Raw genomic sequence first — 121,896 nt, 5'->3', positions numbered from 1 at the left:
GTCAAATGTTCTTTTAATAAAGGAATAAAAAACACTCGGAATGTGTCATCCCTGCAGTCAGAGCGAGAGCTCACAGTGACTGGTCCAGTGGGGGCTGAAACCAAAGGTCAATCTGTCTGCAGCTCTTATTATACCCCACCTCTCGTTTGTTTGTTTCTTTTTAAATCTCTCTCACTGAAAAGAAGAGTGCTAAGACTGACGCAGTGACGCACTTCTACAACCCAGATGGGGTGTAGGACTTGTGAAAACGAGAGGTGTAGGGAAATTCCCCAATTGAGCCGCTTTGAGATCGATAAACCAGGGGGAAATGTTTTCTGGCACTTCACAGTCAAACCCGGTCTTCGTTTTGATGTTCAGTGAATCATAATAGTGGACTGATTAATGAATCAGTGACAAGCGCAAAGAGTACCTCAAACGTATTTCGAAAATTGTATTTGCTGTCTTGTCGCTCGATGAGACAGGAGAGGGTGGAAGGGACACGGGAGCCGTGGCATTTCGGAAAGAGAATCAAATGATTTGAACTGAACAACTTGCAGTTATGGTAAAAACTCAGGCCCCTAAAGCTTTGAAGCACAGCAGCCTCAGCACTGTGCTGCTGCTGCTATCGCTGCCAATACAGAAATATACATTCGCTTCATGAAAATCGATTGTCAGCTTTTTTTTGCAGATGACACCCACCTTTACACAGATGTAAATCCTATTCACCAAAGCCAAATTTACTCCTTTGAAATCTGTATCTCTGACATGAACAGATGGCCCAAAGTAACCTCCAAGGGACAAAAGACAAAACCGAGATTCTAGTTATTGGTTGTGAAAGAGCAGAGAGTAAAACTGTACTTTGATTTTACCATCTCGGGACCTCACACCTCCTGAAAGTGTGTTGTATGTGACTCAGACTGAACTTAGTAGCAACATAAGATTACTGAAATAATATCACCAGATTCAGACCTGCCAAGTGTGCTTTATAACCACATTGAACTTTTCATACATGTTCAGAAAAAGTCGGTAAATCAAATACCACTCATACAAAATGTGACACCAATTTTATCATAGACTAACCTTAAGACAGTCTGCTTAATATTTACACCAGTCAATCACCAGTGGGCCATTGGGCCACTGGTGATTGACTCATTATGAGCAAGATTACAGGAAAAGTAGAGTAAAGTTTCTTCCTGCTTGTGATCCTGTAACAAATCTCAGTATACTACAATGAAGGAGGTCTTCATTCCTGAAATGCAACTACAAGCAAGAAGCAATTTGCTAAATTAACTATAATCAAGGATGCACAGGTGTATTCATGCAGAAATGCATAAAACAGGCTTGATTCATGGGGCACACTGTTGGAATTTACAAATCACATCACAGAAGGAGGACCATAAGGCGCACTTAAAATCCTTTAGTTTTCTCAAAAATCGACAGTGCGCCTTATGTATGAATTCTGGTTGTGCTTACTGACCTCGAACCGATTTTATGTGGTACACAGCGCTCACAAATGTGTCAAAAAATGTTTTTGTACCACTTTGGTAAAGTACAAAGCCGCACCGATCATTAGTCAGGAGCCTCGCAGAGTGATCTGGGTCCAAAACTATGCCTGCTTCAGGTCCCAAAGTCAAATGAACACTGCAGTAGGGCTGGGCCATATCATACCGTTCACGGTAATACCGGTATAATGTCAGGCAATAATAAGAAAATGAAATATCGTGATAGAATATGGGTAAAACGTGCATGCGCAGTGGCCTTGTTTTTATACGCACATGGCGGAAAAAGCAGGGCGGCGACGGAGAATGAGAAGGGCGAAAGCGGATTGTTTAAAGCTGAACTAGAATTGGTTTGTAAAAATGGTGCAACTTCAGTGGTGTGGAACTGGTTTGGCTTTCTTCCGTCAGATACACACCAAAGCACATTTTTGGTAGAGCATGCAAGCGGGCCGTCGTTATTACCGAACTGATTTTATGTGGTACACGGTGTTCTGACAAACCATCCTACTTTGGCAAAACGTCCTACCGTCAGTAGTTTATGCACATTGCTGCTTTCACAGAGTAATTCCAGCACAAATGTAAGTTAGGTATGACCGTTTGCCACTTAACTTCGATACTGTGTAGTATCGTGATATTTTGTTTGCTAATAATGTATCGATACAGGGACAGCAGAAATCGATATTTTGTTACAAAAAAAGTTTTTGTGGACTGGAACATGCTCTGACTTCAGAGCATGTTGATCCTTTTTCTGAGCAAGAATCCTGACATTCCTTCACTGTCCAAATGTGTTTAACTATTTTTTTGCAGCAACAAACATGACAGTTTACTTATTTTAATTTAAGACATGTTTTATTTTAATTAAGTTTAAAACTTTTTTATTTAATGTAAAATTATATTTTGTTTTAATTTACTTTCAAATTCTTCAGTTGCTGAATGGGCTGCATAGTTTTCATAAATTGCATAGTTCAGAATAGCTATAATTGTACCAGACGGTTGCATTCAGTTAAGTTGGACTAGACTGTAATACAAACCGTTCAGTTTGTCAACAATAAAACTGACTGAAATGAGAGAAAGACTGAGTGTGAGACTTTGATATTAGATAAAATGAATATTGATAAAGTTTACCTTTATGTACAGAATCTGAATATCGCAAAATATTTTAAAAAATTGCAATAATATCGTATCGTGCGTTAAGTATTGTGATAATATCGTATCCTGGGATGTATGGTGATTCCCACCTCTAGTGTGTATAACCTCTTTTTAAGTTTTGTGGAAATTATACATGGTTATGCTCAGGATATGTTGGCCAATTTCCACTGGAAATGCCTTTTGGTTAAACTGTGAGCAAGGAATTTGCATTTGCACTGTTAAATTTTTATATAGCTTCAATGCACATAAAAAACAGCTGCTTGTTTAAGTGAAAATACATCAATGGGGGTTTTTTTTTTTGCACTAATAAAGTTGTGGAGATGTAAAGTATTTTGTCTCATGTCAATTATATCGTCAGTTATATTGTTATCGCAAATTTTCAAATATATATATCGTGATGAATATTTTTGGCCATATTGCCCCGCCCTACACTGCTGGATCACTGAGAGTTAAAAACGGTCTAAATTCTTTCATCTTTAATGAAGTGATCAGCGTTGCTGCTTTACCAGGTGTAACAGTTAAGTTTAACATCCAAGCATCCATGAAAACAGGATTTATTAAATTTAAATAAGTTAGAAGTTAGCTCGCTAGTTACCTAAGCATGATATAGCATGTTCTGACTGAGAGATTTCTGAAAAAAATTAAAACGTACAGCTCTGCTATCACTTCCAACATAAATGAAGACAGAAAACTAAACAGCAGTGACTGTTGTAGGGTTACTGAAGTTGGACTAGCTGGTATATAATGATTTGCTATGACATCACTAGCGACACAGCTATGTTAGCATAAACACAGTGAAGCCGGAGGATGAACGCTTACTTTTTCCACTCGAAAAAAGTTAACGTGAGGGTTTCTGATGGTTAGGGATAAATGCAATCGCAACGCAGGGTGCTGTAAATGGACCAAACTTGAGTCATGAGAACAAATGAATTAATCAATCCACAATACGAGATTAGTCATTAATATACTGCAACAACATAGGAACAGAGCAGCTGCAAGAGAATTCAACATTAATGAATCAATGGTACGGAAGTGGAGAAAGCAAGAAAAATGAGTTGAGTAAAGTTTGACTTATCTGACTGTTTCATTTCGCTTAATGCGCCTTATGTATGAAAACAGTCCCATCCATCGACAGTGCACCTTATAATCTGGTGCACCTCATGGTCCGAATAATACAATGCCATTGTATTTGATTGAAAAAGGTATAACTCCATCTAGTTTCTTTTTGTATTTTTCACCTGGTTTTACCCATCCATCCATCCATTCGCTTCCGCTTCTCCTTTTCAGGGTCGCGGGGGGCGCTGGAGCCTATCCCAGCTGTCATAGGGCGAAAGGCGGGGTACACCCTGGACAGGTCGCCAGTCTGTCGCAGGGCTAACACACAGGGACAGACAACCACTCACACTCACATTCACTCGCACATTCACACCTAGTGACAATTTAGATTAATCAATTAACCTATCCCCACAAGCTGCATGTCTTTGGACGGTGGGAGGAAGCTGGAGTACCCGGAGAGAACCCACGCAAACACGGGGAGAACATGCAAACTCCACACAGAAAGACCCCGGCCTGATGGAGGAATTGAACTCAGGACCTTCTTGCTGTGCGGCAACAGTGCTAACCACCGTGCCACCGTGCTGGTTTTACCCAATTTGATAAAAAATGATAGCTTCAAAGAAATTGCTCATTTACACAAAAAATGGAGTGTATTAGATAAAAATGATTCAAACCATTGCAATGAACTCCCTGTAAATACCAGGTTCTAAGATTGTGGTCAATGCCATTGAATGTCGGGCTGAGGCCAAACAGGAAAAATGATAGGTGACGTCCAATAACTCTTTGGCGACATGGCTGGTTCAATTTCTCCAGATGTTACTACCTTCTTTTCAGTCTCCTCTGGTTAAATAAAAACAATGTAAACATCACTGCAAAACACTTGATAGTATTAAGTTATTTTAATATTAATCCAGTTACCAGAGGAAATAGTAGAATGATAAAAACAAGGTACCAGTTACATTGCATTTCCCTTGTATGCACTCCATTCTGCAAACTGACCCCTGGGTCTACAGTATCTTCACATCATTTGTGACAGCAATGAGGCATCAGAATCATCCATTCAGTGTTCCCCAAACATTCACATCAAAGCAGTCCTTTTACAAAAGTACACAACTGACAAGTTGGCTTGAAAAAACTGATTTAAGATTATATATATATATATATATATATATATATATACATTTTTTTTTTGCCCAAAGTTCAAAACATTAAGTAAAACATAGTGTGGAGAAAAAATTCTAAAACAACCCACAGCAGCATCTGATTCTTTCATTATGACCCAGAATTTTGTCTACCTGAACCCTAACTGATGCTAGCCTATGTGACATGTTAATATATTTTAAATTAAACTAAAATGTATGCAACATGTTTTGACACCATCTTAAGCCACATAAAGACCCCTGCTCTCCAACACAATAGGTTGATAGATAAACATCTGGCTGCTGCGACTGAAGGATAACCCAACAAATGGTGCCATTAGCCTGGATAAAGTTAAATAAGGGACAATATCAGTAACGCTTGGGAAATAATGCCTAGCTATTAAACTCGTACATTTTCCATGGTCATAGAAACCCTAAACTGGATGCATGGGCAACGTATGGAGGTTTAAGGAAAAAAAAAAGATAAAGAGCTGAAGAGGCAGTTTGCAGGCACTCAAAACTTCTCTGACCTAACGAATCACATGAACCCCTTGGGGGTACCTTGGTGTAAGAGTAAAAACTGCAGAATCCCTTTCTGTACCATTGCTAATAAAAATAAAATTAAAAAGAACTTAACGGTAAAAAAAAAATTAATAAAAGAAAGAAAGATGCACACAAATAGACAAATAGCACCACAGAAAACGTGGTCTTAGTTCCCAGTTTGGAGCGCTACACCTTCTGTGCAAGCGGCTGCGCTCCCCGCCGACCTGACTTCATACGGCTACGTGCATACACCCGTAGGAAAAGTGCCAGGAACACTACAACGACACCAAAGCCACCTACTAAGGTAACAGTGTGACCGTAAAGGAAACACGAGAGAAGAATGGCGAAAGCTTGCCGTAAGGTCATAATGATGGTGAAGACTGCAGCACCAAACTGGCTGATAGTGTAAAAGATGAAGAGCTGACCGCATGCCGAGCACACGGACAGCAGCACGGCATGAAAGGCAAACTCGGAGTGGCGGGTCATGAAACCCAACGACTCAAAGAAGGCACCCTGCTCCAGCAGCGACCCGACGGTGAAGAGGCAGGAGAACAGGTTGACTCCAAACATCATCTGCACTGATGACATTTTGTACTTGAACAGGTTGTCCTGCCAGTTGGAGGTAAAGCTGTCGAAGACGATGTAGCCGATGAGGATGATGACCCCGCTGAAAGTGGTGACGGTGGATGGATGTTTGTCGGTTGTGCTTGAGAGCAAAAACATGCTGACGCCAACCGAGATCAGCACAGCAGTGAAGTACTCCCAGTATTCGTAGCTTTTATGGGACACGATCTTGCCCATGAGCATGACAGGAATGACTTTGGAGGCCTTGGCCAGGACTTGAGTGGGGAAACTGATGAACTTGAGGGCCTCGTACTGGCACCAACTGCTCAGGATGTTGGAGAGCGAGGCGAAGGAGTACTTGTACATGGGTGCTCCATGGCGAGGCTGCTTGAACATGACGCACCAGATGCCTGACACAGTCAGAGCAAGGATACGGTTCATGAAGACCAAGAACTGCGAGTCCTTAAATTTCTCTCCCTCCTGATCTGTAGTTGCGGCTCCGTAAGAACGAGTCATCACCCTCTCCTGGAGGACTCCCCATGTCAAATATGAAACCTAAGATAAGAAAAGAAGTTTATTCTTAACACTGAGTTAAATCACTTTATCAAATAAGAGCGTTAAAAGAGTTATTTCAGGTGGTGTGAATTCTGACCCCAGTTTCTGCCACTGTAGTATTAAAAGCAGGAATCACACTACTACTACTCAAACCCTTTACTCTTTTTACATTTAACCGTGTTACTGTCAACGGCTGAATTAAATCCATCATTTCCCCTATTATAAACTCACTGCCTGTATATTGAAAGGAAAGCGGAAGTATTCAGGCCCTTTACTGAGTACTTAGCTGAAGCTTTGAAGTTTTGTACACCTCGTTTTTGGAAATGTTTTGCCATTCTTGACTGCAGAGTATCTAAAGCGCTATCACAATGGAAGATGAGTGTCAGAAATTTGAGATCTCACCAGCGATGTATGTTTCTGTTTGAGAAGGGGGTTCAACTGTGCCGCTCAAGAGTTATCCCAAAGCCACTCCAGTGTTGTTTTAAAGTCACTCAGACAACACTGGAGTGGGCTTACGGTCACTCTGTTTTTAAACAAAGAGGAGAGCCTATCTGAGCTATCACTGGGTGAGAGGCGGGCACACCCTAAGCAGCCATCCCCGGTCGCCAGTCTAATTCAACACAAGTGAAATTTATGGTCGAGCAGGTGTGGCGTGTTTGCGATCTGCTTTAATCTGAGGTCTGCCTGTAGTGAGCTCTGTTATCAATGAAGGCAGAGAACAAAGTATCCAGTACGACTGGTCTGTGACGACATTACCATCATGCCGCCTTTAAAAAAAATAATAATAATAATTATACAACCTTCACTCCTTGAACAAATCTTGTAAATAACTAATTTGTCTGCTTGGATCAGTACCTTTATTGCTGTACTGCACTGTGCTGGATGTTGCTCTAAATACAGTATCGACAAACAGTGGCATACTTCAACCTCCAAACATTGGGTCCTCAGAAATAGGACATAATGTGGTAGCATTAGCATATGCAATTAATGACTGAAGGTTTTGGGGGAGGATACCTGAAGTCCGGCAGCGCAAAAGATTAACTTTAACGCCTGTTTGAGTGTTGAACCCGAATCAGCCTCATTCCTGCTTGCTGCAGACGTGTCATCCAACAAGCTGGTCTTGGCCTCGTTTCCAAACACGCAGGTCTTTATGAGAGGAAAGCAAAACCCACTCCCTAAATAAACGTGAGAAAGACAAAAGCCCAAGGAGTTTTAGATCAGCAGCTTTCGTGCATTTAAAAATAAGACAGTAAAATTCTCTCAAAACCCGAACCTGTTTCTGCATAATTGGTGCGCTTGAAATAGCTAATGAGGAGGTAGCCAGGGATGATAATGGTTGAGTATCCCAGCATGTTGACGAGAAAGCGGAAGAGCCAGACATCGTGCCAGCCATCCAGCAGCGAAGGCTCTTCTGCAGTCACAGCGGAAGGGAACAGGAGCAACACGAGTGCAGGCCAAATCCTACAGGGTGACACAAAACTACCAATCAGGCTACATAACAGAAACAATATCAATGAGAGTCTGCTGGTGATTACAGCTTATACACATAAACAAGACAGCTTACATTACTTTCTATTTTAACAAGGCTGATGATAAATATTAAATGAACAATACACAAATGTTGTTTATGTCTGCTCATTTAAGCATCTAAAATTAAAGCTAATTTGTGAGCATTGCAATGGTTATTCAATTTTCACGCACTTTCATTAAAATCTAATCAATCCTCTACACGGAGTAGCGATTCTTAGCAAAAATGAAAACATGCCCGTAAAATGACATATGTGACCTTGTCCCCAATCACAGTTTGGGTGAAGGTTTGATTAAACTGACGAATACTGCAGAAGAAAACACCATCACATTATGCATCTTCACAATATCTTTAATTAATTATCTTTCCCTGATCTGTCTGTCTGTAGGTGGATCTGTCTATTTACAGATCCACCTATATGACGGAACCACTACACCCTTATTCTCCAAACTGGGTTATCAAGTCCTCAAATATCTCCCTTTCTCTGAAACTAAGGGGGATTCTGCCTTCCTTCCAGACCTGAGCTCCAAAACTATGGGGCAACTTACCACTATCGGTGCATTTAACTCTGTAGCATCCTGTAAAAAAGCAGCTTTCTCTTGAAAATAGTTATAAACTTAACTTGCTATCTTTTAAATGCAGTTTGTAGCATGTTAAAACATTTTTTAAAAAAAAAATAGGGCAGTTTTTTCAGAAAACCTCCTCCAGAGCCATAAATCCCACCTTAAAACTTTTTTCCAAGCTAATAACATAATAATAAAGCATCAAGCATAGTGTAGTCTGGTTGTGGCTACAGCATGAGAGCACTGGATGATGAAATGAGCTGATGGAATCAGTTAAAACAACCAACTTGCTAACTGAGCCGTGAAGACATCAGATGTTCTTCATCACCCATTCCCACAAACAGCTTAAGTGTTACTAATGACTAAAGGACACCTGTGGTGAAACTCAGGCTTCCTGTGAAAAGGTGTGTTCCTTGCCGACAACAGCACTGAGATGTATCCCATTTGGAGTGAGGCAGGGCCTCCTCCTGTGGGGGCCTGTGAGCCCGGCTAACACAGAGCCTCTTTGTGTTGGGACTCTGCAGCGCCCTGGTCAGCCAATAGCCTACTGCAGGGAGACCTGGGCCCTGAACAAGAAGCTTATTACATGAAGGAATGCACTGCACCAGACAAGCCATCCTACATGCTGCTACGCCATAGACACACAAACAGAGAAAATGAGCACTTGTTTAGATTGACGTGTGCACATATATGTACCACTAAAACTGGAGCAACAGGTCTTCATTACAATAACGGAACTGTTTCTCCCAAGTTGCTAAAAAAAAAAAAAAAAAAAAAAAAAAAGGCTGGTGGGGTAGATGTAGAAAGTGTAGAGTGGAAAAACACCAATACTTGTACCAGTATTAGGTATTTTTCCATAGGTGTTGGAACCATTTATTAAACCTTTAATGAATGCACACATAACTCTTGGGCTAGTTGCAGTAAACTGACTTAGATATGAAACATATTTCAACATATTTGCCTGCAGACAGACACGCCCACTATCAAACGGCCGTAGACTGTACAGAAAAAGCGGACTCTCGCTCTCTCGCTCGCTATAAAACTAAATTAACCCATTTATGGTAAAGGCTGGCAAACGAAAGGGTGTTTAGGTCGGACCGTTAGTTGCTAAATTAGTGTAAGCTAATACCAGTTCCGTAGGCTGCTTACAGCTTCAAAAATCTGCCCCCGTAAGGCTGCATCACAGAAAGGTTCACCGTGAGCTGAATGAGCCCATACCTCAAACTCATCTTCAGCGTGACACATTTTCCCAGTTAGCTACACTTCTGTCTGAAAAATATTACCTCCGTGAGAAAGAAGGCATTTTCCCTGCACTCCGTGGCCGACACCCGGCGTAGCACACACGCCGACAGACTCAAGCGTCCCCGCTGTGACACACCATGAAGCCCCGTGGGTCCGCCAGGTGAAAAATGACTAAATAATGAGATGCTGTTTTCTTTCAGGCTAGTCGCCTTTAGATCAGAGGTCTTCGACTTTTCCTCAATAGCCGATGTGTTCACTTTAGCAGGAAAGGCCACCTCCTCTTTACTCAGCAGCATCACCACAGGATGCTGGCGAGAGATAACGGCGCCCTCCCGGCGGCCCTGACCCCTGTCGGTGTGGAGGAGGAACTGCAGAGCTGTTGGGCTATGACGTGCACAGACAGCAGGGCACTGAGTGGGCCCACCATAGCCCTGTGATCAACTATTGTGATTGGAATGCCATGAATTTTCACCATGGTGATCTTTTGTCCAGTATATCCACCATCTCTCCTGCGCACATGTCCAAACCACCTGAGCCTCGCCTCTCTTTGTCTCCAAAAGGCCCAACCTAAGCTGTCAGTCTGATCTACTCATTTCTAATCCTGTCCATCCTGGTTACACCCATCTTCAGCTCTGCCACTTCCAGCTCAGCCTTCTTTTTATCAGTGCTGCTGTCTACATCATCGTCTTGTAAACTTTCATACTATTGCTGCTGACACTTATCCTGAGCCAATCCTCAGCCCTGACACTCATTTACACTCACTCCACCTTGCTTGCACTCTCTCCTGCACTTCTCTTGTGCATTGTCCTTTGCTTTGGATGGTTAACTCCAGAAGTAATTAAACTCACTTCCACACTCTTGCCTTTCTTTCCCCCTCTCCTCTTTGGCCAACAGTAGCACAAGTTTCTCAACCAATCTAATATTGAAATCTTCTTTGGGCCAAGATTTTACACCAGATGGTGGAAGCTATAGTTTGGAAGTATTCTACTCTATACTCCGTGTTATTCATTTTAAAGCTTGACATACATACTATTTGTCACATTTTAAAGTATAAATATACCATATCTATAAGATGGCACATGAGCCTGAAATAATTATCTGCTCTAGTTAAAGAAATACCTAAATTTGGACCAAAACATATCATATTTGTGGTGTAAATGTAAATGCATAACATAAGAAAATTAACAATTCAAAGATTCAGATCTTTGAAAATGAATCAAACAAACAAACAGGGGGAAAAAAGATTAAAATGTAAAGATACAGGTCTTTACTTTGATGCCAGTGCTTCCCACTGCTCAGTGTCTGAAAATCTTCATAGTCTAAACTTTTAAGCTGTTGTTGTGTTTCTTAATTTGGCTTTTCCCCCCCTGCTCATAGAGATGACTGTCTGGATGACATTCCTTATTTTTATTGATATGTAAGTAAATACAAATAAATGCAAAAGCAGCAAACAGATCTTCTCTTCTTTACATGTAATGACTCATTTCTGCCGTTTCTTGGAAACATGAAGCATCGCATATAAGACGTGACATACCGTTTTTATATGTATATATAAGAAAAAATGATTAAAATGTAAAGATATATATAGTTTTTGAAGAGTTCCAGTATAAAAGACAGTAAACAAGGCCCAGACAACCAAGACATCCACTCTATGCATCTCTGAAGAAGGTTAAGCTGTGCTGGAAAGCCTTATGCATGAGGCATTTCAAATGAATCCTACTTCATAAACACGTGCACAGTAAAGCACTTCCTTCATGCCAGTGAGTGAGCATCGAAATAGGCTGCTGTCATTGTTGCTGATAAACACATCTGAGCTGCTTCTTCAACGACGCCACAGTGCCTGCCGTACCCCTGACTCACTTCTAAAACAGGTCACCAGTAAGGAATTCCTTTTATTTTCACGCAGGGGAATGTGTGCCCTCGTTCCACTACACCTCAGTAGTAATTCCTCCAACGTTTGTCTCGTCTTTGTTTCCTTCTGACTGCAAAAGTGAAGAGAGACATTCCGTCATAAAAACAAATTCAATACAGCAGCTAATCATTAACTAAACCAAGATATTACAGCGAAACCGTATTTCAAGATATCACATAATAGCAGCTGATATATTTATCTGAATAATATCCCACGTAGGCTATGTCCACGTAGGTGGATGTCTGCAAGAATGGAAATTCCGGCATTCCATTAGAAAGAAATGTTATTTCCAGGAGTATTAGTCAGACCTGATGAGATAATTGACCTGCTGAGTGTATTACGCATACTATCATCATAGATGTTGATTGAGAAGGATCGCACAGAGCGGAATACATGACTTGAACACACCATTTTTAAAACCTTTTGCAGCACTAGCATGGTCTTTACTGTACATAACACAACAGTATCAGTTTTCCAGATTACACTTGAATGGAGAAGTAGACTGGTATAGTTTCATAACTCTGTTCTAGCTACTGACCACAGAGTTATGTCGGTTTGGTAGCTGTTGCCATAAGTTTTGTTTGTGCACATGTGATAATGAAAGATGAGAAAATCCCATAAAATTAACTGTTATATTCAATATAAAACTTGAGTTGTGCTTTGCAACCATACAGCTAATTTGACCAGGAAATAGATAAAGACAAATCTGCAGCTACTGCTTCTGCTGTCATGTTTACCTGGTCAAAGGAAAGTAATTTTGTAATTGCCAGGTAGTTAGTCAGGTCAATATACCTGTATGAACATGAAGTGAACCTGTTCTGCGGTGGGTAATGTGTTTATAATAGAAATCCAACCAACTGGAATTTCCACAGTTCCACCGGTCATTGTACTGTAAGACCCACAAGGAAGAAGCCACTTACAGGAAAACAAAAATAAACCATGTTTCCAGTCAGCTGATTTTTTGCTGTTAGGAGCATTCCTGTACAACATAACATTTAATCATCTCATCTTTACTTTCATTTAAGTGGAAGCTAAAATATATCTGCATCACCTGTCTCTGTGCGTATTTGAAACACCTTCTTTTGAGGCTTTCAACAACTTGGAATTGCACATGTAAGACCGTTGGTAAACAGTGTCAGGCTTGTGCACGTGCACACATTAGATAGAGATGCATGCTTGAGTAAGATAGGACACCCTCTTTCAATTCTACGGTTTTACATATGAGGAGATTTTAAAAAATCCAGTTTTTAATCAGGTTTTAAATTAGGTAAACAGCCTCAGATGAACAGCAACACGTGGCATACTGGCAGCATGTGAGAAATTCGGTATTCCCCATGATTCCATAACTTGTAGAAGCATTTTTGTTTCTATTTCACTATCACCCGCTCACATCGTTACGGAGGAATTTTGCCTCTCCCTTTTTACAACGTTGCCTCAGGAGGTCTGTGGGGATTCGTTTAGGCCCCGCCTAGGCATTTGGCAGGTTCAGGTCTGGACTTTGACTCAGCCATTGCACTCCCTTGATTCTTTTCTGTTGTAGATTTGCTGCTGCGCTTGAGATCATTGTCCTGAATAAGCTTTAACCGCTGAAAAGATGGTGTCATGTTCGGCTCTAGAATACTTTGGTAAACAGAGGATTTTACAAGTGACTCAGTGAGTGCAAAACAAACTCAAATCATGACTCCTCCACCACTGTGCTTGACAGCTGGTCTGCACAGTTGTGAAGAAATGGCTGTATAATCCTTCCCAGATTTGTCCTCCTCTGTCATCATGTTAACACACACCCTAAGGTTTCAGAGCAGCAAATTACCAAAGCTTCTATTTTCATAGAGGTGCTTACACTTGCCCGTGCTACTTGATTGGCTGCTGTTTATCTATTTAGTTCCTAAAGACGTCAGACTGTACTTAGTTTTTCCACACATAAATAATGAAACCGTGCCACATTTTGTAGTTTATCTGAAGCTGTATTCAGCTAATTTTAAGATCTGATAATTTTTTTTATTAAGTGCTGATATGTAAAACCTTCAAAATTAAACACGTACTTTACCATGACTGTTTTTGCAATTAAAAAAGACAACATTCATGAATTTCCTGTCTTTTTATTACAAAATAAATGAACTCTTAACTAGACAGGCCAGTGTAATTACACAAAGAACAGTTTCTGCTGATGAAAGCTAGGTTGAGATAAATAGTTTCACTATTCCAAGCAAAAAACAAAAACTACAAATCAAAAAGATCAAGCTGCATTTCCTGTTATATACATTACATTTTTAACCACTTGTCACTTTTTTTTTAGCAAAAGCAGAGATGAGAATAGTTTGTTTTTTGCAGGATTTACATTTTTTTAAATATCTGTTCACACCTCTGATTGCATTCTTCCAAAAATCTCTTTTATGCACTACAGTGAAAGGCCACATTTTCAGAGTTAAAAACAAAATTTAAAAAAATTAAAACTTACTTCAATTTCAATGCAAAGTCACTGATAAAGTTTGAGAAACCGAAACTATGCATTTTGCATACTCTATTTGTAGCCACTGAAACCAGGTCAAAATGATAAAGAGGTAGATTTTTTTTGTGGGCACTGAACAGGTTTAGAGACAGTCTGGTACTCACAGTGAGGTGGGGTTTTACAGCTGAGTACAACCATCTCCAGAGGCATGCAGGAAGAAGCAACATAACCAAGCTTGTAAAATCTTTCAATTAAGCGGTACTACTCTGTTTAATCAGAGCGAAGTGAGATTTATACTGTGCACATACTTGTCTAAGCATATGTATACTAATCAACAATGTTAGCTCAAAATATAGGTTTTTAAAATTTTTATTTATATGAGCTGCAGTGAGGCTCCAGACAATTAGAGGACTGTTGTTCAGCCCGTGACTCAGCTCAAAACTTCACGCCAACCAACGACCTTCCAGAGATCTGGATGTCATCAAAAGGAAATAGAGCCAGAATCTGAAAGACAAGAACAAGAAGCAGGTCAAACTTTACTGATCCTTAAATAATGATTAGAAAAAATACCAGAGAACAGCATTTATACAAGCGCTGCCGTACAGATGACTTATCCCTTATCTAAATGTCTTTCTAGGAAACCCAGAACTAAGCAGAGCATTTAGAGCACAAGAGGTCAAAATTGAAACCATGAATAGTGTTTGTCTGTGAGCTTCATACAAACTGGAGTAAAATAAATGAAAACAAATGAACCAAATCCACTTCTGCTGTGACTACTCTGCTTTTTAAAAGAGTACCAGGTCCCCTGCTTGTATGCTTTGGTAGGTTATTCTGAACTGGTAGGTTAGTGATGTTAAACCACTTAAAGAGTAAACGAAGAATGAGTTCAGTCAGGCAGTAGGAGGAGGCTTGACAGATTAGGTTTGTGCGTTGAGTTAGTGCACAGTTACCACTGAAAGTCTGCAAAACATACATATTGCTGGTTTTGTTTTGTGGGGGTTTTTTTTAAAACAGGATTTAAGTCTTATTATTTAAACTATGTACAACAGTGCATTTCAACCCTTAATATTTGCTTACATCATCATTGCCGTCAGCCAAATCCAACGCCGTCTCGTCCTCCATGTTTCGCAGCATTTTGTCGGCGCCATTCTGACAGAGGATGGTGGCGATGGTGGCGTCCTGTCTCCCCACCGCAAGATGCAGGGGTGTGCAGCCATTAAACATTGCAGCGTCCACGTTGGCTCGGCTGCCGAGCAGCAGCTTCACAGATGTGATGTCATGCAGCTCCACAGCGAGGTGAAGAGGCGTTTTGCCGCTGGTTCCTTCCTACGAGGGGAGCGGACGAAGAAAAGCGATGAGAAATTCCACAAAAAGGGCAGAAATTCATTATGAAATTTAAACAGTTTCACAGTTTTATTTTTGCAATTCCACATTCTTGAAATCAGCTAGTAAAAAGGTCAAAGTACATTCTAATTAGAATAATGAATAATTCAATACATCGGACGTGAGGCAGACTGATATGTTAGGCCACTGATTTAAACTAAGAGGAATGTCTGGGGTGGTTTCGGGACTGCCACGTTCCCTACCATCAATAGAAAGTTAAGAGCGGCCGGCTAGTCTGACCTAATCATATCTCAAATCTAATTATGTCTCACTGAATCCTGCAGGAAGCCCCGAGCTCAGCTCATATCACTATCAGCATTGCACAGGTGCAGCTGATTTATGATAGGAACACAACATAAGGTCCCGATGTGGTAAACACAGTTTAAACAGGACGTATGTGATTATAAATGCAGACATATGACTGGATTAAACAAGTACGGAAAGCCCTCTTAGGGGAAAAAAATAAATAAAGACTGCAGCTTTGCTTCCACAAAAACAAACTCTTCATCCGGTCCTTCAACCTTTTCCTTGTTATGAGTTGAAGTCTGCAAGTGGAGCTGCACTGTTTGTGATCATTTCAGGCTGAATTACACGAGTGCAAAAAAGGCTTTCTGTTTAGTGTGAATTCTGCCTTTATGCAAAACTTAATTACACAAATACAGCTCATATGGTGCATTGACTTGGGGGGGGGGGGGAATCCACAGACTAACCTGTATATTCAGATCTGCGCCCTTTTTGATCAGGAGCTTCATAATTTCATGTTGCCTGTTCAGTGCAGCCAAGTGAAGACAGCCAAGACCTGAAATTACAAATGTTGTCTGAAATCTGCAATGTGAGCTCACTTTTAGGTCAAACAGTTTTTACAAACTTCAAGCAGAATACAGACCAACACTGTATCGATACAACACAAAACATGTTCTACATCAATGCTAAATGTGGGCGTTATTTCTTCTGCTACTGTCCAAGAAAATCCTCATGTATCTTTTAGGAGGACATCAGGGAAAGACAAGCTAGTTAAATATTTCTGCGACATTAAAATGTAAAACAAAAACAACTTTTGACTTTAATGCATAAAAACTCGCATAAACAGATTTAGTAGCAGCCATGACTGTTTTCCCCTCACCTCTCCAGTTCTGGGTCTCGAGGACCGGAGCCAACTTGCTGGGAGAAACGTCTTTGGTCATCTCGGTTGCACACTCTAACTGCCCGTGCTGGCAGGCCACGTGGAGCGCCGTGTTCCCGTCCTGGTCCTGCAGCTCTATGCTGACCTGTTTCTCCATCAGACACTGCACCACCTCTCTCAGGTTTAGGTAGGTGGCGAGGTGCAAAGGGCTCTGAGGAACAAAACAAAAACTTTACCTGTGTGTCTCTGGTCAATATAAACAAAAACACGTCAGAAGTTCATATTTAAGTTGAGATGTTAAATAATCTACTAAAATGTTGAGTTGATATTAAGCAAAGACACAAAAAAAATACTAGCTGTCCATTGATTCATCAAACATACTGACAATAACAGGTTGATGGTGGTCTTATATATTTCTTCAGCTGTTGTCCTTATACCCTGTCACTTCTCCTTCACAGCTGCAGCTTCCCTGTATTTCCAAGAATGCTCTTATCCTCATTTCTAACTCCTCATTATTATTTTTGGACTCTAGTAGAGTAGCTTAGCATGAATGATGATTCTGAGCGTTAGAGTAATCCAAAGCTTCACTAAAATTTCGGCTCATTGAGATTACCGACCTCATTATACCAAACTTTTGCCATGTTTAATGTGAGCACCCATTACTGAAGTGGTATAAATATGAGAGGAAATAGGTAAAAGTCTAATGGTTCCCTTTGAAAATCCCCAGAGCGCAGGCCTGTACCTGCTGCATTCAGGTACAAGTGAGGAAAACCCTTTCCGAGAAATTGAGTTTTATCTTTAATCCACAACAAGTGATGCGGTTACTCTGCACTGTGGTTTACTGAGACTGCTGTAGGTGTAGAGTATGATAGTGCTGTCTCTCCCTCCCTTTTTTTTTTTTTATGTGTTTTGCAATTTTTTTTGTTATCAGAATTTTGCTGCGAGACTGTACTCACAGGACCACGTGTTAAAATATGGCAAAAATCCCTAATCCATTTGTTTTCCTTTTCCTTCAGAAATGAAGATGCATTTTTATTTTAAACCCCCTGGGTTGCAAACAAATTTCTTCTTGGTAATGTGTCCAAATGTGAAATCTTAGAATGACTACTAAGAGGAAATTAGGAAACCAAAAGAGCCCAGCACAGAGCTAACTGAGTCACTACGTGAAGTGCTGAGTCTCAACTTCATATGTTTCCTTTTGACAGTTCTGCAAGTTCAAGTTAAGTCTCTGGTCGGACTTCTTGAAGGACTGGAACAACTCCTCCACCCACATCCACACAAGGATACACTCCACAGCTCCCTGTGGTTCTATTTCTACATGAAGTAGAGGAGGGGAGTTTCCATTCAAAGTCCCTTATGAGTTAACACTGGAACCACCCACAGTGACGTCCCGAGTGAGGACGGACTGCAAATAAAGAGGAACAAGAGTTCTCTGGAAGTACAGAGATATAAATAAAGCCACCGCTTCCACAATCAAGGTGCAGATGAGGAAGTATTTGTGGATTAAAAAATTCCAGCAGAAGCAACTTGTAGGACCTGTTGTACCTACCTGATATAAATTATTTTGGATGTCCAGGACTTCTGTTGGGAATATCTGTATCAACTCCTTAGCAAGTGGTGATATTTCGTGGATAATTGCTAAGTGCAGGATTCTACGGGAGTGAGAAAGAAAAAGAGAAGATGAACATTAACCGTTACGTCTGGAAAAATCTGCAGCCCTACTTTATCTCAAATTGAGCAACTTACCCCCCCTCAAAAAAAAAAAAAGCAGTGCTGTGAATTTCAACAAATGTTGCCTAACAATTTTCCTCGGTATTCATTTCAAGAGACTACCTCGAAATGTAACACTTAGTGGGCTGAATGGCAAGACTGAGTCGTTGGGGTATTGAGCAATACAAAAAAATTCTAGACAGCACAGCAAGGTGCTGGTGGTTTTAAAAAAAAAAAAAAAAAAAAAAAAAAAAAAATCAAACATCTGTGAGCAGATATAATCGCACAGGCTTCAGTTTAAACGCTTACAGCAAAAGACAAAACAAAACAAAAAGCACGCCACCCAAAAAAAACACAGTGGGAAGTTGTAGCAAACAAATGTGTGCGCAAAGCAGGAAATGGAACTGAGCATTAGTGCTTAATTTAGACTCAACAGCAACATAGCGAGGGCCCCATCTGGAAAAGGGATCTTAACAGATTAAAATCAAAGTTTGAGGCTTCAAGTTCTTTAAACTCACTGCTGAGTCCAAATTCTGCGGACATCAGGTTTTATCTTACGGGCTTGAAGCGTTGATGTTTTACTGCTGCACGATTCGCCGCAGCAGTTACTTCTCTGTTAGTTTAGCAGCGAGACGTTCTGCTTTCAGAGTAAATGTCATTTAACCCAAAGATGGACGCCGCGGGCTGCTTCAGACGCAGACAGAGTGGGATCAAAAGTTCCCACGACGTCTCGCTGTACACTCAGCTTTGAACACTTACAGTGCCACATGTCTAATTATACAAAGTAGTAAACAACGTGGCATTTATCGATTTGTTAAATGGTAAATGGGGTTACTTTATTTCAAAAGACCCACACCAAAGGGGGGAAAAAAAGAATTCAGTTTTATTTAGTCACAAATTTAAAATATCAGCGTTTCAAAAACTAATGTGCAGCGGTAGCGATAATACAGCTGCTTTTTTAAAGTGATCAGTTATTGAAATCTATAAGGATTAATCATGCAACTGAACATTTTGTTTGCAGCTACTGACACTGAGAAACAAAGAAAAAAAAAAGATAAAGTACCTGCATAAGGTTTATTTTAAAAAGGTGACAATATTTTACGCTTATTTTTGGCACAAAACAAGGGGAAAAAAGCATTTCTTGTAGTTACTGCCATAAATACATAAAACGTATTACTACTTTACTATTATCAACACCGATTAAGCATATAAGTTGGCTTTTTTTCCCCACTGAATTAAATATCTTTGGGCTGTTTGAGAAGAAGCAATGAGGAAACAGATGTGGGGCATTTCTCACTGTGAGTAAATTAGGAAGGCTGCAGGTGACAAAGTGCATGATTCCTTGTGCATTTCTAGGAATGTAAAATTCCCAAAAACTGTAGAGAAAATGAAAATAAATGTAAAAATACAAAGCTGCTTGTGAGTGTTAATCCATCGCTCGAGTACCCCAGTAATGGTTAAGATGAGAGGATACTGCACGAGAAGCCACATTACATTTTTGTGATGCTTAAATGTCAGCTACGTCTGCAGACTGATGGAGCTGCACTGACATAAACCTGTCAGCAAATGTCTTTGTGTGAAAGGGACTTCCTGGTTTGAGTAAGACTTGAATGAATAAGAACTTTAAAAAAAAATCCCACAGGGGAAAATTAGTGTTTGCATGATTCTGTCAGTCGAAGCAATGCACTGTGGTGTGTTTCAGGTGTTTTTTTCCCCCTCCACCAGGTATCTATAGTTAGGGTGTGAGAATGAAACCATGTGGCCCCAACAATCAGCAAGCGGAAATGAAAAGAGGTCAGAGACACAACAACACTTGTGCAGTGTGATGTGACTACATCAGGATCACACCGGCTGGTCGTGGCTGCAGGATTCATTAAATCGGTCTGCTGGTTGATGACGCTGCAACTCTAGATGAGTGGGTCACATAAGAAACAAGAAGGTCTGCATGGGCTGATAAGATTGTGTGTGTGTGTGTGGAGGTTGAGGTGTTTAGATTGTGTGCAAAAGTTTCACTGACTCAAATTGAGAAATGAAGAGCAGCGAAAAGCCGCTCAGTTGCAAATGATTTTTTTAGCTGTCTGGAAGAAGGAAGGGGGAAGAAAGTAAAAAAAAAAAAAAAAAAAAAAAAGCAAGGGGGAAAGAAAGAAGCCTGTGAGGGATGAAAACATGCGTACACACTGTCCTGTCCTGATCAACAAGTTTCTTGGATGAAAAGCGGGCCACACAGCTACCTCACAGCATGTGCTTTGTCTGTGCTGCATGGGGGAAGTCCAGACCTATCTGTTTCACTTCTGTTTTCTGACTGAGAGTCGACAACTCAATGGAGACCGGTCACATATGCGACAAGGACAAAGTTCATTATAAAAGTCTGCAGTATCACACTCTTATGAAATCCCCTTTAAAACCTGTATCGCCATGGGAAAAACTGTGCCTGAAATTTAATGTGATTTACAGACTCCAGCTGCAGTAGAAATGCCATTCATGACGATTTTAAGTTCATCAGCTTACAGCAGACTTTAAAAAAAAAAAAAAAAAAGAAGAAGAAGAAAAAAAAAAAAAGTGAGAAGCTACTACCCTGCTCAAAATTAAACCAGCAACTATTCTGGTAACCTTTAAATTATTCTGTGCAATATTTAGAACAAATACACAAAAAGATTTCTAATTACAGGTCACCAATTATAAAAAAATATATACTTTTTTTCTTGTTTTAAATCATTTTGAATCGTACATTGTCTAATAAATCCCCATCACTACATATCAGGCAGTGATCCAATTAAAACTAATGTGGTGGCATTAATGTACAAATCACTAGATAATGGAAATGATAATCATAAAGAGCTTTGCAAACTAACTGTAGGATATTGCCAACCATATCAACTAAGGATAAAAATCACGGGTGCCAAAAAAGCTGGTGAAACCTCTAAGAGAGAAACAGTTAAAATGCAAAAAGGTTTGTATTCACCCACCAGTGTGCAGCAGCATTCCTTTCAGCAAATATTCTAGCAAGATGAGCAAGAATTTTTTATTTTTGATGGAAATTAAATGAATAACAATTAAAAACCTACGTGTCTCCATCCTCTGTAATAGTTGTAAGCAAGTTCTCCTCCTGCTCCTGCTCAGAGAGTTCAGAGCTCTGTACTTGCTGGTTGCTGCTGGAAATCGTGCAGCCCTCCACTATATCCGACAGGCTCTCTACCGTGAGAGACGAGGAACCGTAGGCTGAGTCCAGCCATTCCTCCCCGCCGGAGAACTTGTCCCTCGGCCCGCTGAGGTCATTGCTCGGCCCCCGGGGCTCCTCCGACTTCACTATGGAGCGGTACGAATCAATGCCTGAGTCTGTGCGGTTATCCTCCGGCAAGTGTTCTTTAGTACAGTCATGGCTCGCCATGGTAGTGCTGCTGTGGTGATGATGATGGTGGCCTCGCTGGGTTTCCCCCTCCCGCCTTCCCCGAGGATTTAAAGGCTTCCTGCGGGCGCTGTAGCCGCTCGGTGCTCGGTGATGTGACCGGACAGCCCGGTGACACCTGTGATAACCGCCGCACCGTCTTCGTGAAACCAGAGGAACGAGCCGCTGCGTATCATGCCATTAACCGACAACACTGTGCCCTCTGTGTAGGAAGAGGCGTTCACTTTTTACCGATTTAACGCGTTTTAAAAAGTTTCGAAAACATGGTGTATCGGGTTTAAAACGAGTGAAACGAGACACTAACGACTACCCGTCGACTAAATATCCGGTAAATGCGTGAGCTCCAGGCGGAGAGCATATGAGCAATGAAAGGCGAGAAGGGGAAGAGCTGACATGTGAAAGGCAAAGCTGTTTTTGTCACGCGGGGGAATCCCCAGTGGCGTGATCGAACGCACACACACAGTATGTTCCCTCGCGAACACGCGCGCGCAGAAACGCCGGAGAGTCGGGTGTGAGAGCGGAATTACTTTGTGATTATCAAAATAAAAGCACACTATCTAAGGCTTTGTATATATATATATATATATATATATATATATATATATATATATATATATATATATATATATATATATATACCCATTGATGAGTTTCCATTTCGTGTCTTCTCATTTTTTTTTGTTAAGTTCATTTATTAATAATATAGCCACAAATCACAACAGCAGTCTCCTCAAGTGGTGTAGAGTAAGGTAAAGACCCTGCAATAATACAGGGTAAACCCCAAAATTAAAACAACCTCCCTGGGCAAGCACTTGATGACATTGGGAATTAAAAAAAAACTCCCCTTTAAAAGAAAGAAACCAGGCTCATGGAGGAACAGTCATCTGCAACCATCTTCTGAGAGCGAGCGGAGGAAGACGGGACAAAAGACTAAATACTATGGAAGAGCGTCAGAGATTAGTAGTAACTAATGATTAAATGCAAAATGGAGTGTGAGTACATAATGAGTGAAAAAGATGAGTGAAGAAGAAATACTTAGTGTATGGGAAGCCCCCAGCAGCCTAGGACTATTGCAGCATAACTAAGGGGGGATTCAGGGTCACCTGATCCAAAAGAGTGCCTGTCTCCTGAATCCAAACTGGGAGCTGGTTCCACAGAAGTGTAGCCTGAAACCCGACGGCTCTGCCTCTCATTCTACTTTTAAATATCCTTGGAACCACAATTAAACCTGCAGTCTGAGAGCAAAGTGCTCTATTAGGATGACATGGTAACAGTTCGCAGGCTTCTGACTAACTCTTACTGGAATTTATTTTCAGGGGCATGTCCAGAGGGGGGCATAGGGTGACATCTGCCCCCCCCCCCCCCCCTCAAAAGAAATGACTGCTTGTTAATCTTGCAGTGCTAAACATAGATAAGACCTGTTGTCTAATGTAATCATGATATCTACAATCACGAGGTCTGGGTAGTGGCTGAAAGAATGAGATTGTGGAAGAAGTTCAGTAATTTGGGAGGGATTTGGAGATCAAAGTGATAAACACATTAATAAAAAATAAGGAAACGACTAATAACTATTATTTTTAAAAATGATAATGATTCTGAAGAAGGACGATTCTGTATAATCTTCATTTTCCATTAAGTGCACTTTGATGCCTCGCTGCACAGTCACAGTGGAAAAACCCCAAAAGTCAAGGGGATAAGGAGGAGTACAATCAGTAGCTTTTCCCACACCCTCTCCTTTTCCCCCATCGGTCTTTATCTAAGAGTAAAGTTGAACTATTAAACTCCAGCTTCCCTCAAATGACTTCAGTAAGCTCATCATTCATTTCTGACTGTCGGCAGTGTCAGGAGAATCCCCGCTCATGGGTTTTTGCAAAGTTGAAATACCTTTAATGCAGATTAGTGTCTATTCACACCATCCAGTGCAAATTTCACTTTGTGGCTAACATGAATACATCTTTAGGCTAAGAAATATGAAACATGATATTCGCTTACACAAAGAGTCTGTCATATAACATCATTTATATTAGGGCATAGAGCTACACCAGCCTCAAATTGTATTTACTTCTGATCAAATATTCTGATTTCCAGCCTCCCCTCTTCCACCCAACCTGCCCTGTTATTCTTCTATCCTGTTCCACCCCATTAACGATTCCTGGAAACACCCCTGTTGCGCGATATGGCAGCCTCACTTCTGTCAGTCTGCCCCAGGGCAGCTGTGGCTACAACCGTAGCTTGCCTCCACCAGTGTGTGAATGTGAGAGTGAATGAATAGTGGCATTGTAAAGCGCTTTGGGTGCCTTGAAAAGCGCTATATAAATCCAATCCATTATTATTATTATATCAACATTCAATGAGGCCAACAAACGCGCAAAATAAGAAATATACAAAATGCTTAATAACAATACCCCCCCCCCCCCCCCCCCCCCACACACACACACACACACACTATGAAATCAACCTTGTCTAGTGTGCTAATAAAAAAACAGTAAATATATAATCAAATAAATGAACTGTGTTGGTTTGCATTTCCAATTTTTGATGTTTAAGTCTCAGTTGTTCTGAGAACCTTAGTCTTCACTGTGTACCACAGCTGCAGGGATACTGAAAGCAGCAACATCACATACAATAACGAAAAATGAAACAATAGAATCAAAAAACCAAACAACTTGTTTATGTGATTATTCCCCGCTTGAGTTGTGTGATTATTACTGCCTCTGAATGATGCATGAGCCCATGCACACTTTCATAAACAGCATTAAATGAACTGCTTTAACAAAACAATTACTCAACTGTCAATAAAACCAATTAAGTATGCAAAATCTGACCACAGAACTAAAACTTGCTAACACAATGACATGTTCCTTTAAGCCCTTTTGGAGCATATGCAGGCCTCACATCTTCACAACTTGTAATCCTGGTGACACCCTGTGCAATACGATTTACCACAGAGGCTCCAAATACTTTGGAAGGTATGCTTGTCTCTACATGGACTAATTACATCACCACAATAGCATGTGTGCAACATGCACTTATCAAACTTCACATGTGTGCAGTAGATATCAAAATAAAGTTTGACCGCGGGTGTTATCTGAAGCATAGAAAGGAAGGAAGTTCTATTATTTTTGTTTGAAAGACGCCATATAAAGTAACCTTCATCCGGTGTGCATTTACAAGATCAACACAAAGCCCATTTGTGTTTATTTATGATTTTTTTTATAAATAAACCTGTTAGCCTATTCATTAGGTGAGATAGTTGAGCTTATCAGTCTGAGTCTGTCTGCGTCAAAACAATCACTCGGAACTGTGCAAGGTGCACTCATGAAACCTTATTGATGTGTATTTGGTATCAAAACAGCGGGGGAGTTCAAAGGTGAGCGTGGTTCAGAGCACAATCACAGTAAAGTGTGATAATCTAAGTATGGGATCTAAGTCTGACTTACATAGAAGTATCAAATCTCATTAATGTACTCATTCAGAACACAACAAGCATCCCACTGTGATACTCCGTTCATCTGGCTTTTATTTTTGAAGTCCACAGCGGAAGTCTCGGTTTTCAGGCTTGTCACTGGTAGCAACAATAAACCACAAGCACATTATTATTCATTGAGCTTTAGTCCTTTTTCTAAGAAGCTGCAAAACCAGAGCTTGGTTTATAGAAAACTCATTTTGCTGGATTTAAAAGTGAGGAGACATTAAACATGAGCAGCTACTGATATGTGCTGAGGGGTCCTGTCTGTAGCAGCAGGAGCTCACAGTGTCAGTCTGTAGTTGTTTTGCATGCTTTTGGGATTGATGCAGTCAAATAAACAGAAGAAAATATTCAGAGCTTTTCTTTTTTAATCATCTGTATTTTTACTTTTACTTTTTTGAGACGCTTCCTGTGGTTTGGCCTTTAGAGGGCTCACTTACACAGCTGCTTCTGTACTTTAATGGGAGGGGGTAGGTCCATGATGAAAACAGTCTACAACATAAAACAATGCTGACTGTTAGAGGGAAGCATTTAGTGCTGTTAAGAGTTACCATCTGTTTTTCTCTACTGTTGTGTTTACTTTTTCCACTTTACACCAGGAGTCCAGTCCAATGTCCATACTGTGCTCTGTGATAAACACAGGCCGGTGTTCCAGGATCATACAGGAAAGTGTTCTTGTTTAAATAGGGCTGTGCACAACAAAAGCAAGGATAAATATTCAGTTTTCCCTACTTGGTCTTCTTATGGTCTCTTCTTTCACAAAAAACAATGAAATAATGACAAACGCTTTGGGGCAATTCTGTCTTTTTGCCCTCTTCTCCTTATTCACAGCATTAAGTAAACCATATCTCAGCTTAAACTTGAACTTTTGTACTCTTTTTCTTTTTGTCTGAAAGCTATATTTGGTGGAGTGGTGAGATTAATTTGCTAAGAATTTAAAATACAACTTTATTGTGGAATCATCACATGTTCTTTAGGAAGTTTATTTGAAATGAAAAGTGGAATCATCCAATCACATGACAGCAACTCAGTGCATTTAGGCATGCTGACATTGTCAAGATGACCAGCTGAAAATCAAACTGAGCATCAGAATGGGGAAGAAAGGTGAATTAAGTGACCTTGAAAATTGTATGTTTGTTGGTGCCAGATGTGCTGATGTGAGTATTTCAGAAACTGCTGGGATTTTCCCATGCAACTATCTCTATGATTTACAGAGAAGAAAATGAGAAAATATGCTTTGAGCAGCAGTTCACTGGGTGGAACTGCCTTGTTGATGTCAAAGGTCAGAGGAGAATGGGGAGACTGCTTTGCACTGACAGGAAGGCAACAGTAACTCAAAAAAATCACTCGTTATAACCAAAGTATGCAGAAGAGCATCTCTGAATCCACAGGACATAGAACCACGAAGCCGATGGTCTAGAGCAGCACAAGACCACACCGGATGCCCACTCTAGTCAGCTTAGAACAGGAAACTGAGTGTATAATTCACACAGGCTGAACAAAACCGGACAACAGAAGATTGGAAACATTTTGGCTGCTTTGATCGATTTCTGCTGTGACACTTGGATGACAAGAACTCGACATAAACAACATGAAGGCATGGATCTATCCTGCCTTGCATATAGAGTTCAGGCTGCTAATGGCGTGGGCCACTTTTGGCCACTTGAGCGTCACTTAAACATCACAGCATGTAGCCGATTGTGTCCATCCCTTTATGACTACAGTGAAATTATTTTCTAATGGCTCCTTCCTGTGATAAAAGCTATTAAAGTCTGACCAAAGTGTCTAACTAAAACACTTTTCATCGCAAACGCTGTCTCGTGTTTCATCTTGTACAGCATGTCTTCAAACTGTGGTGGTGTCCAGGGTGGAAGAGAGGGACCCAAATGCAGCACACATAGGCAGACTAAAACGAAAGAGAGACATTTATTGACCCATATAAAGTCCAAATGGATAGATCCAGGGAATATCCAATATACACAAACAATACATAACAAAAACCCACAGAAATAAAACAGCTGCAAAAAAAGGAAACATGACCTGGGAATTATATTTGCATTATATTATCTGATGATTAGGCCCCTACTCATAAGATGTGGTTAGCTTTTGGGGAGTCCCATTTAACAAATGGCTATCTTGTCTATTATGTTGGAATTTGTACTTTTGATTGATTTGTGAATAAACTAAACTAAACTAAACTAAACTAAACTAAACTAAACTAAACTAAACTAAACCCTTTGACAAAAAGAAACAAAGCCAAACAAGCCAAAAAATCATACCATCTGAGGAGCATCACAGGTGGCTTATTTAATTTCATATATATAACGAATTTAAACCCTACGTGAGCTTTTACTATTACTGTTTTTCAAAGAACTTGCTTAAATACAGATCAGAATAAAGATCTCTGCTGAGAGGAGCCACCCCCTCCTCAGCAGCGGCAGCAGCAGCGCCCCTCTGTGCTGTTGTGAGTTACGTGGACACGTACGTGCGTGTTATTTACATCGTGGTGTCGGGCTGGCTGCTCGCATGTGCCGCTGCCCGTCTCCTTTGTCCTGCTTCACAGCTTCACTGGGTGTCATGGGCTCTGCCTGCAGGGAGAGGAGCTTTGTCACTTCCCTCATCACACTGGATCCCTCGCCGCAGCAGTCCTCATCACCATCACCATCGCATCGCGAGAAGAGTCACAGCCTCTCAGTCTTCTTCGGAGGCACAATGACCGCGTTCCCGTAGGCTACACCATGCGAAGTGTGCCCACCTGAAACAGGCTGGGGATGCAGCATCCTTTGAGCCCTTCTGTTTGGGTTCCTGCTGCACTGGTTTCCTGCGGATGATGCGCGGAGGAGTTCGCGGCGTGTTTATGTCTCACTCTGCTTTGGAAAGCCCCCATCCCATCAGGAGATCCATGCACCACCGGTCTTTGTGTTGTTGTTATTACCATGTCCCCAGCATCGGCTGCAACGGCAAGTGAAAGCGCCACCGCCACCACCACCGTCCCCGAGGAGGAGACGGAAAGCCCCCGGGAAGAGGTAAGAATTGTTTGCAGTAAATTAAGGCTTTTGAGTAGTGTGGCATGTTTAAGTGACAGGCTGCCTTTGTGCATGCTCACTGTAATAATCTCACGGTAATAATCATTTGGCTTTTTTTTTTTTTTTAGATTCTGATTTAAGTGTTTGCACAGCACTTAAAGCGCTTTATTTGCCTATTATACGAACCCATGCGCGCACTCGAGCGTGTGAACGCCATGATTACGCTCCTGTGTCCTCCGGGCAGGCTTCCAAAATTAGGTTTAAGAATCTATCACGGTCCAATCAGGTACACGAAAGTGTTAAAACAAAAAAACTTACTTTGCTCATATCTTTCCAGAAGATATTGAAAGTCACGCAGCATTTAAAAGACATCTTGACGTTACTAGGGCTGGGAGAAGTGAGATGTTGTATTAGGGGGGGGGGGGGAAGTCTGTAAATTTCCCTTAAGGGAAAAACTAAAACAGATTTGGAAACATAAGGACTCAACAGCAGTTTTCCTGAATTAAACTATAACACCCAATTCCTCTCCTTCTTCTCCAGTCTTCCCCTACATGCACACATGCTGGGCAAGTTACATATCCATTACACAAGAGAGTCTTTTTATATAACCTAGCTGGTCTTATTATGTCAAGAGAAAGTGTCCATGACTGCGAGAGGCACTAAAGGCACCACGGCAGCCTCCTGAATGTGAAGACTGTACAGATTTGAACCTTCTTGAAACTGTTTTTCCTTTTAACAATAGCCACTTTCATATTAAAATCTATGACTCCTATGAGTGCAAACTGTAAAATTACATTAGGATATAAGCACGTAAGGTGGCGTGCTGAAGTGATTCTCAGTTGTTGCTTTCATGCAAAGGGAATTTTCACTAAATACAAAACAACACTGAAACCAAATATTAAAAAATGATACAAGAGCCTTCAGCTAACTGTACACAGAAGACTTTTAGAGCTGTTTCATACAATAACTGCCTTAAATATAAATGTAACTCACTACAATTAAAAATGGATTCTCCTTTCATATTTTAGGACCAGCGCAAGGTTTTTCTAACACATTTTTAATCAGATTGTAACATGCAGAGATGCATTTGCTTTGCAGGCACATAATCAGAACGATATCTCCTACTGCACAACTGTTCATCATTAACCTCGAGCCTGTAAAATGTAACACTGGCCACAAAATGTGCCACGTAGTATTGATTGTAATTTTCGAACGTGGCCAGAATGCTGGTGAGCGAGCACTCCTCCTGCAGGAGGTTTATCTCAGTGGGGAATTTCACTGTTAATCCCTTTTGCTCTGTGGGGTGTAGCCTTGGGTTGGCAGTGTGCTTGAAGACCATGTGACCAAGGTCGGGAAGTTAATTATGATGCAAGAACATTGATTATTTATGCTCGTCTATCACTCGAAGAGCACAGAGCTGACATGTCGAGTTCAATAAATCAGCGCTGTGATAGAGCAGATGCTTTTTTTTTTTTAAATGTGGTGTTTAGAGGCGACCTATAGATCAAAATCTAGACATTTACAGTCTAATCTGAAGTGTTAGAAGTGAGGTCTGTCATGCAAATTTTTTTTGAATGAATTTAGTGATAATCTTCCCCTTCCTGGGACTTTTGAATCTCTGCCAGGTTTTGTGTGGCTGTGCTCCTGCAGGGCGTAACCAGCTCTCGAGCTCTTTGATGCAGCCGCTGGGGCTTGCTGTGCCCCGAGGAGATAAAGGATGGCACCATCTAAATGCTGCCCAAGTCAGACTACAGCCTTTTTTTCTGCCTGTCTGCCTAAATGTTTTTGACTCTTTAAAATCATATCAGTTCTTTCAAGTCTTCAACTCTCACGTGACAACAGGATTTCTTTTACATTTTAATGGTAATAATGAAGGAATCGTCTGATTATAACATGCACAGAGCAAGCAATGAGCAGTTGGCTCTTGGCTCATGCATAAACTATGCAAAAGCACTTGCAACGAAGAATATTTCCTTAAATATTTTATACACATGAGCCGCTGCTCCTTAACTTTTTGCCTACAGGTATTTAGGTTGTGTTCATCAATGCCACATTAAAATGTGCCATTCATTTAAATCTTCAGGTATAGGTTACTCCTTCTTATATTATTATGTTAATACCTGTGTTTGTAATCATTTTTTTCTCTTTTGCAGCAACAGCCTCAGAAACAGTCTCTGGCTAAGTCCTTGTGTCAGGAAACTCACTGGAAATGCCTGCTGCTGTCACTGCTGATGTACGGCTGTGTCGGGGTGATGGCCTGGTGCCAGGTGACAGAGGTCACACGCCTCACCTTCAATAGCGCCTACAAGGGAAACTCTATGATGTACCATGACAGTCCCTGCTCCAATGGCTACATCTACATCCCCCTGGCCTTCCTGGTCATGCTCTATGTGGTCTACCTGGTCGAATGCTGGCACTGCTACACCAGGAATGAGCTGCAGTACAAGGTTGATGTGGACAGCGTGACGGAGCGCATACAGCGCATGCAGCAGGCTACGCCTTGCATCTGGTGGAAGGCCATCAGCTATCACTATGTCAGGAGAACGCGACAGGTGACACGTTACCGTAATGGAGATGCCTACACCACTACACAGGTTTACCATGAAAGAGTAAACACCCACGTAGCCGAGGCGGAGTTTGACTACGGTAACTGCGGGGTTAAGGACATCTCGAAGAACCTGCTGGGCCTGGATGGTTTCCCCATCACCAAGCTGAGGTTCACCAAGTGCTTTAGCTTTGCCAATGTGGAGTCTGAAAACTCCTACCTGAACCAGCGGGCCAGGTTCTTTACAGAAAACGAGGGCCTTGATGATTACATGGAGGCACGTGAGGGGATGCACCTGAAGAATGTCGACTTTAAGGAGTATATGATTGCCTTTTCTGACCCTGATCACCTTCCATGGTATGCTTCCAACTCCACCTTCTGGGTAGCGGCTGCTTTCACCTTGTCCTGGCCTATGAGGGTGCTGACAGAGTATCGTACTTCCTGTGTGCACTACCATGTGGAGAAGCTGTTCGGCTTTGACTATGTGCCAGTAACGCCATCTGACGAGCGGGTGTATTGCAGACACATCCCACGGGTCAACACAATTGACAGCACAGAGCTCGAGTGGCACATCCGCTCCAACCAGCAGCTAGTGCCCAGCTACTCTGAGGCGGTTCTCATGGACCTGGCCCAGCTCTCAGGGAGCTGTAATAGCTACTCCTTATCCGGAGGCTACGGCAGCTACAGGCAGAACTGCGAACGCTGCCACCGTGCCATAAGCAGCTCCTCCATCTTCTCCCGAAGCGCCCTCAGCATCTGCAACACTGGGAGCCCCCGCATCCCGTTCAGCGCCAGCCGCTTCTCGCTGGGTCGGCTGTACGGCTCCAGGCGGAGCTGCCTGTGGAGGAGCAGCGGGAGCCTGAATGAGCAGTCGTGTCCCACAGAGAGCACGCGCTGTCTGTCAGGCCAGCAGGCCAGTGAGGAGAACCCTCCAGCCTATCAGGACGCGCTGTACTTCCCAGTGCTCATCGTGCATCGCAACGAAGGCTGCCTCAACCACGACCACCGCTCGCTGCACAGAAATGGCTCCTGTGTAGAAACTTCACTCTGATGACACGAGCTAAGGCCAAGGAAACTCTTCATACATGGACTCTTGTGTCTCTTTAACACAGAGATTTAAAAAAAAAAAAAAAAGAGCATTCTCTGAGTTACCACAACAAAGGATTTGTTAACATTTCTAAACATACTGTCACCTGACACAACAGCAATTACAACAAAGTATGTGTGTGGAATTTATCACTCAATACATCAGGGAAAAACAGACCCGATGAGACTGTTGTTTAAAATACAGCGAGGCTTTAAAGGATACTGCCAAAGTGTCATGTGCAGCCCTAAAGAGTCTGTTGAGATTCAGATAACCAATGAAAATCAAGGGCCATCCCATCCTAGTGTAAATGCCATATTTACAGATCTTAGTCACAGACAATTTACAAAGATATGAGTAACATTCCCGGTATATGAAGCCTGAAATGGGCTTTGACTCAGCAGCAAATGAAAAAATTAAATGGATGCCAAACGAGAAATGGAACGCAAAGATAAGCAACCTTGTCAAAACACACTAACGAGACTAAGTAGTTTTGCTGAAACCAAACACCCTAACCCTCTCATGGCTCTTATCAAAGTGAAGTCAGTACAGTCGACAAATACAGAAATCTGCATGTTAACACATTTTGATCCTGGATGATTTAATGTCTCCATTCAAAGTTAATGCTCATGGAAATCCATTCAAAGAGAAAAAAACTGAAAATAAATGTGCGGATAAAACATTCAGTCAGCTGATATGTGCTTGGCTGCAATGACATTAAACTCCATGGCTCGCCAAATATAGCACAGGAGGAGTTTGAATAATTTAGCAGACGAGGGCTGAAGGACACGAGGATTTAAAACTGATTCATAAACACTTCTTTAAACTGTTCAAACTGTACATTTTGTAAAGCAGTAAAAAATACCCTCACTGCACTGCTGAGAAATCAGTGTCAACTCCGCCAGTTTAAAATCTTAAAGATCCATTTAGGTTCGTGTTGGGCAATATTTTCATTGAGCCTACCTCTTTATTTAAGTGCCTAGCATCAACCGTTACTGACAAGCACAAGCTGCAATGACTTCTCATCTCATCTCACTATCCTCCCATTAAAACAAGCAGAAGAACACATCAAGGTTATTGAAAACATAGGCAAAAATCCACAAGTTTGTAAGAATCAGACACAAAATGCTTTTCAGATTTCTTTTTCACATTACTCACACAGCCAGCCCTGTGCTGCTGCTGCTGATGCATATCAGAGAGACAGCTAGAGAGCTGGCCATCGAAAACACTCGAAATAGGCAGAGGCCTGGATTCACTACTGATAGTGTCAGATTTAATTATATAAAAGGATTACTTTAAAACACTAAAACCTACTTCCTCTCAGCTGAGTGCATGCGGTATCTGATGGGAAATTTACTTTTGCAGCCAAGAACCGAAGCAGTGTTTAATGCAAACAGTGACAAAAGCCACTCCCCGCAGCACAACCCATCGCTCAAAGTTTGGTTTATTTCTTCCAGCACTCCTTAATATTTTTGGACAGTCATTTAGCCACTTGAAGGAATGGAGGTTAAGCATAGAGGACGTCCATAACGACGGATATACATGGATCATACTGCCATTACGGCCATCACTGAATACTATGAACCTCACCTGCGTTTAGACATTTGGTGTTGAGATTTGCCTTCCCGATAAAGTGATCAATCAGCCATACTCATTACATTCCATGTGTGTTGTTGTGTTTGGAGCTGTGGACTGAGACACAACCCCCTCATAACAGGCTGAGTCACGTTTAACTAACAATTTTAACCTGTTTTCACAACTCAAGGTCATCTATGCAACCTCACCCCAAACTCAGGATAGTATTCAGGTCAACGATTCTGCTTGCAACAACATCCCGATAATCACTCATGTTCTCATCTGCACATAAAGAAGGCGGAGGTGCAGATGCAAACATCTCCAGTCATTGAGTTTCACTTCTGCACTCGCTATTCATAAATCCATCACTTAGTCTGTGTGTAAAGGTCCGGTAAACTGCAACGTTTTAAAGTCGATTTTTGCTAAAATTGATTCCACCATGAAACACAAGAAAAATGCGGTATCTTAGCATGAAAAAGAGGTTATTACCAGAGAAATCTTCCACTAGAAAAAACATCTGCATTATCAAAGAAAACAAAACAACTCTTCAGAATAATACGTCTCATATTACCGCTCTAACAACTTAATGCGGTGGGTTATGAACAGCTTCAGGCTCCTGTATTCAAGATGCTAACACCAAAATCTCACCTGAAATCTTGAGATAGGGGGACATTTATGACAAGTGTTTGAAATAAATTAGTTTAATCACAGAAAAACTGAAGTGTACAAATGGCAAGTTATTATTTTAGGCTCTCTATACATCTTCAGTGGTTCCAGTGTGTATGTTAAACTATTCACAGAACAGATGTCAGTGATCTGAGCTAAAATGGCTGGGAATCAATTGAGCTAACAAGTTAATTTTTAGCCCATTCAGATTCTTTACTTATTTTGTAGCTGTGAAGGACTGGATCACAACCGAGCTCGTGCTGGTCAGAAGTCAGAGACTCAAGTGGACTTGCATGACTCAGAGGACAACACAAATAACAGCATGCAGTCTCCACAGGGCATTTAAATTTACCGAAATGTCTTTTTTGTTATGTTAATCAAAATATAGGAGGATGCACCGGATGTCAATGCTAAAGTCACTGTGCCACTCTGAAATCATCACAATCTCTCCTTCATCATCATCATCAAGCCTCTCAGGTGGCTTCACTGTGATATTCATACATAGTCCCATGTAAGAATAGAAAAATGTGTTTACCCGTGAAATGTTTACGCAGCAACAGAAACAAGCTATTTGACCGATTACAATCTGACTGAAAGTTTTAAAGCTATACACTTTTCCTCTATAGATGACTGTTAGAATAACATTTCTGCAAAGAAAGCAGCTATAGCCGTTATCATGTCTTATGAGGTAGATTAGGCTCGTACGATGATTTGTATTCTTTCACTCAATGATGCTTTGGGCCTCATCTTTTATACTTCCATAAATCTGTGGATTTTTAACATTGTAGAGCAGGATGGCTTTGTACTGTAAATAAATAGAGACAGGAGTGTAGAATGTCAGTCGATGTGGATATTGTGTGCACACATGCACACAAACACACACTTAACTGGAGCAGGGACAGATTTGATGTGTTGCTATTAAATGGAGAGAAGCAGAACAGTCCCCCTAAAAAGGCTGTTTTGGGATGGTTTTGTTTCCCTTTAAACACGTTTTTAATCATTTTAGAATACTTTTTTAAAAATACAAATGCTGTTGGTGTGATTTGACTGCTTTGGGATAAGGTATATCTAAGCATAAACATATGCTTAGTGATTACTAAGGATCTAAATATAATAAATCAGTATTCTGTCATAGATTTTTCTGCTTTTTGGCTAAATTAGTCCAGAATAACCTCTCTTCAAATGGCTCTGGAGACTGATTTGTGATTTTAGGTGTGACACCTGTGACATACACCTGATTCATGGCTATGACTGTAAATTACATCTGACTGATAATTTTGTTGCCGCCTAGTTCAAGAGTTACACTATTTACCAGTAGATTATAGGTAAAAATAAAACAATGCAAGTCTGTATGTATTCCAACACCATCACGACGTTGCCTTGATGTTACATAAGGACTGAATACCAAACATGTGTATCAAAGTAGAACAAAAAACTCAATAAACTGAAATGCTCACTAAAATATCTGGTCTATTTGTTTAAAAATACACAACAGACATGCCAGAAAGACTATGATCACTGATCTGAGGTCAACTGATGCAACCAGTGTTGCATGTTTGTCAGCCAAAGGAAACTTTTGATACTGTCAACAAGTGTAGTAAATAGAACAGAAGCAACAGTGTGCTGGTCCATCCCCTCGGTCCCAAGCTCATTGGTTCCTGTTGCTTCATAATCAAAACAGGACATATTTTTCACACTTACTCATTGTCTAAAAAGTCTCAGCTGGAAGATTTCTGGAAATGTTACTCGAACTGGAGTAAATGTGAGTTGTGATGTTGTGATCCCTCCCCCTGCTGGCTACGCAAAGTAGGTAGATCCCGATATAAACTTTGCTCAACTTGCAGGAGACTGTTTGAAACAACAACTAATGACAGCGCAGGATACCCATGATTGATACATGACCTGGTCTGCCAGCAACCAATCATCTGCTTCAATCATTATGAATTAAGTAGATATCAGACAACTCATTTGAGATAGTTTAAAGATCTTAATGACACATCATATCCTGCATTTTTCTTACGTTAGAATTAATGTAGGGCTCACTTACATCTGTTGTGTTTTAGACCAAATTTGGTTGAATTTTGCTGCATATTTTCGTTTATTGTGGTTTTAGATGAATACGTTCATCTATTGCAAAGACAGACGGCTGATAAAGATGGGTTTATATTATAAAAACCATCAGTTGGCATTCTCAGTATTCTTCTCTCTTGGGTTTGTTTCTTGTTTTCTAAACTGGTTGTTCCAAACCATTTGGTTAATGACGGAAACTCTCCGCTCTTCGATGTCTGTCAGGTGGATATTGCATTCTGTCACACTGGTGTTGTGAGACATCGCCTCCTCCAAAGCGTTCCCTCCAACCTGCACAAATGCAAACATACACACACCTAAAAGCTCTGCTGATGGCCTCAATAACCTTGAAAAACATCTCACTGCTAACCTTGCAGTTCGAAATACGGCACACTTTATAAGCTCCCCTTTGCTGCTGCTACCAGTCTTTTGCTGTTTTTTGTAAAACAGGCATTTCTATTTCTGAAACCAAGGTCAAAAATATTGATGGTACTGCATGTTGGATTTCTGCTATGTGGGTGATTTTTGATCCTCCGCAGTGTATTCCAGTCAGAGATACAATATGCAGTTAAAATCCGAAGAAGAGAGAGCATGAGAAGGGGGAATTCAGATCTACCTCTCTTGGGGAAACAACACTTACTCAGTTTTCCATTATTACATGTTTTCCCACACATATCTATGAATAATTGAAAATCCTAGTACTTTACAGCTGCTCTGTTGACTTCACTATGCTGTGTCTGCACAGGCGTTAGCATGCTTTGAGAGTTTTTCAAAATGAACCAGCATTCCAAAGCTGACAAATTTAACAAGAAGAAGTAATAAGTGGTTACAGTGAAACCATAACTTAAAATAACAGTTTCACTCTTCCTCTCTGTCAGTTAATTTTTGACAGTTTTTAATCTGCATGGCTTTCGGGATAACTGCAAACCTATCTATCTATCTATCTATCTATCTATCTATCTATCTATCTATCTATCTATCTATCTATCTATCTATTATTATTATTATTATTATTAATAATAATAATAATATCTTTGCAACTACAAATTATTTTCTTTCTTTTTTTTTTAAATCAATTATCAGTTTTATTAACTTATTGATATACTGTTTATGAGCCATGTTGACTAAATTAAAATAGGTTCTTTGGTCTAAACAGCAGTCAAAACTAATTAAAGAAGAAATAATATCACAGAATAAAAAAACGCATACACTTTAGTAGCTCGGACAGATGGATGTTTTCAACGCTATCCTTAATTGTTGCTGAGTAAAGTTCTAATAAATGAATAATCAGTTAATTATCAGTTAATTATTTTACACATGAAATTACATGAAAAGATATGATGTGGTCTTTACAAGCCTACGATGGCAATAGCCTCCTACATGGCATAGAGGACCTAGAGGGCGAGATGAAGAGAAGGGCACTATGCAAATAAAATCATTTTGCATCTACTTCTAGACAATAAGAAGAAATGTATCAACTGAATGTCTGAATTTAAAGGAAACTATTCAAATGTCTTACTTCTTATGCAAAGACGCCCAATTTGTCCATAAAATGTTATGTTTGTTAATGGTCTTTTAAGGATTCACTTTCTTGGTGGCACTTGCTTCCAGATTCAAAATACAACGTAGTTAAATCAAAAGAGAAACTTGGATGTGCATGTGAAAAGAAGGAAAGTTTTGAAGTCTAACCTTGAAATTAAAGAGTGTGTCTGTCGCCTGATACACTATATTGCCAAGTCTTCAAGATATGAAGGGGCATGGTCATTCAGGACTTTGTATGTAATTTGTATGTGCGGACAAGGATTTTAAATTCACTTCTGGATTGAATTAACTAACAAGGCAGAAACACAATCTTTCTATTCCTGTTAGTGCTTTCTTGAATATAGGGCTGTAGGGTTTTAATGTAGATTTTATCTTTGTCAACGCAAATTTCATAGGATGGTTAGGGTGCGGAATTTATACATTTTGGATAAAATGTATTCTGCAGTCCGGAGGAATGCAATCCGTTTTCTTTCAATAATAAAACAGCCACATAATAAGGAATTACAATAGACTTCTTTTTCAGCATCTTTCTGAGACAGCATGTTTCTAATTTTAGCAGTTTTCCTTGCTGCGAAAAGTAGACTTATTTCTCTCTTACCTCACCCAGTGTGTTGCAGGAGAGATTGATGCTCTTCAGGGTGTTATTCTGTGCTAACATACTAGACAGGGAAAGCACAGTAAGCCAAGTTACCCCATTGGCTCCCAGTTGCAGGTGAAGTAGGGTTTTGTTGTTCAACAAGGCCTTACAAATAGCCTGACCACCCTCATCCTTCAGACGGTTCAGACATAGATTGAGGGACACAAGAGTTGTGTTCTTGGACAAGGCATGAGCTATAGCCTTGGCCCCAGGGCCGCCAATATTGTTGTCATACAGGTTAAGGATCTCCAGCTTGCTCTTTGTGAGCAATTTGCCGATGGCTCTGGCTCCGCTGTCTCCAATCACGTTGTGAGAAAAATCTAGAGTGCGCAGGGAGGGGTGGTCTAAAAGGTACTTCACCAACAAACGACACTTTTTATCTTCAAGGTGGCTTAGATGGAGCCTAAAGAGCTGAGGAAACAGTAAGAACCTGTGATGGGTCTTTCCAAGCAACACACAAAAAATAACATGCTTACACATCAGCACCACACGATCAGATAAGTAATGTTTTATGGGTAAACATTGAAAAATTAATCAGGACACCCTCAGAATATGCTTGCCTTCATTTTTAGTGCTACAGGCTCTCAAAGTACAAAGTGGATGCTGGAAATTTGGCACTTTTTAGATCGGATTAAAATGTATTTTTTGGGGGGGATGTACCATCATAGCATTGTGTTTCTGTTGGATAAGTAGAAGAAAAACGGATGGAATAGATGTTCGGATAGACTTAAAAACTGACTATCCATACATACATCCATACATAAAAACAGTTAAAAACTATAATAAGATCAAATTTTTATCAGCTTTTTTGTTCAGCAAAATTTCTTCTATAATCAACTTTGAGCATCAGTATTGGAATATGAAATAGATAGAACTTGGTTATTCAGTCAGAAGAGTAGCAGCTCTGAGTAGAGCTGCTACTCTTCCACATTGAAAGTCCAGGTCAGGGGCTTCTGGCATCTGATTAGGATACCTAATGGATGCAGGTAAGGTATTTAGGTGTGCACTAGTAGAAGAAGGTGCCAGGGCAGACCCATTACTCACATGAGAGATTACATCTCTTGGCCTGCTTAAGAATGCCTTGGTGTCCGCCCAGATGAGCTCTGAGCGTCTCTGCTAAGACTTCTGCCCCCCGCAGCCAGAACCCAGATAAAAATTAATGGATAGATTGCAAGTATTAAAATATTACAATATTACACAAAATACATTTTTGCATTTTTTTCTGCAGAACTCTTGACATATCCTTTGATGTTGATGCTCAAAGTTGGTCACAGAAAAACAACTGCAATGAGCAACAAGTAGATTTTGACTCCTGAGTGCAACACTTGTCCTGGGTTTTAAAACTGATATTTTGCTGTAGCTTTTTGAGCTTTTTTGTTCCAAAAATATCCTGCAGCTATCCTGCAGCATCAAAATGCTGGAAAACAAAATAAGGTGCCAAATTTCAACCCAATCCCACTCCTGTTATTTGAGGGCTTGAAAAAACGTACATAGAATGGGGATTTATTTCTGCACGAAGCTTTTTTCACATAGGATATCTGGAATGGGTACTATGTAATTTAATGCAATACTTACCTTTAATGTCTTACAGGACTTAAGTGCCTTGGCAAGGGACTCACAGTCCCGGTTGGTCATCTCAAACATGCTCCATTCAAAGTTCATACCACATGATTTGACTTTGTACACCAAGTGCAGCTCTTCCAGGTTTGTAAGCTTGTCAAGCAAGATCCTAAAGTCAAAGTGGTCCATACCAGATTTATCATCATCATTTGCAAGTGTCAGCTCTGATGCTTGCTCCTCATCCTCCGTCTGCGGCTCCTTGACAGGTGGCAGAAGCTGAGCAATGTTTAGCTTCTTGATGTGGTCTTTACAAAGCGTGACCATGTCTAGAACTGTCTTTGGCTCTGTTATGCCTGGAACGAAAAGTTCAATGATGTTCTCCAGCTGCCTTTCAAAAAACATTCGTTTCCAGCTTTCGCCGTAATTAGAGACGTCACAAACTTTCCACTTCTGCTCACAGCATCGCTTCCAGTAAACGCCATCTGGGAAAACATTGGCTGCGAAATGCAGAGGCAGGGAAAGGGACACTCTGTTCTGAATGAAGTCCTTCTCACTGGATGTAAGCTCTTCATATATTGGCCTTTCTGCAACAGGTATACATTTTGCAATTAAGTTCCAGCTTTATTACAAGTGAGATTATAAACTTGTGGATAATAGCGATACTAAAAACCACCTTCAAAGTTGTTCACTATGCACTGGAGAGAGAGGTTTGACAAACTGGACACTGTAGCCAGTGACCAGTCTAGATATTCAGCAATGAACCTCCTCATGTTACTGCAATCTTCACTTTGGATAAGATTAGCCCTGGAGGATAAAGAGAGGCATTATAGTATAGAGATACGGCACTTAAGTGAAATGTATGGGGAAAATACAGTGCTGTATTTGGCCCCTTCCTTATTTCTAACTTTTTTTGCATATTTGTAACATTTACATATTTTGGAACATCAAACTAAGTTTAACATTAGACAAAGATAGCCTGAGTAAATACAAAATGTAGTTTTTAAATGATCATTTCATTTATTAAGGGAAAAAGCTATTTAAATCTATCTGGCCCATCACCTTACAAATAGCCTGGTGATGTGAAAAATCTAATACCTGGTTATGCAACCCTTGGAAGCAAGAACTATAATGAAGCATTTGCAGTAACTGGCAATGAGTCTTTCACATCAGTGTGGATAAATTTGGACCCTAATTTTGGATGAATATTTTCCCAAAAGTCTTGGGGATCATCAAGGTATTTTTTGGCAAACGCGAGACGAGCCTTTGTGTCGTTTTTGTTAGCGGGGGTTTTCTCCTTGGAACTCTTGGAATGAGTCGTCACTGTCCTCTTGGAGTAACTTTGCTATGGCGGCAACTCCTGGGAAGGTTCATCGCCATTCCGAGTTTTGTCTATTTGTGGATAATGGCTCTCACCGTGGTTTGTTGGAGTCCCAAAGCCTTAGAAACTGCTTTGTCATTGACTGATAGATCTCAATGACTTTGTTTCTCAACAGCTTTTTTCAACCGTGGCATGGTGTGTTACTTTTTGTGGTCTTTTAGTCTACTACAATGATCACTGCAGTGATCAGTCCTGGGTGTGAATAGAAAATTGAACTCAGCTTTCTGAAAATGTGGTTAAAATAATAATTTAACAAATGGGGTGGCAGGCAGGCCAGGTAGGTTCAAATAGCTTTCTCCCCTAAATAAAATAATAATTTATGAACTGCATCAGCTTAATTTAAATTCAGTTAACGAACTCACTTACTTTGATTACATTTTGCGATTACGTGCAGTTTTTATTTCCTAACAATGTTCGAATAAAGTTATTACAGTAATTTTACAAAATAAGTGCCAGAAGTGGACTAAAAAAATAAATAAATAAATAATGAATAATAAAAAAGAATAAGTCAATAAATAAATCACACATTTAAAGTTTCCTTCATAGACAGATATTATATTTTCAATTGTAGTTATATGGTGAGTCTACGTAGCTCAGCTATTGGGCTATTGAGTTGCTTTTGAAGTTGGGCAGAAGTTGCTAGCTTCTGACCAATACGGTATCTTACATAGTTAGCTTAAGAGCATGTAGTCCCACCACTGTTATAGCTATCGAATAAAAACTTCTTCACGGAGCTATTTAATATTTGTTTTATGTCATTCAGTTAGATATACACAGCCTAATCCTTGTCGTATACATGCTAACATACCTGCAGTACTGGTTTAGGGTTCATCTGTTCCCATGGGAACGGAACGCAGTGAGTTTACTTTAACGTCTCTGGGAAATTTGAGTTTTTACTCTGAATGTTGACCGATACCTCGATGTACGTATAAACGTAATGTTTATACTGTTTACTGCTGTGTTTAGGAGACAAAAAAAAATAAATACAAAATTTAGTAAGACACATGGAAATACGCATTTCACATGGAAATCATTTTCATTTTTGTGAGTCACCGGTTCGGGAAAACAAATTTCCGAGTTTCATGAAATGAAACAGTTTTTCTTAAATACACAAGACAGACAATGACAAGCTATAGTATTACTACTACCACTACTACTACTACTAATATTAATATTAATAATAATAACAATGAGCTGTAGAAAGAGAAGAAGAGTACAATCATAAGTTGCTTAATTTGGGAATCAAAGCTACCTGGAACAAATCGCATGTTTAAATAACATCCAGTATTTATACAACCACAGCTTTATTTTCACAGAGAAACGAGTGCTTTGTGTTTAGGTTTGCATCTGAGGAAGCAGTGATCATGCTGTGAAACACTCAGATGCCACCAAACTGCCAGATGGACCTTGGGTCTGGACCATGGGCCTTTTGGAAAAGAGCACACTGGAGTGGATCCATCTGTCTCACAAGCAACACAAAACAGGCGCAAGGCTACTGTGTAGGAGGTGAGAAATCTGTAAATACCACCTTAAGAGATTCATGGTTGTTATTAAGCAAAACATCATTTAAGGCCAAGTTATTCTACATGGATAGAGATGGAGTCACAAATTTTAGAGTCGGCTGTAGGAGCTAATTGCACTGAGAGAATGAGATGTTTGAATTTGACACCACTGTTATCACATAAGCCACAAATTACACTTAGAGCATTTTTTCATAGTCTGAAAAGCATTGTAGCATAGTAAAGACGGAACGAGAGTGTGTAGACTTGCTGCTTTGATGCAGTGGAAAGATGTAACACTTAATTTCATACATTTGTGTGAATCTTTGCTTTAAAGTGCCCGAATCAAATACCAAGTAGATGCAGGATAAATTTGTTCCTTGAATTAATCATCTGTGGACTTCATCAGCTTTCATCAGTTGTGTAACATTCAAGCATGGATGAAAGCAGGTACATGATGCTGCAATCCTGACTCTGCTCCCCATATGCTTGGGCAGAGAGAGCGTGACTGAGTAACAGTTAGATAGCTGTTACTGGCATCGTGAGGTTGCTTCCAGGAGTCGGATGGCGGCTCGGATGGAGGAACGAGAGGCTCCAACTGTAGCCCCAAGGCAGTCCATCACTGTCGTCCTCGTGTAACGCGGTCCGACAGACACACGCGTCCCTCGTACTCCGGCTTTAATGGACTGGCGTGACATCAGGCATCCACAGCACAGAAGGCAAACTCACTCTGTGGGCTGCTGTCCCAGTGCTCTCTGTGGAGTGAATCACAGTGTTCGAAGGGAGGGGTTGTCACTGCACCACATAAGAGGTGCACATGTTTACTGATCAAAGTGGCATCTCTGATGTTTTGGCATGAAGCAAACAAGAGAAATGGGAAAAACCAACCAGCTATTCAACCCTACTGTTTGCCAGAGGTATCGAATCAGAAGATGCAAAAGAAAGAATAACATGCCTGAGTACTTTTACTTTTACTTTCTGGCAATGTAAGTATTTTATTTTTAAGATATAATAATAATTAATTTAAGAATGTGTGAATATTTACATTGGAATCTACCTTTTCCCCCCTAACAAATAGTGCAGCGCGGCAGGATATTTGCTTATACATCTTCCTGAATAATTGCTGTTTCTCAGGGATAATAAGTGATTTAGTTCAGGAGCATTAGATAGATGAAGTGATTATAGTGCAATTAAGACCTCAACCAAAGCCAGGCCATGGAGTTAACACAGGATCAAAGCTGTCTGTCTGCAGTCTGAGGACTGTGTGCATTAGCACCGGAGCAGCCGGTGCCATCTCTCTTTCATTTTCTTTCAGATCCCAAGGAGCTGTTGCATTAGTTACCAGGCAACAGAGCGTGTGTCTAATTACTAAAGGATAGAAGGATTTAGCAAAATAAAGTGCTTCTTTCCAAGATGGAAATCTATTTTTAAATGTGACGCCCACCGCTGGTAGATTTAGAAGTGTAACATTGTGAAGTAACTCATGATCTCATGATCTTTTTCAGATGACAGCTCTAATGGTCAAGGGGCATGATGACAATAAAGCCTTTTGGAAGTGGTGCCCTTTAAATATTGCCCTGTGTGCTTCAACAGCCCATGTAAACATCCTAATTTTAAAAAAAGAAACATAATCTCAGCAACTATGAATCATGCGAAGCTACTGAAAATTCCCACACTATGTTAAGACTTGAAGTCATTCAGTTGTTTGTTTATATGAGGCTGAAGCAGTGAGAGCTGAGGTAAACTGTGGAGTGCTGCCAGACTTTTCTGCAAGCCTCCCAGCTCCACAGCCTGTCTGCAAGGCAGGGCGACTCCCAGGTGACTCAGGGCATGAATTGAAGGCAGGGAGCCACAGAAAACAAATGACAGTATGTCGTTTTAAAAACATGTTGCCTTTATTTTTTCTAACACACTGAGACTTGTTAGTTTTGTTAACCTATTAAATGCAGGAGGATGTTTTCCAACTGAAGAACAAAAAGCTTAATGGATTTATGCTAGGTAACCAGCATTGATGTGCTTTTACCTCTTTTTCTTTTAATGGAAAAACAAACTGAACCAACAAAGCTGACGAAGGAGATTATGTTTGATCTCAACACTTCTATATAAGATTCAGTTTACTGGGGTTCAGTTAGCAGATCTTCTCCTGATTTCTAATCCCTGACTCACAGCCAGAAACCATGGCAGGCTATAATAAATGAGAGTAGCTCTGGAAAGTGTTACTATTACAGCATTACCACATTATAAACTGTGCTGCAGCCCATCAGCATAGAAATATTTCATCATAGGAGATTTATATCCATCCGTATATATCCATTCTCTTCCCCTTATCCAATTCAGGGTCACAGGGGGCTGGATTCTATCCCACTTGAAAGGCAGGGTCCTGATAGGTTGTCAGCCAATCCTGAGACTAACATAGAGAGACAGACCACCATTCACAGTCAGCCAATTAAGATAACATGCATTTCTTTGGACAGGGGGAAGAAGCCGGAGTACCCATAAAGAAGCCAGGCAGGCACAGAGGGACCATACAAGATGGATTTTTTTAAATAACTTAATAACTCCACAGTATTTTTTGTCATTATGTTGTGAAGTTTTTTTTTTTTTTTTTTTAAATCTGAATGCTCCATCTGCCTATCACTTTGCTGCTGGACCACCTGAATTTCCCCAATGAGGGACAATAAGGGATATTTCTATTCTAATCTAATTAAACATCCCTTTTCCAAAGCATAAAAGAGCCACTAGATCCCCTTTTTCTGCCTTTATCTGCTTTTGATAACACAATCATTGTCTGGTCATAAGGGACTGATGTTGCTGTGGTACCAGCAACATCAGTTTAAACACATTGTTTGAACTGTGAGGCTGTTTGCGAATGTAACTTAACACCAAGGTGGCGACTTTCAAAACACAGCAGAATTTTTAGTTACCTGGGCCAGTAAATGTTAAAGAAGTAAAACGTGTATCACCAAACACACGCAGGATTTCTGTGCCACTGACAAAAGTTTGAATTCCCAGGTTTACTTGAAATATAAGGAAACAGAAATTGAACTTGAAATGCATATGAATAAACTTTATTCATTTAGTTGAAAATAAAGACAACACAAATGATTATTTTACAAAAAAATAACTAAACATAAACCTCCCTGGACCAAACTTTGCATCCTCTATCCTAAATGTCCCGGGAACATTCCATGGAAAAGCGAAACTCAACAGCAGAAAAGTCTAATTCCATATTACAGCCCAGAGGAGAAAAAGGGGCTAATCCTCATCTTCATCAGAACTGTCATCAGAGTATCCGCTGTACGGAGAGCTGGACTCCAAATGGATGCTACTGTCCGTGTCCACAGACAACACGGAGCTGAGGCTGCTATCTATGGACACCATGCTGCTATCGCTGTTGCTGTCGCTGTTGCTGTCGCTGTTGCTGCTATTGTCATCATCGGGGATCACCATCACCTCTGCAGATTCAGCTGCTGTGAAACACAAAAAGGCAAAAAGTTGCATTTTGCAAACATTTCACGAGGGACTCTCAAGCTCTTTGTCAAACTTTAAAAAGATGAGATCAGCATTGCTCTGTCTTTCAAATTGGAAACAAATCTGATGAAAACTAAAACCACCAACATCAGGACCAGACGATGCTCATTTTCACCACAACTATACCGCACATTAATACACTAACTCAACTATACATAATGTTGTAGCTCCTTCTGTAGGAAAGCTCAATTTTTTTGCAATTTTAATACAGAGAAAATGCTTCATTGTGCTGCCATCTTGTGTTTGAAAAATCCACCTCTCCTCATCACAACCCCACCTGGTGCTATAGGGTGATGATTTGGGGTTGTTTTAGAGCTACGGGACCTGGACACCCTGCAGTCTTTGAGTCGACCATGAATCCTCCGTGTACCAAGGCAATCGAGAGTGAAATATGAAGCCATTTTTTGACAGCTAATGCTTGGCTGAAACTGAGTCATGCAACAAGCAATGATCACAAGCACAGCAGCAAACTACAACAAACTGTATCTGAAAAAGAACAATTAAGGTGCAATAGCCCAAAGTCCAAACCTAAACAACTGAAATGTTACAGTGGGACATTAAGAGAGTTTTGGATAAACAAATACCCACGAACCTCAATAAACTTAACAACACTGTAAAGAACAGTGGGTCAAAATTCCTCCACAACGTGAGAGACTTAAAGTCTTACAGAAAATGGTTACTTCAAGTTATTGCTGCTAAATGACTACAAGCTATAAGCTACTGAATCATGGGGTACACTTAGTTTTTCATAGGACTGAACAAAGTTTTATTTTTCACTATGAACTAAAATGTGACATCAGCATATAAATCCACAGACACCCACAGATGACACACTACTGAACTCCTCCCCGTTGAATAACCCGACCGACTCAACAGCATCAAAGAAACATTTCACTGCTTTCCACTGACCTGATCTGATGACTTCATGGTCAACAGCTCGCTTATCTGAAACAAGGAAAACTTACTCTGAGTGGTTTGTGTTTGTAAGTGAAAGCAGACGTCATAATGCCACGCATGCATCTCTGACTGTATTTGATGTAGGACACCACTGTTAACGCACCTCTCACCTTTCCTCTCAGAGATGAGGGTCTGCCGCCTCGCCTTCATGTCCAGGCTCAGGTTTTCCACCATACGGTCGATGCAGTTGTCCAGCGCCAGACAGCGGGTCTGAGACTGGATGGCCTGCCGGCAGATGGGACACTCATCTTTCTTTTTGCGCCACTGATTGATGCAGTAACAGCAGAAGCTATGAGCGCAGTTCAGAATGACGGCCTGCAGGGGATCAACCAAGGTGATGACAGTTAGAGGCGTCTAGTATACAAATCAGCTCAAACACAAAACAACGTATAATAAGTTTCATAATAATTGCTTTTAAACTGTAATCAGCTCTACCTCAATGAAGAGCTCTGAGCAGATGATGCACTGAAGCTCATTCTCCAGCACTTCGGTCACTTGTGTAACTACTTCCTCTTTTTGGGCTCTTGCCTTTTCCTTTTCCTCCTGTAACAGATGAAATGGAGTGAAGCCTCGAAAGCAAAAGCAGGTGGAAATATGTGAAGGGAAAAAAATAAATGCATTAATTAAATATACCTTTGTCACCTCCAACTCCTTGTTTTTGGCCAAGAGAATCTCTTCAAAGCCTTGTCGGGAGAGCGCAAGTTCACCTATCACTTTCTTTTGCTAAGGATTTGTGGAAAACAAATTCACATATTAAAATGTATTCTGCTTTACCAAAATGCAAGCACTCTAAATAATAACAGCTACTGCACACAAATTAGTTTGATCCGACATACTTCTTGCAGGGCCTCTTCAAGCTGCTTTTTTAAAAGCTCCTCTTGTTGCTGCGTTTTCTGCTCCTACAAGCATAAAAGGGTGAAAGAGAATATTTTGAGTTTTGCAATTATTTATGCAAAAATTGTATTCTTTGGATTATAGGTGCAAAAGTATTGGGCCTACACTGCTTAATCTTTGGTATTTGTGAAAGAATGGACCTTTCAAGAGAGCTCACTGAATTTGAGTGTGGTGCTATTGCAACAAGTCAAGTTGGATTTATTTGTACAGCACCATTCAGACACGAGGAAATTCAGAGCACTTTGCAGAGGAATAGAAAGACACATAACCCCCCAATATGAATGCATACTCACATACAATCATGATAAAATATAATAACACTAATAACAGTGGGAAAAACATCCAAGACTAGTTTTTGTCCATCTTCTGTAGAACTGCTCATCACCATGAAACATGCTGAAAGCGTATCAGCATATCATCCCAATATCTGTGCATCTACTTTCACACAGAGGCTGTATTTACTCTCTATGTGAGCGTAGAGGCCTCTATGTTCCTCAATGGATATGCCTCCACAGACCATCATGAACGCAACACCAAATCAGTTGTGCTAAACAATGTTACAGGCAGCACAACATTTTCCAGTGTCTATCATTCGTGCTTTGGGTGAACTGCTCTCATCCGTGAAAAGGAGAGACCTACCAGTTCTGGTATTCTATAGCTAATCCCAATCGGGCACCACAGCGCAGGGCAGTGAGCACAGCCCTCAGCGGAGGACGTCAGCCCCTCAGGCCACCCTTATGAGTCTGTTTCTGACTGTTTGGTCAGAGACACTCACACCAGAGGCCTGCTGGCTGTCAAATAACTAAAATTTAATGACAGATTTGATTTAAAATAGCATCTTACAAAGCAGTGCCAATCAAGCATGAACTGTCACTTGTAGGAGCTTTAAAAAAAAAAAAAGTAACAACAAGACAACAAACAGAGGCTATTTTTAAAATGGGTGCTAATGAAGGAACTCCTGTACATAAAAGACACTACAACAAAACAAAAAAACAACTCACCTCTAGCAGCCTTTTAGTCTCACTAAAAGACTTCTCTAATGTCTCCATCCTGTGCATTTTAGCTCTGAGTGTATCTAGTTGACCCCGCAGCTCCCTGACCTGCTCCTCTCTGAGCGGGTCAGCCTGTCGGGGCTCCCCCTCCAGGGAGGCGACCTGCCTCTGGGTGTTATCCACCTGCTCCCTTAAGAGCAGAATGTTCTGACTGTACCTGCAGACAATAAACAAGGAAAATAAAACTTCAGAGTAGTATTTTTCACTCATTCTTTTATTACTGGGTACATTTGTTTCTTATCTTGCTGTTACTCTGGCTTACATTTGCAAGTTGTCAAAGTCACGGGTAGCACTGGAGCCATCTGAAGGTCGTTCTGCTTGACGGTCATCTCTGCCAGGTCTGGTTCCCTCTGGCTTTATGTGACTGAGTCGCTGCTGACCTTTTAGCGGAGATAAAGGGCAGGGCACTGCCAAGGACTTGTCTGCAGAAGAGCAGCGGTAGAGTTTGGGCTTCGAGGTAGATGGCTCCACTTCTTCCATGGTCAATTTCCTCTTGGGCTTCTTGGATATGTGGGCAGATTTTGAAGTTACTCGCTCTACCAGTTTCTTTGCCAGGAAGCGTTTAATGTCTCTGAGGGGCTTCTGGACGACGACATAGTCAAACTCTGCTTTGTTTCCAATTACAGGAACTCCGAGCTGTATGGAGTCTCCGAGCCTGACCGGATGGGCTTCATCGGAAGGCAGACGAGTTCCATTCACCCAAACACCATTAAGACTCTGAGGGGAAAAAAACAGAACCAAAATAATACACTGGTACAGAAACATATTTAAAACTGAATTAACTTGAGAATTTAAATGTACTTTAAAGTCACAAATGCCCAAACTTAAGCTCAGACATATTGCCATTTGCTGGAAATAACAGGACTGTAAAAAGGCATCTATGGATAAATACAAACTCATCACACGGCTGAAAGGCCACACATGCAAATATTAAGTGACCCACTAAATTTCATGGACTTTGTAGCATCTGGTATGACCCAGAGCCGTATCCCAGCTGGGAGACAGGAGTCATTTTCATGTGGTGGCATGACAGAGGTGGTCAACAGATGTCACGAAGGTACCGTGGATTGTTTGTAGTCCATGTGTCTTGTACGGGATGTTCGCACAACAAGCCTACACTACTTAAACATCCTGTCTCCAAGACATTTACACATGGTGGAGAGTAAACTGTTTAAGGATATTTCCTCACACCGAAACAATTTCAGGAGCCGTCTCAGCAGGTGATTCCACTCCTTCGTGTCCAGGACACTGAAACTCTTTTCAAACATGCAACATTTTACAATGATGTCATTCTGCCGTTCAGACTGTAGGTCATGTCCACGTTAACGTTCCCCACCACAGCTTCATTCAGAGACACATACAAAAGGGATGGGCGACAGAGCAGTTACTAATTTTTGTACATGAGATTACCAAAGACTACATAGTTGAGTTCAGAAAGCAAAATGAAAGCAAGTATGAAAGACAGAGATTTATTCATGAACTGCACGCGGATAGGCTGAGGCTGAAATGGAACAAACCGACAGGTGTTACAACCGAGAGCTTACAGAGAGAAATTTTGGACTTTTTAAGCAGATCCCAGATAAAGACACTGAAATGAACCCATAACTGGAACTGGTATTTTTCCATTGTATTGTACACCAGGATGTGTTGCATAAGTCAGTGCTAAAAATGAACACATTACTGATGCTTGTTGCACTTTTGATTCCCTACTGCAGAGAACTTCGAGTCAGTATCAGCGCTGGATTTGAATTCTTCTCTCAAAAAGGAGAACTTTCAACACATAAGGAGGCATGCACAGAAGATGTTGGTCCTCTTTGAATCTAACTTCATACGTAAACAGACATTCTTATTAATGAAGTTTATCAAATCCCACCTTAGTGCTGACAGTGAACCGGACTTTAACACACTTGTTAAAGGCCAAAACAGACTAGATTTCATTCACGAGTAAGGAAGAAAAAGACAAAACTGCAGATGAAGAAATTTACACTACAAGTAAAATACCATAGCATGGAAAGTTTGCATAAGGATGCACACTGTCTTAACAATCTTTGGGGAAATGTTCATTAAATAGCAATGATAAAATATTGGCAGTTTAACTTAATCTATTTCACATTTTCAATGCCTAACATCTAATGTGATTTGATGTTGCTGTTGAAGGTCCTGAACCTTTGGCCTTCTGCATTTTAGTATACCTCAGAACATAAAACAGTATATGATTAGTATGGTATTGATGTTCACCTTTCATCTCATGTTTCTAGAGTTATAAGGGTTTGAAACTTTTGCTATTTGTGTATGTATAATTTGTGGTATCTGTTGCACAGTTTGACTTGTTGCAATACTTATTTTGCCGTTATTATATAAAGATGTGCGTGACAGATAAATACCACGAAAAGATTTACAGAATAACATAAACTTCCTACAACACAAATGGGCAAAATTGGCATTCCCTGACATCCTTTTTTTGTGATGAACACATAAATACATAGAAAAGTTGACAATGCTGATGCTCAAGTGTATTTATGGCTTTATGTCACAGTAAACCAGACTGACTCAAAACTTCACCAAATGCCAACATAATACTGGTGGGTTTTAAAACATGAACCCATTCTTAGCTTTTAGATATTCGCACACTAATTGGGTTTGGCATAATTTAGTAATATGCGCATCATGTTTTAATTTCGTGTGGCTCTATTTATTTTATCCACGTCAGCATGCCTCCCTTAGAGAAAGTGCTGCCCATCCCTGCACAGGACTTGTACCAAAGACCTCTAGCACAGCTGTAAAATATATTTCACAATAAAGCTCGTTGTCACCTTCTTGTCTGTCACTGTCCAGTGGCCGTCTTCACTTTGCCTGAAAGTGCAGTGCAGTCTGGAGATCATTAGGGGACAGGTGGGAGACAGTAGTTGGTAGGTTACATCCACACCACGTCCAATGGTGATCTGCACAGCCAAAAATAAACATGTTAGTTAGCTCCAGTCTGCATCTCCGGTTTTATAAAAACGGACAGGGACACTCTTCAGCTTAAAACACTTCTTAATTATTAACCATAAATTGGGGGTAATGTTCCCCCAACATGTAAACTGGAATCTGCCGTGAACTTCAGCAAGCTTCATGTTAGTATAAATATAGCACGTTAGCTAACATTAGCAAGCTGCACCTCTGTGTTTTCGAACAAGCGAAGCCAGTCTGAGTTCCTCCCGACTCTCATCAGACAAAAAACCTCCGAGTCCGGATATTCATCGTCTTCAGCCGCACAGCAATCCGCCGCCGTCTCTTTATCCATCTTATCTCATTCTGTCAGCGGCCAAGTCGTCCGAAAGGACACCACTAGCTGCGCTGTTTCAGCTCCTCCGCCACATCCCGACATACTGGGAGAAACCGGAAGACATTTCGATTTCTTTCAAAATAAAGGCCACAGATGTGCTTCAACGCTTATCTTTGGACAGCCCATGAATCACTTGGATCCCTCTAAAATCATTTAGTTGTTTTTTTTTATTAATTCAAAATTTATTCAGCTTTTGCAGACCCAAAGTAGAAATATTACGGTGTCCATGAACATATTACAGTAGGGAGAAAACAAGACGTAGAGTTTTACGTGCGGGAAACGTTTCGTCACTCATTCAAGTAACTTCTATCTTAGCTGACTGCAGGTTTCATTCTAAACAGTGTATTCACATAATGCGAATATACTGTTTATAGAGTTGCTAATAAGGTCTAGGATTTCATTGCCTGCATGACTGAGCAACCATCAAGACAAATAAATAAATAAATAAATAAATAAATAAATAAATAAATAAATGAAATAACACTTTTAAATTTTATAATAAAAGGTAATCATGTGGACCCTGTTAGTGTTGTAATAACACATGTTTAACTTGAAACCTTTTAATTATTCCTACATATAATAAGTTTGTGTTCGTTAGCTTGCATTTTGTATTGCCTTAAGACACTGTAGACGTCTATGATTTCTCTTGTTTTGATCGCTTGGTAAGCACATTGAGTATAAGTGTAAAGAATGGTGCTATATAAATAAAACAGTCACAATCATATTGTATTTTATTATAAATATTATTTGGGGGGTTTTCGTTGGAGCTTGTGTTTACTGTTTTTTAAAATTCAAAACAGTGTAGTGAAAGATCCTTATACCTAAAAAGAAAAGAAAAAAATAAAATAAAAAGTGGAGAATACATAAAAAAACAAAACAACCCCAAACAGCCAAACATGAACACTGTTACTTTGCAGTATTTTAACTGTAGTACTGCTTCATAGCTGTTGCTGGTGTATACAGTTGTTAAAAATCCCTGCACCTTTAAATAAAATAGCTCTTCTTTCTCCCCGCAGCACTCAAACCTCAAACGCGCCGCGGTGCTCTTCGCCCATTCGGGCGACCCCGAGTCCCGAAACGCGCGCACCCCGAGCTCCAGGCGGGACTTCCTTTCTCCTGCGGATGCGCTGATATTAGGGTGAGCAGGCAGAAAGGGCTTGGTCGGAGTGTCACCGGTCTATCCGCGCGCCTCTGGACAGCAGATGACCTGGCCGACGACTCCGCTGCCGCTGAAGCCCCGTAGATGAATCTCCTCCTCGGCTATGCTGCCCTGAGAGCGCCGCGAGTATCCGCCCCGCCAACATGTCTGATGTCAACAAGACTATTCAGAAATGGCACGCCAGTTTTAAGAAAGGCACAGACTTTGACTCGTGGGGACAATTAGTGGAGGCTATAGATGAGTACCAAATGTAAGTTGCATTCAACATGTGTGTCCTGTGTGTCCACAGCGCTGGTTTAACCCGAACGCAGTCCGGGCGCTGTGCTTCTTCTTCTTCTTTTTTTTAATTATTATTTTTCCCTTCTCTGGGTCGCCTGTCCCTAAAATCTGCGGGGAAACATGTAGGAGACAGTAGGTGCAAGAAGTTAGCCCGTGTGCTGTCAGTCAGCTCTCGGAGCAGTAAATAAACCCTACCATCCATGACGTGATGTGGCAGTTGTTGCAGTGGGGAGCAGATGTGTTGCCTGATGCATCCTAGCTCTGTCCACAGCAGCACTTTAGAGTTTAAGGGAGAGTCCGTCCATGTAGCCTGTCATGGAAAATCGGTCGGAGCTGCGAGCAGTCTGTTTCATTATGTGTCATGCAATGCAGAAACGGGCCAGTATTCCTCAGAGTGTTGGGAAACAGTCAGCCACACCCTCTCATTGTTATGGGTGGGTTTCATCTGCTGAGTGAGGAATGGTTTCTGCTTCTCAGACCAGATCTTTGTCTTTGCAATTTCCTTAAAATGCGCCCAGCTTCTCTCCCAGTTAATAGTTTATTTAAAACTGCACTAACAATGCAAAAATCTAGATCACTGCAGCGGCTTCTACTGTCCGCAGGGGGGCGCACAGACACACACCTTACCTTATAGGAGTCTTGCAGGGTCTTGCAGTGAATCATTAACGCGTCTAACTGTGTTTCATGTGGGTTCGTTTAGTTTGGCAAGACAACTGCAAAAAGAAGTCCAGTCAGCAAATTCATCAGACTTCACCGAAGAGCAGAAGGTAATCATTACATCCGCCTGCAGCTTCTGCACCGGAGTGCCTGTCACTTTACTTAAACTAACGAGTGTTTTTTTTTCTTTCTTTTAAAGAAAACTCTGGCAAAGATTGCAACATGTCTGGAGATGAGAAGTGCCAGTTTGCAGGTTTGTATAGGAGTCTGCGTGATTAGTAGCTACAAAAAGGAGGCCGTATCCAGGTTTTCAGAGATGCTGAGGTCATCGTTATTATATAAAAGTAAAATTTGAGCATCGGCAGTTTTACTTATGCATATAACACTTTTGAAAGTGGTCTTGAGCAATAGTTTTCCAGGCTTTCTGAAGGTCTTTCAAAGTTTGTCTTTGGACATTGGCCAATGGTCAGGTCCACTCCTTGTACCTGACCATTTCCAAAGGGAAGTTTTTCCTTGTTAAGTCACTTAACACTAACCAGTGACTCATTCAAGCATAAAAAGGCACCTAATTCAAGGGGTAAAACGGTCTTGTATCTACACATAACAGGCAACTTAGCAAATAAATGATTTAAAATGTTATCTTTAGACACTTTGAGTTTTAAAAGGCATAAAATTGTGATTGTTGGACTAAGTGATTCCCAAAGAGCTATAACTGAAAAGGTGTCCTTAAAATAAGATAAGGAAAAGTGTCAAGTATAGAAGAAAAGAAGTGAGAGGCCTAAAATACAAAACAGTACTTCAAAGCCTTAAGAAACCAGAAAAAATCCATCAAAAACCTGACACATGGACCTGAGAGATCCATCTGACCCTTCAGCTGAGCCATGTACTGTTCAACAAAGCCTCATCAGAAATGGTCTCAGTGGAAGGGTGGCTGTCAGGAAGGCGTTCTTAAGGAAAGGAAACTGGGAGGAAAGGCTGAGGGATGCCAAATTAAACAAGAACTGGACTCGAAATCAGTGCCAAAAGGTTTTATGGAGTGATGAATCCAAGTTTGACATTTTTGGTTCAAATCATCATCGGTAAGTATAGAAGGGGTCAGGAGAGAGGTGTAGCGGTGGGTGTCTACACCCATCTGTAAAACCTTGTAATGATTTGGGGCTGCGTTTCTGCCAGTGTGCATTAGGGATCTTGTTAAAATCGATGGAATAAGAACACAGAAAAGTACAATCAGATTCTGGTCCGTCCAGAAAGTGTTTGATAATGGCGTTATTTTTCTGCCCAAACACACTGCCAATGCAGGAAAAGTATTCCTGAATAGAGAAACACACAAAGAGTCACTGTCAGTCGTGGATTGACCTCCCCTGAGCCTGAACCTCAACATTAATGTGAGATAAGTGTGAGATCGTCTCACATTGAACAGAAGACGACCAACTTCCAAGAAAGAGCTGTAAATGTCATTCAAGAAGCCTGGAGAGCTGTTTCTGAAGACTACCTAAAGAAACCATAAGAAAGCTTGACTAAGAGACGTCAGTTCATGATGAATAAAAGTGATCATAAATCTTGGCTTTCAAGCTCGTTAGAGTTGTTTTTGCCTTGTATGCTGTATGTTTACACACTTTTCTATTTCCCATTATGAATAAATTAGGGGTGGCTCAAGACTTTTGCACAGCGCTGCAAAAAATTACATTTTTTCCTGAGGAAAAACAAATACTGAACATATCTTTTGTCTGGGTTTCTTCAGTGCACTCAGTCAAAGGAAGAGTTCAACTTAGAAGACCTGAAGAAACTGGAAACCAGTAAGTGTATGACTGGGTTTTTTCCTGGCTCGAAATGGGCCTCTAAGGGGCGACTCTGCAGAAAAACATGATTGATGTGTGTACAGTAAAGGTGCTGAAACTGTGTGGCCTTATTTGACAGAACTCTACATGCATTTCTGGGCATTTTGCAAACAAATGTTTATTACACTTTAGTAAATGAAAGACGAATTTAAAATGTTGATCTGGTGATTTTTCTTTTTTCCTTTTGCTCTGGCCTGTGGAAACAATTTCTCTATGAAGGAAAAACACTGATGGACAATTTACTGGATATTCTGACATGTTTTAATAGTGATATAATCAACCTAACTCCTTTTTCTTCAACAGTAATTAGAAATGTACTCACCTACAACAAAGAGTTTCCATTCGATGTTCAGCCGGTGCCGTTAAGGTAAAAATCCATCACTGGTGTTATTACTGCTTTGGGCTCGTGCTGCATGTGTCATTGTCTCTCAACATTACTGGATTTACAGATTTTTGTGAATTAATACAATAAAAGAATAACTAATAGATCAACATGAGTCATGTAATCACACACAAGCGTTGATAATTTTATCTTCAGGTCTCTAAAAAAAAAGTGTGTCTGTGAAGGGGGGCACACGCTTTAAATATTTTCCTTACAGGGATATGTAAACTTTATCAGTCCAATGAATCAGGTGTTTTGGGGGGGCGGGTTTGTGTTCCTTGCCATCAGGAAAATCTTTGCTCCAGGTGAAGAGGAGAACCTCGAGCTGGAAGAGGAGGAGGATGCCACAGCGGGAGCAGGTTCAACAGAAGCTTTTCCGCCACGGGCTCCTGGTGCGTTACACCTGTTTATCACCCGCTTGAGTTCACATGTCATTGTTACATGTTGTCGTGTTTTGGAGGATCATCTGACCGTGTGTGTTTGCTTTTTTTTTTGTCTTTTCTGTTGGTGCCGTGCATGGCTTCACCGCTCATTCCCGCCTGCTTCATTAGCAGCTTTGCAAGGTACAGCTTATGAATGAAAGGCGTTTGAATCTGTCCTCTATTGCATGACTGTGAATAATCCTGCCTCATTCAGAGTTAATTTTAGAACTAGATGCGTATATGTGACTGGAAGGTGAAGTTAATGATTCACTCTTTCACCAACAGAAAGCTTTTCCACTGATCAAGGTAGCCTGATTCCATCAGCTTTGGCCAAACAGATTTTTTTTCAGAGCTCATTTATTAAAATCAGAAATATTTCCTTTATTAGAGTTAAGTACTTTATGGTAAATGTGATGATTTGGCTCTGAGATCATTTCTGTCCTCAGAGGATGTGTTATACCCAACCTAACATCTCCTTGTTCCATCATCATTCCAAAGTGAGGTTTCGAAAACTCTAAATATACAGTTGTGGTCAGACGTTTATACATAGTCATCATGGGCATGAATGTCATGGTAATTTTGGGCTTTTAATAATTTCTTTGACCTGTTATTTTTCCAGGGTGGATGGATTGTACAGCATGCAGCTTTAGTGACTTTAAAAAAAGCAAGATTTGCTTGCACAAATTTTTATTTATTTGGTATTTTGTCGAATCCACACAGGGTCCATGCACCTACAATGACATTTTGTTAAATGTCCCTTAAGTTGCACCTTAAGCAGACGCTTTTGGTAACCACCAAGAAGCTTCTGGCATAATTCTAATTGGATATTTGAACACTCTTCTCAGCAGAATTAGTAGAGTTTATTTAAATTGCTTGATTTCCTGGAGGAGAGCTGGCTTTTAAGCGTAGTCCAAAAATAGGGAAGTTTATTTTAAGGGCTTAATGTTAGCCTGCTTCCCATTTTCCTAGTTTTGATTTGCATTTGGGAACATTGTCCTGTTGGAACACCCAACTGTGACAAAGTTTCAACCGTCTAGCTGCTGATTTGAGGTTAGATGGAAGGATTTGGAGGCCCTAGCGCGTGATGCTCGACAGTCGGTACAATTTTCTTTGGTTTGAAAGCCTCACCGTTACGACCCCAAACATACCTCTTGTCATTGTGGCCAAATAACTCAATCTCTGTCTCGTCTGACCATAACAGTTTTCTCCAGAAGGCATTTGGCTTGTTCATGTGGTGCAAATTTCAGTTGTGGGTTTTGGAGCAGGAGCTTCTTTCTTGGTCAGCATCGTCTCAGTCTATGATGATTGTGTCACCGTGGACAGAGATGCTGGTGTTTCAGACGTTTCCAGTTCATGTGAAGTTTGCGCCTCATTGGTTCCTGGTTTTAAGTTGTTTGATCCAGGAATCTGCAGTTGTTTAGAAATTTCTCCAAGAGACCTTCTTAACTTGATCAATCTAATGAGTCCCGTCAAACAAATCTTTGTTTTATGCCGGCAAAGATTTTCTGCTAGTTGTAGTCAATAACAACTGCTAACGAGAAGTTAGAAGGCCTCAGCCTTGCTAAGTTAAAAGACATTGTTGATTGTATGCGGATGTATGTATAGATTTGAGCCTGTTTGTATACCTTTGACCCTATGGAGATGAGAAAAAAATGCAAAATATATTAAAACTTGTGTTAGTAAAGCTGTATGCTGCACTATTATTCTATCCTGGAAAAAACAGTTCACAGAAACTATTAAAAAGCCAAAAAACTACCACGGCATTCATGCCCATGATGAGTGTGTGAGAGTCATTGATGACCTTTTCTAAAAGTGTTCACATAGGATGCTGCGAAATTTGATCCAACAGAAAAGAAGCACAATAAATTCTGTGTCCAATTTAATCATAATGAAACCAAAAGTACGTGAGATTCTCGGGATGGGGGCGAATAGAGGAACCCATATTTTTGTGCTTACAATAGCTCAAACTATATATAAATGTGAGTAATGTACAAGGAGCAGCAGACTTCTTGGCTCAAATCCCAGCAATTACTTGCAGCCCCAATTTTAAATGAGCCTTAACTTTGATTTAAGTAGTCACAAGGGCTTAAAACACATGTGCAGGACTGCCAGTCAGATCCATTAAACTCCACAGTGTACGGTGGGAAACTTTGCCCCCAAATTAGGGTCAAAACGACAACATAATTTGGTCACGTGTTTCCTATTTCCACTGTTGATTGGCTCGTTGGCTGTGTTGTATTCCCTTCTGTTTTAATGTGTCTTTATCTTCTTTCAGATGATGGTTTTTGGTTCACAGCTACAGCTTTGATATTTTTTTGGTTCACTTTATTTCCTCTCGCCAGCTTTGTTTCCTGCTGTAGTTCAAACTTTATTTAGCTAAAGAGATTTAAACCTCTGTAAACTAACTTTTTACTGGCAAACTGCCTGTAGACAAAGCCCCAAAGACAGATATCCATCAGGAAGTGATAGGGACTTAAAGGAGAATGGATTAAACGCATCATTCCTATGGATTGATCAAAATGTGTAAAACTGGTTTGCCAAAATCCCCAACTTGAAACCAGTTTTTAAAACCAGTTCTAACTGCTAATATCTTCTGACCTTTGTCCTTTTATAGGTACCTTGTTACCACGGCTACCCTCAGAGCCTGGGATGACGCTACTTACAATAAGGATTGAAAAAATTGGGTTAAAGGACGCCGGACAGTGCATTGATCCTTACATGACCATCAGTGTCAAAGGTACAGATCCCACAGTGCACGCCTTCAGCAGGCTGGCCTGGAGTTGCTTTTATAACCTTCACAGCTGCTGCTTTCAGATTGGACACACCCTCTTTTCAGCTGTACTCCCACGCTCTCTGTCCCCTGTACATGAAAACCTCTCCGCCTTTTCCTGTGGCTGCAGATGTAAACGGTGTCGATCTGAACCCGGTGCAGGATACCCCCGTGGCCACCAGAAAGGAAGACACGTACATTCACTTCAGTGTGGACGTGGAGGTCCAGAGACATGTGGAGAAATTACCAAAAGGTAGTCCCCGCCACACGCTGGGTTCACAGCATGCCAAGTAATTTGTGTGATTTTTTTTTTATTTTATTTTTTTTTTTTGCTCAGCGTTCTCCGAGTAGAGGCAAGAGAGCTCCTGCGGGGAGGAGCGGACGACTAGAAAATAAACCTGCAGTGAAAATAAAGCTGTTTTTACACATAAACAAAAACTCCAGGCAGTCCTTCTCACATGTAGCAGATATAAAGAGATGTCTGTGTAGTTTGTGCAGGAGCCAGGAAAGAAGACCACTTGCTGGCTATGAATTCTCCACACTTTACTATTAGTTAATGGTTAATTATTACTGCATAGGTGGCACCTATGTGACCTATGTGGCACCTAAGTTAATTCAATTCAATTAATTTCAGTTCTATTTATATAACGCCAAATCACAACGGCGCCTAAGAGCGCTTTATATTGTAAGGTAAAGACCCCAACCATCAAACGCCCCCCTTTGAACAAGCACTTGGCGACAGTGGGAAGAAAAAACTCACTTTTAACAGGAAGAAACCTCACGCACAACCAAGCCCAGGAAGAGACAGCAACCTGCTGCAAATTTAGAAATATTGTCACCTAGGATTTTGAAATTGATACCATGGATGTATCGCTTAAAAAATCTCATGCAAGTTCTTATCTCAGTTAACTCGATCTCAAGGTCAGAGGTTATGTTTTCTGAAAATCTTGTGAATGCGATAACTTGGGAACAAAGGGAATTTGAAATTGATACAATAGGTGTATCCCTCTGGCCAGCACCAGTATTTTTCCTGATTTAATGTGACTATTAAACATATTCTCTCATATCCTCCTTTAACATTTGAGGTACGTTTACATTTTTTCCAGGAGCAGCTATCTTCTTTGAATTCAAGCACTACAAACCCAAAAAGAGGTTCACCAGCACAAAGTGTTTTGCCTTCATGGAAATGGACGAGATCAAACCCGGGCCGATCGTAATTGAGCTGTGAGTCTCACCGTCCAATGAGCGTTTTCCAGCGTGAACTGGAGAAAAATCTTCTCTCGATTGTGGAGTGAAAACTGCTCCTGTGTTTCATTTCAGGTACAAGAAGCCCACGGACTTTAAGAGGAAGAAACTGCAGCTTCTCACAAAGAAACCACTTTATCTCCATCTTCATCAGACGTTACACAAAGACAGCTAAGTCGGACCACGCTTCGAACCTTCGAAGGCCTCTCTCACATCCACATCCAGCAAAATGTGGTGTTCCCCCTCATCGCATCAAGCAATACTAAAAAAACAACAACAAAGAACCTGTGGTATTTATTTTTTATTTTTTCCATGAGTATTTGAAGAAAGTAAAGTGAACAGAGCTGGATTCCTGTCGCATCAGCTCACACTCAGATTTTAAAGTCTTTGATTTTGTTGTGAAGTGTAGGAAATACCAAGTTTTCCAGAATCCAGAAGTAGCATGTTCAAACCACCTCATTTCAGTCTTCCGTAGCTCACTGATTTTTTTTCTTTTTTTCGGGGGGTCAGGAAGAGGCCGTGAGCATCTGCATCTGAATCCTTCAATGTTCAGTTTAGACTTTTAAGTTCGGCAAACCAAGGAAGACATGAAATAAATTAAAGACAAAACAGCGACAGCTTGTTCCATTGAGCCACAAAAGAAGTGCTTTTTGTAATCCGGGTGTATTTATGAGGTCCGGAGTGCACTACAATAATAAACTTTTATCATTTTTAGTTATGAACGGTTCATAATCACACATCTAAAACAGGTATAACAGACGCAAGAGAGACGAGTCCTGACGTTTCCTCATTTTGTCTTAAAACTAGTGAATTAACAGAAATTTAAAGGGGCACTAACCTGACAAAGAATCTGTTTACTGCCTGTCGCAGACTCTGTCTCACAGTTTTGTTTCCTGCTTTAACATTTACAGTTCCTGACATTTAGCAGCTTTGAATTAAAGGTGGCTTATTTTGCACAGATTCAGCTGCCGCCAGCTCACTAAGTAACATGTTGTAAGTTTCCCCGCTCAAAATGTCAAACTGTATCTGTTTAAACTTACACTCACTGGACACTTTATTAGGCTATATCTTCTTTTCTTTTTTTTTCAACTGCACATCCACGATGCAAATGCCTGTGAGTTGTTCCACCACATCCTAAAGGTGCTCTGCTGGATTGAGGTCTAAGGACTGGAGAGGCCATTTGAGTGCAGTAAACCTGTTGTCATGTTCGAGAAAGCAGTTTGAGATGGTTTAAGTTTTGCGATCTGGTGTGGTATCCTGCTGGAAGCAGCCATTAGTAGATGGGAACACTGGTCATAAAGGGATAGACGTGGTCAGCGACAATACTCAGGTAGGCTGTGGTGTTTAAACAATGCTCAGTTGGTACCAAGGGGCCCAAAGCATGCCATTCCATTCACCAGCATTTGAACCAGTGTACCTAACGAAGTGCAAGTCATGCAAGAATTGTGCCATCGGAAGTAAACGTGCATATCATTTGAAAAGTACATTTTTAATTTTCATTTGTAATTAAACACTAAGCAAACTCAGTCTGCACTTCATACTGGTTTAGTGAGTAGTCACATTCAGGTTTATAATGACTCAAGTGGGGCCATCACAGGTAACATCTTCAATTTAATCAATGTTTTTTTCTTTTTAAACTTGTAGCACATGTAAAGTGATACTGGTTTTTTAAAAAAAACGGTTGGGTTTTTCAGAAAAAATCACAAAGGGAGACGTTTAATGTCCCTATAAATCTGACAGTGGCCACGTGTCAGCGTGGATTTAGAAACGTAGAGGGAAAGAGATGCAGCACGGTCTGCATACTGTGGAAGTGTCTCGCCATGAAGCGGATGTTTAGCACCGGTTTCCGATACGCAGTGTTGGATCACATGCTGTCGTAACCACACAGAGGGTTTTAATCCACTGTTACGTTGCAGATTTCGTGTTGGCTCTGTGTGAATGGGATTACGTTCAGAACTGTTCTCATGCGCTTGTGCTCTTCTTTTTATTCTAGAGACCTCTTTCTTTTCTCGAGCTTTTCACATCTTTCTTTCCATTTTGACTCTATAGATGTTCTTCACTAAAACGTCTTGTAATTTTTGATTTTTAGATTTTATTTTTGTAATGTCACAAAAAAAATCTGGACTGTAAATTAACTGTAAGATACACTAACTGATGAATATACAGTAACCGTGTGTATGTGTGAAGTGCTCTGATGTGGCAGGAGTGAGAACTGTGGAGTGTTTTCGTTTTGGCAGAATGAAGGAAATTGTATCAAACATTTACGGCGTGTTTAATTTCTAATAAACTACAAATGAGGCAGTGTGTTGATTTATTTGAACTGATATTTTTCGAGTGAGGAAAAGTTTATACATTAATATACTGAAATAGAAAAGTTAATATCAAGAAGTGATGCTATTAAGTATTTCAAACTCTACGAATAAAAATGTTTAATGTGAAGATGATGTAAAGACAGAAAATTGAGTTATAATTAGCACAGATCAGCACGGACGTATGACTTTATGTAGCCGAGGTATCGTGTTTTGCTTCTTTAACATTTTGTCAGATTTACAAACCAAAAAAAAAAAAAAGGAAACAGGAAGGTTCCTGGTTCAAATCCCCTGCTTTGGCCAGGGTACTTTCTGTGCAGGTTACCTCTGGGTATTCCAGCTTCCTGAATATTCGGGTAAATGTGGTTTGTAAGATGGTGGTCAGTAACACCATATCCAAGAATTTCCACCAAAAAGCCAACACCACAATGTTACTACCACTGACATCAATGGCTTTAGGAGGGGCTACTTGGAGAAATCTACCACCGAGTGCCAGATCCAGCCCACAAGACACCCTAGTTTCTATCACATAGCATACAATCCTCAGAGCACAAAGGCAGAAGTGGCCCAAAGCCAGCGCTGAATCCGAGATGAAGCATGAATGAGAGTCTCCTAGGACAGTGAGAAGCAGTGTTGTGTATTTACTCCTTACACATTCTTTTGGTAGTGGAGTAAGCGGAAAAAGACTGAAAACTCACATGAACTCCCACTCGAGCATAAAAAAACGTCTTGGGAAGTCTGAGAAACTTTTGTTGCACAGGTGGCCAACTTATTGACGTCATACTCAGACACACGGCGGGTCAAAGTAAATATTTGGTTAACTAAGAGACGTTTTTGATTAATGGAGCAAATTCACGTATTTCAAATAATTTTTTTCCCCTCATTTTTAATTTGAATTATGGCATTCTGTTCTAACACTTTCCCTCCACATAGAGGAACCTGGATTAGCTACAAAAGTTACATTTTAGCTGTAAACCAGAAAAAGAAACCCCAGGTAATTAAATAACAAAAACTGTCATCATCACTCTGAGCAATAAAAATGCAAACACATTGTCTCTGTACGTTTTCACATTCTGACTTAAAAGCACATTAACATGTTGGTGGAACGACTTCCCAGCTCAGCAAATCAGATTAACCGAGCAGCTTTTTTGTCCTTGTCCCACCAACAGCACAATCACTGAGCAGTAGACAGCAAATACGAAACAGCAGCTTTCGGACCAACATGTCTGTATAACAGCACAGATGTACGCCTTATTTCTTCACATATATTCTTCATCGCACACCCTACAAAAAACATCCTCAGTATTAACGTACCACACACAGCTTTTATATTCTTTATTAATAAAAGTTCTACCAACATAGTAAAATAAGTTATACATCTGGCCGTCAAATTACACATTTGCTTTGAAATTTGTACGTAAAGCAAGAGCTTTGGGAAAAATCATGGTATTCCTGAAATGCTAGAAGCTAAACCTCCCTCCTGTTTCTCAATTTTAAAAAACAATTTCCACAGGAAATGACATTTTTTTTAAAAAAAAACTGCCCCTTTAAAAATCATAGCTATATAATTTTCTTAAAGATCAACACAAATGAAAATCTGGCATAAAACGAAGTGTTATTGCACAGGCTGTTTAGAAAAGTGGCAACCCTTTCAGCTCACATTTCAGACATAACTGATCATTCTTTAATCTGCGGGCCTCGCTGTAAGAACATTTGCATCTGACTATGAAAATAATCATGATCTTTGTTTGTACTGGATCTGGGTTGTTATTGTGACAGGTTTAGTTAACGGGGGTGTTTGAGTCCTCTGCCATAGCTGGTGGCATATTTAAGGCTTGACCATTTCTGGCCTGGCTGAGTCCTGAGGGGCCTCCTGCTTCACGTGCAGGTCTTGTCTGGGGACGCTGTGAGCGGCTACAGAGTTCTGGAGGGCATCGGGTGCAGGCGGGCCATAAGCATCACCAGGATGTGCTGGATGAGGCGGGGCACCTAGAGGCAGGTCCACAGGTTGGCCAGGGTGGTCACGTGGTAATGGGAAGCGCATGTCAGGAGGGAAGGGTGGACGAGGTCCCATGGGCCCACGGACACCTAAACAGGAAAATCGCAGGGAAATGATAGTCACACAGACAAAAAAGACCAAAGACCAGGTCTGTACTTCTTTCAGGAAATAAAGAAGCCTTTGCCTTCTTCTGCCTCAGGGTCTTCTTACACAGACTTTAGTAGCCCAAGTAGATGAACAGGGACCAGAATATATTCTGCAACTCAATTTTTTTCTTTTCATTTTTAAATCAGCACCAAATTAGCATCTGCATTTCATTTACTTGTGGACAATCCCCTCCCACCTATTCTGAAAGTTCAGCTACTGCTGACCAGCTCACCCCGGCCCTTCCTGTTTCATGTTAGTCAGCCAGGATGAAAACCACAGCAGCAGATTATGTTATTTGCCATTTTTAGAAGCATAAAGTTGGCATTATTTAATAAGAGATAAGCATTGTGTATGTTCATCTCGTAAGTCCAAGGAACCCCTCAGCTGCTACAAACAGAATCTAAATCTGCCAAAAGCTGAGTATTAGAAAGCCAGAATGCCACCTTAAACTAGTTAAAACCGAAGAGTTGATAAGGCGAACTATATGAATGGCTTCCCTGATCAGTTTATTATATATTTTTTAAGTCCAAGTAAGATTGGCTTGTATGACTAGAAATTAATGGTGGCAAATGTGAGAAAATGTCATGTATAAACATTAAAAAAATATATATATTTTTTTTTTTGTTAAAGCCGTAACTCCTCTTATCATGTGGTACACTGCACTACTTTCTGCTCATTTACCATCATGCTATTATCCGCTTTGTTTATGAATGGCTGCTCTTCATCAAATTTTAAGCATTGCAAGCGGCTACAAATGGAGTCCATTTCCGGGCTTTACCATAACACTGCCTCTACGTCAATCTATCTGGACTCACTCAACTCCACTGTGAATCATGTCTAATAGCTTGCTGCTCTTCTTCTGCATGATGAATCTGAATCTGAAGAATACTGAAGATGATGACAACAGACTGTCTGTTGGCAGTTCAACTGATCTAAGTATGTCCCAGAGTTTGTGTTTTACTAGAAATGACAGTTTTCCAATTCTATTTTACTAGTATTAAGCAAAGTCGTATAGATGAGTTTGTCCTGTAAAGAGACTCATCCACCTCTCAAATGGCTGAAGTCATGACAGAGAGCATCTTTAGCGTGGTTTTCAACAGCTGGGGACATCATCTCAAAGATATGTCCACTGCAATCATGAATTCATGAACTGAAACATCTTGAAATGTGTTATTTTGGACTAGAAATTAAATCTTTTTGATTTAATCTTTATTTGACCTTATGGACAAAAGCCATTTTTAGTTTCCTATTTGCGCGTTATTTTTTTTAATTTATTTCATTTTTATTCTGACGGTCCTGTTGAGTAATGTTGAAAATATATTTGATTATTTTCAAATTCATGCTTCCTGGGTCATTGTAGTTTGTTGAGGGAAGTGGAGATAAGAGTTATGGAAATAATTGTTGACTAATCAAAGAAAAATTGGCAGCTTAGTCGACTACATAAATAAACGTTAGTTACAGCCCTACTCAGTACAACTATAACATTTTAGTGAACTTTTCCCATTTTGGCTAAAACTAAAATGAGAAAGTCTGGCATATAAAGAGGTCCACATCAGGTTTATATGGACCTAAAAATATAGTGTTATAAATATAACAAAAAGTTGAACGTACCCTGTGGAGGAGGCATCGGTCCAAAGTGATGAGGTGGAGGGGGACGGAATTGCGGTGGGAGCGGACCCCGGGGATCAATGCCTGGGCCAGGGCCTTGCCTGGGGGGAATTGCAAGTCCATTGGGGGGTCCAAACTCTCCTCCCATTGGTCCAGGCAGGGGCATACCTGGGTGTCCATTAGCTGGTAGGGGAGGACCTTGAAGAAGAGGAGGGCCAGGTGGGAGGTGATATGGGCCAGGTCGCGGTGGTCTGTAAGCTATGGGTGGTGGCAGACGGCCAGGAGGGAGCATTGGATCATAGGGTGCAGGACCAGGTGGAGGTCCGTGGACCATGGGTCCAGGTGAGTCCCTGATTGGTGATGCTATGAAGGATCCTGGACCCTGGAAAACAAACAAACATGACAATTTGAAGTGACAACTTTCATGAGAGTATAGATGGGCTAACACTTTGTCATGCAGTGAAGTGATCCAGAAACCACACAGTGCATTTAGCCAGGGTTTAATCACATGACCACTAACCACACACCATGGTTATTTGGATTAAAAACAAGCCACTTTCATAGCATCTTGATATATGACACACATACTCTGCAATTTTTCATAACCCCAGTATTTTCAAGACACATTTTTGAGTTGCTGTTTCTTTCAGTGCAGTGAGATGAAAAACACACTAAGCCTAAAAAAATGTTTAGTCAGCCCCAGAGAAAAAGAAGAGCCTTTGATCCCCTTCCAAATCCAAATCCAGCTTAAGGGAAGAGGACGTGGAGTGCTTCCAAACACCTTCACACCAACACCTGGACTGACAGCATCTGTACTCACTGCCTCTGGATTCTCTGTGGTGACCTCAGCCTTAGTCTCTGTTTTTATCTGTGGATCTACTGCTTGCGTCTGTTTCAGATTAGGACAAACAGTGGAAATGCAGCAGGAGCTCTAAGTCTACACATGAAAGGAGAGATGGTATCACATAAAAATGGGTTTGATATGATTAAAAAGAAACTTACAGATGCATCCAAGTTGGCTGGAGATGAGCTACGTGGGCCCATCATGTCTGAAAGAGGGGAAACAGTACTGCATTAATAACAGGTTCAAAATAAACACAAAACCTTCGAAATGCACAAACTGCAGAGGACATACCCATCCCAGAGATGTGTTTTTCAGGGTAACGACCATGGGGATCTGATGGAGGGCGAGGACCTGAGGGTAGAAAAACACAAAACTATGAATAACCAAAACTCCATGGAGCCCCTTCGCAGGGAAAACACAGCCGCAACACACAGAGTAAGAGGAAACAAAGAGACTGTACACCCTAGGAAAAAAAATAAAAAAAATAAATCAGAGGTACAAAAAAACAAAAACAAAAAAAAAAACCCCAAACCCTTGCATTTAAATGAAATCATCTTTGATTTCTAAGAATAACTTATTCACACATACACATACAAATTCAGAAAATCTTCTTCCACAATCTAATCTTGTTTTTAATGAAATAAAAGCAAAAGCACATTTCAACAGAAACAAGCAAATGATCCAACTGGAAGGGGAGGGAGGGTGAAAATAAGAGCTGGTACCCGAAGGAATCAGGATGCAATACACACTAGGAAAAAACATAAAAGGAAAACTTGAGGTGAGAGAGCTGAAAAGAAAAATAAAGTCAGGAGGGAAAGAGGAGAGAGATGAGGTTGTAACGGAGAGTGATGTTCCACTTGGGTAAAAAGGAAGTGGGGGAAGCAATCCACTTGGACTCACCAAACGGGTCAATTCTCCGTGCAACTGGGGCAGAAGGAGGACGCCTGGGACCCTCAATCATTATAGGTGGGGATGGTGCACCCCCACTCACAGGAGAGGGCCCGTATGAGTCACCTGTTACAATTGAACCGTCAATTTACCAAAAGAAAAGAACTGCAGCTGACAAAACAACACAAGTCATGCAATAAAGAGGGTCACTTCAGGGTCTCCAAGAAAAATCAAGCACATGAACAGGACAAATACACAATCAGAACACATATGAGGCAAAACTGGAGCCCCCCTGCCCCGCAACAGAAAACAGTATTATCTTCAGTGGTTCTTCGGGATGACAGCTGAGCTGATGGAAATAAAACAGAGGGTGAGATGTGCCTGCTTACCTTGGCGAGGGCCTGCAGGCTGACCAGAGTTTGGTCTGAAGAGAGGAGCGCGGCGCTCATTGAGCTGAGAGGTGAGTACAGCCAATCTGTGAATAGGAAGAAAAACAGCTCAGATGCAGTTAAACTGGGCTGTGACTTACGGCAATTTTAATTATCTGATGAAAATGTAACAGAGCCAGTGGTGACGTCATTAAATAATTTCACAGTTTGTCCAAAAAAAACAAAAACAAACAATCAATAGCCTCCAATCTATTCAGCCTGAAGTCACATTAAGCAGTAATAGGAACAGCTATGATGTGAGGTAACGACTAAACATTTTCAGGCTTTCGCAACTTCCTGTATAGAAACAGCCTCATTATGAGTAACAAACAAAATTTCTGATACTCCAGAACAACAAGGAAGCTTTAACAACTGCCAAAACTCACTTTTCACGAAGCTTCGATGATTCGAGCTTCTCTTGGTTTAGAGCTCGCTCTGCATTACGAGCGTTCACCTGCAGGCAGCACAAAGAAGCAGAGTAATGCTTTAGCTCAATACTAATCTTACGCAGACCGAATAAATTATTTATCGCATCTGTAAATAAACGGTGTGGAAACATACCCAGTTTGAGTGAGTTTTGTTCTCCTGCTCTTTGATCTAAAGAAAGAAAATCCCATTCAGCCGAGATTCAGATTGGAGTAATGTTTTTATTTTGTTGGCTAATCTGAAAACGTTAAGATAAAAAACAAACAAACACACAGTCTACCTGCTCTTTGTAGACTTCCTCAGTCTTCTTCATCTGGTCCTCCATCTCATTAATGCGCTGCCTTAAAATTTTAACCTGCTCCTCAGCTTCAACAGCTTTCCCTCCAACCTCCGACAGCAGATTCTCTTTGCTGCGCCGCTCCAGCTCCTCCTTCGTTAATTTCCTGTGTGCGCAGAGAAACACAGTAACTCCCAGTCCTTCTACAAATCACAACTGATGAGAGGTTTCACTTACTCATCATCATCATTCATGGTGTAAAGACAGCAAGTAAAATTTACAACTACAAAAATACAGAAGACTTTCAGACATTCACGACAGGAAGTAACAATTTCGAATCTGCTGAAGACTTCACTTACTGCTGCAGGGCATTTTCCTTCTGCTGATACATTTCGACCATGATTTCATTTTTCTGCTGGAGGATCTTGAACTGGTTTTCAATGTGGCTCTTCTCACTTTTCAGGGTTGAGATTGCATGTTCAAGCTCCTGGTGTTGCTCTGTTTTAAAATAAAACAAAGAGGAGTTTAGTAGGATGCAGATACCCAACTGAATTACACAACTTCTTAACCCTTGTGTTGTCCTTGGGTCAAAAATGACCCCTAGGTGTATGGCAAACAAGTGTATGGGAATCCCGAGGACATTAAACAAATTCACAATGTACCTTCCATTGCCTTCCTGGACTTCTCTTCATTCAGTAGTTTTGTCATGAAGCGATCCCGCTCTTCTTCAACTACAGCAAGAGTGGTCTGAACCTGTAGGGAAAAATACAGGAAAATGCAATAACATTTAGAAACCGAACAATCCTCTATAAACTAAAATATAATAAGCTTTACAACATCTGTTGATATCTCACCCTAGAAACATCCATCATCTGTTTGATTCTGTTCTTTACGGCCGTCTTCTTGTCTGTAAGAGACACTGAAAGAACAACAAAACACTATATTATTAAACAGTGGTTAATAAAACTACTCGCCGTATTTCATCCATAAATATTCTGATAAACTACAAACTTACCAGGTGCTACTTCACCATTGGCCAAAACTTTGGTGTCACCTTTTTGTAAATCACAAGCTTCCAGGTCAGACAGAAGTTCAGACAGCACCTGAAGTGGACATATTGTGCAAGAATGAGACAATTTCATAAATAAATAAATAAATAAATAAATAAATAAATAAATAAATAAATAAATAAATAAATAAATAAATAAAAACAAAAATCAGGAAGAGTTATGACAGTAGTTAGTGAAAAAAAATGACCTCCACATTGTGATCTTTGAGCACCACAGAGTCCTCCAGTTCTTTCTGGGACTTCTGATAGACTTTAATCTTCTCATTAAGCTCTGTGTGTTTTTCCTCCCAGCTTTTAATGGTGACCTTCAGCTGTTAGAAGAGGCAGGGTAAAAAGCATAAATTAAATCTGATTAGGCATTCAGATTAATGACAATATAAAAGAGAAATATCCATATCTGTCTTACTGTTTTGTTCTCGTCCTTTAACGCAGCAAACTCTTTTTCAAGACATTTTTGTTGAACGTTTCGGGCATCTTCCCGAATCTTGGCTTCATCCAGGAGAACAGTAGTCTATGGATGAAAGAAAACAGTTTATGAGATAAATTAAAGCTAAAAGGTCACAGTAACACTACAGAGTTTGCAAAAAAAATATCCCAAAAGGATTTGTACCTTAGAGAGCGCTTCCTGAATCTTTTTCCTGTTAGCTTGTAGCTTCTCGTTTAACTTCTCTAATTTCTCAATCTGTTAAAAATAAATAAATAATTGCAGCATGAATCAGCGAAAAGAACGCAAATAACAACGAGCAGAAAGCAAATGAAACACTTACTCTGGTTTCATTTTGGAGAGTGTTTGCCCGCTCTTCCTCCAGTAGCTGTGCGTATTTGTCCTTTTCCTCGGCCATCTGTTTATTCAATGTTTCAGCCTGTAAGACTTTACTCTGCAAACAGTAAAGAAAAAAAAATTAACGACAACCCTTCAACAAATAACTGAGTGTCAACAAAGATTCAACCCGGTTACGTAAGACTAAATACATATGAGAAAGACTCTTACTGCTTACCTCTAGCTCTTGCATCTTTTTCACTGTACAACTAACAGTTTCCTTTGACTGTTTTTGATTTTCTTTCAGTTGTTCAGTCTTTTACAAAAAGAAGAAAACATGAATCAGATGTGTTTTGTTTGTTTTTGTATAGGAGAAACTCAACAACATTTCTCTTTCTGGGGCTCACCTGTTTCTGGAGTTCAGCCATTTTGGCGAGAGCTTCATCCTTTTCCTTTTTGTGCACCTGGATTTGCTCTCTGAGTCTTTTTTCATCCACTTTTCCCATTACACAAAGCACACAATCAATGAGGCCGTACACATATGCATTTTGTCATGTTGTGCAAAAATTATAACTGAAAACTTACCGAGGTACTCTTTCTTCTTTATCTTTAAAAATAAAATTAAAAAAATCAATTTTAAATCTTACAGTGTATAATATCATCCAACAATGACCTAAATATGGAAGATTTTATACTGTGTATAACTCAATCCGATGGGAGTATAACCCAGGGGGATACAAAGCCTTATTAAATCAAAGCTCATACAAATAATATTGGCATTTTACAGGCACCAAATAAACAGAGCAGCAATATCACAACACTTACTGCCAGCACAGTCCTCCAGAAGAAGAGGGTGAAGGTCAATACTCCAACCAAAGCAGTGATGACAACAGCTTGCCAAGGACAGCCAAACAAAGTTTCTCCTGGCTTCCACTCTTCTGGCAGCAATGAAATCATCTGAAGAGACAAAAAAAAAACAACAACCCCACAACCACAGCTTTAACTCTGGAGAACGAAATTAAACTGGAAACAGATGGTTAAACTAGCACTATGCAATTCAATTATATCGATTTCTAGTTACAAACACAGCTTTCAAAAGTGGTGAAAAGAAGATTGAAAAAGAAATTGATTGAAAATTATTTTCATAGTGATGCTCTTATTTTGTCTTATAACTTGATTGCACTTTTCCTTTCATATTCTCATTTTGCCTATCACAACATCACTTTTTCCTCTCAGTAAAAGCTTAAGTTCAGGCTATTGCATGAATACTTTGGTTTACAAAAATGTTTGTTTTTTTTATTTAGCTCAAAGACACTTAATTAAAAAGAGACAAGAGAGTTACCATGTTTCAAAATGTATCAAAATAATTATGACTATAAATCTGGCTGCAAAATAAATAAACAAAAAAGCCCAATGGAAAAACAAACTAGACAATATACAATAAAAACACTGCAGAAGCTCTGATTAAACATCAAATTAAATCTACCGTTAGACTAACACACTGTGCATACATTTACCAAACTATGACACATCAGTAAAGAGTCATCTGTAACTCAAATAAGCACTCATTACAACCAAGATTAGCAAGAAGAGCATCTCTGTCCCACAACGAATCTTAAGGCTGAAAGGCTACTGCAGCAGCAGAAGTGCCACTCTTGTAAGCTAGAACAGGAAACTAATGATATGACTGACATGGGCTCAGCAGGATTGGACAACAGAAAACTGGAAAACATTGCCAAGCCCCCAAGTATTTATCTAATAAAGTGGCAGCTGAGTGTATGTGATAAAGGACACAGGATCGATATAAAAACACAAAAAGATTAGTCTACACTCTCAGTTTAGTCACCAAAATAATTCTGTTGGTTATTTATTAACATAAAAATAACGTGTTTTTCTACATTGTTCTATACATACATTTTGAAGTGATGTAGCATTTCATACATTACTTGATTAGGGAGCAATTCATACTACAAGCTTTTCTCTTTCACAAGCTAGGTGGGTTTCACTTTATAGTTAAACTAGCTTCATTTATGCCCAGTCATACCAAACCGAGCATATTAGTCCAATCACAAAGAAACCTTTGAACTCCCCATGAGACAACAGTAGCAAACACATACATGCTCTCACTCCGTGGCTCTAATAAAATACAGGGATTACAGCTGCCTTAATACTAATGGCAAATATTAAAAGCCTCTCTTCAATTTACTGCTTTTCACTTCTAAATGTTCAATACAAATTCAACAAAGGCTGGGCTGTAAGAAAAGTTAGATAGCAATGAAAAGGGCACAGGACAGTGAAAGGTCTTCAATCAAATATACAAGACCCGGTCGACTGCTGCTAATGCTAAAGGCAAGTTTGGTGAGTAGATTTAGGACAAGGAACCGTCCAAGTCATTATCCATCAGCCACCTGCTAATTAACACGTCATGGTTAACCTCACAGGCCGTGACAGCGTAAATAATAATATTCATATAGGTGTCAGTCTGGCTTTTTTTTTTTTTTTTTTAAATACTGTAATGAATACTTACATGTTGCAGTTCCTTCACAAAAACTACATATGTGTTCTCCGGTTCCATGACAGGCAGGGATAATGTCTCCCTCTCCATTCTCGTGTTTAAAAACAAGAATGGAACTAGCCAGATGCTAGTTTGACAGGTATCAGCTAGCTGCCTAGCACGTTAGCTATTCACAAAGTAACTGTATCGTTAAGCAAACGCTCGTTATTCAGGAGCGTTAATGTCTCCCGCGTATGAAAGACAAATAAGCGGTCGTTAGACAAATGGACAACGTAAAATAGTGGAGATAGGAGTTGGTAACAACGACTTGCTAACGGTAATTAAAGATCACCCGTCAAATCCCATTCACAGCAGTTATCGTGAAGCGACGGTCGTTAGCAGAGTTGGTGGTTCTGATTATGGATAACGACTGTAGCGACCAAAAAAGGCTACACTAACTCAACAACACATTATCTGCCTGTACATGCCACAATAAGGCCGTTAGCCCCAGCAGCCAGCTCAGCACCGGCTGTGTCGAACTTCAGCCTGTACCGCGACAGTCAACAAGGCAGGGGGAGGGCCGGAGGGGGCGTTCAGGGAAAACTGGAAATTTGAGTTCTCACATAATGCACCACACTTTCAGAGCAGTAAGACCGACGTCTATGTGGGGCGACCAGAAGTGTACCCACACGATTTTAATCCTCTGTCCCACATTTTGGCTGGCTGAACAAAAGTCTCTAAAGTCATGCAAGTCTCCAGCTCCCCAAAAACTATATGTGGGGAAAAGAGTTTATTCATGCGGAACAATGTGGGATAGTGGAATGCAACATTGCAATTTTTGGTATCTATTCAATATTATATACAGTATAAAGTATACTATTATATAAAGTATATACAGACCCAGCTTTGCCTGCGTCAGTACTTTTAAGAGCCGCATGTAATGATTTATGAGGTGAATCTGAATACGTTTTTATGACAAATAATTGTGAGTTTTGCATTAATTGGTCAACAAATCACAAGTGCACCTTTGACTGTTTTTCCCACTTTTTGTCTTTTTTTTGAAGCGCTGGAATTTAAATGTGCCCTCCTGGCAACCGCTTTCTGTCAACCCCTGTTATTTTAAATGTGCTTAATAAATACAAATGACTTGATAGTGAACCAAAAAGGGTTCTTATACTATACTTAAATTACTTAAATATTTTCATGTTCAGGATATATTTTTTCAGTTTCAGTAAAATTTAAGTGTTAAATTGAGTGACATCAGAACCAATTACGGCAGAACTGGAAGAAGGAAGATGAGCGAAGTGTGGACAGGGCTGTGGGGATGCTTGAACAGACATGCTTACTGTTTGATGTAACTGAAGCGACATGCTCAGAGGAGATAAACTAAAGGATCAATCCTATCACACAAGTATTGATCAGATACCAGTACCAACGCCGGTATCTATATAATCAATATTTAGATCGATCCATCCCCTCCTATTTTCAGAGCAGCAAGACAACAGTCTGTGACGTCTGCCCCAAATATTGCGACAATGCCCTACATTTTGGCTGGCTCTACAAAAGTCCTCGCCAGTGATTCTTATAAAACAAACTTATAAACAAAACAGTGGATCATCTGCCTCCATTTCACCCTATTCCTTGAATTCTACTCTATCACACCAACCCTCTGATATCCTGCTGAGCATCTTGGTCACTTCCAATAAAATCTGAGCATCTTTAACTCTGTCATCTCCAGCTGAGGCTCCTGTTTTTGTTTTTTTTTATTATTAGTGATGAGCATAGATGGAAACTGAAGTTCATAATTGGTCCTATGGAACAGTTTTCTGTACATGCTTCCAACAGCTGTCATTGCAGTTGCTGTCTTTTCAGCTTTTCTGTCTGCTAATCATCTTTGGGTTTTAGCAGGGATGCATCCAAGTTCTCTTTGAGTTGTTTTATTCTGACACAAGTCCATTTTTGTAAATTAGAGTCATTTAAAATGCGGGACACTGTCTCGATATAAAAATGCTGTACAGTCTCACACTCCTGATGACACTAGTCTCACAAGAAACATTTTGGTTTAAAAATTGATGAGCTGAACTATGAATGCTTCCTTGCTGAAAGTACTTTCATGCTTTCAGCTGTTCCCTTATTTCCCAAGACGTTGCCACACAGGAGGGAACCACATGTTGATTTGTTACAGATACTACACCGGATGCCCTTCCCACTAGCTTGTGACCCCTGAGGATAGCTTTGTGTCTCCTCCCAGTCTTGAAACAGTGATCTTATGAACCATTCGCTCTTTGAATGCCTCCCAACTAAAATCCCCAAATTATTACCACAGAGATAAGAGGTGGAAATTTTAACAGTTACAGTGATGCAAACAGGAAATGCAAGACTGCACAAAGACTGCCACATAGGACCATAAAAAAAATTAAATTCCTCTTTATGTCTATTCTATAGTAATTGAGTTTAACTAAATTAGAGTAAATCAAAGTTTATTTGTGATTGACCTGATCAATGCCAAACCTGTAACCTGCACAGTATGTGTGTATTCATGTTTTAATTTAGATCAAAATCCCTCTCGGCACTGGCAACACGTCCCACAGAGTCTTCGCAAACAAACCCCTTTCATCACATTTAGTTTGCCCGGATCTGGTTACCCTAGCAACATAAAATATGGTGCGTAACTATATCAGAGAGGCCAATACTTTTCTGGACTGTGTACTGCTCATTTACGAGTAATATTTCTAAGCCACTCTAAGTTCAAATAAAATAGTAAATTTTGGTAGGGATGGGAAGCTCGAAACAGACGTTTCGACACTGTGTCAAGCCTCCGAAGCCGAGATGTTTTGAAAATCTGCTCTGAAGCGTGGTTCAAATGTTTTGGGTTTTGCTGGAGGTGCCAAGCTGTTGTTCTTCCACGTGATAACGAGGCCTCTGTATGTTAAATGAGTAAATTGTTTCTTCAGACTTCAATCATCCAATCTAATAAACCACGCCAAAAAGAGTCAATAGCAGCATACTCAAGTATAGTATGTAGTATGTCCCTATGAACTATGAGTGATGTTAGGATGTCCTGGGATAGCATTAAAAAGTATATAATAAGTTTTTTCTTTCCTACTTCCTTTAAAGAAGCCATCAAGGGAACATTTGTTTATTCATTTTTCTGTGCGGCACTCAAACCAGCAACAGATATTCAGCATACGCAGACAGAGGAGATGATAGAGAACTAATTTGTTTAACTTGTTCCTTAAAAATCTGCATGTTTGTGCTTCTTCCCTGCACATGACAGAGAAAGATCAGAAAAATCGGACATTATTTTGACGTTTTTAATTGTCAGATCATCGAGACTGATTACAGATTTAGATTCATTTGGATGTTGCTGAAATATTTCACAAATTAGATTAGTGAATTAGATTAGTGGTGAATCTAATGTATACAGGATGTGGTGTATGCAATGGTGGTACACTTACCACAGTGCTCCACTCTGCAGTTTTATTCGTGATCATTGCAAGGATGCAGCCCGTGTAAACAAGCCCTGTTGAGAATAACCCCACTTCTTCTTCGTGCACTTCGGACACTGGTTCCATGGAGTCCATAGACCCTTGTCAAACAGAATTTAACAGTTAGTAAGTCTGTTTGTTATTGCTGGATTATGTAAAGCTCTTCTATAACAGAATATAGTTAAATATCAACATAAAGGCAAAACCATATGTAACTAATATAGTGTAACTTTAATATGATAAAACCAGAGGAAGCTTAATGTGACTGATTTGCTGACCTCAAGATTATCCTATTTTATTGTAGCCAAAGTCCAAAATTCTCATAATGTGTTTACATGTTCTAAATATTTCACAAAAGCAATGATATTTTAATAATGGATTGCATTTGTATAGCGCTTTTCGAGACCCTCAAAGCGGTTTACAATTTCACTATTCATTCACTCTCACACACTGGTGGAGGCAAGCTACGGTTGTAGCCACAGCTGCCCTGGGGCAGACTGACAGAAGCAAGGCTGCCATATCGCGTCATTGGCCCCTCTGGGCATCACCAGTAGGCGGCAGGTGAAGTGTCTTGCCCAAGGACACAACGACGAGACCGGCAACCTTCCGGTTACAAGACGAACTGACATCTCTTTGAGCCATGATCGCCCCATTTATTAGGAATCAAACATTTATGCTCCTTTTTTGTGACCATGGCACACTAAGGTTCAAGGCACAATTTCAATGGGGAACCTGTATTACTATTTACACCACACAGCCTCTTTGTAATCTTACATATTATAACTGTTGGTGGAAACCTGCAATTTAATTCCATTACACCATTGCTCTAAAGACATTACTAACCTGAGGGTGAGTGTTCAACCTCAACACCAAGGCCCATGTCGAAGGCATTTTCCAGGGTGGCTTGAGGCACCTTTTGCATCTCATCAGATGTGCTGAAGCTCAGCGGATTGTCTTTGTTTTTATTAAAGTGTCCACCATCTTCCTCCACACTAACGTCCGGTCTAACCAGCTGTTCCTCTTCAACCTCAGCTGGCTTTTCTTCAGGATCCGTTATTGTCAGGTTGTCATCGCTCTCGGCCTTTGGTATTTTGTCCAATTCTTCCTCAGCAATGTGTAGCACATCTTCTTTAACATTCAATTCCTGTTCATCTGAGATGGAAACATAGGGGAAAACCCAATAATGCTTAAATTTAAGATTAAACATTTTAAATCTAGAACTAGCCTCTAGATTGCATGACATCTGCAGAGCAAAGACAAATTCATTATCATGAAAATCCATTTTGGCTTTGTGAAAAAAGAATTATTCAAGTGAAATGCATTAGTAATATGAAATATAGTTATTTTTAACATTACAAGAAAGGGTTAGAGTTATTCTGAAATTCTAATCTCTTATGGATTTTCATAAACCCTTTCCTATGTCAACTCTCAAGATAAAGAAACACATTATGTCTCTTCACTATCAGCATGCAGCTGAGCTGTCCTTGTGGCCCACTGAAGAGCCAAAATACCCAGCGCCATCACTGGACAGTCACGTTATCAGTCTCCTAAAAGATTGACTAAGACTAATGTGTTTTCAGACCTCCTCAAATAGAAGTACATCAACAAATAGATAGGGATAACTCCAGAAAATCCACTACAGTGACCATCTGCTTGATGCTTAAGCTATACCTAAATTGGTATATTGAGTGAAAATGAAACCATCCATTTGCTTCCGCTTATCCTTTTCAGGGTCACGGGGGGCGCTGGAGCCTATCCCAGCTGTCATAGGGTAAGAGACGGGGTACACCCTGGACAGGTCGCCAGTCTGTCGCAGGGCGAACACATAGACATAGACAACCATTCGCACTCACATTCACTCGCACATTTACACCTAATGGCAATTTGGATTATCCAATTAACCTATCCCCACAAGCTGCATGTCTTTGGATGGTGGGAGGAAGCCGGAGTACCCGGAGGGAACCCACGCAAACACGGGGAGAACATGCAAACTCCACACAGAAAGACTGTGGGGGAATTGAACTCAGGACCTTCTTGCTGTGCGGCAACAGTGCTAACCACCGTGCTGCCCAAAAATGAAACCATTGGTTCAGAAAAACAAAACAGTAAACAAAGTGAGAGAAAAGATAGAAAGTTTGGAATAGTTTCTCCTCTGTTATTGTTGTAAAATAGCTTTAAGAGTGTTTTTTCTGGATTGGAGTTTGAATAAAATAAGCAATTTGAGGTAAGTTCACTAAACTCTTGGGCCTTTTTGCTATTTTTTTACCTTTTAAAAAGTAATTTCTTTAATTTTCTGTAATGAAATTATGAACATTTCCTTTTAATTTAGGTCAGAGTCTTATGTCACTGTGTTCACTGATAGTCAACATATCTAAAATTTCACCTCAAAAGTTGATTTGACAAGCTGACTACACTGAAAAAACCTAGGGGGAAGTTTCTGATGTCAAAGAGAACGAGAAGAAAACATGTTTTTCTTTCCCTTTGTGACCACAATTAATTGTTGTTAGGATGGTAAGAAAAGCAGGAAATCCTATCTCAACGGCTCCATTACTGTTGGGTGTGAACTGAACTCCCTTTTAGCGTGATGACGACACTATCTATTTATCTGGAAACAAGATGCTGGATATCTGCTTCGTCACAGTATCAAATTCTGCATTCACTTTGATTATAAACTGATGCAATGAACATATTTAATAGCACAACTGTCAATGTTTAAAGCAGAATAAGCAACCACAGAGACATGTAAGCCTTTTTGTACTCAAGATACTTCAAATAATACAGATCAAACCCACCTTTCTCAGTGTCTGATGACAGTTCTAGTGCTAAAGGCGTGCTGTCACTGGCTGTTGAATATTTTTGCCGCAGGCTGAAAGCCAGCTCCTGAAAGTCGTCCAGTATTTCTGTTTCTTCATCCAAATTACTTGGGTCCATATGGTGATCATAGTCGTGTTTAGTGTCCCGGCTATCAAGCATCTTCTCAATCTCGTCCAAGATAGTGTTCTCAGAGGCTTCCAAGATGCCTTCGAGCGCATTTTCAATGTCCTCTGTAGTACCCGTCTGTGACTGACGGGTAGCCTGAAACTCTATGTCCAGATCCATGAACATGGCCTCCAGTTTGAAGAGATTTTTTAGACCCAGAAGCTTTTGGACCTGCTCCATCTTCTCCTCTGTGAAGTGATCCCACAGCAGAGTCAATCTCATTACGCTTTCGCTGTATTCTGGCTCTGGAGGTGACACGGTAGGCGGACTTGTTTCAGGCAAGGTTTTGTCTGACTGCGAGAACAAAAGCGCGTTTTCATCTTCAAGTAATTCTTCTCTCTCTTCATCGTTCCCCTCCTCCGCATCTGGAGTCTCATCTTCTTCCATCATCTCCCTTGTATGTAGTGCATCCTGAATCTCTGGCTCATCAACAGGTGATTCTGCTCGACTGTTATTACTTCCTAAATCTGTCATTGAATCATCAGGTATCTGATTAGGCAGGCTGTCATTTACTATGTTATCATCATCTCTGAGGTCTGAGTCACTGGACCTCTCATTAGCGGACAAGTCGAGGTGTTTTTCACTTTCGGTCATGTTTTCTTTTTCATCCACTGCACTGTCTAATTTCTGCTCTGCAGCAGTAATACTGTCTGGTATTGCTGCCTTATCCTCAGTGACATCTGGATCTTTGTGCACCTCCTGCTCATCTTTGTCTTTAGTGGCCTCTGAATCCTTGGGCACCTCCTGCTCGTCTTTGTCTTCAGTGGCCTCTGAATCCTTGGGCACCTCCTGCTCGTCTTTGTCTTCAGTGGCCTCTGAATCCTTGGGCACCTCCTGCTCGTCTTTGTCTTCAGTGGCCTCTGAATCCTTGGGCTCCTCCTGCTCGTCTTTGTCTTCAGTAATCTCTGAATCCTTGGGCTCCTCCTGCTCGTCTTTGTCTTCAGTAATCTCTGAATCGTTAGGCACCTCCTGCTCGTCTTTGTCTTCAGTAATCTCTGAATCCTTGGGCTCCTCCTGCTCGTCTTTGTCTTCAGTAATCTCTGAATCGTTAGGCACCTCCTGCTCGTCTTTGTCTTCAGTAATCTCTGAATCCTTGGGAACTTCCTGCTCGTCTTTGTCTTCAGTAATCTCTGAATCCTTGGGAACCTCCTGCTCGTCTTTGTCTTCAGTGGCTTCATGTGTGGTTTTTATATGTGTTACTTCAGCCTCATGGTTGTCTAAATTATTATCTTGTGGCAGTGGCTCCGTGGATATTCTCATCCCCTCTGTTAGATGCTCTATTTGATCCTCTGCTGATTTTTTGGTTTCATCCTGAGCTTCCTTATGTCCAGTAACTTCTACATCATTTTCATTCTTATCAGACAAAACTTTCTCTGAGTCACTGGTGCCTTCATTCACATCAGAATTATCAGATGTAGAATTCAAAGAATCTTGAAGAACTGGCTCCATGTTCTCTGGGGATTTTACCAAGAGTGATTCATCATGGGTTTTTACATCCTCTTCCTCCTCGTCTTCCTCGTCCTCATCTTCCTCTTCATTCACTTTTTTTGCTGACATGTCTACTCCAGTGACAGCTGAAAACACAGCGTCTCCGAGTGATGTCCACATATTCTTCTCCTCTGCTGTCTTTGGTCTATCCTCAGGTGTCAATGGCAGACTTTCAGGATTTCTAGGAGACTCCGGTGTTGGAGTGTTAGAGGATTCTCTTGAAAAAGACAGCAGTGGCGTTTCCTCTTTAGTATCACTATCATTTTTGGGCTGATCTTTCACATCCTCACTGTCGTCTTCTGGATTTGGTGTAACTTTCTTGGTGCTTTCTTCATCTGTTACAACAGCATCAAAAGTTGTCCCAAGGGTAGTTTTTAACTTAGGGATTGGCACTCGCTCATCATCATCTTCCTCTTGTTCTGAATTCACTTCTTGTGTGGTTATGTCTACTCCAGTGACAGCTGAAAACACAGCATCTCCGAGTGATGTCCACACGTTCTTCTCCTCTGCTGTCTTTGGTTTATCCTCAGGTGTCGCCAGTGGAGTTTCAGGCTTTTTAATAGAGTCAGATGCTGGAGTGTTGACGGATTCTTCTGAAAAACACAGCAGTGGAGTTTCCTCTTTAGTATCACTATTATTTTCGGGATGGTCTTCCACATCTTCACTGTCCTCCTCTGTATACGGGGTAACTTTCTTGGTGGTGTCTTCATCTGTGATCACAGCATCGAAAGTTGTCCCAAGGGTCGTTTTTAACTTGGGGATTTCCACAGATGGTTGAGTATTGATGGAGTCTTCTGAAAAAGAGAACAGTGGAGTTTCTTCTTTAACATTAGTGCCACTTTCTGGATGGTTTTCCACGTCTACACTCTCCTCCTCTTCTTCATAAGGGGTAATTTTCTCGGTGATTTCTTCATCGGTGACGATGGCATCAAAAGTTGAACCAATGGTAGTTTTCAACTCAGGGATTTGAACTCCTTCAGAAGATGAGACTGGTTCGCTTTCTGAAACAAAATCATCTTTGGGCACAGACTCCACTTCCGATTTTGCGGGTGTATCTTTGGTTTCACTCTTTTCTGACAAGTTTTCAGGGACAGACTCTGGTACATGTTTTTCCTTAACCTCTTCAGCTTCTGTAGCATCACGTGCAACTTCTGCATTGGACTCCATTGTGTTTTGTAAAGGTGTTTCAGCTGACTGATCAAGAACGGCTGAAGAGGCACTTTGATCATCAGGGGCTTTATGAAGCTCCTCCAAGTTATCATGATGCTCAGTTTGTTTTTCACTCTGAGCTACTTCTCCTGTTTCTATTGCTTCTGCTGCTTGGACTTGGTAAGATGTTTTGTTGTTTTCGCTATCATTCTCCCCTGCTGACAAGCCAAGGAGCAAATCTACATCATAATTATCAAACTTGTCAAATCCAGTGTCAAAACAGACAAAATCTGTTTCCTGAGAAGAGATAAAAAAAAATAAATTAAAAATTACATCTTACTATCTGTGGTATCCACAAGTGGATTATCTTCTTATATATTTCCATACCTCAGCTGGAACTTCATATTCGTTATCAGTATAAATGTGGTTAACTGCCAGAAGGTCTTTTGGGAAATAGCCAAAGTGGCTTCCAACCTATTGCGAGAGAACATGTTCAGGATTTTAACTACACAAATTAAATCCAGAGCTCAATAAATATGTGCTATAGTATACTTACACTTCCGGCCCATATGTCAGGTCTTCTTCCTGACAGCTTGTAATATACATAGATGGTTTCAGATTTCTTGAAAGACAAGAACCGACAATCAGGTCCTGAGAAATCATTCACAGCTTTCCCCCGACACAGCAGCACTGAAAAAAACAAAACAAAAAACAAAGGGTAAGAATGACTTATTCAAAGATTTTATTTGTTTTGGGTGGCTGGCCTCTCCCTTAGAGATAGGGTGAGAAGTTCGGCCATCCGGGAGGGGCTCAGAGTAGAGCAGCTGCTGCTCCACATCGAAAGGAGCCAGCTGAGGTGGTTCGGGCATCTGACAAGGATGCCCCCTGGGCGCCTCCTGGGTGAGGTGTTCCAGGCATGTCCCACCAGGAGGAGGCCCCGGGGCAGACCCAGGACACGCTGGAGAGATTATATCTCTCGGCTTGCCTGGGAACGCCTTGGTATTCCCCCGGATAAGCTGGAGGAGGTGGCTGGGGAGAGGGAGGTCTGGGCCTCTTTGCTTAGGCTGCTGCCCCCGCGACCCGGCCCCGGACAAAGCGGATGAAAATGGATGGATGGATATTTGTTTTGGGCTTAGTTCAAGTCACCTCACACCAAGAAGCTGAGTTTGAATCCACTGCAGGCTAAGGCCGCTGTGTGGTGCTTTCATATTGTCCGGTGAGTTTTCTAGAAACTACTTCCTGATGACAGAAACCCCCAGGTTTATTTGCATCGCAGGCTAGAATCGAATCAGCAATCTTTTGCTTGACAAGCCAACATGTAAAGCACTTGGTGATTCTATATTGGCCATAAGTGTGAATGGTTCGTCAGGCCTCCGATAGACCATCTGGAATGGACTGCACCCCAAATATGACCCTGAATTGGATATGCAGAAGAAACTGGGTGGATGGGTTCTTGGATGCACCAGATGTAAAACATCGGGCTAAAGCTGATGTTTATACAAAGCATTCGACCCTTAGCTGAAACCAGTAATTTTGGTTTGTTGTCATTTCCTACAGCCTGTTGTGTCAGAGAAACAAAGACATCTTAACATAAACAATAACTAATACTTACAGCTGAATGTGCATATCAGTCAACAAGAGGGATGATAGCATACATGGTCAGTAATTCTTGTACTTATCTGTCGGCAGTTTTCTTCTGTTATGTTGTTAGGTATTTATTCCACACATCTCACTGGACAACTACATTTTAACTACAACATACTTAACTGATGTAAAGCTAAATAACAGAAATGTATGCTGCCACTTTAACAACACGTGCATTAGAAAAATAAGCCCAAAACTGATGCACAAAAAGCAGAAAAGGTGAAGCTTTAACTATGATTCAAGTATTAGCTACTAACCACTGTCTTAAATTTTGTATTTCACTCAGACTTATTTCTGAGTGGCTGAGTTTCAGCTCTGACTTGTGTTTTATGAGTTACAGTGTGTGATATTTACTGTTTTATGAGTCAAAATTAGCTCCCCCTGATGATAAGTCAACAATAAAAATACGTTCTTATCACCTATAGATGACTTTGCGGTTGTGGTTAACAATTGCTAAATGAATATTCTGTATTGTAAGTAAAACTGCTGCGTGTCCTTTATTAAGTCTTGCACTGAATGTAGAGGTTAAGAGTCAGGAGGCAGGGGAAAAATGTAAACTTTGCTAGCTAGAAGCGTTACAGAAGCATATTGATTTGTGGCAAAGCAGCCCAATCCCACAAATCCACATGAGAGTGAGGCAAATGTGGCTGAACACTATAAACACCCTGGCTTTAACTTCACCTATCACCTTTACCCCGAACATTAGCAGAGCGAGCCGGCCGGTGGCTAATTAGCTGCTAACCTTAGCTTCCACTATCCGGGAGCGAGGCAGGCCGAAGCTGACAGGCACCCAGCCAACATGGGCTGCATCGAAACCAGTAATCCTACCCAGCCAAATGATTAATGTTAATGTTTGCTTGTCCTGTTTTCACTGGGCATCACACAGGTAAACAGCATCACAACAATTGCAAGAGGAGATCAAGGTCGCAAATATCGACCGGCAACAGGTCAAGAGATAACGGCAGTTTATGGCTGTAGTATCGGGATGGTGCGAAGACGCATCAGAGAAGCCCCCCTGAGATAATAGTTGGAAAGCCAGCGGACTTACTGCTGCACTCCTTATCGGCGCATCTCTTAATGTCGGAGAACCTTCTCTCCAGGGCTGCGGCTGACATAAAGTTAAATAAAAGTAATAAAAAGCCCTGTCGGTAAACGTGTTTTGCTGCCATGCTGGCAGTTTCTGTTGACTGGATTGACTCCGCTGCTGCTGCTGGAGCATGAGCACTGGGCAGCAGGAGCCGACACGTCAGCACAGCAGATCCGGCTGGGTGTAGGCTCAGGATCGCTTTTCACAGGATGCATGATTGGATGTGTCTGCTTCATGTGGCCGTGGTGGGGGAAAAAAACAACACCAAAAAAAAAAAGAAAAGAAAAGAAAAAATGAAGCAGATGCAGTCATAAATGAGGCTTATCATTTAGTCTAGTGCATGTGCAAAAGGGTTTCCTTATCATGCATACTTGACTATTGGGCATATTTGACTACTACAGTGGAAAGACAACCAAAATGGTATATGAATAACTAATGCATAAATGCTTTTGATTTATCGTTTAGCACGAAATGACCGTCATAAAAAGTTAACTGATGTGTCTCAGTTAACTTTGCATATGTGCGCTTAGGAGCAGTATCTGTGCCGTGATTAATGAGGATGATCCTGCATTGCAGTTGTGCTTTACACTTTATTGCCGGCTGGGAAAATCATGTACATCACTGCTTTGTATATGCTGAATATCTCTGTAGTAGTTTTCTTTTTTTTAAATATACAAATATATCTGCTGTGGATTGCTCCTTCATATTGGTGTCTTGATAACTTGCCCTCATCTTACTATCTTAATGGATTCCATTGTTTGCCTTTGGCAGGGATGTTTCCAAGATCTTTTAAATAGGCTGGCACAGAGAGGGTAAAAAACAAAGGCGGTGTTGCCCATTGGAAATCTATTATTTGAAAAGAAATAAATAAATAGAGTGGAGAGAACACTGGGCATGATTTTCAGGCTCATGTGAATCCCTCTGCCCTCATAAAAATGGCATCTTATTATATTTTTATTATGAGCATTTATTTAACCGATGATGGAAATTAATGAGATTAACAGCAAACCTATGCAATGACAGGGAGAAGATGTAAACACCACACAAAAGAGCCCTGCCAGGTTTTTAGTAGCACTAACCACTGAGCCTCTTTGCTGATGAAAAGTGGCACTACACAAGATCCTGATAATTGTTTTCTACTAAGTAACTATTCTGAAAAGAGGTAAAAGAAAAATTTAGACCCCGTATAATATAGTTATAATACTACCCTTATGGGTTGCCATAGTGGCTCATCTGGCTCCATCTAATCCTGTCCCTTACATCCTCCTCTGTCACCCTTTGCATGTCCTCCCTCACTACATTCACTTGTCACTCACTACATCACTTGTCCAGCATATCTGCCCCTCCTCTGCACATGTCCAAACCATCTCAACCTTGTCCCTTTAACTTTGTCTAGAGTCTCCCAATGAAATATGAACATTTTCAACTCTGCAACCTTCAGCTCTGCCTCCTGTCTTTTTGTCAGGACCAACATCTCCTAACCATACATCATAGCAGATCTCACTAACATATTCTAAACCTGCCGTTTTACTCTTGCTGCTATCCTTCTGAGTGAAAGATAATAAGGAACTAAATCTTTAAAATAAATGGTGTGGAGTAAAAAGTTCAGTATTTCATAGCTAAATATTTTTGGAGTAATGGTAAAAAAAAACAAACAAACAAAAATAAACAAAAAAAACCGTGAATAACATGAGCTATGTAAAAAGTGACAAAATAATGTATTTTATACACTGCCAATGTTTAATATAAATAAAAGCGTAGAGAAAGTAAAGTGGAGAGGGTAAACAATGCTGATTTGTGTCTAGGGTTTCTTATCCTTGTTTTTCCTATTTTTTTCTTGAACGCAGCATTTTATAGAAACACAAAAGCGGAAATATCTGTAAACAGGAGTCATTTTTGTAAGGTTTCTTCGCTTCAATTCAGAGGAGGAAGGAGAAAAGTATTTGCCCCGCCCTTTCCGGGTACAGCAGCCAATGGCAGCGTAGCTTCCTACTGTACTTCCTTAGGTACTAAAGCATGGCGGTCAAAAACAATGTGTGGAAGTCACAGTAATCAACAGCATAGCAATCCGTTGCATTATATTAATTTTCAAGATTAACAACAGCAATGCTCGTTGGATAGGACGTTAGCTCTCTGATGCAGGTAGCTGTTAACATCGGTACGGAGGATAAACAATTTTCTCCAGAAAAGTCTGAGCAAACTTAAAACTGGTGGGTAAGTCAGAAGAAAACAGACCGTTTCTTTGTTGCTTTTGTGGAAAAATGTTCATTTCTTGATATCTTAAAACTTAAAGTTGTAGTTTTTCGCTGGCCTCTAAATAAGCCGTTGTGAAGAAAGCTAGTGAGTTAGCATCAAATACAGCTGCAAAGAATAGCTCTGCACTAACAAGACTGTAATAACACTGGTATATCCCATGTGTAGATGTCCAAAGTTTTATCAATTGCACATTGCCAACTCTAGTATAAAGTGACCAATTATATTATGAAAGCTTTTTAAGCGGTCTTGCTCTAATACACATCACTGAACTATTGGCAAGCACACCTGTTTAAATGCAGTACTGTGCAAATATTTCAGCCTCTACTAAGTATTGAATACTTTTATTTTGTCCGTTACCTTCTCAGGAAGTTAATACCCAGACACAAGTAAAGTCCTAAAGTGAGTGTTTTTGTCTTTAAAACAGCAGTAATGCTTCTATTTTCTCATACCCAACGTTTTTAAGCTACTGGGTAGGTTGTTCCAAACATTTCTATAGTGGATTCAAGCTGCCTGATTTGATCTTGTGTCTGTATGCAAGCCGAGATTGACTGCTTTTTTTTCTTTTTTTCAAAAATGACTCTGGCAATATACAGTGCTTAACAAATTTATTAGGGTTTATGCCACAGCCACCCTAAATGATATTTATTTTCTGATTAAGATGTCAAATTACAGTTATTACTACTTCTGTTTACTTCCTAACCAGAAGAAAATAGCTCAGCTCAACTTTGGGTATACAAAGTGAATTCAGCTTGTTATTTGACTAATAAATAACAAATGTACTTTTTAGTTTAAACAAGTTTTTGATAATTTCTAACATTTTTTTTCTCTCTCTTTTTTTTTTTTTACAACATAATTAATTAAGCACTGCATGTTTGGAGTAATTATCATGTTGCACAATAAATTTGGGAGCCATCAGATACCTTTCTGTATGTGGATGAGAATCCAAAGTATCTAAGATTTTTGCATGATATGATTTGGTGTAGCGTTGTGCAGGCAAAATACTAACCCCAAGTTGCTCTCCGGTGCATCCATCAGCGTATGAATGCTTGTGAAGTTTAGATAGAAAGCACTTACAGGGAAAGACCATAGAAAAAGTGTTTGTGTGAATGGGTGAATGAGGCAAGTTGTGTAAAGCATTTTGAGTGCTCAGATAGAGTAGTAGTGCTATGTAAGAACCAGTTCATTTACCATTTTGATAGACAATTTTTAGTGCAGTAGCACTGTGGTGTAATTGGAATTTGTTGTCATGCATATCTTTAAATAAGTTTTCATGAAACAGTGACACTAATGGTGCCTGTTTTTGATTGCTTTGTCTTATATAATAATACGTACCTTTTAAAAAGGAAGAAAAATACATTTATGTATTTGTTACTAATTTTCTTCTTGCAGATGAGCCGGTTAAAGTATCCTGACTGAGTCTAACTGCTGTGCTGATTATGGATGACTTAGAAAGAGAGCTGGAGCCTCACATTGACTTAGAGAATGACTCTGACTCCTCAGAGGACAACTCTTCAAAAGGAGAGAAGAAATCAAAGTTCCCTCTGGTTAAACCCATTTATGGAGGTGGGTTGTACAGAATTTCCATAAATAAATTTTTCTGTTAGACAGCAGAGGACATATTAGATGCAAGACTTATTGCTCACTGATCAATGTATGGTACACTGTTTGCCGGCTTCTACATAGTCCTGGATTTTACATTATAGAAAAGTTTAGTCAGCGGTAATTAAGAAATAATTTCTTCACTTTAATGTGAAATACAAATATTTTATTTCTTTATTAAAACAAATTTAAAAGGTATCAAAAATGTTTCTATCAGCCTCACAAATCCAATGTTGTCTGAGGTTTGGAACTCATACCTTTCATCTTCAGATCAGACTCAACAGAATGGGTTTCGCCGGACCACCAGCATGTGTCGGGAGCGCATCAGAGAAGCCATGCTGCACCACAGATGGGAGGAGGCAGCAGAATATATGGTGTACTACCCCCAAATTTTAGAAGACAGAAATCTTTTCACAGCGCAGCCATCTAAGGAGGTAGATTTTATTAGAATTAATAAAGACTTGTTTAAACACTCAGCTTTAAACACTGCATTCATTTTCATCCTTGACCTTAATGCTCTCTTTGAAATTTCAGTTTATTTGGAGAACTGCCACTGAGATCTTTCACCATCATCCCAACTCAACAATGGAAGATTACAACACCATCTATGAGCGAATGAAGCATTCGGGATTTAGACATTACCTAATGGTACTTCAACTAATAAAAGTGGCCGCAGTGTAGTTTTCATGTGAATCTGCATATTTTTTTTTTCTTATGAGGTGTTGTCATTTTGTGTTTCTAGATTTCTCTGGAACATTCCTTTCACCTCCTGCTCCACCAGCAGATTGAAGATGCAAAGCGGCATCTTGCTAGCGCTGAGAGTTGGAGGCACGGGAAAGAGACAGCAGCTCAGATTCAGAATATTAAACTGATCCAGGCGTACAGGGGCCTGCTGGATTATATCATCTGGTGTGACAAAAAGTCCACACGCTCCAGCAGCGGTAAGGCAACGTGCAGCATAACAGCCCAGAACATGCATTATTTAGGTTTCTCAGTAAGATGCGTGTAGGAGGCTCGTGTGAAGTCACACTGCCACCTACAGGTCAGACATGGGAACTGCGTGTTTGACAGAGCAGTTTAAATTCATTATGTTGGGGAAAAATGTGTTTGTGTGTGAAAACCTGTCTGTCTGGGCTCACATCTTTGATGTTTGGTGCTCTCTTTTTCAGATTATTATGAATCTGATTCCAATCAAACCATGCAAAACTACTTCAGGCAAGCGTCAGTGAATCTTGAGGAGATTTTGAAAAATCCAGGCGTCTGGGATTGTTTCATACTGAGATATGTTGAGGTAAACACTCATTCCTTCCTTCGTTTCCTTCATCCGTCCATTTTTTTTCTGCTTATACAATTCAGGATCACAGGGGCGCTGAAGCCTATCATGATGTATTTATGACTGTGTTTTTGTTACCTCTCTTGTGAAGCACTTTGTGACATCTGTCTGTGAAAAGTGCTATATAAATAACCTTTTACTTTCTTACTGAAGAAGCTTTTCGGATGAGAGGTGAAACATCTTCAAGCAACTTAAAGAAGTCCAGATGCTTTTCTTTCCCTGCTCCTTAGACTACGATGACCTGGATGACTTAGAACCTCCACAGACATACTTACTTACTAATCACACTGTGAAATACGAGAGCTTATGGATGCTACCAGCATCCATGTTTGACCAGCTTTGCATTTTCCTACAAAATAAGCTGTAAGGCATTCTCTGGTGGACGTTAGGTGGACTCTGACATGCTAACATAACATCCATAACAAGATGGATCAAGGACATTGTGGGGAAATCTGGAGCTACAGTTGAAAAACAAAGCAGACAGTTTTGACTTTTTCTCCTTGGCTCTGGACCAGAGCTTTGATATCAGTGACATAGCCCAGTTAGTTCTCTTTACATGGGATAAAAAAGAGTTTAAGATTACGGAGGAGCTAGCAGCAGCGCACTCAGTGAAACCAGGGCGAGGTTTGTTCACTGACGTAACCACATGGTTGGATAGACAATCAATAGGTCTCCAAACCTGAGAGGAAAAATGTTGGTATTCTGAAGTGGATACAAGATAAAGTGTTTGAAATACACCTGTGAGTGGAGTTGGTACTTTAGCCTCTTTCTGTTTGTCACATGTTGCCCTGTTTATAGGTTTGTTGTTGTTTAGTGTAAGGAAAATATTAGCATTGATTACATGACCGTTGTTTTATTTTTTTGGCAGATGCTCGAGTTTTATGAGCATCATAAGGAGGCTCTGCAAGTCCTGAATGACTATGCGTATGACAGCAATTTCCCACCCAATCCCAATGCGCATGTCTACCTCTACCAGTATTTAAAGCGACAAGGTGCTTCGGAGAAGAGACTGATGAAAGTGTTGAAGGTAAAGCTGCATATGAAACTCACTGTAACTAATTACTATTTCAATCAGTGCTTTAAAGATGTCTCAAAAAATGGAATTTAAATTGGAATCTAGGTGTTCAAATGGTATTAATGATTAATATTTTATAGTTTGTGTATTTGTGTATTGAGGGAAAACTGGAGTGATCCCTGTTAAACTTCACACTGAATAAGGTTTTAAATTGGCTGTTACTAGATTTAAAGCTATGTGGACAAAAATGAAAAGACACACTGTATCCAGTTCAGTTTCAAAAGCTTAAAATGTCCTTTTGTTTTGCTGTAGGTCCTCCATGCATTGGTCCCCAGCCATGAGTTGATGCTGGAGTATAGCTCTCTCCTGCTTCAGTCGGGTAAAAGGGAATTAAATATGGATTTAAATGTCTATCGTTGGCCAAATAAAGTTCAGTCTTGCTGCAAAATCGATGATAGTAAATGTATAGAAAAGTTATTTACAGCTAGCTGTTCTGTTTTGACAGTACTAAATAGGTAATGTTAATTCCTTTGTTTGATTTTCTCCAAGGTTAGAGCCGTGTCTCTAAATCATTCTTTCTCTCTTGTAATAAAAAAATATATGATTTTTGCTCTTTAAGAGAAACAAAGTGACACCCAGAAAGCTTTGGGAGTTGTCCTGGAAATGCTGGACTTCAATTGCTGGGGGAGCAACCTGGAAGTGTGGATCCGTTTAAAGGCAGTGATCCAAAAGCTTCAAAATCAGTATGTGCGTTTTTTTTTTAAGTTATATTTTTAATTCAGCTTGAAACAGATCATACTTTATTATTGTTTCTTACTGTTGTGTAATGTTAACAGAGTAGACTGGGAGAACATTGTCTGTGAAAAGATGGCTGAAAGAAAAGACTGGTGGCTTGCGCTGCACTTGACGAGCTTCCATGCCACGAAAGACTCAAAGGAGAACCCCGAGCTTTTTGAAGTGAAAGCTTCGCTGACAAAAATCCTTTTCCCAGGTTGGTTTGTGTTCATTTTAGTGGAATTAATTCTGAAAATGATGTCTTGACATAGATCTCATGACTAATTAGTCATTTTTCTAATTTAATCACAGTTTTTAAAGGAAAAATGAAAAAAGCAATCTTGCTCAGTTTTCTAAAATGTTAACATTTTCTGCTTTTGTTAGTTACTGCGATAGTGGCTTAAATAGTTTACAGTTTTGGATTGCCAGGTAGTTGTGTGAATAATTACTGGCAAATGTTGAGTATAATAGCAACAAAAAACGACAAAATGTTTTGGTGCAAAATGAGATTATCAAGCATGCCGACACTGTCACTATAATCTGCTATAAATGTTGCAATAGGACAAAGTCAGTGTACTATCACTCTGCTATCCCCCCCACATTCTGCTCAATAAAATGTTTTATATTATGTAAAACAGCAGCAACTTTGTCATGTTTTACTGCAAATGTCTCCCATTGCTGCTAAAAGCTCACAGTAAAAGCTGTACATTTACTCTCTGTCTTCTTGTATTTTGTGTATTTTCTTTTCACAGACCGACCACTGAAGTACAGCGTGAATGGCTCACAGGTGAAGGGCAAAGCTGAGACAAAGAAAAGAAAAGGAAGAAGATATTAAAGCTCCATTTTGTTAAATGTTAACTAAAGGTCCTCCGGCAGTCTGTGACGTTCCAAAAATCGTGAGCAAATTGTGCCTAGATTTACTTTCTCCACTGTGTGGAGCTCTTGTTCTGCATTTTTGCACTGGGTATCTGGAGGGTATGATCACCTAATTTTGAAAAGTGTACCTCTGACTGTTAGTGTTCATGTCCGATTTATGGTTTCTATGAACATTGTTTTATTCTGACCTCAGCAAACCTTTGAGTGTTAAATTCATAAGCGTTAGTAGTGTATGTATTATGCACAGAGCTCAGAGGAGTTTCTCTCTGACAGCTTTGTTGACGTGTCAGAAGACCCATCATCACAAACCTTTGAGCAGCGTGTTGTGAGGACGTTTAAGGAAGACAGACTCGCTGGCAGGTGGTTGCTGCTACACTCTTCCGTTTTTTTAGTCGTTTAATGGAAAAGTGTGTTGAGTTTGCTTATAATTGACTTGTGTTTATATTTACACCCATACAACGAATTCATCCACGTCAACCTTTTCATATCAAAAGGCTCCACTTAAACTCCTAGTGCTTCATTTTTTCTATTCTCTGTCTATAAAGATAAATACTTCTGTTCCTATGAATCTAGTATCAGGGCATGTTTCTGGCCTTCAAATCCTGGCGTTGCTCTTGACTCCTTTGCACTGAACCATGAAATAAACTCTTGCATTCAGCAGCATGCCAATTTAATAAGTGAAAGTGTTTGTAATGATTCTGTTTCGGCTTGCCACAGCGTTGGCCATGCAGCAGCTCAGTCAGCCGTACTGTATATGTGTGTTGCTTTGCAGTCATTACATAAACCAGAGCCCAAAGCACTTGCCTAACCACAGGAGCAGCTGCAGAACGGATCTGGGAATACGTAAGACATGTTGTTCGAAAATTCAAAACTCGGGCAGTAGCAAGGAGAATCAAGTCAGTAAACGTTCACTTCTTTGGTCTCTGTCCTGTTTGTGACCTCTTTAAAGCTTTTTCCCCCCCCCCAGTGTTTTTCAAATTTTTTTTAATCTACGCAGATGTTCACAGCTGAAGCAGTCATTTTTCTGCCTTGGAGACGCTCTGTAGGGACTTTGGTTGAAGGTTAAGAGGGCAGTTTTTGTTTTTTTTTGTCCAGGGATCGAATTGTTCACCAACAAATCATTTTTCTCATCTGTTCTCATGCACCTGGTGTCTTCTGACTTTAATTTCTCCTTAAATCTTAGCAGCTGGAGCAGTCCCAACTTAGGGATCATCTAGAGTAACAAACAGAAAGCATCCTTATGACCAATTCATAAGCAGCTGCGAGAGTCTGAGGCGACTGTTCAAAACACTGTTATTAAAACCTGCAGCTTTGCTCCCTGCACTGTTTCTGTGTGCTTTGCCAAGACAGGAAGCTCAGTACAGATAAAACCATCATCAAAATATTGTCATTTTATTGTGACGTGTTACACATCAGCATATAAACTGTGGATGATTATTTTATGGATGAAGTATCCAAGAGGAAATTCCTGTTTAAGGCTAAATCAACCACTTAAATCCCACACCCGGAGCTTAATAAGGATGCACTGGCCCAGTACTGATATACAAAATAATAATTTGGCTGATCCAATGCAATTTATTTTATTTTCTTATAGTAATGTATCCCTCTCCCCCCTGGGAAAAAGTCAATGTTTATTATAATAATAACTGAATTTAAAACTCTCCATGCCCTATTCTTTTTTTTTAACATTTACCCAAAACAATTTATATAACCACAACATTTCCACCACCTTCAGTAAATGGCATATTTACTGATATTTACTTATTTTACAGTAACTTAAACACAAGCGTCTGAAGCATTTTTACAAGGGAAAATATTCAATTACAATTTCAAAGTTTTTTTTAACACGTTCTCACATTTTATTCTACAAGCGTGTACATTTTGCAACATTTTTACCATAAATAAAGCTGATATCGATGTTCAGATGCTATACCCATAAATCTGTAGTTCTTGCAAAACATCACATATTTCCAAGAATGCAGTCCTAATTATCCAGTGTGATGAATATGCAGGGTGATGAGGTCAAGGCGCCAAGTAGCTCTAGACTGAGATTTCTAATACAGTGAAGTGGTTGTACCAGGTGGCTGATTTCTGTCTTTACTTGTAATCAGGCCTGAAAACAAACACACTGATTATTATTCTTTGAAACGCTGGAGGGGAGTTCATGCTCTTTTCCAACTTATTTTCCCAGTCATTTCAACAAAATTAGAATGATTCAAGCAACAGTAGATACATTAATGTTAAACAGTCTGAAATATCACAGAATTATGCTCGCTGATCACTAGATATTTGGACGTTTTGTGGTATAACTCCGTTCAGCTTTAAAAACAAATTACTTCACAATTTTATTGAACAGTATTTGTTTCTAGCTCTGTAAAGATTTGAATTTAGCCTAATTTCAAGCAATTCACCTTCATCCACTGAGCAATGTTCTGTTGATTGGAGGCCTAACAGACATCTAAATGGTACAGACACTCAGCTGTGTACAAAATGCAACTTAAACGTTAATTATTTTTTTGTGGGGAATTTCAAAATTATAATTAATAGGGAAGTAATGCAACTGGATTAGCAACGATGTGACATGTGAGTACTTAGAAGCCTCTCAGCAGTGCTCTGACTGACCTGCAGAGGTTCCAAGGAAGCTTTGTTAACAATGAATTACAGTAACCCCAATGTGATGAAATAAAAGCATGAAAAACAATTTCTAGATCAGAGCATGGCAACGGCAATATTCCTTAAATGATAAAAAATAAGAGCAAACCAGAGGTTTTAATGTGAGTATCCTAAAGTTTCTGATTCTGATTCTAAGTGAAAACTGAGTTAAAAGTTACCTGTAGGTTCCTGATAGAAGATATAGCAAAAGTGGCAAAGGAACCTGGAGTTTCCAATACCAAATCTGTGAGAGACACAAACAAGGATATCTATTATTTTCTTAAGTTGTAAAATAATGTTATCCATCAAACTTTTAAAAGTGTCTAAGCACCTTTGCAAGATCCGAAGCTCAGAAATATCCATCCACTGTCTTCCACATATTCTCAGGGTTGTGGGGGAGCTGGTGCCTATCCCAGCTATCATAGGGTGGCTGCTTAGAAATATCTTAAAACTAAACGGAATGTGTTGAAACTGAATGTCACCTGCTTAGCAGTGCATAGCAGTTCTTAAAAATGTCCAAAATGTCCTGAAGAGGGAGCAGATATAAACAGCAGAAAAAGTAGAGGCCCTAGAACAGAACCGGATGAGGACTTGAACTTACAAGCAGCAATAGAAAAGTAACAAAGTTTTTTATGGGTAAGATTTTCCAATACTGGTGTTAATGTAGACTTCAGCGTTATTTAAGCCAAATAACATCATGTAAACCAGTGTTAATTTCGTTGACTAATAATTTTTGTCATATTTTTCATCAATTGCTTTTTCTTTTTCTTTTTCAGTGAAAGCAAGAGGATAACTAAATCAAAATGAATGCATGAGTACAAAAACTATGATGAAAGGTACTGACACTTTCGTCAACTAATAAAAATTAAATGAAAACATTCTGGAGAGACGATCCAATCAGAACCAATTAGGTTGTGTAGAAAGGCGGCACAAGCTCGGAAGTCCTCCAGTCAGAAGCAGTCTGTCTGCGGTAAGGTTAGACACGCACAGTTTGATCTGGGTGGGAGGGTTCTGCTAACACGCTTGCTCCCTGTTTCTCATGAAAAATACAACCAAATGTCAGTGCTTGGGAAGAAGGCAAGAGCAGACACATGGACACATTTCACATTTGATATCAAGGAAAATGAAACGCTTTCTAAATCATGGAGCAACTCACACTGGTAAAACCACAGCAAACTTTAACACTTTATATTTTATTCAACTGAATCAACTTTAGATTTAGTCTACTATGATCTTATGATATTTAGTCGATTGAAACTAAAAGAAAACTAAATGATGTTCTAGTCAAAAGACTACGACTGCAACTAAATCAAAAAAATTTACAATCAAAGTTAGCGCTGATGTAAACACAATCATTCAGTACACGTTGGCTTAGTGGCTGTTGATGTAAATGAAATCACATTTGAAGAATAATGGTAGGAGGAGGAAGTAAGTATAGAGCTACTGGCCGCTGAGCAGCTCCACCAGTTCTACCAGCTCCACCAGTTCTCAGCCTACATGAAGCAATGATGTATGTTCATCTGGGAGTGCACTCCAAGGCTGCTGCGACAAATGGTACTGTAAAATCTATCAGGTAAAATAAAATTAAAAAAAATCCTGTCTCCATAGGTTCTTCTGATGACTCTAACAGACCCATTAAAACCTCGTTTAGCCCTGAGAGAAATTTAATGACGTCTTTGGCCTAACCCCACTGTGAACTGACAAGCATAATAACTGTTTGTGTAATTAATCATCCACACAGGTTGCAGGCTGAATCTATTTGCTTCTGGGACAAATACACACAAACGGCGCTCAGAGAGATGTTTTAATTTTGTGCTTGACATCTAAAGGCCTTGGATGGTTCTTTGCTGTGTGTGGCTGACATTGAGTTTTCCCATCTCATACAGCCTCGCTCCCTGCTCTACAAAAGCTACACACACAATTGCACATACGCACACACTGCATTGGGTGACTCAGAGTCTCGCTTGGTTGGTCTTCAGGGCTCTGAGGATTTGTAACTTAAAATCCAGACTTGCACAGTGACAGTGTAACATCTCAGTAACCCTGCAAAACATTTCAAGTATGGAAAGGGCTTGGAAGTGGAGCAAAAGAGGGAGATGGAGGGAGAAAGCTCGATAATTCGGCCATGCAATTTGGACTTAACATACTGATGTGTTCACCAGTGCTGCGTGCTACAAGCAGGAAGGAGATAAAACGAAGTAAACGCTGTGGTTCAAAATACGACAGAAGATCAAACTAAGAAATTAAAGGGGAATACAAATCAGCTCATGAATAAAAAGATTTAAAGATTATGTTTGTGCGTTTTACGCCTTTATTTAAGGGTGACAGCGAAGGAAGAGAAAATGGAAAGTAAAAGAATGACCTCGGGGACTACAGATCCTCAAATGGCCTGTAAAGCACCATGGTTAAATACTCAACTTTGCACCAGAAATGTTCAGAATTGTTCAGAAACAAAACAGAGGATATAAACTAAAATCTACAGTAAAAATAACTCATTAAATATACTTTAAAGCAGTCCCATAGTCTATAATTAAAACCTAAACACTGACCCACCTCTATAGGGTACATGAGCAATTTGAGCATGAACAACCTACTTACCTACTTTAAACCACATGATAAATCTGGTAACAGTCATACATGCATATTACACTTATAAAGAAATGGGGCAACAGTTACGAAAGTACAGAAATATCTGTTTGAGACTGCGTAGTATACAAAAGAGGAGCAACACTTCGTCAGGGTACAGAAAAGGATTAATGAACTCACCACATACTCGGACAGTTAGGATCACTGACTGTGAGCACAGAATATCTCCCAACACATTTACATTTGTTTTGCAATTTTCAAGTGAGCTCATGCTTTAAAGCTAGCATCACAAGCTGATGAATGCCCTTCTTTTAGTTCCAAAGTAACACATGATAGGTAATTCCCAAAGACTGACTTGCACTCATCCATTCCAAAATCAGTCATGCTACCACGATCGCTGTTGATACAGTAAAGCTATTCTTAAGTGAATAATTCATATGATCATGGTCGTTACTGCAAAAACTGAATGGCTTACTGTTACAACTAGAAGTAAAATGATGTCACACGAATTCAGCTGAGGAGGCACAGTGACCTTTCTGTAATGTCGATGCTGGTGGTACAAAACATAGTTTTATTTCTGTAGCTTTTTTCCACATTAATGTTTCAGTTTATGATTATTAGACGTGTGTGCTGAGTGACTCTTGCAGAAAGAGGTGGATACAGTCCTAGCTGTTTGTGAGGCTTTGCCACAGATAATTTGATTGTACGACCTGTTGTTTGGTTAATTGTACTGACACCCCCATTCACAAAGTCTGTGCTCCAATTTTGGTTAGTGATGCTTAGCACTAATTAACAGGTGTCTGTGTGATGCACCTGTAGGGTCTTTGGATGCACCTTAGTAAGACCTCGGTCACACAGGTCTAGAGACTGGTCTACAACTTGCTGGTACCCTGCAGTCACTTGCAAAAAGTTGTATTCTCTAACCTGTTGAAAAGCTGTGCCATACAGCTGAGGGAACTTTTACTTTGCATCTAACGATTTTCATTTCCGGTTTGCGTTGCACTTTTCTAAGCTTCACCATCGCTTCACTACCGCCGTTTTTGGAAACAAGTTGGCCTCATGCATGCAAACTACTGGTGACCGTGGGATCCTGCTATTGGCCAAAGCAATCGCAATGAGGATACCAGCGCTGTGTAGTGGTGTATAGATTCTTGTGACCAATTTCACATGAGCAACCACCAGCAACTGGTTGCACAATACTTTTATCTTTATCTCAGCAGCCTTTGTACCCATGCATGCAATCTATGCTACTCTCCCATATGGAAAAGATATATATAAATCTTATAAAGTTTGTATCTGTCTTGTGTGAAACTTGTATGAAAAGCATATAGGAGTGAAAACAGATATAAGATCCCTTGAAAAATTATATAATGAAACGTGTATGTTTTGGATACTTACTAAAACAATGTATGAAAGTAATGAGAAAGTGGCCACTTTCATGAGTAATCACATATAAGTTTTTACTATTTCTTTTCCATATGGGCTGCTACAGAGTCAGTGCTGTGCTGACTTTAAATCCTCTCATGATGAACTGCTCTGTAGCAGAATAGCCGGTGTATTCCAGACTTAAGATGGCCCATTTGAACAGCATGATAACAAGAGTGTTTCGACACACTCGCCATACATTCAGATATTTAGACAAAAATTGCTTAAGGGGAGGCAAGTCTTGTGGAACTTGTGGAGAGAAAAAAGGCAAAAAAAAAAAGATTCCCAAAATATCCTCCCTGTTCTGTCTGTGAAGTTGAAAGTGACAACTGCAATACCTTTGTTCTCTGAGTGCAGCTGCAAAAATAGCTTTCAATAATGTATTAGGAGAATAAAAACTGTGAGCTGATTTCTGGGGAGAAGGCGCTCAGCTCTGTGTATGTGCCAAGACCAAGAGCTTTCTCTGCTGTGCACAGACTGTGAGAAAAGATCAGGCTGGTGAACACAAACTGATCCTCTTGACTTCTAAGATTGCTCTACTTATCCAGCTGGGAATAAAATCTTGGCCTTGGAATAAACAGCTTATTCCTATACATATATTAATGTCTGATCTCAGCGAACAATTGCTCAAATGGGATAAATTGAGCTTATTTCTGAAATTTTGTGTGTGTATAGAGTTATGTGGACAACTGCTGTTTTCCCATCTGAGCAGAACAGCAATGTAATGACTCCAAAATGCAAAGTGCCTTGACCAGCAGAGCATTCACCTGAGGCTATGAAGGTTTAATTTCTTGTGTGCCTCAGTGTGATAAGTGGTAGTCCAAATGTTGTGACTTTCCTTCAAGCTCTGCAGAGGCTGGCCAACTGGAGCACAAACGGGTGGGGGAAAAAAACTCCTGAGTGATCAGAAATGTGAAAAAGAGAGCACAACTGAATTCCAGGCGGGCATCAATTATTAAGCCATGGAAGACAGCTGTGACAATATATCTTTATTGCATCTAGAAAGAAGGGAATATTTTACAAACCACACACAACTACGAATCTACTATAAATCTAAACCAGTGTGTCAAACCTGTTTTAGTTTATGGGCCATATACAACTCAATTTGATCTCAAGTAGAATGAACTAGAAAACCTATTACACGATGACCTACAAAAAAAAACAAAAACTCCCAATCATGCCCTTTCTTCTTAAGGAATAAAAATATAGTCTGAAAACCTTTGAATTTAATCCACCATCAATCGGCAAAGCTGATGAGAAACAGCTGAAGATGTCTTTAGAAAAAATTCACCAATTTCGCCTTCGTTTTTCCCAGTTCAAAGTCTACCATCATAACTTAAGGAAATGTGTCAGAGTGGGTCCTTGAATTAACCTTTCTTACTTTGCTTTGCTATGGCAGGCCATATCAAAAATGCTGATAATAATTGAGGCCCCTGGTTTAGATTAAATAATCAGTTTTTCTGGTTGATATACATTCCAACGGATGACATCAAGTGCCAGACTTAAATAACACCATACAGATTGTTCTACCTGTAGATTGTAGGTTTTCACATCATAACTAAATATGTTGCGTTCTACCTGATGGGTTTGTGATCAAACCCTATCGAGTGTTTGCTGTGAGTAAGTTAAGTTTCAGCCTACAGCAGGTCTGCTGGTGCTGTGCCTAAAAATGCAGTCCCACATATGCTGTAACAACCTATAAGGTATTTCCAGAGCCACAGATTACTTCATGTAACTGTGTTTTCTCTGAATACTCCAAATAGTATTACTTATTATGAAGAGACAAAACCTTACCTTATAATACAGCATTCTGGCAGCAGCATATGAACCCATCACAGTAGGAGAAACACACATTAAAATGAATAATATTCATTTAGCAGCCACAGTTTTAAGATCCTGGTATTGTTCATGCGTTGACATTATAAAACCTGTGCCTATGTTTTTTTTTGTTTCATGTTTTCCTTTCTTGATTTTTATGGTATTACTGTTATTGTAACCAAATGAATTTGTGACCCATTTAATTTTAGAAACGTCTAGTATACTCCAAATCATACTTTCTTGCTTAAGAGACATAATTTCAGTCCTGCATCAGGTCGCTCCATGTACTTGTAGCACACTGTTTGAACCTTTTAACTGCTGTTTCAAAGTTTAGCTTCAATTTTTTTTATTTGAGAGGTCTCAAATGGAAGAATCTGTGAGTAAAGCATCTGGAAGATCAAATAAGATCTTTTCCATATGTGGGCATCTTTTGTGAGTCTTTAAATGACAATCTTTTAATTTATGCCCCTTTCTTGTCCTTCTGATGAGTGTTGTGGCTAAACTGAAAAGGATAATGACTCTGGATTTCAGTAAACATGTAATCTTCGATTTTTACCACCCATTATGTTTCTTTTTTTCTCAAGTATAAGAAAACATAATGAATATTTATATTACTTCAGTGGTGATGTCATCAAGGTGATATCATCCACCAACACAGCCAAACACAAATTTATCAAGCCTGCAGCTTGCAGCTGAGGCACGCTTCCCACACAGTGCATTCCCCCGAAACTCTACAGGTGTAAACTCAAGGTAGGCTGAATAGTCCTTTGAAATAATTTTCCAGAAACTAACCTGTCAGCTGCGTATGCCACAATGACTCATGTAGGTGTATATGTGCCCACTGACTCACGTTGCCCCCACTCATCTATAATTCTGTGTAAGTACAATGAGCAATGAACAAACAACAAGCTCAACCTGACCCAAAGAAGCCTTGTTTGTTAGTGTACCCAGACTGCATAGATGGTCTTTGTGTGGTTGGAAATACAACAAAGCCTGCTGCGTTTCGAATGAATGTGGGAGACAGAGCGTGTGGCCTGTCTGTCTCTTTGCATTTCCTCCTTTACTCATCATTGTTTGAAACAACACTTCCGTTGCCCCCCACACACACATCTGGATGGTTGTTAATGGAGATAATGTGGTTGATTTTTTTCCAGATTATGCAACAGTGACATCAGTTAAAATTTGTCATTTAGATATTTATTGCGGTGACGAGTTATTAAATGCATTAGTAAGAAAAAAAAACAAAAAAACCCCCAACTATAAGCAAATATATGAAAACTGTGGAAATACATCCATTAAAGCTGTTCAGGGCTTTCTAATTTGAACCATAAATTACATAATTTGTGTGGACAACATGTCATCATATCCTGCTCTTGAACAGAAATAATACTAAAATGCTGGTGACGTTATTTTTAGTAAGTCAGTGGGGAGAAAGTAGGAAAACTCCAGGTCTGAAAAATGGAGTTCAGTGCAGTTCCTCTAATGACCTATTGCGACTGTCTTCAAAACCAAGCTATAGACTCTGACACTGAAATTGTTTATAACATGTTTATAGATTTGGTCTGTAATGTTAACTTCCACCGTCATACGGACTGTACTGTGATTAACCTGTTTGGCTTTTGCAGTTTTGGAGCATGAAATTTTCCATAACAATTTTCCATGTGTATGGATGCAGCTTACTAATCAACCTCAATACAGTCTCTTCTAGCTCCAAATAAAAAGAAAGAAAGAAATGTAGATGAACCAAGTGTTGACAGTGAGGCTTGAAAAATCCAGAGTACAGATGGCTGCAACAAGTCAACTAAACTTTTAGCGTTGCTGCCTTTGCTAGTCCACCACCAGGAATACTAGTCCATACTAGTTTTTCAGCATTGTTCTGACACAGCATTTTTCTGATTTTAGAGTTTAAGAATGTGGTCTTACATATTTGTTTAAAAAGCACATTGAAGCACATGTCCCAGTCATAAATGACCATGAAAGATTTCTCACAGTGTTGAAGTTAGTGCTGGGTGATATGGCCTAAAATCCATATCGCGATATAACTTGAAGCACGTGCTGTAACGATATATATCGCGATATATTATTTTCTTCTGCATAACATACTTTCCACACTATAAGGCACACTTAACCCTTGTATGGTGTTCAGGTCTGTGAGACCCGTGTTCAGTTTTTTTCAAAAGAAAAATTAAACAATTAATTATTTTTTCACGTGTAAATGTGTTGTGTCTTTCCACTCACTCCACTTGATTATAACTGATTTATTTATAACATTTTATATAAAAGAAAAACGAGAAGCACATTAATTCATAAATGTGATCTAGCAAAGGTAAAGGGAAAAAATTAACCATGTTTGCTGTTCATATGTCTTGTAATTGGGATGAAGTAAACATCTGTTGAGTAATTTAACATAAAATTGTTTGATAGTGTTAATTTGGAAAGCCAAAACTCTAGCGGGTCCACCAGACCCATGAACACTGGCTGAGTAACAAAAATACGAACACCACACAAGGGTTAAAATCCTTTAATTTTCTCAAAAATCAAGAGTGTGCCTTATGTATGAATTCTGGTTGTGCTTACTGACCTCGAACCGATTTGGGCGTGCAGAAATCTGTTAAAAAATGTTTTAGTACAACTTTGGTAAGCCGTACTGCTTGATGGATTGTCAGACCATTATGGCTGCCGTAATGAGGAGCTTCATGGAGTAATCTGGGTCCAAAACTCCGTTATCTTCAGGTCCCAAAGTCAAACAAACACTGAGAGTTAAAAACGGTCTAAATTCTTTCATCTTTAATAAAATGATCAGCGTTGCTGCTTTACCAGGTGTAACAATTAAGTTTAACATCCAGGCGTCCATGAAAACAGAATTTATTCAATTTAACGGAGTTAGAAGTTAACAGGAAGTTAGCTCGCTAGTTTCCACCTAAACATGTCATACCATGTTCTGACTGAGAGATTTTTGAAACGAATTAAAACGTACAGCTCTGCTATCACTTCCAATATAAATGAAGACAGAAGACTAAACAGCAGTGGCGTTTGCAGGGTTACTGAAGTTGGACTACCTGGTATATAATGTTGTGCTACGTGATTGCTAGCGACACAGCTATGTTAGCATAACATTAGCACAGTGAAGCTGGAGGATGAACGCCAACTTTTTTCCACTCGATAAAAGTTAACGTGGGGGGTTCTGGTGGTCAGGGACAAATGCAGCCGCATAGCAGGATGCTATACACGGGCCAAACTTCAGTCAGGAGAACAACTAAGATTATTCATCCACAATACAAGGTTAGTTATTAATATACTGCAACAACATGGGAATAGAACAGCTGCGAGAGAACTCAACATTAATGAATCAATGTTACAGAAGTGGAGGAAGCGCAGTTTTTGGCTTTCCCCATATTTCAAAAGTGCTTTATCTCTTTGCTATGACTGTCGCCCTGCATAATTTGCAGATGATAACGGTTGTAACCGCTGCGATGCTTTCGACCAAAACAGGCGCAGCTTGATGACATCATCAACATGCGCTATCGCGGTAGAGCGATACTTGTTGGTCGTGTCCAAATTCATGGGCTGCATCCTCCTGAGGCCGCATTTGTAGACCAATTATGTCACAGCGACGCGCCGAAGGCTGTCCAAATTCGTAGACTCCTCCGAATGCAGCCGACAAATGCGTCCTCCTTTTCCCCGAATTTGAAGAATGGATCGGGTGTGTCCTTCGTGGCCCACCATATCCCAGAATTCATAGCGCGGCCCAGCCAAACTCCAGTTTCCAACAATGGCGGCCGCTACTAAGTTTTAAAATTACTCATACTAATCTTTCTGGGTCACAAAATAAACTTTTAACATATTTTAGGCGAGAAAGTAGCTATGTAAACATCAAATATCTGCTCGGTTTATCAAGATATCACATATTTGCAAACGTGCTTCGACGTTTTCGGAGACGTCTGCTACCCACCAGCTCGATAGCTAGCCGGGAGCTTGAGGGTCACTGAAGCCGCCGAGAACGGCACAACTCCCGGCACGTCATTTTCAGATCACCACGGACTTTCGCTACTCGGGTTAAACGTAATATATAAGTCACTTAGACAACCTAAAAATGTTATTGTTGGGCTTTTTTCAGTGTTTTGTTTGTTCGTGAGTAAATCGGTTTGGCTGAGATTAAAGTTATTAGATTAGATTAGATAAAATTAAACTTTATTAACCCTGGGTGGGTTCCTCCTTGGTTTTTACACAGCTGACTAAACGTCAAACAGAAAACTGAAACAGAAGTGTGAGACGGTCGACAATTTACGCCAGTGTCCTGTTATATTTTAGATAGCAAGGAGCAGACGGCAGAGTTTATTAAACTCCACCGAGACGGCGGTGACGCTAATCAGAAGGGAGGACCGTCCAATTTCCCCAGCCGTTTACTTTCCGGCCTACCCGACCTTCTGAGGACCCGGCCCACATAGACCGCAAAGGCCGGGTCCTCAGGAGGATGGAGTCCATGAATTTGGACATGGGCTGCAGTCAAAATCTTTATCGTTGGCCAAATTTATATAGTTTATATCGTATATCGTTTATATCGCCCACCCCTAGTTGAAGTGGTAATCCCATCCAGAGTAGATATCGGGTTAGACGCTATGTTTCTAATTGGCCAATTGGTGTGTGTCATCTGACTTTGTGGATATATAAAGCTGGGTGTCACCTGTATAGAAATGAAAATCTATGCTATGGTTTCTAATAATACTGCCTGAAGGAAACATGTAGAATGTAAACAGAAATGGTCCCAGGACAGAACCCTGTGGAACTCCACAAATAACCTTATTGTGTGAAAAAGACATATGTACATGAACAAACTGTAGTCTATGAAATAAATATGGCTGGTGTGCTTTAAATGGTGCAGTGGGAAGCTGTTATTGCGCGATGCAAGCTCTAGAACAAAATATATATATAAGGACCTTTTCTCTATTGCGATATTCTGCAGTACTTTGATGTCTCTCTCTCTCTTTAAAAAAAAAAAAGTAAACAAAAGAACAGTTGTATGTCAGTTTTATCACAATAAACTGGAATATAACCAAGAAACCAAGGCAACTGTGACTCCCACTGCTAAGGTTACCCAAACTGATCTGGCACTGTGGGTGTTTGCAATTTCATGCATGGTGCAAACTGCTACGCATTTCAGCAACATCTAAAACATGGTTTGATTAACAATAAATGTGATATATGGTTTTATATTTGTCCTAAACTATGAACCAAATATATGTTTCGACAATTTTCTTCAGGTTTTCTCTCTTTTAGACAAGTCTAATTTTTTCTCTCTGTTGTTTAAAAGACTAGCAAATTAGGAACATCCATAATCCTAAAATGGAACTCACCCACCACATTTTTGACTGTCTTTGGTGGGTGTTTGCTGTGTATGAGTCATTTTCTACATAAAAACGATTGCTGACTGGTTATCTGTCAATACCAATGAGCTACTTTCAATTTATAGATTATGTGCTCTTTTAGCTTACTTAACAAGGGACAGGAAGGAAGTGGTGTCTCAATAGCATGTCTCCACCCACGGTCATTGCTGTGCAGATTGTGGTTGCAGTGACATGATCAGCAGGACAAGACAGACGCCCATTTTCACAATATTTAACACGACTGCAGGGGTGAAAATGACCAGCTATTGGCTTTTTTAATTTATTTTACAACCCAGAGATAGAATTTGACTTGTACCATCATGATGTTTACGTTTGTTTCTTCCCAGCTTAATGACTTGCAAAGAGATTTTTTACACACACATTAATATTAACACTCTAATACCACTTCCAGTAGTATTTTTTTCCTCAAATATTACTAGAACAAACTCCTTTTCATCTTGTACGATCATGAGGTTTATATTTGTTTCTTGGTTTTATTTTTTGATGAACATCAAATGGTGGCCTACTGTGCACTGTACCTGTGATGGTCATGTTAAAGATAACTTCTCTTACTGAAGTGTAACAACCTTGTCTGAATCTGAGTGTTTACAGCAGTAAACTATAGCCAGAGCTTTCGTCTCACAGGGATTGCTTGTACACACACTGACCCAATTATTTAAAAACTATTCGGTTTGAGCATCCACTTTTATAAGAGTAGATGTTGGGCTGAAAATATTTAGCATAATATGATCCCTTTAAAAATATCATTACAACACAAAGCTGAAGTCTGAGTACAGAGTGAGGAAAGATATTTCTTATTTTGCATCTTCAATAAAACGTTTAGTATGTCAGATCTTTTTTTTTTTTTTTAATTCTTACCCATGTCCTTTTGTCTTAATGGATATCTTGGTGCTGTTTTGTATATTTCTTGTCAGCAAATTCCAAGAATAGCAGAACAAGAGCAAAACAAACAACAGGTTTGTCCATCTGTTAACACATCAAGATTGTGGCGCACAGCCCCACAGTCCATTTGTTCCTCCTGAAAACTAATTTAAAAAGCTGTTCGCAGAACTCACAAGTTCTCCTCAAATGGGAGTAAATACTCTGTGTTCTAGTTAAACACATTCTCAGAACACAAAGAGAGTGTACCACATGTAGGCTGCAGATAAACTGCCTATGTCTGTGATAATGAAGGAACAACTAACCCAGTCTAATAGTGTTTCTGATTCATTTGGAGCTCTGTGACACAGAGATATAAATAAGACATGCTTTAAAATGGCCAGTTTAATGTTAGTTGTGGTCTTTCACTGTGTTCAATAGTAAGAAAAAGTAAAAGTAAAATTCTGCCTTTATGTTTGTTCACGGTAAGGCAATCAATTCAAGCTTTGTAAACTCCACTGAATCTGTCTGCTAGTAAATTTTCATTGCCTGACCTCACTCAAAACTGTGTGCTCCTTCTTTTGTATTCAAAAAGCTCTGATGGTGTGTTATAGGCTGACATTTCACCGCTAGCCTTTCTCTACGCTGGCCTTTAAATTTGCTGTTTGTGTGTCTTTGTCCTGTGTTTAAGTGTGTGTTAGGTCAGATTAACAAATGGTAAGGCCGGTGGCAGCCTGAATAAAAGCATTAACCAAGGGACAATGGGAGCGTGAGACTAAGCCCTTTCACAACCTGTCTGACAGCTTGTAGCGTTGATGTCATCCTCTGACTCAGGCTGTTACCACCGCCGCTGTCACCCTGGACGCTCGGATGCATGACATCACCAAATGACACATATCACTCTCCACTACTGCCTCTCTGCTTTCATTTCTCTCCCTTTGTCTCTCTGTCTCCAGTCATTTGCATACTCATCAGCTTTCCTGCATTGTAGGCTTCCACTTTGTCAGACTGTGAACAAAGGGAGAGCAAGAAAGGACATCATTAGTTTCCCAAGGAGACTCGGATAAAGGCAGAGAAAACACAAGAACAAAGATAGCAGCGGCTTCTGATGTGCTCCCAGGAGGATATTTTTTAAAAATCGAGTACATGATCTTTTAAAAGTGCTTACCGAAGGAGGCTGCAGGTTGCAGAATAAAGTCATTATTACAATTTGATATTTCACAAAAGGAACAGTAAATAAGTTACGGTAAATGTTTGAGTTCATTGCCTTAAATCCCACATGTGGTGGACTAGAAGGGTATTCATACCAAGACAAATACACCATTTCACAATATTCTCCTTTAACGATGTTCCTCTTTGCTACCAAGTTATATGAAGTTTGGCTTAGTTTTTGACTAATCCTACATATGCTGATAGACAGAAAAATGTTAAAATCAAATCAGTAATCAGCCAATCACATGGCAGCAACTCAATTCATTGAAACATGTAAAAATTGTCAATATGACCAGTTGAAATTCAAACCGAGCATCAGAATTGGGAAGAAAGGTGGTTTAAGTGACTTTGACTGCGGCTGTTGGGGTTGTTGGTGTCGATATGGACCAAAATCTCTGAGAAATGTTTCCAGTACCATAATACCAAGCTGTGCCTAAGAAAGCTCCTAGTATGTATATTTCACACAGACTACATAGCAACAGCTGAGCGCTAGCCTAACAATTTTCAACATTATTTAAACAGGAATTTAAATTCTTGGGATGAAGAATATCTTAAGTGTCAAGGACCAAGATAGGCAGGATAAACCAAGCTTGTTTTTTTATGATGGGAGTGCGACCATGGCAGAGAGCATTCTTGGGAAGAGCATACAGAAATGGCCTTGTTAAAAAAAACACTTGAGTCACATATTATTGTAATGCTTAATTGGAAATGACGAGGAATGGTCATTTTAGACAACCAGCTCAGAGAGTGTATACCAAGAAGGCCAATGCTGTGTCTCATAATTCGAAAAATATTTATCTGCAACAAAATGTACAAGATTCATCCTTGGTTCAGTTTTTACCTCTCCACCAAGTTTCATGAAATTCTGTCACACAGGTTCTTTGTAATCTTATTGATAGTGACACAGGCAGACACATGTGTCACTGAAAGTACCTCCTCTGTGGTAAAGGAACTAAAACAAGAAAGAGTCACCAAAGCTCAAAGTCCAATAACCAGACACAGACAGCTTCTTTATCAGTGGACTGAGTTTACTCAGTAGCCATCACATGATGTAAGCATGGTCATGGGATCATGTGGGGAAACCCATCTTTAAAGATAGCTTTTAGTGGAGATATCATGCTCAAAGGTAAAAGTCATCCATTGATCAGATGTGGTCAGGAAACCCAGAATAACTTCTTTAAAAGGGTCTTTGGCTAACAAGGCTAACACAAAAACAAAGACAAATTAACAAATTACATGCATTATTTTCAGCAACTTAGCCAGTGCGTGAGTTTTTTCCCATCTTTCACTCTTTAAAAGTCAGTAACGCCCAGGTCACTGCATGTTTTCATAACAGAAGATACCTGACACCAGAATCTTTACTAGTGGAACTACTTGCTGTACTGGTTCAGTGTATGCAAAGCATTTGTGATGATGTCAGTGTCATGTATCGAGCTGACCTAATTTACACCGTGTTGATAAAAGAGGAAACTTCACCACATGCAAATAAATTTTCCTACCTGGCTGGAGGATAACGCATCCCAATTCTTTCCTACAGGAGCGCTTTGGGACACAGTGTATGTAACCTTTCTTATATTTACCAAGAGTCTGACGGTCACATTATGACTGAAAACGCAATAATCCTCTTTTATTTTTTTTTTAAGTGTTAGTCTCACAAGAAAGTCATTTACCTGGTTAGAAGATCCCCCAAATTCATTGGAAATCCAGAATTCACGAGTACACGAGTATCTATTCTACGGGTTTGTACTTCACACTTGTGTAATTTTTCTGTGAACTAGGATTGTTTTGAATTTGCCCGTAGGTGTTTGCCTTAAACTCAAATTTTAGATAAGCTCTGAGAAGCTTTTTGCCTTCAAAATAGTTTTTCAGTGTCATACCTCTAACACATAAAGAACTGTGCTGTTTTTAAATTTTAGGCATCTGATTGATTTAAAATTCTCTCCTTAACCTGAAAACAACACATAGAGTCACACTCATAACGAAACGTCTTCAGACACAAGATGATGTGTCATGTCAAGTTTCATGCCATGATATATATTTCTCAGTAGATCCGATTTTTTGTTTGCTGTTGAAGTTCATGACTTTAAAAACCAATTGGGTGCAGAGGTCTGAATTTATTTTGGATTTCCTCTAATCCACACAAGGTCAGAAATAACCATACAAATAACAATACACCGCCACTAATGTGTAAACTTGATTAAATTGATGATCCTGGAATCTGCAGTTCTTTAAAAATGGTAAGGGATTGGTTCTTATATAGCGCTTTACCACTCAAGCCAACATGTTTCATTTATCTACTCACACCAGCACTTTTTTCTATGCTTTTTCTAGCTAAGTGCTTTCTATCTGATAGTGATGCATCAGAGAGCAACTTGGGTTTGCCCAAGGATACACTGTCATGCAGACTGGAACAGCCAGGAATCGAATCACCAACGTTCCAATTAGTAGATGACTTTCTGAGCTACAGCCACCCCAAATGGGCCATTAAACTTCCAAAATGGTTGACCTCAACCCTACATGAAAATTTGTGGGCTAAGCTTAAAAGCCAGGTCTTTGGCAACAATTCAATTCAATTTAAATGCTTGTCGATAGCTACTAAAAGCATCTGGTTGAGGTGCAACTATCTAAGGGACATTTAACCAAATATCATATATTTGATCCTGTATGTATGTCTTTGACCCTGTGGGCATTAGAGAAAATCCAAAATAAATACACACTTGTGCACCCACTTCTCCTTTTTAAAGCGATTAGATATGCTGAACAACAAATCCACACTGCAAAAAGAACAGTTCAAAGAAATCATAAAAGCCCCAAATTACCATGACATGCCCACGATGAGTGGATCTAACTTCTGATCCCTACTGTACATATAACAGTTTTGATTTAAATCTAAAATCGAGTTAAAATGCAAACTTCCATTTGTTTTTGGCTAACTACCTTAAACAGCACAAAATCAGCGGTGACATCATTTCGCTGCGCTCTGTATGAACGTAATTGGTGAATAAAAAACGATCCGTGGCATGTTTATGAAAGCTTCCTCGCTTTAACTGTCAGTGCATCATTCTGCATAGTGAAGCTCAAACATCCAAGAGAATTAACAATGTCCTGAGGAAAATACAAAAACAAAGTTCAGCGCTTGTTTACTTCTCACTGAACATTTAATATTCATTAGCCTACTCAGGAAAGGTTTTGCATATGCTATTCTATACACCTGGTATCTGGCAAGTTTTTCCCAGCAAAATCACCCTCAGTCACACAGGAAGTGGAGCATTTTACATTTCTGACAGCTGCAACAGCTTGTGTAGAATAAAAGAGGCAAGATGGGCAGTTAACATGAGCTGTATGTATAAGTGAGCCTGGAGAGACAAAGAAATTAATACTAGAAACTCACAGAATATCACTTTCTGTTTGTTGCAGTAATCGTCTAGAGCTGGGGGGGCAGCTGCAAAGAGAGGCTAAAGCTCAACCTCCTCTTAAGAGCTAAAAGGGCCTGGCTCCCACAGAGCCATGCAGCAGGTGACCTCCCCTGTCCTGGAAACAGTTGCTATTTAGACACGATGAGCAGCGGGCGCAGAGAGTCATTGTTATTTATATTGTCTTATCCTTTTGGTCGAGGGCAGCGAGTGCATCCGATAAGTTTCTCCACTTGAAGGTCAAGACTGAGAAGTTTGGTTTATAACCTTTGAGAGGACACGGACGTTTATTAAACACACGCTCACTGAGGGTGATGGGTATAAATATCAGGGAACATTATGCAAAACCCCCAGCCGTGTAAATCCATCCATGTGAGTACGCTTCCATCCTGGGTTAAGGTCACAATTAAATTGGGATCCCACTGCAAGCAGAATGACAGTATTTGCTATTATTGAGAAAGCATGACCAATACTTTATATTACACATAAAGAACTACAGTGTATCGGAGACAGTGAGGTTCCCTCCTTGAAAATACAGATTATAAGCATGAGTGTGTATGCGAGCAAGTGAGAGCAAATGTTTAAATTTTTCTGATTGTTAACTAAACAATATTTGGTAGTTGCTAAGTGACCATGAGGATGAGTCACCCTTCCTCAGGCGGAGGGACATGCCAGCTTGAATGAATAATACTGAGCAGACTAGCCCAACTCAGAGAAAATAGGGCTGTTATGAGTTTGGTGATGGAGCTGTTATTGTTCGGTGTAAACTATACCTCTTCTGGTAATCCGTCACAGTGACGGCCCTCCTCACTCAGGCAACACTTTCAGGAGAAATTTATTATTTTATTTTCACTGCATGCAGTCATCGGCTAATTCAGTACTTCTCAGCCTTCAGCTGGAACTCCCCTCAGAGGTGGGCATCACAAGATGACTTATGAAATGTGTTATAAATGTATTTCTAATTATAATTTAAACACGCTGACACAGTGAGCTTGGTTATTTTGGGGATTTAATGTGTTTAATTTCTGTCATTGTTAACTAAACCAACACATCACTCTGGGATAATATCTCATTTAAGTGTTTCTTTTTAATTAAAGTTGAATACATTTTAATAAAACAAAAAAAGTTGCTAATTCTGATGAAAATAGCACGCAGTGGATATATTTGAAATGGCACAAATGCTGAAAGAGGGTTTCAGAAGACAAAAACTTGTCTGCAAACACTCAAATGTGCGGAAGCTCGTTTCTGCCACCGACTAGGATTTTTTTCCCCTTGATTTGCAGAGGTAAATTGAAATTTAATGTAATCTTTCTGAATTTTTAGTCATTTCTTTTTTCAGAAGTTTGAGTTAGTAAGTCAAAATTTTATACAATAACCTGAAATTCTGACCTACCTTTATTTTGAAAGCAAATGTCCCCTGTTTCCAGTTTCTCAGTATTTATATTTAGTCTATCTGGTTGTTAAGTGATGACGTGACGAATCCTACTTCCGGGCCTAAAGTAGTCTGCGTTTAATATGGCTTTTGTGTTGTTAACATGTTTAATGTTATGTATTTTCTTCTATTTAATCTCAAAAAGCTCCTAAAACAGTCAGTGATCACTGTTGACCTCCCTCGGCTTTTATTATCGCTAATCATTTATTTAAGCTCAGTTTTTAAAACCTTAGGATGTAACTACAGCCCAGCCCATGCAGCAGTATATGAATGACTAACCTCGTATTGAGGATGGATTATCTCAGTTGTTCTCCTGGCTGAAGTTTGGTCCTTTTACAGCATCCTGCCATGCGATTACATTTGTTCCTGACCACCGAGAACACTCACGTTAACTTTTATCGAGTGAAAAAAAAGTTAGCTTGTTTATATTATGCTAACATAGCTGTGTCGCTAGCGGTCGCGTAGCACATCATTATATACCAGCTAACCAAACTTCAGTAACCCTACAAACGTCACTGCTGTTTAGTTTTCTGTCTTCATTTATGTTGGAAGTGATAACAGAGCTGTACGTTTTAATTTGTTTCCAAAACCCCGCAGTCAGGACATGCTATATTGTATTTAGATAGAAGCTAGCGAGCTAACTTCTTGCTAACTTCTAACTCCGTTAAATGTCATAAATTCCGTTTTCATGGATGCCTGGATGTTAAACTCAATTGTTACACCTGGTAGAGCAGAACGCTGATCATTTTATTAAAGATGAAAGACTTTAGACAGTTTTTCAACTCTCAGTAATGCCATAGTGATCGTTTGATATATGGACCTGCAGCGGAGTTTAGGCCCAGACACGGCTAGTGACGTCAGACTTAATAACCAGATAGCTGCAAGTCTCCAGCACATTAAGTGCAAACAACTACTTCAAGTTATTTTCTCAGTAATGTGAGTAAGTAGGATTAATTTTTCAGATAATTACCTCAGATCTTTACTTATGGGTGGAGAAAGCCCCAAAACGTTTTACAGTTTTGTCTGGCAAAACACAGTGTCTGGCAAAAAAGATTTGCCAGACATTTTGAGTTATTTTCTCAGATGTTTAAGTTCATGAGTGAAAATTTTGATTCATGAGTGCAAGTATAAGTATTTAAAAATGAGTGAGCTAAGCATCAATATCATGGTCCCTGTTTTCTGCTGGGTTTATTGCGCCCCTTTGTGTCTCTGCTTTTCTGCACCCACCGTCCTCTCTCTAGCTTCATGCACAGTGCTAGTGTTAATTACTTAGTTAGTTACAGTCATGTACTCCCTCTTTTTTTTGCGAGGATTCCTGTGTCCTGCATTTAGATTACCTCTCCAGACGAGCTTCTAACAATAAATTCAAAGAAGACATTAGTTAAACTGTTGGCACCGATTTGCAGTTGGAGCGAAACATCTTACAGAAGAGGCAAAGAAGCAGTAGTTGATGTGAAACAGTGAAAGAGCCTGTCAAAACTCAATTACAGTGGGAAATGAGAAAAACCCTGACATTTCAGTTTGACTGAATCAAGCCAAAGTGTCTGGTTTAAGTTTGACTTCTTAAAGCCGCTGGAGTCATTTAGGCTAGAAGATGTATTCTTTTAAAGTTCAAACATTAAACCCGAATGTATTTGTCGAGTTAAATAACAGGCACTCAAATTGTTTTAAATGTCACTCAGTTCATGTGTTAATTTCTGTCGTGTCATCATCGGACGTCCTATCAGCTTCAAACTGGTGGGTGAAATCTGATTTTATGCTGGCCAAGTGACGACTAACAGTTCACCTCAGCTCTAAAATGTGTTTACCAGTGTTGGCTACCCTGTTGTATCACTGATCTTATCACACACAAGTATTTTAGGATTTTCTCAGTGCGTGAGGTTGCTAAACTAAAATACACGCTGAATTGTGAAACTCCTGTTTGTCACATACTGTCAGTTTGTACAAAAGTTTAGACAGGAAACCGAATTTCCATCCAGCAAAATCCAAAAGTAAACAAAGGCAGTCACGGCGTGACAGTATTTCCGAGGGAGGCGCCATAATGCATCGACAGCCTGGGCTGACAGTTTTCTTTTTCTTTCTTTCTTTCTTTTTGTTTTTTGTTTTTGTTGGACCCTCGAAGCTCAGACAGTTCGTGCAATGATAGTCACACAGCCTTAACGATGAGCAGAGAGTGATTTTGGAAAGCCGGTGTCGGTGCTTGGTTAGCATCTTGCTCATTCAATTAAACTGTCTAATGAAGCTAATGAAAACGATTTCCAGTGACGGTGAGAGTCATAATTGGCCCATTAAGCTTAAAGAGGTAAGATATGTTTGAGGCTGCGTGTTGTTTGCGTTGCAGCCTAATGGAAGAGAAGCTGATAAATATGCACAAAGTGAAGAAGCATATAGGTTGACAGGCTGTTGAATCTTTGGCAGTGTCCCTGCTTGCCATTGCTGGACATGTTGCTTTTCAAGCTGTTGAGTCTGCAGTAAGCCCATCTGTGCCATTCCCTGTTAGAAACCATCAGTAGCAAAAATTTTCCATTTATTAAATGCTCAGCATTAAAAGAGGAATAAAGTTAATAGCCAGATGGGATGAAATACTAGAGGGAGAGGCCAGCGTTTTGCATGTTAAAGACTAAAAAACAGCAATTAGTAAATGGGCTAATTTGTAATTTAAACACTTCTCTCTCGTGTCTTTGCTAAATGAATGCATGTGTGAGAAGTGTCTTCCAAGGTTACATAAGGTTGAGATCTTCCTGTTTAGCGCTAAATGTGTCTCTGAGTCTGCACCTTGCTGAAGACAGGAAGTGGTTTGGGTCTTTCATCTGGGCCAGTGAATACCGCACCTCGATCAGTCACATTTTCCATGCTGAGTGTCAAAAAAAAAAGGCCTAACCACTTCACTGTGTTTGAGATCAAAGTTTGACATTATCTCACAACAGATACACGAAGCCACACACTGTCATGTTTTCCATGGTGTGACATTTATGAAAGGAAGGCAGTTTATTATAATCCAGTTCAAGATCTCACAAAAGAGAGAAAATGGTTGCCACATTAGCTTATCGTCCTGCTGAGCATTCAAAACGGAATAGAAAAAAACAAATCTCACCGCGTCATTGACATCATCAGAGGCAGCAGCAGCAGCATCCACCTGCTGCCAGTTTCCTATGACAACAGGTTTGAGAGATTAGAGATATTGATTTAACTGTGTAAATGTAAAAAGACGGATGCTGTAAGCAGCATAGAAAATGTCTATGAAATGATGAAAATGAATGACTTGGACAGATGTAAAAGCAAAAACCTGAAGGCTAAATGCTATCAGTGACTGTGGGAGGTTGTATTGAACTTTTCTATAAGTGGTTTTTGCAACAGAAAGATTTTTCCAGAGCGTAATTACATCACAACTATCAAAAATGCAGCTAAAGAGACATTTCTCAAAAACCGCTGGATGTGATGAACTGCAGTAGCTTTGGTGATCCTAAAGAGTTTCTGCCTGGGGTCATCATGGAACCTGAATTTTAATTTAATGAAGCTATGACCCTATACCTATTAACTTTGAAGCAAAAGCTACACTGTCGTCAGATGATGTCTGATCATCTTCAGTCAAAACCTCAAGCATCCAGTTTTCCCACGACCCTGTACAAACCTGTGGTAAACTAAGTACACTCCCAATTCAGTGTCAGCTATAACATAAAGTAATTGTTTTTTATATGACTTATCAGTCACACCATTGTGAAGGAGTGTTAGTCATTTGCTCATTTGCAACTTTGCAAACCTAAGCCATGCTGTCATCATCTTTTCAGCAACTCCCCCCAACAAGCCACACTTGTTCAAGAACATTTTAAATTTAACATGGTAACTGAGGCCTGAAGAGTCTAGGATATAGCTCTTGATTTTTGTTTTGCAGTTTTCTGAGCACTGCATAGTATGACCTTGAGAAATTGTGTCAACACACACTTGAGTTCTCCAGACCAACAAATTCCCAAAACTTCATCTAGAGGTGCTCACACTTACTCATGCCGATGCTCAATTAAACAAGTGCATTTGATTTTTTGTTACTAATGCTCTCAGTTCTCATTGAAGCAGTAAGGGTGTTTTTCACACGATTCTATGCAGAGCTGTGAAAAGCTAAGTACACCCTTACAAGGATCAAACAAAGACTATAATTGGTCAATATACAGGAAGTACAAACACAAACCAGAAAGCCCTTACCTACAGATTCTGTATTAATGTACATCAGCTCACACGCATCCATTTATCAGACTACGAAAAAGTATAATAAAAACAACACTTCCCTCGTGTCTGCAGCTGTCTGCACACACACACTCACAAATCAGTATTATAAAGTTAAAATCAGTGCAGTTTTTGATGTATTTTTTTCAGTTTGGTTTTTATTGTTTTAAAATAGTTTAATCTCAAGTCTATTTTTCATTAGTTTCAGTGGTAGTTTCATGCTTTACTACATATTGTATTGGTGGTATTTGCCAGAGGTAAGATTTAGAATATTTAGTACAGATATGAAAATATTGACAACTTGATTCACTGTGATTTACATACCTCAGTCCTAATAAACTGTGTTTCCTCAGATTTGTCCTTTCACTTAGTTTTCTAGTTTAGTTTTTTCACACTTTGTTTTAGCATTTAGTTTAGCTTAGTGAGGTGTTATATCTACAGAGCTGCTGATGTGAATTTTGACACATCTTTTGACACGTTTGTCATATTTAACATAAAGGGGAAATGTTTTTATACGAGCACTTATGCAGTGCCGTATCTGATCGTTGCAGTTTGAGCATGAGCAAACTTTTTCCTGGTTTGGTTAACTACTCAGAACACTCAAAAGAAAGGCAGATTATGGTCTTGGTGAAATTCACAGAAAGTCTAGAGGCGACTAAAACCACAGTCTACTGTATCTTTTAGATAAAATTTACCTATTGTGCTTACAGTGATTATTTGTACATACGATGACTTCAGGGTTTCAATTATCACATGAGCATCCACCATATTACTCTGCACACACAAACACATACACACACAACTTTATTGCATATGCATACCTTGCTTGTTCAGGGTTTGACCTCGTTTTGCCTTCAGAACTGGAAAAATTCGTCATGGTACAGTTTCAACAAAATACTGAAAACATTCTCAAGAATTAATTAATCAATTCTGATGCTCGGTTTGAACTTCAGCTGGTTGTCTTGACCATGTCTACATGCTTAAGTGTACTGAGCTGCTGACATGGGACTAGTTAATTAGATATTTGCATGAAAAGTTAAAAACTAAAGACTTAATAAAACATGGGCAATGAGAATACATATATATTCTCTGATATGTTCCACAAATACTTGCCACTCTTTCTAAAACAATATAAAAACAACTCTGGGACCAATTTTATCTACTTGAAAACATATTCAGAAAAATGCGTGTGTTAAAAAAAAAAGGCAAAGGTAACATTAAGATGTTTAGCTTCAGAAATCTGTCATTTGAAATCTTTCATTCTTCAGCTGAATAAACTGGGTGTTTCTAGGAACCAACATTCTTTCCCCTTAGCCTGCCAGCATCTAAAATCTACTTCGCTACATGCCATTATCAGAAGCTCCTGATCATAAACACTTTTAGGAAATCGCTTTTGAACATTTGATGATATAGATTTGGTTCCTGGTAATTCGTTGCAGCTGCTTGATCATGTAAACAGTTAGTGTTGGTGTAGACCGAAAAACTCTGACAGAATCTTGGTGTCAGCTTGACATGATGTACGTGACTTGACCAGTTATGTAAATTTAACCGGCAGAACTGGTTAAATTTACATAACTGATCAAGTCACGTACATCGTGTGTCTGACTTCCCACCAGAAGTTGTTCCTAAAATGTTGTTCCAAGCTCCTGTTTCTCATTTAACATCTTATTTTAATACCAGTAAAATGTGACTGGCCTTCATTAGCTCTTCTTGTTATACTTTCACCCAGTTTTTTAAAGATTTTTTAAGCCCCCTTTCTGTTTGTGGTTGTCGTTACAGTGAATAAATCATTAATGGATAAGAATCCAAGCACCCAAAGTGCCCACATATTTTGCACGGCTCTCTAAACTTTATGTAGCTCTTATTTTAGATACTACGACCATGTAAATGTCAGCATTACAAACTTACTTGCTGGCATTGCCTTGCTTATGAGCTTCATGAGAAAGCAAATTTCAGGCAGTCTAGTGGGTCTTTTAATGATTTCTTTTGCTTTTAAAGGAAAACTCCTTCAGTCCATTTCTTCAATTTACTTAGAAAAACTCGGTATTCCCAGAACCATCTCAATATCTTTCTAAACCACACATATATATATGTTGATGTAAAAAAAAAAAAAAATTCAGGGATTCTTAATACTGTCTATTCTTGTTTTATTATTTCACTACCAGGGATCTGCTATTAATAAACATGGATGTTCTGCCAACCCGCCCTGTATAAATGAAGGGTAGATAAAATAGCAGATAGTTTTAATCTTACCAGGTGTTCATAAGCAGTCTGAGTGTACCGGCTTGTTCTGTGAGAAATACACAAATGATTCAGTAGTACATATCTGCTAAAAACAAGTTAGTGTGATAAACCATTTTATTTCATCTTCACACATTGCTTTGCTAAACAGAGTGCTTACATTACCATAATATTATAGTATGATACCAATAAAATGGTCTTCTGAGTTTGGCCTGGGGTGCTGGTTCACTTACACTTAAACACAGTGAAACAGGAGTCTGTCACAACGGGACTGAACGGACTCACGTGCAGGCTCTAGGTCTTGAAAGCACAAGAGTCTTTATTACAATACACCAGG

At 39.9% G+C, this 121,896-nt stretch overlaps 8 protein-coding genes and 3 long non-coding RNA genes across 19 annotated transcripts in view; 4 read left to right on the top strand and 7 right to left on the bottom strand.

Annotated features, from left to right (window-relative positions):
• Positions 1-4,567: 4,567 nt before the first annotated feature.
• On the bottom strand, positions 4,568-14,467 carry slc35b2 (solute carrier family 35 member B2). 3 transcript variants are annotated; one of them, XM_076873984.1, is made up of 5 exons: positions 14,343-14,467; positions 11,678-11,799; positions 7,758-7,945; positions 7,499-7,659; positions 4,568-6,484 (listed from the first exon to the last, which is right to left on the bottom strand). In XM_076873984.1, exons 3-5 carry the CDS (start codon positions 7,834-7,836, stop codon positions 5,552-5,554), a joined length of 1,173 nt encoding a protein of 390 aa, XP_076730099.1. In that variant the 5' UTR covers positions 7,837-7,945; positions 11,678-11,799; positions 14,343-14,467; the 3' UTR covers positions 4,568-5,551. The 3 variants fall into 3 exon arrangements, with proteins under 3 accessions (XP_076730099.1, XP_076730100.1, XP_004550506.1); XM_076873985.1 differs by lacking the exon at positions 11,678-11,799 and having other exon boundaries at positions 14,343-14,430; XM_004550449.4 differs by lacking the exons at positions 11,678-11,799; positions 14,343-14,467 and adding an exon at positions 9,859-10,150.
• nfkbie (nuclear factor of kappa light polypeptide gene enhancer in B-cells inhibitor, epsilon) lies at positions 13,813-22,303 on the bottom strand. The gene is made up of 6 exons (XM_004550447.2): positions 21,460-22,303; positions 18,234-18,336; positions 16,685-16,895; positions 16,272-16,360; positions 15,256-15,504; positions 13,813-14,682 (listed from the first exon to the last, which is right to left on the bottom strand). Exons 1-6 carry the CDS (start codon positions 21,780-21,782, stop codon positions 14,614-14,616), a joined length of 1,044 nt encoding a protein of 347 aa, XP_004550504.1. The 5' UTR covers positions 21,783-22,303; the 3' UTR covers positions 13,813-14,613.
• Positions 22,304-27,701: 5,398 nt separating this feature from the next.
• tmem151ba (transmembrane protein 151Ba) lies at positions 27,702-35,621 on the top strand. The gene is made up of 2 exons (XM_004550448.3): positions 27,702-28,295; positions 30,449-35,621. Exons 1-2 carry the CDS (start codon positions 28,206-28,208, stop codon positions 31,889-31,891), a joined length of 1,533 nt encoding a protein of 510 aa, XP_004550505.1. The 5' UTR covers positions 27,702-28,205; the 3' UTR covers positions 31,892-35,621.
• Positions 35,618-42,216, bottom strand: drc5 (dynein regulatory complex subunit 5). Of its 2 annotated transcripts, XM_004550445.2 has the most exons (6): positions 42,158-42,216; positions 40,645-40,775; positions 40,430-40,555; positions 39,987-40,324; positions 38,373-38,822; positions 35,618-36,523 (listed from the first exon to the last, which is right to left on the bottom strand). In XM_004550445.2, exons 2-6 carry the CDS (start codon positions 40,739-40,741, stop codon positions 36,344-36,346), a joined length of 1,191 nt encoding a protein of 396 aa, XP_004550502.1. In that variant the 5' UTR covers positions 40,742-40,775; positions 42,158-42,216; the 3' UTR covers positions 35,618-36,343. The 2 variants fall into 2 exon arrangements, with proteins under 2 accessions (XP_004550502.1, XP_004550501.1); XM_004550444.2 differs by having other exon boundaries at positions 39,987-40,555.
• On the top strand, positions 42,193-45,597 carry LOC143412631 (uncharacterized). The gene is made up of 3 exons (XR_013093147.1): positions 42,193-42,271; positions 42,666-42,855; positions 45,323-45,597. It is a non-coding gene; the product is annotated as an uncharacterized LOC143412631 (long non-coding RNA).
• Positions 45,598-45,888: 291 nt separating this feature from the next.
• Positions 45,889-52,676, bottom strand: rnf8 (ring finger protein 8, E3 ubiquitin protein ligase). 2 transcript variants are annotated; one of them, XM_004550442.4, is made up of 10 exons: positions 52,443-52,676; positions 52,096-52,224; positions 49,545-49,999; positions 49,232-49,439; positions 48,173-48,235; positions 47,970-48,059; positions 47,772-47,879; positions 47,447-47,651; positions 47,289-47,324; positions 45,889-46,318 (listed from the first exon to the last, which is right to left on the bottom strand). In XM_004550442.4, the coding sequence occupies exons 1-10, from the start codon at positions 52,566-52,568 to the stop codon at positions 46,104-46,106; spliced, it is 1,635 nt and encodes a 544-aa protein (XP_004550499.1). In that variant the 5' UTR covers positions 52,569-52,676; the 3' UTR covers positions 45,889-46,103. The 2 variants fall into 2 exon arrangements, with proteins under 2 accessions (XP_004550499.1, XP_004550500.1); XM_004550443.2 differs by having other exon boundaries at positions 46,216-46,318; positions 47,440-47,651.
• Positions 52,677-53,672: 996 nt separating this feature from the next.
• On the top strand, positions 53,673-63,663 carry aida (axin interactor, dorsalization associated). 2 transcript variants are annotated; one of them, XM_004550439.5, is made up of 11 exons: positions 53,673-54,019; positions 54,749-54,815; positions 54,905-54,958; positions 56,447-56,501; positions 56,847-56,910; positions 57,214-57,317; positions 57,477-57,488; positions 59,962-60,084; positions 60,248-60,370; positions 61,224-61,341; positions 61,438-63,663. In XM_004550439.5, the coding sequence occupies exons 1-11, from the start codon at positions 53,913-53,915 to the stop codon at positions 61,535-61,537; spliced, it is 927 nt and encodes a 308-aa protein (XP_004550496.1). In that variant the 5' UTR covers positions 53,673-53,912; the 3' UTR covers positions 61,538-63,663. The 2 variants fall into 2 exon arrangements, with proteins under 2 accessions (XP_004550496.1, XP_004550498.1); XM_004550441.5 differs by lacking the exon at positions 57,477-57,488 and having other exon boundaries at positions 53,676-54,019.
• A 1,328-nt stretch (positions 63,664-64,991) lies between these two features.
• Positions 64,992-86,595, bottom strand: mia3 (MIA SH3 domain ER export factor 3). 2 transcript variants are annotated; one of them, XM_024805127.2, is made up of 28 exons: positions 86,408-86,595; positions 84,272-84,405; positions 84,103-84,189; positions 80,892-84,012; positions 78,943-79,251; positions 78,070-78,200; positions 72,943-73,074; positions 72,703-72,724; positions 72,525-72,613; positions 72,356-72,433; positions 72,125-72,235; positions 71,968-72,039; positions 71,764-71,868; positions 71,546-71,668; positions 71,304-71,391; positions 71,143-71,207; positions 70,951-71,041; positions 70,648-70,786; positions 70,292-70,454; positions 70,147-70,182; positions 69,972-70,039; positions 69,547-69,632; positions 69,170-69,283; positions 68,561-68,620; positions 68,428-68,474; positions 68,246-68,314; positions 67,429-67,807; positions 64,992-65,759 (listed from the first exon to the last, which is right to left on the bottom strand). In XM_024805127.2, exons 1-28 carry the CDS (start codon positions 86,526-86,528, stop codon positions 65,500-65,502), a joined length of 6,300 nt encoding a protein of 2,099 aa, XP_024660895.1. In that variant the 5' UTR covers positions 86,529-86,595; the 3' UTR covers positions 64,992-65,499. The 2 variants fall into 2 exon arrangements, with proteins under 2 accessions (XP_024660895.1, XP_024660897.1); XM_024805129.2 differs by lacking the exon at positions 68,246-68,314.
• Positions 86,596-88,457: 1,862 nt separating this feature from the next.
• Positions 88,458-94,976, top strand: taf1a (TATA box binding protein (TBP)-associated factor, RNA polymerase I, A). 2 transcript variants are annotated; one of them, XM_004550437.4, is made up of 11 exons: positions 88,458-88,656; positions 90,092-90,265; positions 90,572-90,735; positions 90,836-90,949; positions 91,044-91,242; positions 91,471-91,592; positions 92,503-92,661; positions 92,962-93,028; positions 93,269-93,392; positions 93,486-93,640; positions 94,176-94,976. In XM_004550437.4, the coding sequence occupies exons 2-11, from the start codon at positions 90,139-90,141 to the stop codon at positions 94,256-94,258; spliced, it is 1,314 nt and encodes a 437-aa protein (XP_004550494.1). In that variant the 5' UTR covers positions 88,458-88,656; positions 90,092-90,138; the 3' UTR covers positions 94,259-94,976. The 2 variants fall into 2 exon arrangements, with proteins under 2 accessions (XP_004550494.1, XP_004550493.1); XM_004550436.4 differs by having other exon boundaries at positions 88,458-88,660.
• Positions 94,977-95,695: 719 nt separating this feature from the next.
• On the bottom strand, positions 95,696-118,251 carry LOC143412629 (uncharacterized). 2 transcript variants are annotated; one of them, XR_013093145.1, is made up of 3 exons: positions 118,195-118,251; positions 97,131-97,195; positions 95,696-96,412 (listed from the first exon to the last, which is right to left on the bottom strand). It is a non-coding gene; the product is annotated as an uncharacterized LOC143412629 (long non-coding RNA). The 2 variants fall into 2 exon arrangements; XR_013093146.1 differs by lacking the exon at positions 118,195-118,251 and adding an exon at positions 97,283-101,012.
• Positions 118,252-121,662: 3,411 nt separating this feature from the next.
• The window catches only part of LOC143412774 (uncharacterized), a 909-nt gene continuing 675 nt past the window's right edge, over positions 121,663-121,896 (bottom strand). The window contains exon 2 of the long non-coding RNA XR_013093314.1: positions 121,663-121,896. This exon is cut by the window's right edge and continues 153 nt beyond it. This is a non-coding gene — a long non-coding RNA (uncharacterized LOC143412774).

This window comes from Maylandia zebra, linkage group LG15 (assembly GCF_041146795.1).
Source record: "Maylandia zebra isolate NMK-2024a linkage group LG15, Mzebra_GT3a, whole genome shotgun sequence".
In the NCBI taxonomy this organism is placed as follows: Eukaryota; Metazoa; Chordata; class Actinopteri; order Cichliformes; family Cichlidae; genus Maylandia; species Maylandia zebra.
The sequence above is the reverse complement of the archived record's forward strand: the minus strand, read 5'-3'. Positions and strand labels throughout refer to the sequence as shown.

What these genes read in the sequence shown, in the direction of transcription:
- tmem151ba (XM_004550448.3), top strand. Translation starts at nt 28,206, where the DNA reads ATGTCCCCAGCATCGGCTGCAACGGCAAGTGAAAGCGCCACCGCCACC. An exon ending in CGGAAAGCCCCCGGGAAGAG is followed by an intron (nt 28,296 to 30,448) that starts GTAAGAATTGTT and finishes TCTCTTTTGCAG; the next exon opens with CAACAGCCTCAGAAACAGTC.
- slc35b2 (XM_004550449.4), bottom strand. Translation starts at nt 9,878, where the DNA reads ATGCCTTCTTTCTCACGGAG. An exon ending in CACCAATTATGCAGAAACAG is followed by an intron (nt 7,660 to 7,757) that starts GTTCGGGTTTTG and finishes ACGTTTATTTAG; the next exon opens with GGAGTGGGTTTTGCTTTCCT. An exon ending in TTTGCGCTGCCGGACTTCAG is followed by an intron (nt 6,485 to 7,498) that starts GTATCCTCCCCC and finishes TTCTTATCTTAG; the next exon opens with GTTTCATATTTGACATGGGG.
- rnf8 (XM_004550442.4), bottom strand. Translation starts at nt 52,568, where the DNA reads ATGGATAAAGAGACGGCGGCGGATTGCTGTGCGGCTGAAGACGATGAA. An exon ending in GCTTGTTCGAAAACACAGAG is followed by an intron (nt 52,225 to 52,442) that starts GTGCAGCTTGCT and finishes TTGGCTGTGCAG; the next exon opens with ATCACCATTGGACGTGGTGT. An exon ending in AGACTAAAAGGCTGCTAGAG is followed by an intron (nt 48,236 to 49,231) that starts GTGAGTTGTTTT and finishes TTATGCTTGTAG; the next exon opens with GAGCAGAAAACGCAGCAACA.
- mia3 (XM_024805127.2), bottom strand. Translation starts at nt 86,528, where the DNA reads ATGGCAGCAAAACACGTTTACCGACAGGGCTTTTTATTACTTTTATTT. An exon ending in CGCCGATAAGGAGTGCAGCA is followed by an intron (nt 84,406 to 86,407) that starts GTAAGTCCGCTG and finishes TGTTTTTTTCAG; the next exon opens with TGCTGCTGTGTCGGGGGAAA. An exon ending in TCTGGAGGACTGTGCTGGCA is followed by an intron (nt 72,725 to 72,942) that starts GTAAGTGTTGTG and finishes TTATTTTTAAAG; the next exon opens with ATAAAGAAGAAAGAGTACCT.
- taf1a (XM_004550437.4), top strand. Translation starts at nt 90,139, where the DNA reads ATGGATGACTTAGAAAGAGAGCTGGAGCCTCACATTGACTTAGAGAAT. An exon ending in TCATACTGAGATATGTTGAG is followed by an intron (nt 91,593 to 92,502) that starts GTAAACACTCAT and finishes TTTTTTTGGCAG; the next exon opens with ATGCTCGAGTTTTATGAGCA. An exon ending in ATCCAAAAGCTTCAAAATCA is followed by an intron (nt 93,393 to 93,485) that starts GTATGTGCGTTT and finishes TAATGTTAACAG; the next exon opens with AGTAGACTGGGAGAACATTG.
- drc5 (XM_004550444.2), bottom strand. Translation starts at nt 40,741, where the DNA reads ATGAGGAGGTTCATTGCTGAATATCTAGACTGGTCACTGGCTACAGTG. An exon ending in CATAGTGAACAACTTTGAAG is followed by an intron (nt 40,556 to 40,644) that starts GTGGTTTTTAGT and finishes TACCTGTTGCAG; the next exon opens with AAAGGCCAATATATGAAGAG. An exon ending in AGTCCTGTAAGACATTAAAG is followed by an intron (nt 38,823 to 39,986) that starts GTAAGTATTGCA and finishes CTGTTTCCTCAG; the next exon opens with CTCTTTAGGCTCCATCTAAG.
- aida (XM_004550439.5), top strand. Translation starts at nt 53,913, where the DNA reads ATGTCTGATGTCAACAAGACTATTCAGAAATGGCACGCCAGTTTTAAG. An exon ending in GCTATAGATGAGTACCAAAT is followed by an intron (nt 54,020 to 54,748) that starts GTAAGTTGCATT and finishes GGGTTCGTTTAG; the next exon opens with TTTGGCAAGACAACTGCAAA. An exon ending in CCTGAAGAAACTGGAAACCA is followed by an intron (nt 56,502 to 56,846) that starts GTAAGTGTATGA and finishes TTTCTTCAACAG; the next exon opens with TAATTAGAAATGTACTCACC.
- nfkbie (XM_004550447.2), bottom strand. Translation starts at nt 21,782, where the DNA reads ATGGCGAGCCATGACTGTACTAAAGAACACTTGCCGGAGGATAACCGC. An exon ending in TCCAAAATAATTTATATCAG is followed by an intron (nt 16,896 to 18,233) that starts GTAGGTACAACA and finishes TTTGTTCCTCAG; the next exon opens with AGCCCTTTGCACCTCGCCAC. An exon ending in TGGCTGACGGCAATGATGAT is followed by an intron (nt 14,683 to 15,255) that starts GTAAGCAAATAT and finishes CTTGTCTTTCAG; the next exon opens with ATTCTGGCTCTATTTCCTTT.